This window comes from Girardinichthys multiradiatus, chromosome 9 (genome assembly GCF_021462225.1).
Source record: "Girardinichthys multiradiatus isolate DD_20200921_A chromosome 9, DD_fGirMul_XY1, whole genome shotgun sequence".
Classification (NCBI taxonomy): domain Eukaryota; kingdom Metazoa; phylum Chordata; class Actinopteri; order Cyprinodontiformes; family Goodeidae; genus Girardinichthys; species Girardinichthys multiradiatus.
The window spans coordinates 31,291,724-31,435,902 of record NC_061802.1 but is presented as its reverse complement, the minus strand read 5'-3'; the positions used below and the strand labels follow the sequence as shown (position 1 = coordinate 31,435,902).

General features: G+C 39.8%; 2 protein-coding genes and 2 long non-coding RNA genes across 5 annotated transcripts; all 4 read right to left on the bottom strand.

Annotated features, from left to right (window-relative positions):
* Positions 1 to 32,779: 32,779 nt before the first annotated feature.
* Positions 32,780 to 91,790, bottom strand: lingo3a (leucine rich repeat and Ig domain containing 3a). The gene is made up of 2 exons (XM_047375914.1): positions 91,278 to 91,790; positions 32,780 to 39,903 (listed from the first exon to the last, which is right to left on the bottom strand). Exons 1-2 carry the CDS (start codon positions 91,716 to 91,718, stop codon positions 38,011 to 38,013), a joined length of 2,334 nt encoding a protein of 777 aa, XP_047231870.1. The 5' UTR covers positions 91,719 to 91,790; the 3' UTR covers positions 32,780 to 38,010.
* Positions 91,791 to 97,728: 5,938 nt separating this feature from the next.
* LOC124873334 lies at positions 97,729 to 117,759 on the bottom strand. Its single transcript, XR_007039500.1, has 2 exons — positions 117,305 to 117,759; positions 97,729 to 98,075 (listed from the first exon to the last, which is right to left on the bottom strand). It is a non-coding gene; the product is annotated as an uncharacterized LOC124873334 (long non-coding RNA).
* A 15,131-nt stretch (positions 117,760 to 132,890) lies between these two features.
* Positions 132,891 to 134,643, bottom strand: LOC124874408. Of its 2 annotated transcripts, none has more exons than XR_007039796.1 (3): positions 134,538 to 134,643; positions 134,342 to 134,415; positions 132,891 to 133,357 (listed from the first exon to the last, which is right to left on the bottom strand). It is a non-coding gene; the product is annotated as an uncharacterized LOC124874408 (long non-coding RNA). The 2 variants fall into 2 exon arrangements; XR_007039795.1 differs by lacking the exon at positions 132,891 to 133,357 and adding an exon at positions 133,477 to 133,712.
* Positions 134,644 to 134,849: 206 nt separating this feature from the next.
* On the bottom strand, positions 134,850 to 136,915 carry org (oogenesis-related gene). The gene is made up of 6 exons (XM_047375536.1): positions 136,687 to 136,915; positions 136,526 to 136,597; positions 136,236 to 136,455; positions 135,439 to 135,587; positions 135,034 to 135,138; positions 134,850 to 134,963 (listed from the first exon to the last, which is right to left on the bottom strand). The coding sequence occupies exons 1-6, from the start codon at positions 136,735 to 136,737 to the stop codon at positions 134,943 to 134,945; spliced, it is 618 nt and encodes a 205-aa protein (XP_047231492.1). The 5' UTR covers positions 136,738 to 136,915; the 3' UTR covers positions 134,850 to 134,942.
* Between the last annotated feature and the right edge of the window lie 7,264 nt (positions 136,916 to 144,179).

Genomic DNA, 144,179 nt, shown 5'->3' with positions numbered 1-144,179 from the left:
CAGGACCTTTAGGAGAGGTATCAACACCGCAGTTTGACTGGCTAAATACAGAGAAAATTAGTTTAGCATGAAATAATCGGAATGTATATTTCATGACGTTTGCTTTTTGTTTGTGTTGAGAAAACTCAGCTATCTAACTTCTGGCAGACTAGCTGCTCGGCTAATGATGTGTTCTGTGTTGTGTTTTTAAAGTAAAGACAAACTTTATTTAAAGGGTGGTTTTTAAACACAGATCGGCCATAATGGGCTCTCAACACCTAAGCAGTTGGATCCTTGTATGTGTAGGGCAGTGGCATAAATATGCCAGCAGAGGTCGCCATGTTGTTATATTGTCCTTTGGGTTCTGGCAGTTAGTGTAGTTTGTCCTTTAATGGACGCCGCACTTTGGCTTCTGCTACGGTGAGCTGGCTAGATTTCGATTAGTGTTTGTTTATGCCTTGGAAGGTTTGGAAGTGTGCCGAATAAACTTAATGGTCTCAACCACGACTTTGACCACCCGTGCTTGATTCTCGCCTCCACCCACACTCTGACAGCAACCCTTAGAACACAACGCAGTCTTCGGAAGTAGCGAGGTGCCATCTGACACGGACAGGGTTACATCTTTGGTGCCGTGACCCGCATCGTGGTACTTTGAGATCACTGAGGCAACAACGCCAGCCGCCTCCGTTATGCAGCGGTATCAATCTGGTAGTTTACTGAGTGTAAACTATGACAACTGAGTTAGGGTGTGAAGCTATAGCTGCAGCATATGCCATCATAGGCCACCAACAGATCCAGACTGCACCTGCCAGTAGCCCAATGGTGAAGATGGAGAAGACCAGCCACGCATCAGAGTTGTCAGAGCTCACAGAACTGGTTAAAAAGTTAGTTCTTCGCCAAGCAGAGCGAATGGATAAATTAACCTACCTTGAATCAAGAGTTGCTGCTCCACCTGCTCCATCCCCTGTACCACCACCACGAGTCCAGGCACCCGTAGGACCTCCAACCCAAAGGACAACTGTGACATGCTACAGATGCGGAAAACAAGGACACATTGCCGGAGTATGCAGAGCAGTGTTACCAGATCCCAGTCAGGTGGATGAGAACACATCTCATCCAGCTCGGCCTTTAAACGGGTAGAGCCCGTGGTCACCGGGGCGACCATGGGTGAGCAGCCAGACCCCCATCCACGAGACATAAAGATGAGTGATGGAGGAGAAAACACCCTATTAGTGGGTCCTAGAAACGAAGCTGAGGTGGAAATCAATGGAATGAAGTGCAGAGCACTCATTGACTCTGGCTCTCAGATCACCAGTATTACCCACAGCTACTGGTGCAGCCACCTTATCCTTCAGAAGCAGAGGTTTCAGCCTTCTTCGATACAGATAGAAGGTGCAGCTGGTCAGAGTGTAACCCGCCATGGTGTCCCCCCACATTAACTTGAAAGTGTTGGAAAAAGAGTTTAAGAATTTGCCAGCTTTTGTGGTTGAGGACTCGGAACATCGCCTGTCTGTCCCTCTGCTGATAGGAACTAATGTTCTCAGTGCCTCCAGGGCCCATCTCCAAACAGCTTATGGCCAAAAATTTCTCCAGCATGTCAGAGAGAGCCATCCACAATGGTACACCTCTCTTTTGGAGGTTGGCGATACAGGACATTATAATGTGGAGGACAGGGTGGGTCCGGCTGTGTATACATATACAGGCCACAAAATACACATCCCCGGGGGAAAAGAAATGGATCTAATGTAAATGGACTGAACTTATATAGCGCTTTTCCAGTCATACAGACCGCTTTACACTAGAGCCACATTCACCCAATTGCACTCACTAACACTCACACATTCATACACCGATACACAGATCGGTAGGCAACTTGAGGTTAAGTGACTTGCCCAGGGGCACATCAACCTATGGCAGGAGGAAGCTGGAATCAAACCCACAACCTTCTGATTGCAAGACAACTACTCTTCCTACTGAGCCACAGTCGCCAATGTGCAAGGTGACAGCTGGCCCACGGAGAAAGACATACACTGCACTGATTCAAGGTCACCGCTCCCTGCAGCTTCCTCAAGACCTCCTGGTAGCCAAGGTCCTCGCTGATGTGAAAAGGGGATGCACCTATGTGAGAGTGATGAACTTGTCTCAACATCCAGTTACCATCAAGCAACACACCCACCTAGCCATTGTGTCCCTAGTGGATGCTGTTCTGGACTTCTCGGACAAAAAGCAGGGTGAAAGCCATGGAAGCAGGTCCAAAGAGACATGTCTGAGTCTGACTCAGGTAATATCAGCTTGTGGTGTGGACTTAAGTGAAGCTGCAGTAGAGGATGAACACCAGTGCTTCTTTCTTAAAGAGCTAGTGAATAAGAATGTCGATGTGTTCTCCCGCCATCCTCTGGATTATGGTCACACAAAGACTGTGCAACATGAAATTCCAATGGTGGATTCTAAGCCATTCCGGCTCCCCTATCGCAAGATTCCCCCATCACAGTGGCAAGATGTCAGGAAGATGTTGATCGAGATGGAGGCAGCGGGGGTCATAAGGCCCAGTAAGAGGCCTGTGGTGGTTGTGACAAAAAAGGATGGCTCGCTACAATTGTGTATCGACTACCATAAATTGAACTCCTGCAGCACAAGAGATGCATTCCCCCTGCCAAGAATAGAAGAGGCTCTGGAAGCACTGGGGCAGGCCAGGTTCTTCTCCACGCTTGAACTCACATCAGATTATTGGCAGGTGGAGGTGGCGGAGCAGGACAAGCACAAAACAGCATTCAGCACACCGAGGAGTCTGTTTGAGGCCATTCGAATGCCTTTTGGGTTACAGAATGCTCCATCAACCTTCCAGAGACTCATGACTTGCTGTTTTGGAGACCTGAATTTCACCCTTCTCCTTATCTATCTGGATGACCTAATAATTTTTTTCTAAAACCTTTGATGAACATCTCAACAGACTGCAGCTGGTGTTCAATCGGCTTTCGGGAGCACGGCCTGAAGCTTAAACCATCAAAATGCCAGCTGATGAGAAAAGAAGTGCAGTACCTGGGTCACCTGGTATCTGCTGAGGGAATCCGGACTGACCCAGAGAAGATTCGTAGAGTCAAAGACTGGACCAGGCCAACAAAAGGCTTGGCACCTGACCCACCCTTCTTATGGACAGGTGAATGTGAGGAGGCATTCCTGACCTTAAAACGCAGACTAACCACTGCTCCGGTGCTGGGTTACCCGAACTAGAACCTACTGTTTGTCCTTCAGACAGATGCCTCAGGGGAGGGGCTAGGTGCTGTCCTGGTCCAGGTTCAAGATGGCACTGAGAGAGTCATTGCTTTCACCAGCCGAGGGCTGAGTCCAGCAGAGACGAGGTATCCCGCCCAGAAGCTGGAGTTCCTCGCCCTGAAGTGGGCAATAACAAACAAATTCTATGACCATCTCTATGGTTGTAGATTCTCAGTCCAGACAGACAACAACCCCCTCAAGTACATCATGAGCTCTGCAAAGTTGGATGCCACGGGGCAATGGTGTGTGTCCCGTTTGGCTGCTTTTGACTTCGATGTCCAGTACCGGAGAGGACAGAACAATGCTAATGCTGATGCCATTTCCCGTATGTCAAAGCAGTAGGTCACCGAGAACACCGAGATGAAATCATGCCCTCTACGGGTGTCCAGAAAGCCCGAACTGAGTGCAGAACAGTCCATGGAAGATTCAGAGAACTCCTCAAGCTACACCACACCGGCCTCAGGCAACCTGGAGTCAGATTCACCAGGATCACATGAGTCATATAGAGACGCAGGTATGGAGTCACTCCCCACCATGACAAAGCAAGAGATCCAGTCAGGACAAAAGGAGGATCCTGTAATTGGCCCTGTCTGGCACTACAGAAGTCGGAATTCGAAACCCTCTCGCAGTGAGAGGCTCAGTGGTGGCCGACAGGTCTGTATTCTCCTAAAAGAATGGAAGAGGTTAGTGATAAGCGACGGTATCATGTATCACTGCAGCCATGATCACCAGAGAGGCTTGGTAGAGCAGCTATTGCTACCAGATAAGCTGCGTGAGGGAGTTATGAAGGCTCTTCACAATGACTCAGGACACTTGCGTTTTGAGAGGACAGTTCAGATGTTAAGAGAGAGATTTCATTGGCCTCAGATGTTCCAGGAGGTCAAGATGTGGTGTGAGCAGCGTGAGAGATGCTGCCTCAGGGAAATGCCATCTTCTGGAGTCAAGGCTCCATTGGTCAGCATTCACAGAGGTGTCCCCATGGAACTAGTGTGCGTAGACTTAATGACTCTGGAAAAGTCAAAGGGTGGCATAGAAAATGTCCTCATTGTCACAGACCACTTCTCACGCTATGCACAGGCATACCCCACCAAAGATCAAAAGGCCACCACGGTGGCCAGAGTGCTGTGGAGAAACTTCTTCTGTCGGTTTGGGCTTCCTGCTAAGTTGCACAATGACCAGGGGCGCAACTTTGAAAGTGCTGTAATGAAGGAGATGTGCAAGTATATGGGCATCACTAAAACCCACACAACCCCCTACCACCTCAAGACAATGGCACCACTGAGCGGTTCAACCGTACCCTCATGAACATACTTGGGACATTAGAGCCACATCTGAAACCTTGGTGACAGGAGCATTTAGAGGCAATGACACATGCATACAACTGTTCACGCCATGACTCTACCGGGTATAAGCCATACTTCTTGATGTTCGGCAGACGTCCTAGACTCCCAATTGACCTCGTCTTTGGGCTCCAGACTACTAATGAACCAGGTGAATACAGTGAATATGTTCAGAGACTGCGTGACTATCTGTCACAGGCATATGTCCAAGCAAACCAAACCTCTCACCAGGCCAAAAGTCAGCAGAAAAAATACTATGACCACAAGGCAAAGAGTCAGGTTTTCAACCCAGGGGACAGAGTCTTAGTCTAAGTCTGTCATATGGAGGGACGGCAAAAACTAGGTGACAAGTGGGAGCCCCAGCCTTACATTGTGGTGAAAAAGCAACCAAACATACCTGTGCATGTGGTGCGGCCAGAAAACAGTGATACTGAGAGGGTGGTCCACCAGAACCTTCTGACCCAATGTATGTTTCTCCCAGTAGCGCAGGCAGAGGTGGCGACAGCAGGGGAGATCAAAGCCGACACAGCAGAAGAGGAGGTAAAGGAGGACACAGAGGATATGACAAGGCAAGTCCGTGGGGTGACCATGCAGGGAATGGAGGACTTGGAACCCGATGAGTTGGAGGAAAATGTGGAGGAAATTGCAGGTGAGACGACAAATGAGCAGGTTGAACAGCCTGGAATGGAGGGAGTGCATATGCCAGACAGAAAATCTGAAGGAAGGACGGAACATGAAATGGATGGGGGTATCACTTCGGCCCCTGGACCCAGTGCTCTGAGAAGGAACTTGCCAAGGAATCGGCGTACTTTGACCACCTGTGCCTGATTCTCGCCTCCACCCACACTCTGTCAGCAACCCTTAGAACACAACGCAGAGTCTTCAGAAGTAGCGAGGTGCCATCTGACACGGACAGGGTTACATATGAATGGTATTTTAAAGGTACATGTGTGACTTTAAAGGTGTAGTAGCAAGCTATAAGTTTCCTGTAAGCTGCAACTGCTAACAAGTCAAGTCAAGTCAAATTTATTTATATGTGCCTTGTTGCTTTTCAGCAACAAGGCACATGTACAAGGCGCTGTACATAAGGAAAAACATTACAATGATGTAGAAAATCAAACAACAGAGGTAATTAAAAAAAAAAAATTAAAGAATGATGGATAAGAAAACGAAAGGAAAATTGGACTGAAAACTTAACTAATAATGTTTAGATAACACATTCAAAGGCCACTCTAAACAAATGTGACGCGCCACGGGAAAACCAGGAATAAGTCGGCAGAGCACAAACGGAGAAAATGAGGAAAAACCATAAATTTCTGAGAAAATAGTGATTTTCGTTTTATTGCAAAATGTGCAAGTTGAAATTATGAAGTATCCACTCAATTCTTTAAACGACAGTTTCGGAGGTTTTAAAATGGTAAATTTTATGTTTAAACTTGGCGTGTTTTCAGCCTAAAACTCAGCCAGCTCGTATTTACATTTTGGGGAGGGGAAAAGCCTCAGCTCATTTATGTAGCGGCTTTGTTTGGCTCCGCACTGGCTTTTGTTCTGCTTGTCGACCAATAACCAGCGTGCTTCAAGAAACCTCGTGGCTACTGAACAGCTCCTATGAAAAATAATGTATTTCTTCACGATGGACCAAGCTCAATGTGTTGCAAATGAACTGAATCGCGGCTGTTACAGTTTGAGGTTGAAAAAAAAAAAAAAGGAAGAGCTTGGTATGTATAAAAAACATATTTCTATAGAACAGTGAAATTCTTCTAATGACCAGTGATGTAAAACTAAAATTAATAACCCTGTGATATTTTCCTTTCAGGTGAGCCTGCAATTTGCAAATCAAGCTTCAAGGCGCTTTGGACCCAGCTACTCCCACACATAAGAAGCTGTAGGCCACGCACCGACCTCTGCTGGCAGTGCCAACAGAATAATGACCAGCTTATAAGAAGTGCAAACCTTCCAGAGGAGAGGAAGACTGCAGCAATCAAGAAGCAACAGGATCATCTTCAGCTTGTTCAAAAAGAGAGGGCCGTCTACAACGAGATGACAGCTGCCTGCAAAAAGACCTGCGACGACTATCAGTTGTCCTCCCCACCTTCAAGTAAGAAGATCAGGATGCATTACAGCTTTGACTTTGCACAGCAGGTATATGTTCACACTTTTTATTTTTGATAAACATAAAACTGCTTTAACGATACACAGCTTTTGTTTAATCTAATTCAATTTTTTTTGTCCTCTGTCTTCATCTGATGCACTTCCCCTCGAACCTACTGCAGCCTGGGCCAATGTACTTCCTGACACCACGGAAATGTGGACTTTTTGGTGTCTCTTGTGAAGGCCTGCAGAAACAGGTGAATTTCCTTATTGATGAAGGCATGTCATCAGGGAAGGGGAGCAATGAAGTCATTAGCTACATGCACCACTTCTTCACTCATTTCGGAGTTGGAGAAACTGATGTGGATCTTCATTGTGACAACTGCACTGGGCAAAATAAAAACAATTTTATGTTGTGGTATGGCACCTGGCCAGTTGCACACAAGCTTCACTCCACACTAAACTTCCACTTCCTGATTGCTGGCCACACCAAATTTGCCCCGGACTGTGGCTTTGGGCTTATCAAACAAGCATACAAGAGGACCAGGGTCAGCACATTGGCAGATATCGCCAAAGTAAGTCTATTCCATCTGACAGAAAATCGAAGAAGAAAGTCAGTCATATGCATGAAAACTAATATGCTTATTTCTATTATGGTCCTTCTGTGTACAGGTAGTGGAAAACAGCTCGCCAGAAAGTCGCCTCAATATCCCACAGCTGGTCGGACTGGAAGATGGCACGGTGTTAGTCAACACATTTGACTGGCAGGCACACCTGAGTCCCTACTTCCGAAAGCTCCCACAGATCAAGAGTTATCAGCACTTCAGGTATCTATTATGCAAACTTCCACAATCTGTATTTGTCAATAACAAAGAGACATGCAATATTTTAATTGTCTTTTGTTCCGATGAAGCGAAGGCCATTACATGCCCAGCACCACAAAGCAAAACAGAATGACACACAGAAGAGGATGATGGTGTGACACTGTGACTTTGGTGTTTTGGCAATTTGTAATGTGTATAAAGTTGTAAATAAAAATAACATTTGTGACATGATCAAAGTCAAGTTATTGCCCATTTCTCTTCCTGGGTCCATTAAAGTCAAGAGGTTTGCAGACATAAAATTTGATGGGTACAGATTAAATTGCTGTAGCACCAGCCTCTTCTAGATTAACACGTATTCAAAAGGTGTAAGCTATTAGCACATAGCTCTATTCATACCTGCACACATAAAATGAAGACTGATAAACAATATTTCTGCATGCTACAATAATCTTTGGACATTTCATATTACATATTAAGAAGAACACATCCATATTACCCTGATAGTTTGCTAATTGCTGTGAGATAGGATTTCAAACTTGCCCTGAGGCAGAACATTTAAGAGACTGGAACTTGAAGTGAGACTTATCTAAAAACAAGAGGAAAGCAAACCAATCACCAGGATGCAGACATTCGGTTGCAGTCATGATGCAATTTGCAGTCATAAATAATATAAAAAATAGATAGAGTGCTGTAAATTATCTTTACATAGAAAAATACTTTGAGTTAAGTGACAGAGGTCTGGTGCAGTCAGTTGGAACTTCTTTTGACAAATAGTTGGGGGAGGTGGGCTATTTAAAGTTATTCAAATTAGCAGCTTTTTTCACCGCCCTGCTTTCAGGCAGAGAAAACAATGAATCTTTCAGTGCTGATTTCTCAGAAAAGTAGTCTGTGGGGGGGGGGACATTTAGATGGTCATATCTTCTTCAATTCTTTTTCGATTTCCGCAAGTTTGACATCATTGGAAAGCTTAGACTCAATTTTTTCAGGATCTGTAAATAACTCAAAACGACCCCAGGTAGACTTGTTCCTGGTTTTGCCACGGCCAGTCACAAATAAGTTTTTAATCTTGATTTAAAGCAACTTAGGGTTTAGGCGCTTTTACAGTTTTCTGGCAGTTTATTCCAGATTAGTGGAGCATAAGAACTAAAAGCTGCTTCTCCATGTTTGGTTCTGGTTCTGGTTCTGCAGAGTAGATTTGAGCCAGAAGATATAAGAGGTCTGGGTGGTTGATACACTGACAACAAGTCTGTAATGTATTTTGGTGCTAAGCCATTCAGTGATTTAATAACCAACAGAAGTATTTTAAAGTCTATTCTCTGAGCTACAGGTAGCCAGTGTAGGGACTTTAGAACCGGGGTGATGCGCTCCACTTTCTTAGTTCTAGTGAGGACACGGGCAGCAGCAATCTGGATCAACTGCAGCTGTCTGATCGACTTCTTAAACAGACCTGTGAAGACATCGTTGCAGTAATCAATTCTACTAAAGATGAATGCATGAATTAGTTTTTCCAGGTCCTGCTGAGACATTAGTCCTATAATCCTGGACATTTAGGTGATAGAAGACCGACCTTGTTACTGTCTTTATGTGCCTCTGAAGTTTCAGGTCAGAGTCCATCACTACACCCAAGTTTCGAGCCTGACTGGTGGTTTCTAGCTGTATTAACTGAAGCTGTGTGCTAACTTTTAAACACTCTTCCTTTGGTCCAAAGATTAATACTTCAGTTTTGTTTTGATTCAGCTGAAGAAAATTTTGGCACATCCATGCATTGATTTCTTCTAAGCATTTACCCAGCGCTTGAATGGGTTCATAGTCACATGCTGACATAGTAACGTATAGCTGTGTTGTCTGCATAGTTTTGATAACTTATGTTGTTGTTTATTAAAATCTGAGTTAGGGGGAGCATGTAGATATTGAATAGGAGGGGCCCTAATATGGACCCTTGGGGAACGCCACATGTGATTTTTGTGGTCTCTGATGTAAAGTTACCTACTGACACAAAAAAAGTCCTGTCCTTCAAGTAGGATTTAAACCAATTGATGTACCAGAAAGGCAGACCCAATTTTCCAGGCACTCTAATAAAATGGAGTGATCAACAGTGTCGAATGCTGCACTAAGGTCCAACAATACTAGCACTGTTGTTCTTCCACAGTCTGCAGTTATACAGATACCATTGAACACCTTGACAAGAGCAATCTCTGTACTGTGGTGAGCACGGAAGCCTGACTGGAAGACATCAAAGCGGTTGGTCATTATTAGGAAGTTGTTTAACTGTTGAAACACAGCTTTTTCAATAATCCTACTGATGAAGGGGAGGTTTCATATACAGGTCCTTCTCAAAACATTAGCATATTGTGATAAAGTTCATTATTTTCCATAATGTCATGATGAAAATTTAACATTCATATATTTTAGATTTATTGCACACTAACTGAAATATTTCAGGTCTTTTATTGTCTTAATACAGATGATTTTGGCATACAGCTCATGAAAACCCAAAATTCCTATCTCACAAAATTAGCATATCATTAAAAGGGTCTCTAAACGAGCTATGAACCTAATCATCTGAATCAACGAGTTAACTCTAAACACCTGCAAAAGATTCCTGAGGCCTTTAAAACTCCCAGCCTGGTTCATCACTCAAAACCCCAATCATGGGTAAGACTGCCGACCTGACTGCTGTCCAGAAGGCCACTATTGACACCCTCAAGCAAGAGGGTAAGACACAGAAAGAAATTTCTGAACGAATAGGCTGTTCCCAGAGTACTGTATCAAGGCACCTCAGTGGGAAGTCTGTGGGAAGGAAAAAGTGTGGCAGAAAACGCTGCACAACGAGAAGAGGTGACCGGACCCTGAGGAAGATTGTGGAGAAGGGTTGATTCCAGACCATGGGGGACCTGCGGAAGCAGTGGACTGAGTCTGGAGTAGAAACATCGAGAAACCAGAACCAGAAACAGCGGCAGAAGCGCCTGACCTGGGCTACAGCGAAGCAGCACTGGACTGTTGCTCAGTGGTCCAAAGTACTTTTTTCGGATTAAAGAAAATACTGCATGTCATTCGGAAATCAAGGTGCCAGAGTCTGGAGGAAGACTGGGGAGAAGGAAATGCCAAAATGCCAGAAGTCCAGTGTCAAGTACCCACAGTCAGTGATGATCTGGGGTGCCGTGTCAGCTGCTGGTGTTGGTCCACTGTGTTTTATCAAGGGCAGGGTCAATGCAGCTAGCTATCAGGAGATTTTGGAGCACTTCATGCTTCCATCTGCTGAAAAGCTTTATGGAGATGAAGATTTCATTTTTCAGCACGACCTGGCACCTGCTCACAGTGCCAAAACCACTGGTAAATGGTTTACTGACCATGGTATCACTGTGCTCAATTGGCCTGCCAACTCTCCTGACCTGAACCCCATAGACAATCTGTGGGATATTGTGAAGAGAACATTGAGAGACTCAAGACCCAACACTCTGGATGAGCTAAAGGCTGCTATCGAAGCATCCTGGGCCTCCATAAGACCTCAGCAGTGCCACAGGCTGATTGCCTCCATGCCACGCCGCATTGAAGCAGTCATTTCTGCAAAAGGATTCCCAACCAAGTATTGAGTGCATAACTGTACAGGATTATTAGAAGGTTCACGTTTTTTGTATTAAAAACACTTTTCTTTTATTGGTTGGATGAAATATGCTAATTTTGTGAGATAGGAATTTTGGGTTTTCATGAGCTGTATGCCAAAATCATCCGTATTAAGACAATAAAAGACCTGAAATATTTCAGTTAGTGTGCAATGAATCTAAAATATATGAATGTTAAATTTTCATCATGACATTATGGAAAATAATGAACTTTATCACAATATGCTTATATTTTGAGAAGGACCTGTAGGCCTGTAGTTCTGTAGTAGCAGCTTGTCCAAGTTGCTGTTTTCAATAGAGGTTTGATAATTGCTCTAACACCTGACAAAAGGGACGTGTTTATTATTTGAGTTAAATCAGATGTTATTACAGGCAAAGCTTTCTTAAGGAAAGCTGTGGGTAAAACATCGAGACAGCAGGAAGAAGAGCTTAGTTGGTGTACGATTTCTTCTAAGTTTTTGTACTTTATTTGGTAAAATTGGGAAATTTTGTCAAAATCAGTTCTAGTTGAAGACAACTTTGCTACTGGAGTTGATGTGGATGTGCTGACTGCCCCTTTGATCTTTTGGGTTTTTTCATTGAAGAAGTTAGCAAATTCATTGCAGGTCCTGGTAAAGTGGAGTTCAGATGCTACAGTTACAGTAGGGTTTGTTAACCTGTCGACCGTGGCAAATAATGCACGAGCATTGTTAATGCTTTTGCTGATGATCTCAGAAAAGAAAGGTTCCCTTGCATTTTTCAGTTGTAGGTTATATCAATGCCCACGTGGGAAATGACAGTGACACCTGGAGTGGCGTGATCGGGAGGAATGGCCTCCCCGATCTGAATCCGAGTGGTGTTTTGTTATTGGACTTCTGTGCTAGTCACGGATTGTCCATAATGAACACCATGTTCAAACATAAGGGTGTCCATCAGTGCACTTGGCACCAGGACACCTAGGCAGGAGGTCGATGATCAACTTTGTTGTCGTATCATCAGACCTTTGGCTGCATGTTTTGGACACTCGGGTGAAGAGAGGGGCTGAGCTGTCCACTGATCACCACCTGGTGGTGAGTTGGATCCGCTGGAGGAGGAGAAAGCCGGACAGACTTGGCAGGCCCAAGCGCATAGTGAGGGTCTGCTGGGAACGCCTGGCGGAGCCCTCGGCCAGAGATGTATTCAACTCCCACCTCCAGGAGAGCTTTGACCAGATCCCGGGGGATGTTGGAGACCTAGAGTCCGAGTGGACCATGTTCTCCGCATCTATTGTCGATGCTGCTGCCCGTAGCTGCGGCCGTAAGGTCTGCGGTGCCTGTCGCGGCGGCAATCCCAGAACCCAGTGGTGGACACCGGCAGTAAGGGATGCTGTCAAGCTGAAGAAGGAGTCCTATCGGCTGTGGTTGGCTTGTGGGACTCCTGAGGCGGCTGACGGGTACCGTAAGGCCAAGCGTGCTGCGGTCCGGGCTGTGGCAGAGGCAAAAACTCAGGCCTGGGAGGAGTTCGGTGAGGCCATGGAGAAGGACTACCGGTTGGCCTCGAAGCGATTCTGGCAAACCGTCCGGCGCCTCAGGAGGGGGAAGCAGTGCTTCGCCAACACTGTTTATAGTGGGGGTGAGAGGCTGCTGACTTCGACTGAGGACATTTTCGGGCGGTGGAAGGAGTACTTCGAGGATCTCCTCAATCCTGCCATCACGCATTCTGTGGTGGAAACAGGAGCTGGGGACTCGGGGTTGGACTCTTTCATTACCCAGGCTGAAGTCACCGAAGGTGGTTAAAAACTCCGCGGTGGCAAGGCTTCGGGGGTGGATGAGATCCACCCTGAGTACCTCAAATCTCTGGATGTTGTTGGGCTGTCATGGTTGACACGCCTCTTCAACATTGCGTGGCGGTCGGGGACAGTGCCTCTGGACTGGCAGACTGGGGTGGTGGTCCCCCTTCATAAGAAGGGGGAGGTGTGTTCCAACTACAGGGGGATCACACTCCTCAGCCTCCCTGATAAAGCCTATGCCAGGGTATTGGACAGGAGAGTCCGGCCGATAGTCGAACCTCGGCTTCAGGAGGAGCAGTGTGGTTTTCGTTCCGGCCGTGGAACACTGGACCAGCTCTATACCCTCTACAGGGTGCTCGAGGGTTCATGGGAGTTTGCCCAACCGGTTCACATGTGTTTTGTGGACCTGGAGAAGGCATTCGACTGTGTCCCTTGTGATGCCCTGTGGGGGGTGCTCCAGGAGTATGGAATCGGGGGCCCTTTATTAGGGGCCATCCGGTACCTGTACGAGCGGAGCAGGAGTTTGGTCCGCATTGCCGGCACTAAGTCGGACCTGTTCCTGGTGCATGTTGGATTCAGGCAGGGCTGCCCTTTGTCACCGGTCCTGTTCATAACTTTTATGGACAAGATTTCTAGACGCAGCCAAGGGCCAGAAGGGGTCGGGTTTGGGGACCGGTGGATTTCATCTCTTCTTTTTGCAGATGACGTGGTCCTGCTGGCCCCCTCTAGCCAAAACCTACATGGAGGGAAGGTCAGCCCTAATTATTCTCTCTGCAGTCCTGATTATTCGTTGCAGTCTGGACCTGTCCTGTTTGGTGGATGAACCAAACCACACTGAGATGGATGAAGACAGGACAGACTGAATGATGGCAGTGTAGAAGATGACCAGCAGCTCCTGTGGAAGGTTGAACTTCTTGAGTTGCCTCAGGAAGTACAGTCTCTGCTGGGCCTTCTTCCGAACATTGTCTATGTGTGAGGACCATCTCAGGTCTTCAGAGATGGTGGTTCCTAGGAACCTGAAGTGGTCCACAGCTGACACGGTGTTGTTGAGGATGGTGAGGGGGGTGTATGGGGGTGGTGTTCTCCGAAGGTCCACCACCATTTCCACAGTCTTGAGTGGGTTGAGTTCTAGGTAGTTCTGACTACACCAGTGTATCAGCCGATCCACCTCCTGTCTGTATGCAGACTCATCACCGTCCTGGATCAGACCAATGACAGTGGTGTCGTCTGCAAACGTCAGGAGTTTCACGGACGAGTCCAATGAGGTGTAGTTATTTGTATAGAGGGAGAAGAGGAGTGGGGAAAGAACACACACCTGGGGGGCACCAGTACTTATTGATCTGCTGCAGGTTAAGATGCTCCCCAGTCTCACCTGCTGCTGTCTGTCCATCAGGAAGCTGTTGATCCACTGACAAGTGGAGGCCAGAACATTGAGCTGGGTGAGCTTCTGGTGGAGGATGTCTGGTATGATGGTGTTGAAGGCCGAGCTGAAGTCTACAAACAGGATCCTGGTGTATGTCACTGGACGGTCGAGGTGTTGCAGGATGAAGTGTAGGCCTAAGTTGACAGCATCATCTGCCGACCTGTTTGCTCGGTAAGCAAACTGCAGGGGGTCCAGCTGGGGGCCTGTGATGTCTTTCAGGTGCTTCAAAACCAGCCGCTCAAAGGATTTCATGACCACAGACGTCAGGGCTACAGGCCTGTAGTCATTTAATCGCAGGATGGTGGGTTTCTTGGGCACTGGGATGATGGTGGATTGCTTGAAGCAGGAGGGGACCTCACACGTGTTAGGAATAACCTTTACTAATAAGCTCACAGCTGTTTTTCCCATTTATACTATAGTGAAATAAAATATGAGTTCTAATGTTTCCCTTTTGTTACAATAGGATAAGAATGCTAATAGACATACAGTACAAGGATAAATGACCCAAGGATTGTCATCAATGACCTGAGGATGGGGCACTGGGTTTGATAGTGGAGCAGCCGGTATAACTAGTTTGATTAGAAAGCCACAGCACACTTAAATTAAGTATGGACACCCGCTACTATACAATCTAACAGATAGACACCACAATGGTGACACATAGTCTACTGATAATCATTGAGGGAGTGCACATCCATTGCATTGGAGTGCCAGATATAAAAACATGTGACCTTCTATCGAGGCTCTTTGTCATCCTTACACAGATGACGACAGTCCGAGACGGGAGCCTCAGCGCTGATCTCTGTAATCATTCCTCTGCCTTAACTTAGATTAAAAAGAGCTAAAAGTTAGAAACCGGTTGAGAGTCCTTCCTTTAAGAGTCTTTAGATAGAGTGTGTGATCGCTTCATGGGGACCAAGGACCGGAGCAGCTCCAAGGCGTCTGATCGCCAACAGGGTGCGGTAGCTCGGACAAATTGATGTTCCCGCCCGCGTCCTGAAAGCGAAAACCACTTTTGGATGGGATAGGGTTGCCACGGAAGGACAACACATCACAGCAGCGGCCGCAAACTAAAAGGTAAGGAGATTCCTATAAAAAATCTCCAGTGTTTTTCCTGTAAAAACACTAGCTGTGTTGTTAGTTCTGAGTGAGCTGTTTTTGTAATTCTTGGAGGCAGAGAAACGGTTCAGAATAATTGTTGCGTACGCATTAATAAGTGATAAGACGTGTTATTAAGCGGTGTAATTGTAACGGTGACAGCCCGGTACACTCTTCCAAGCTTCGGCTAAAATCTAAGGGTGTAGGTTTGAAGTTCCTTTATTGCATGCAAGGGAAGATAGTTTACCCTCGCACACAATATAAAAGCGACCCCCTGAATGAGGCACGCAAACTCGGTTAAGGTCTGTCAGGTCCAGACCATTCCATAAGAACGGTCAAAAGATACCACCGAGAGGAAGTATTAGGTTTCGATAGCTCCTTGGACTTCTTAAAAGTCCTTAAAGCGGCTTACTTCCTTGTGAGTAAAACACGCAGAGATAGATGCATATCCTCGGCATGGTTTAAATGTCCTGCGGTTCTCTTAAAGAACACAAAAGCGCTGCCGAGAGGGGGTCTTGAGTTTAAATAGCTCTCTAATTTTTCCATAAGAAAAGTTTAAAAGCGGCTGTCTCCTTTTTGAATAAACAGCTGTATAAATATAAAAATGTAACATCAACTGGCCAGTGGGAGTGTGGATGTATGTGAGCCGGAAGTGAGCAGACGGAAGGGATGGGGGACATATTACAATGACAGACTTTGACAGCTACATGCTAAGCTAACAGACCCTAGCTCACTGAATAAACTCTACTGTACTAAGCTTTGGTGTCTGAGAGATGACAAAATAAGCTCTCATGTGGACCAGGACACGGTGCTGTACCGCCTGGTTGGCCAGAGTGTGTGAACATATGTGTGAGGTGAGAGAATGACTGAGACGTCACTAGAAAATGAGCTCCATACTTGTCCTTTAGTGGTTCCACTCTAAAATTTGGTATTTACAGGGTAATCGAACTTATGTGGCCAATGTCTGTCCATTTTGTCTATCTGTTTTTGTGAAATGAATGTCTGTTTCATGTTATGTAAAAATGAGGGTATATATGGCAGGATACATTTAATTTAAATTGTTTTCTGATATGAAACTAATTGGTATTTTGAGTTATTAGGTCTGGAGAAGCAGTCCTGGCCATGGACCGCCTGCTTGAAAGGTAAAAACATTTTAAACTATCCGACGCTCTGATCCTCAGCAGTACCATAATAATATTAGGTCAGTTCTTTATGATAACACGAAAGAAAGCGCCAGAAAGGGACAATCTTTCCCCTTAAAACATGATTTTAACAGATGACTTGACTTTTTCCAGTCAGGTTCAGAATGATCAAATTAGACTCAAATTTAACACAGATGAAATGAACCTTAACAGAATTACTGGACTGGACTGAAATGGAGAAAACGTGAGTTAACTGAAACAAACTTTAGTTACTTGAAATAAATACAAAGTGTAATTTATAGCTGACTGAAACTGTACAATTTGTTTATAAAACTGGGTAAGACATGGCATGGCCATAAATAACATCAGCGTGTTCTAGGATTGGCAGCACTAGTTGTGGAAAACTATTTTATGAGCTGGAAGGGAAAAACATTGTCAGAACGATAATGTGACAATTTTAAGGCAACAGGCTTTCAAACAATGTTAAATTTAGGATTTTACCTCGACCAGTTAGACTCAGATTTTATCTGACTCCAAAAGATGATTTGTCGAAAACTTTAAAACAATGAATTGCAGTGATTAAACTTGGAAAAACTTTCACTCATTTAAGACTTACAGCAGGAGAAAAAAATGCTGTTAACTTTATATAATTTAAAAAGAATAAACCCACCATTGCCTTCTGACAAAATTAAAATTAATGTCCTATATTATTACTTGGTTTTCACCAAAAGTGGTAGTTGCATTAAATGATAGAGTTGATTTAATTACAGATAATAAAATCCCTGGTGGATTATACATCCCGATTTATGTCAAGTCAAGTTTATTTATATAGCGCTTTTCAGCAACAAGGCACTTGGGGCAATGTACATAAGGAGGAGCATTGCAGTGATGCAAAATCAAATAACAGAGGTAAGAATAGAATGAAGGATAAGAAAATGAAAGGAAAGTTGGACTGAAAACTTAACTAATAATGTTTAGATGTCACAGTCATTATTTATGCATAAATAGGTTTATTGTGGTAGGCAGAAATACAAATACATTTTCCAACTTTCACTACTTGATGCTGCAAAAAGGGTAACAAGAGGCCAAGTATCCATAGTTTTTGTGTCAGATCACCAGGTGCTACAAAGGTAAGTTATCCTTTCCTTTTTCTGAACAAAATGATTCTGTTTATAACTAATCTATTTGCCTTTTTATCTTCTTTTACTCCTTAATAAGCTGGTACACAGCAAGACTGCAATGTCGTTTATTTTTGTCGGTCAATACTCATGATTTCTCTGGAAAGGTTGATGAAGAGTCGTCCCACTGTATTGCCTGATGATGTCAGTGATAACCTTAAACATTTATTTTTCTCCTAGGTGAAGAAGGCCTGAAAAGGTGGATGGGACCAGCCTGACAAATGGGTCCATTGACACATTATTACTTAGGACATGAGATCTCTGGTGTTCAGGAACAATAGGAATCGAAAGATTGTGTTTGAGGGTTGAAACGTGTGGTTGAGAAGGTGTGACAGGAATGAATGAAGGCCCAAGGTATGAATGATGAATGATGTGGGCCACATGAGTGAAAGGTTCATGGATCGAATGGTATGTTTTAGTTTCTGTGAGCTCATTTTTTGTTTTGGGTTTTGATTCCTAGTTGTGTTCGGACAACTATTGAACGTTTTGGAGTGCACCAAGTTTTGTTTTTCATTTGTTTTTTCTCTAATGTCGGTGTTCCTTATATGTGTTCAGATGCTCGCAAGTTGGAACAATTTTATGGGTTTTAGTTTCAGAGGGTGAAAACTTACATTTCTTATAATTTTCTTGAGGTGAAATTGGATCTAAATTCTCTGTGGGATGGGAACAGAACCAAATAGAACCTGTCATTCTGCCATAGGGTTCTGGCTGAATAATTTGATGGTAAAAGATTTGGCCGCCCAAACTTCCTTAAGAGGGGAGGCTGAAGCCGGCATGTGTTGTGTGTCTTAAGTGTTTGTCTAAATTTCTGTTTCAATGTTTGTCTCAAATGTTTGTCTGACTAACCTTTAGACTTCAGAGAAAACAAAAAGAAATAATAATAATTATAGGATGGAAAAAATGAAAATGGATATATTGGGGAAAAAAAGGACTGTTTATTGTGATCAAATGTTTAACAGGAATGAATAACTAAATAATGGTATGATTAAGGTTGTACAGAATATGCAAATTACTTTTATCTAGTATTGGGGGTAGAGGTTACGGGGAAGAACCCTAAAGGTCTAATTTAGGTAGATATAATCAAATTATCAACGCGCTTGAAAAGTAGGTTGTCCAAAACACTGGACACCTTCATGGTAAATGATATAAATACTTTGTTCTGGGGATGATTTCAAAAACTTTTATGGAAAATAATGGTTTGAACAAATCTAACTTTGGCTACTCGTTAACGGACAATAAAGTAGCAACTAACTGGGTTACAATATAAATGTGACTTTTGGTTAAAGGTGAGAAGATGACTGTTATATTATCTACATAAGTATTTCCTGTTCCCAACAAGCCCTAAAGGAAACTGTTATTGATTTTATGGGTACTGACAACAGTCAAAGAATGTAGAGATGTGCTTGACACTTTCACCAGGTCGGCTGAGAGAGCTAATCACACAATCAAAAAACTATTGGCTAAAGTAATACAAAAATGAAGTGCGCTGAAGATGCGCTGCCCTTGGTGATGTTTTACATCATATTATCACCCACTGAGCTCATGGGTTTAACTCCCCATCAGCTGCTGGCAGGAAGAACCATGCCGTGATCTTTCACCTTCTCTCTTCAGTCGGGATGTGCACCCAGTCAGGATTCACAGAGAGAACAACTAACATGTCCAAAGATTTTAATCTGCTGTGAAGGTTTTGTCTCATAACACACAGGTGACTCTAACCAAAGAACCAACAGGAGAAAACAAATGGAACTCTGAATGAGGGCAAAACTAAGCTAACACATCAAAAATGTGCTTGTGGAATTAAATTCATTTATTCCAGTAACCATAACATCATAAGGTAAGATTAACTCATCTTTTTGCTTTCAACTAACAAAATACAACCTGTTTCATAATTTTTAGTGGGCTGATTTACTTCAACAGAGGGAACGTGATAAAGAAATTAACAATAAAAATTATATTTGTTGGGTTAAAGCTTGAAGGAATATGTCCTGGTAAATTTGCAATAAGGTCACTAAATCAAAAATCACAGAGGGGAGAAGGATTTCTAAAGCAAAACTGTGTGAATAATCAACAAACAAATGTTTACTTCTGTCAATGTAGGAAATTGTGGAATAAATTGCATAAAGGGTTAAAGGAGTGTTCAACTATTTAATCAATTCAAATAACTTCATGAATAGAAATTATAACTTCCTATGTGCTTCTGAGTTATTTATTTATAGATGATATTTGCAACTTAGATTGTAAATTAACTTGATACAAGGCCTTGAACTTTTACTTGCTACTGAAAAGAACTGATTCATGGGGAATTGCTTTGGGGCTGACTACCTATTGACTGGACAGGAAAGCTGTGGCCTGGTTTCCCTCTCCATCCAGGATGCCCTGACACCAATTGGCCTACTTCGTCAGGGGGAACCTTTCAGAAAATGTGTTTTTGAATTTCATATGTCTGCTAGAATACAAACTGCTTCCTGTTAGAACCGATTCTAATCTTTTAAATGACACTAAGGCAAAACAGGAGAGACAGCTGAAGGCTGTGTAAACAGGATGTTGAAATTATTTCTTGTCAAAATAGAATAGCTTAGGATATGATCCTAGCAAAAGAAGAAGGTTGTGTGGTGTTTTTGGAGAGGTTTGTTGTTCTTTCATCCCCAACAATTACAGCACCTGATGGATCTCTAACAAAGGACCTAAATGAATTGCAATCACTATCCATTGAATTAAAATCGTACTCAGGAATCGATGAACAATTCACAAAAAATGTTTGAGACGTGGTCTGGAAAATGGGGAAACCTACTGGTGAGTATATTCACTTCATTGCCTGTTGTGGTGATCGCAGTTTATGTATGCTGTTGTGCAATGTTGGGACCCAGCCATGGATTTCAACATCAAACTCCGGGACAGACTTTCCTGAACTTTCAAAATAAATTGCATTTAACTGGCTTCCAGCAACTGAGGAAAGGGTGGTAGCAGCAGACTTCCCACGATGCCACTGTCTAAATAAGAGCACCCCCTCTCCAACAAGCCGACCTTTTCCACACGGCCTTCGAGAGGGACCGGATAGGGGAGACAAGCGCGCTGATGTCTCTTTGCTGGCAAACAGACATAAACTCTTCAACTGGATCCAAGGATGTCATACGATCATCGATCATATGCAAAGTTAAATACGAATGAAATACTGTCTGTGTATCTGGTATTTTCATTCATGAACGGGGAAATTAAGGTGTAAGAATTACTTACTTTCTCTCTGAGGCCTGCAGAAGCAAACTGTCCCAGAGAAGTTCCCTACAGAGAAGCGGTCTCTACGAAGCCAAGCGGAGCGGTCTCCCAGTCTGGAAGGAAGACACCAGAGACCGCATCACCGTGGTTACGGTAACGTGCAGTGTGGTTAGCGGACAGAACGAGCCAGTCTTGCAGCCAGAGCTACGGAGGTTAGCTAGAAGCTAACCGTTTGTTAACAGACCGGCCGACAGAACAGGAGCCACTCCCCACAGCTAAGGAGGTTAGCTGTAGCTAACCGTTTAAAGACTGTGGACGTTTCTTCAAACTTCTCCGCCTTGGACAATGTTCCTCACCACACTTCATGAGGTTAAGTGTTTGGGCAGAATAACATAGAAGTGATTTAGATTGAAATGATCTAAACGTTTTTCATTTTATGAAGTTTGGTTTTGTTTGTGTTGAACTCTGCTATCTTGGTGCTAGCAGACTATCTGCAGCACATGTGCTCAGGTTGTGTTCTTTGTATGTTTTTAAAGTTAAGACAAACTTTATTAAAGGGTGATTTTAAACAAAAGATTGATCATAACGCGCCGTCTGCGCTTATGCATTTTAACCCTTTTATTAACGGTATTTTTAAAGGTGTGTGTTGATTCTGGTGCTAAGCTAGCAGCTTCTTTGTTAGCTTCAACTGCTAACAGGTAAGGACACGTGCTTGCTGTTAAATAATATTTACCCAGAAAGGTTTAGTTTTCAATCCAGTAAATAATGTGTCCCTAGCATCATTTTACTAAACTTGATAACTAAGTAAACACCATTAAGCCCAATTCTCCAGAAAGATTTGGCTCTTTTCCAAGATACGCCCTTAAATGTAATACCATTCCCTTAATGATGTTTCTTTATATATTATTTTAATAAATAAAGGCAGCTAATTAGACACCGTTGAGAAATGGTCATCCAGAAGGTTGCTTTTATTCAGCAGATCATTATTTAAAACATTATTTTATTAAAATAATATTTTATCTGTGAATGGTTGTCTAAAGGTATGCTGATTATTGCCTAAGTTGGTTCCAAGACTAACTTGACTTCATTTCCAGATCCTTCAAGATAATCCTTGGTTCTCAAACATAAATAACATTGCATGGTAATGTTGCATCACTCTTTTTGGTCATGATTTCCAATCATCTTTATATCATCATTTATATGGTACATAGCCCATCAGTCCTTGTTATTCTTTATTTCTGCTTGGTAGTTTAGTTGGATTGTTTTAGTTTAGTAAAGAGTTTGTTGCTTGAAATATGTTTGACTTTGAGTTGACTTATTTTTGTTAATAAATGTTTGTATTTTAAGAAATTGTGTGAATGAATTCCATGTGTGTGCACAGTTTTTGCTGTTCAATAATGTCAGAGCTTGGCTCACACCATTCTATTTTGTCCTAATACCATCGCCTTAATGGGCTGGTTTTCACAGGACAACCCTTAATAGACCGAAATATTATTTGATAAAATATTAAAATATTAATATTAAATATTAAATAATATTCTCAGATTCATAAACCCAACAGCAACGTGTGCCGAGCTCTCATCCTCAGGTGTATTGATCGTGCGATTGGTTCCAGTATTAACTGAGAGTTGAGATTACCAGAATATTAAATGGATGTGGTGCCAGAGCACACTGATGTTGTCCACTGAATATTTAAGCACAAGTGATGATGTGGATCCCATGGAACCAAACCAAAGTGCTGGAGAAATTATGATACTGTGCTATGAGGAGGTGGACCAGACGACTGCAATAGATAATTGAGCAGGGTTTACGATTCAGGGCCTACAATATACTGATCCTTCTTTTCCTGCTCTTGGTGGAGGAGGATGCTTTTTCTCTGTCTCCCGCACCCCTCCCATATCTGCCCTGCTTCAGCTCTGTGTCTTGTCTTTTTTGGAGCCTCTTTTTGCATATCTTCCAAATTCCTCCAAAATATGGATTTGGTCAGCTGGTCTCTCAATGCAATTGATCAAATTTTCTTGACGAGAAGACAGGGGTCAGGAGAGCCCACTTGCCAGGACATTTTTCTCCAGATACATGATGGACTCCTGGCAGAAGTGGAGGATTGTGTGTCTGTCGATAATGTCAGTCGAGGATGTGGAAGATGTGTATATAATTGGATGTTTGATATCAGGATTTCTGCTTTTTGGAGTCAGCGGTTACCTGGCATATCGAGAAATTCGGAGAATGTCAGCAGCTGTTCTGGCCATTGTAAGGCTGCCTGGCATGTGTGATGGGATCTTCAGAGCGATCAACACTCAGACTGAAATGTTACGTGAGCTGAATCGCAGACTGGATGTGATCCTTACACAGGATTGCAGGCAGGTTGCGGTTCCTGGACTCAGGAGTGAAATGGGATAAATCTTGGAGAAAGTTGTTCGCTCGGATCTGGCAGAAAGACCAGGAATTTTGCTGTTTGGATTTGCTTTGAGAAGCACCAGCGAGACTCTCAAGGCTGACGGAAAATTAAGAGTCAGCCTAACCCAAATAATTATTGTTTTTCTGAATCTGGCTCCCCTGCACGGCCTTGATGGCTGGCTATCTTCAACTTCTCCTGGAAGTTATGTAAACATGACGCTCTGCTCCCTCTGCCCCCCTTCCTTCCCTGAGGACATCTGTGGACCTGCTCAGAACTTTGTGGCCGGTTGATGAACATTTCAACGAACCATCAAGGACAATGGCCTCTGTGACAGTGCTTCATGGACTTACTTGCACACACTCACTTGCACACACACACATGCTCAAGATAAACTTATGCACCCCCTCACACCACTTTCACCGTTCCCGGCATGATGTTGTTTTGTAAACTTGTTGCTTCTTTGTGCTGAGGTTTTTTGCAATCTCAAACTGTATCCTGCTAAGGATAAAGTGTGAAACATGATTTTTTTTTTTCCCTCTACTTACCTAATGTGGCCTCTTTTCTCATCTAACAAGGGCAGCGCCTGTGAGTGGGCAGCAAAGCCTCGGTGACCCGTCCCCCATTGTCTTGTGTCATGATGTTTGTTTGGATGGGTTGTACTGGAATTCTAATTTCCCCTCGGGGATCAATAAAGTATCTTTGAATTGAATTGAATTGAATTGAATTCACATTGTGCTGCATTGTGCTGCTCATTTCCGCTTGTTTTAATTATTCAACCTGGCATTATTTTCTATTTGCGATGTTTTAATCATTTAAATTTCAGACACACATCACAGGTCTGTTCTATGGGAAACAGAGGGGGTGCACACGCTGAGGGCTGCAGGCAGTAACTGGAGAAAAGGCACTCCATTTGGGGGGACAGAGTTACGCGACGGACGGAAGGAACTGCCTCCAATATTCTAGTTTAGGTTAATATGCACTAGACACATTGATTGATGTAAGGCGGGTTTTTCACACCTCAACAGGCTCGCCAGGAATTTGGTGAAGCTCGGATGGATGAATGATGGTGAAAAAATCCCGAGAGAGGACTCCCTGATGTTGAGAAGTTCCTCTCAACATTCCTCTCAACATCAAAGAGTGAACGTGGAGTCCAGTCTTTCGCCACCTGCGTTCAGCTTTTCGACACTCCTTTTTTTCACTTCTGACTGGTGGAACACTTCTGGTACACTTCTCCACGAAGACATTTTCTTCCCAGAAACGACTTTCACTTTAATTGCAGCAATTGAATCAATGATGTCCAAGATTGTAGAATGAAAGTTTTCTACCAGCTCATCTACAATGTTACAGGGCCAAGTGGAGGTAGAAGAGTAAATCTGGTTAAAGGTTTCAGCAGCACTGTCCTTAAATATGCGTTTTCTTATAATATCTCTGGCAAACTGAGCCACAGGAGATGAAGCTTTTAAAAATAACAGAAAAGTGGTCAGATAGTGCAACATCAGTTACAGACACCTTGGAAATGTTTAGACCCTTTGTGATGATCAAGTCCAAAATGTGTCCCTGTTTGTGCATTTACTGTTTAACATGTTGAGTCAAACCAAAATTTCTAAGTTTCACATAGATCTATTGCACTTCTGTCTTCAGGATTGTCCATGTGAATGTTAGAGTCTCCTACAATAATTAAACATAATCAACACATATCACAGATAAAAGTTCATTGAAATCACTGAAAAAGTTTGTTTTGGACTTAGGAGGCCTGTAAACATTCAAGAACATGGTTCGGACCAGGCTCATTACCTGGAGAGCCAAATATTCAAAAGAGTCAAATTTGCCCAGAAATACTTTTTTACACTCTAATAAATCTTTAAACAAAGTGGCCACCCCTCCACCTTTTCTTTGCTGTCTGCTCTCACAAAGAAAATTGTAGTTCGGAGGCGTCGCCTCTATCAGAATGGGAGCTTCATTAAATTCATGTAACCGTGTTTCTGTTAAAAACATAACATCAAGATCGTGGTCAGTAATGAAGTCATTGATTAAAAATTATTTTCCTGACAGAGATCTAATGTTCAATAAAGCCAGTTTATATGACTTTGTTGCTGATATTAACTCTGTGTCTGTTTGTACCTGACAGTTTATGGATCTTTTTTATTGTTTATTACTGTCTCTTATCCTTTTGGCTTTGCTCTTTCTGTCACGTATAAGCACAGAGATTTTACAACTATCTCCTATTAGGGGCCCAAGTTTTTCCTGGACATGCTCATTTCTGATAGAGTTACCACTGAGGCCCAGACTGTATCACGGAGAAGTGATTTAAAGGTCCTGATTAGGAGGAGATAGATTAGGAGGTGGTGGGGCTCTGCGGCATTTGGAAGATGTTGGTTTAGTAGCAGGGCCTCGGCCACAAGGGGTGTTGAATGGAGAAGACGTCAGAGCCATTTGGGTCCAGATCTTAAGAGCTTCTTTCATGTTATCAGAATCCAGTAAAGCAAAAAGCAGGCTTAATGGGGAGATGGGAGAGTTCTGTGCGGTCTGGGTCAGGGTCAGGATCTGGGGTGAGGCGGGTTTAACGGGGGAGTCGGTCTGGGTCTGGGTTTGGGGGGATGGGGGTATAATGGGGAGTGTCCACTTCTCTTGTGGATTTCGACGGGGAGACCTTTTGTGATTACCTCTCTTTCTCAGCCAACTGGCCGATTGTTTCTGCTGGAGCTGTTGGAGGCAGCGTTATCATTGTTGTTGATACTCCATGTTCTCTGCTGAAGGTCGAAGATGCTGGCAGATTATTTACTGAATAGAAGAGATTAGATGTGAGACGTCTGGCTCCCAGCTTGTTCAAACAGAAACCATCTTGCTTGAAGAGTTGTCTTTTTTTCCCCAAAAATATTGAAGTTGTCGAAGAAGTTCACAGATGTAATAGCACATGTTTTTTTCAACCACTTATTAACAATCTGAAGTCTCGAAAAAATCTCATCTCCACAAAAAATCGGTGCAAAGGGTCTGCTGAGAAACACCTTGATATTGAGACCTAAAACTTTATTCAGCAGATGAGTAAAATCCTCCTTCAATTCTTCAGATTTTTTCTTAGCCATGTCATCCATGGCTCCACAGTGTATAATAAGGTTTTCTAGAGACGGGCGCTTTTCTGTGATTACAAGAATATTCTCTGAGATATCAGACACTACATTACTGGTACCAATCATAACTTCTGTGTTTTTCTTGTTGCAGAAGTTTTTAATCCCATCCACAGCTGTGTTGCCCACTATTAGGGTTCTTGGTCCGGTGGGGCGCTTTTTCTCTGGCAGTTTAGGAGAAGACTGTTTAGAGTGAAGGTTGTTCTCAAATCTTTTATTGTTCTCAGAAGATGGATCATTTTCCTGGTTTTCATTCTGTAGTGGGGTAAATCTGTTTTGCAGGGGAATTCCATTATTTCCAGCTGTCTCACTCCTATCAGTTGTTGTGACAGCAGCTCGCTGTCAAAGTCTCCTTTTCCCAGGGGAAACGTGGGCATTTCTCTCTAATTCAGGTCATTCTAATTTATTTAATTGCTGAGGTCTTCCAGTGGGTCATCCACCTTGATTTTTTGGGCATGCGCCTGAAACATGCCAGGGGGGTCTGCCGGTAGGTTTATTCTCAGTGTTCTGATTGCCGGCTGAGTTGTTGAGCTGGCTGTCACTGTTTGGGATCACAGGCAGAGTTGAATCATTGTTGTACCCCATATTCACCTCCACATTCACTTCTAGTCGATGGATTTTCATCTCCAAAACAGCCAATTTCTGTAAACGTTTGTCGAAGTCCTCTGTGGTGAAGGGAGGCATTTTGTGCTGATTAGCTGGCGTCAACTTGTCCTGCTTTCGAGTTCAATTATAAAAACATCAAAATCCTTTAGAAAAAAATAATAATAATAATAATCCTTGGGAGTCGCTGGTAAGAAGTAGTTTTAGTCCAATATTTCCGTAATTTTGGCTAAAAGATAAAAAGTTAGGAGTAAAAGAATGCAAGCAAGCCGGGAGCTTAGGAGAAAAGCGTCTTGAGCAGGCAGAGAGGCGGAGGTAGAATGACTAAGATAACACGTGACTCATGACTCATTCATCCAGAAAGCCTGTTACTTTTCAATCTAGCAAAATAACATTTCCATAAATATTATTTTACTAAATGTGATAGCTAATTAAACAACGGTTAAGTTAATAATTTATCCAGGAAGGTTGTTGTTTTTATTCAAATTATTATTTCATTAAATTTTATTTTAATATTTCCTTAATAATATTTTTTTAAATAGTATTTAAATATTTCCTGAATAAACAGAGCTAATTAATCACCATTGAGAATTAGTCGTCCAGAAGGTTGGTTTATTCAGCAAATCATCCTTTAAATATTATTTTATTAAAATAAGATTTTATCTGATGTTGCACTGTGAATGGTGGTTCTCAAACATAAATTTCATTGAATGGTAATGTTGCATCACTTTATTGGTCATGGTTTTCAACCATCTTTGATTCTTTTGTTCATAGTGTATATAGAGTTAATTTGTCTTCCTAATTATTTAATTTTGCTTGGTGGTTTAGTTAGATTGTTCTGGTATAGTAAAGAGTTTGTTGATTGAAACATGTTTGACTTTGAGTTGACTTATTCTTGTTAATAAATTCTTGTATTTTAAGAAATTGTGTGAATTTATTACATGTGTGTGCAGAGTTTTGCTGTTCAGTAATGTCAGAGCTTGGCTCATCCCTTTCCCTATTGTACTAATACCACTGCCTTATTGAGCTGGTATTCACAGGATAGCACTTGCAAACACTGCAAACTCTCAAACAGTCCATTTTTATTCCAGGTTGTGAGGCAACAAAACATGAAAAATGCCACTGGGGTGATTACTTGAGCAAGTCACTGTATGCTTACTTAAAAAATTGCAATAATAATTTTTGTCTGTGCTGTTTTCTATTTCTATTTATGAAAAGGCAAATAAGATTTCCTCACTTAGTGGAAGTTGATTTTGTCATGTTTGCTGATGGGTAAGGCTGTGAGACTTCAGCAATAGCTGCAAAAAGAAACAATACAATGTCAGTTGTAATTTCAAAATGTCTAAGAATTTGTGATTTTTACCAACTACATGTTTCATATTATTAAAACTTTAGTATGTGGGCTGTAAGCTTTAGATCTTTATAGACATGTTTCAAATTCTGCATTGGTGAACCTAATAAAACATTCACAGTGACATCTTTAGGAATGTTAAAGGGGATGATAAAAAATAATTGCTGTGTGTAACTACGTCAGTCTTGGTCATTACCATATTCATTTGGGGGCTTTATGAGGGTATCTGAAGCATTTTTCCTCCAGGATATGTTGGTTGTCTACACAACTTCATTGATTTTCAAAAATAAAAAACTGGGTGCACCCAATTTGTTGTAGATTTTCTATACTACATACAGGCACTAAATTACACATACAAGCACAAATATACAGTCAGATGTAAAAAACAAATAGGACACCCAACAACATCCTTTGTGTTTTTATAACATATTGGAATGTATAGATATTCAGTATTAGTATGAACAATACTGAAAAATCCAAGTTATATAGAAGAAAAATAATAAAAACAAGAAAAGACCTTTTAACATTTTCTGTAAAATGTATTAAAACCTGCTATTTGTGGTAAGGAGTAATTTAAGTACCCCTAATATTTATTCCCCCCTAAAATGGTTAACATCACTACTCAGCATTTTAAAAGATGTTTAAACATCTGACATATCATTTGTTTTGGTGTGGTGAAGTGAGAGTGAACACCATGGTGAAATTAAAAGAGCTGCCCGAGGCCTTTGGGAAGAGAACTGTAGCAGCTTGAGTCTGGTAAGACATTTGTAGAGGATTTAAAATAAACTTTTGAAAGAGACTGCACAAGTTAAACCTTCATTAGAGGTGTGCAAGGAGGAAACCAAAAAGCTCAGACTTGGCTTTGCTCCAGAGCGACTTCTGGAATAATGTTCTTTGGACAGATAAGCCTAATATTTAATTAGCTGGATATCAGGACAGGAAACATGTTTGGCATAAACCAAATGCATCACTCCAGGAAAGAACATTTACCACATGAAGCATAGAGGTGTCATGGTTTGGGGATGTTATGCTGCAGTAGGACCTGGCCAGATCAAAGTCTAAGGAACCACCATGAATTCTGAATGAAGCAGAATTGGACCCTGCAACATGACAATTGCCCAAAATATGCCATTAAATTCAACAAGTCAAAGTTTAGAAAAAACAAGGTTATACATCAACATGTTAACATTTCTTAAAGAAATGAATATTTAATGTGTTGTCCTAATATTCTAACATGCCTTTATGGACACTGTCCAACTACTATTTAATTTATTTGTGTTGCACCTCAACTACAAGCTTTTTGTAGCTATCAATAAGGTCATGAAACATGTGTGGCTGAATGCTTTCTGGAGCTAAGGTTATGGTCACGGGAAACAAAGATTGAGCTGCTTGGCCTCAATGACTAGAAGCCCGTTTGGAGGAATTACGTGGCATTTAAACCAAAGAGCACTAAATGATCTGTCAAGCATGGTGGTGATTGTATCAGACTATGGGTTTATTTCTATGGTAATGGTACTTGGTCATTACATAAGTTAGAGAGAATTTAGAATGAGGACCACCTCCAAATGTTTTACAGTAACCTGATCTCAGTCAACAGATAGTTGAAACTTGGATTAGTTGAGTGTTTTACCCAGGACAATGATGCCAAACATAAATCAAACTGGAGATTAGTGTGAATAAAACTGATTAAATATTAAGCTGGTGGAAAGGTCCTGACCTTTATGCCTTAAAATCAACCAATTTAAAATTCTTCTTCCAATTATGCGAAGTGGATTGGTCAAATATCCGACAAGAATTACAACAGAACCTTGTTAAGGGCTACAAAATGCATGTGGTTGAAGTGCATTTTTTAAGGATCATTAAACAAATATTGGTAGGGGGTGTGCATGTATAGTGTGCACACCAGTATGTGCAATTTAACCCTGTGTCGATGAGAGAAAATAAACAATAACTTTAAACGTGTGCACGTACTTTGTGTTTTAAAAAAGCACTCAAGCTGGTTGTTTTTTCAACAAGCTTGAATCATTTCATAAAAGCCCCATAGAACATTGTGGTGCAAGATGATTGTAAATTACTCACCAGACTTGTGAACTCAAAGATCCAGCAGGTTATTTGCTTTATTGCTTGTTTTGTTGCACCATAATGCAAGCTGAGGTAACCAAACCATGATTTGTGTCATCACCTTACTTTTACAACACATTTTTTAAGAAGCTGTTACAATAGTCCACATCCTATTTAAATATGACCTTAGAAAAAAAATCTCAAAATCAGAACTCAAAGATTTATTGAGTGCTAACAAAATTATACCCAATTTATCTGGTTTAGTTTGTGGTTAGATTAGGTTAACATGTATTTAAAGTTTGCATCTGGAGAGCTGGGTATAAACAAACAATTCAATGAAATTGTTAGAAAAATGTATATAAATTATCATTGTATAGTTTAAATCACTGTAAATAAAAGGCTGGTGCAAGGATTTTCCCTTTGTGAGAAGGAAGTTGCTGTTCTGGCAGAGGACTGTCTCACCCTTGCAAGTCAAACTTACTTCACTTGTGTCTTATTTTACACTTGTCTGTGTTTATCAACTCTAACGTTTTCTTTGGTCCTCCAAGCCGGATCGCTAGAAATCTCCCGTCCAGGGCCTTGCGGTGCATGTGGGGTTTCAGTCTGCGCAGCCATCAGAACGTCTGGAGAACGAAAATCCTGCACAGTGAATTCTGTGTTGGTAACCGCCGAACATTTTACAACTGTGATGTTACAGAGTTTAAACACTTTAAGGTTACAACACCTGTGTCCAACTATGTGGAGCTTCTTGCAGGTTCTCATTTTTCTCATTGTGTCGTAAGCACCGGTTCCATCCCAGTGGGGTCTATTCCAATGCGCATGTGTAACACGACTTACTATTTTCCTTTCCACCCACCTGAACTAGGGGAAAAGGTCCATGATCTAAAGGGCATTTATGCAATTGATTGATTTCACTGGATGTGTGGAACTGCCATTTATTTGCAGTTGCCTCCAAGTTGGAGTGGCGTTTGTGCACCTGTTTATGTCACAGATCACACTTATGTCATTTCAGTTCAACCTTCGCTAAATAGGAGTAAGAGGGAACTCATCCGTGTGAAGCCACATGACAGTGTGTGGGGATCACATGTTCCAGAGGAATTCAAGCATAGATCAACAGGAAATAAGATTTTGCTAAGTTTATTCCCATGGTTGGGAGTAGGAAAGAATATGCTTAGATTAGAAACTATAGATTATCGACTGGGACTGTTTGTTAATGCAACCACAAAAGCTCTTACAGGACTGTCCACTGAAGTCTCAGCTCTTCGAACCGTGGTGTTGCAGAACAAGATGGTGTTGGACCTGCTGACGGCTTCGGTTGGGGGAGTTTGCGCTCTCCTGAATGAGACCTGCTGCACCTACATCCCTGATGAGACCAATGGCGAAGATGGACACAGAGTGAGCGATGCTATACTCCAATTAAATGAAATTAAAAGGGGTATGCAGCAGGATGTCCATTCCGGCCGAGGAAGCCTTTTTTCATGGCTTACTTCAGGACTGTGGTGGCAACTGTTTTTGAAAATCATGATCCCTGTCATCGCTGTGTTATTGTTGTTCTGCCTTTTTACTCTGTGTGTTGTTCCCTGTATTAGAGCAATGATATTAAGGATGGTTGGAGGAATTGTTGATACAATGTTGTCCCAGGATTACCAGCTTCTGGACGAGGACCAGAACTATGATGACATTATGGAGGAGAAATCACTAAACTTAACAATAGTTTAATGTTTAATGAGGAGCATGCATAAAGCCTTTTGGAAGTGTATACATGGATGTGATATTAAACTAACCAATAATAAACAGGAGGGAATTGTAAAAATGTATATAAGTTATCATTGTTTAGTTTAAATCATGTTTATGTCTGAAATTCTACTATAGTTAAGATGATTCCTATGATTGCTTTTTTAGTGTGAAAAAGTGTTTGTGGAAGGTTAAGGAATGCGGTCTGGAGTGGATCACTCTCTGGACATGACAAGCTTATACCATATATGGGAATGACTAGTGTTTTAGATTGAAATCTCTGTAAGAATTGGCTGAACCAATTCCTGCTTTTTGCTTGTAGGAATGTGAGTTGTAAATAAAAGGCTGGTGCAAGGATTTTTCCTTTGCGAGAAGGAAGTCGCTGTTCTGGCAGAGGACTGTCTCAACCTTGCAAGTCAAACTTACTTGGTTCACTAGTGTCTTATTTTACACTTGCCTGTGTTTATCAGCTTTCTAACTCTATCAGAAATATATACTTATATCTCCTGGGCTTTTATTTATTTCTGTAACTACAAAATATTGTATACACTTAATATTCTTTCAATACAACTTCAGTGATCAGTGCTGACCGGCTGCTGTTTAATTAATAAGTGCAAATTATTCAAAGTAAGAAGTACAGTCTGGACATGCATTCACTTGTACAGTTTTTTAGAGAGGGTAAGACTCTTGTACAGATTTACCAAAACATTAATAAAAAGGTATGTACAAAATGTGTTCGTATGAGTTGTCAACACACAAGTGTTTATTTTGACTTGATATGTTGATCCTCATGTTTGCTTCAAACACTTTAGAAGAATAGATAAAGAGTCCTGCAAAAGTGTCCCCCCCCCCGGCTCCCATTTCCTCAAAACCTACCTAAAATGGTTTGAGATTTTGCACCATTTTTTAACATGCCTACTTTTATTGTGAAGCAAACAGCAAATAGAACAAAATAACTGAGAACTCAGCGTGAATAACTACTGTTCACCCCTCTGAAGGCAGTACTTCGTAGAGCCATCTTTTGTAGCAATTACAGCTGCAAGTGGCTTTGGATAAGTCTCTGAAAGCTTTACCACGTCTAGCCGCCGGGATTTTTACCCATTCCTCAGGGAAAAAATGCTGCAGTTCCTTTGTGTTGAATGGTTTTCACTTGTGAACAGCAATCTTCAAGTCTAACCACAGATTCTCAATTGATTTGAGGTCTGGACTTTGACTAGGCCATTCCAACTCTCGAGTGTTGTTTTAGCAGGTCATAGTCCTGTTGGAAGGTAAACCTCCATCCCAGTCTCAAATCACAGGCAGACTGACACAGGTTTGCTCAAGAGTATCCCTGTATTTTGGGCCATCCATCTTTTGCTCGACTCAGACCAGTTCCCCAGTCCCTGCTGCTGAAAAAGTTTGCCATAAAATGATGCTACCACCACCATGTTTCACTATGGGGATGTTGTTCCTGGGGTGATGGGATGCTTGGGTTAGCGCCAGACATAATGTTTTCCTTGGCGGCCAAAAGTTTAACTTTAGTCGCATCTGATCAGGGAACCTTCTTCCATATATTTAGGGCATTGCCCACATGCCTTTTGGCAAACTCAAAACGATCCTTCTTGTTTTTAATAGTAAGTACTGGCTTTTTTCTGCCCACTCTTCCATAAAGCCCAGTTCTATGGAATGCGTGGCTTATTGTGGTCCTATGAACAAATAGTTTCTGCTGTGGAACTCTGCAGCTCCTCCAGGGTTACCTTTGGTCTCTGTGCAGCCTCTCTGATTAATGCCCTCCTTACCCAGTCTGTGAGTTCTGGTGAGTTCTGCCCTCTTTTGGCAGGTTTGTTGTGGTACCATGTGCTTTCCATTCGAACATGATGAATTTGATGGTGGTTCAAGAATCATGAAAGATTTTGATGTTTTTTTTATAACCCCAACCTGACTTGTACTTCTCAACAACTTTGTTCCTGACTTATTTGGAGAGCTCCTTGGTCTTCATACTGGGATGCTTCTTGCTTAGTGGTGTTGAAGCCTCTGGGGCCTTTTAGAAAACACGTGTTTATACTGACAGATCATGTGACACTAACTGCGTGCGTACAGGTGGACTTCATTTCACTAATTACTTTTGAAGGTAATTGGTTGCATCACAACTTTTTGGGTCATCACAGCAATACACAGCACATACCAATGTTTATTTTTTTTTTTTGTATTATTCTTTTTTTGATCAATTTTTGTCTCATTTCAACTCGCCAACTTAGACTTTTTGTGCAGATCCATCACATAAAATAGGATTAAAAAACATTGAAATTACAGATTGGAATCTAACAAAATAAGAATAAAGCCAAGGGGGAAAATATTTTTGCAAGGCACTGTAAAAGTAGCTTCTCTCCAACAAAGCTCTTACAGTGCCAACCACATTTATTGGCTCCGAAGAAATTGATAAAGATGTGTGAAAAGCTTTGAATTCATTTTTTAAGATCCAATCTTTATTTTGAGTACATTTATTTTGTTGGGGTAAATAATACCATGTTAATAAATAACAGTTTTAATTAACAAAATAATCATTATCAAAGTTGATTGGTACTCTGCTGTCGATACAACCCCCTTTTTTGCCAAAGTACGGCACTCGGACTTCTTTAACATTTCTTTAGTTTGGAGCAAGAGAGGGGCCTTTGATCATTCCTCTTTGCACAATCCTCTAGATCTTCCAGAGCCCTGGGTCCTCTCATATATTTTGGGTCAGTATGCTTTATCTTTTTACAAAACATGAATAAAAGCATGTTGCACCACCTGCCAGGTGCACTGGATGAATTTATTAAAGACCAAAGAAATTACTGAAACTGGACTGATATATTAGATTTTTTTTTTTTTAGATATCCAGTGGTAAATGGAAAACAATTATTATTTAGTTTTTAACTTCAAAGTTAATATAGAGGCAGGTCTTGTTGAGAACAGCCACCTTTCGATATCATATTTTTTCTTCTTGAGGAAATGGAATAAATTAGGTCCACAGATTGATGTAAAATCTGTAACTGTTTTGTGTCAATAGAGGGCAGCAGAGCAACACTACAGGACATTTGAAGATTGTAGATTACCAAGCAATATTACTACAGGGCAGTGTTGCAGTGGCATCATCAGCAACCTTAAGTCCCAAATGACATGTTTAGATCTAAATGTAGAGTATTAAACTCTCTCTAGGTCCCATTCTCTCGCATACCATACACAGCTGACATACATAAGTCAGCATGCAGGTTTTTCATGTCCCACTGTGTTGCTGTCTACCAAGTATGTCTAAACTTTTTCTTATCTCTGCCTCAGTTTCCTAACCATGACTATGCAATGTATCTGTAATACATTAGCATTTTTCCTGCACGTCTCTTCTGAGGTCCTTTACCCAGTGCTCAGTAAAAACTCCCTGCCTTGACACTTACAAAGACAAAAATAAGCAACTGAACTGAAACCTGCTGCACAGTGAATCTGTTTTTTGATTGGTTGACGACAGCAAGCAGCCACATTTACATGATAACATGATGCAGTTAAAGTCCTGTTTACAGCTGCATGAAAGTTCACTGATTACAAAAGGATACTTTAGCAGTTTAATAACAATAGAGCAGTAAAGTTGGATTAATCACGCAACAGTACTATAAACAGTTACATAGATTTCAAAATTAGTAATTACAAAATATATATTACATCTTATACACTTCCTATGCTGTTTGTACAACTTTGGTGATCAATGCACACCAGCAGCTGTTTGTTTTATAAACACCAGTTAGTCTGTACATGCATTAATTTTTGAAGTTAAGACTGTTGTACAGATTTACCAAAACAATAATGAAAAATTTAACTACAAAATGTGTTCTTATGATTTGTCAGCACACGTGTTCACTTGGGTCCCATCATAGCTTAATACTGAATGTTGACTCCGGTGTTTGCTTTGAACATCTCTAACTGTTACAGGTAAAAGTAACTTTTCTCTTCCACACAGTTATTAGAGAGGCTGACACGTTTAGTGGGAACCCTGGTACAGAAAAAAATAATCCTAAAATGATCGTTTCTCGCAGTAGTTAATTCTCACACTGAAAATATAACACATTATATTCAGTTGGAAAAAAAGTCCCATATTAATAATAATTTTTTTTTTTTTACAAAATCTTTGGTAGCAGAGGAACTGGTACCTCTCCATTTTGGCCAATAGGACAGCACTTAGTCTTCTCATATACCATTTCACAGGGATAGAGCATAGAGAGGAATGTTTGACCATTACTCCCTACATCCCTCAGATCCTGGTTTCCTCTTACATGCCATCTTCTCTTCAGTTAACTTCACCAGTTTTCTATAGGATTTATTTTTGAGGACTGAGATTGCCGTGGAAGAAGGTAGATTATGTGTATAGTAAAACATTTCTGGGTTTAGATTATTATTCAAAAATACCCTGGTATTTCAAAGTGGTTATGATGATGTGTACTCAAACATGGTTCCCAGAGCTTTTTGAAAGAAGAAAAACAGGCTGGCTGTATAATAATGCCACCATCATATAGTTGATAGTAGGTATGAGGTGCTTTTCCATCATTTATTATCTGTTCTTTTTCAAACCCCTCTTGAGTGTTTTTTTTTGTCAAAAAGCTCAATCTTAGGCAAATCTTAACAAAGCCTTCAGTTAAGGGATTATGTCCCATCAGAGTTCAGTAAACATCACATTTTAGTGTTGGTGATGGTAGTTCAGAAAATGCTTTTTAATGACATTACTCTCAAACAACCATCTTACACTGAGATTGCTTCTAAAGTGTGTAAAAACTGGGTGACCCAAAGTTACCAGTTTTTTCCTGCAATTCTCTAACAGGGAGATTATTTACCTAAATCAGACTCCACCTCACTGTCTGGGATGGCAACATAAATATGAGTCCTTATCTACATCAGGGACAAGTGGCTAAAAGAAATGGGCCTCTTTCTCGTATATATTTATTTCCTAGGCATACAGAAAGTTGTGATTTACTAATTAGAAGGTGATACATAATCTGTCTTTAGTCACATTTGTTTTTAAGGGATCTTGGAGGTACCAGTGTGCCACCAGTAAGTTTATTAAAATCTGTTATTTTGTTCCCACTGAATTGTTTTGGCTAAAATTTCTGTGTGAGACCATGCTGCTGCAACTAAAGATCAATTTATTTTTATTGCTTTACAATCCTTTACACAGGGTGTCAATAAATATGGCCAGCACTGTTTAAGATGCTCTGTGGTCAAAATGGCAGTGATCCAGAGACTGGTTGGTCTGTTTTTTAGAAATCTGTTAGTAAATGCCTGCATAAGCATGTAGCTTTAAAATGCATCAAATAGCTGGAATTATCTATCTATATGGCAAGTCCTTGGCAATTACTGAGCACCACCTTGTCATTATGTTTTCATCAGCCTGGAGTGCTTGAGTCACCTCAAATGGAGCAGAGAGGGCAGAGAGGTGAAGTCCTTCAAAGGTGAGGATGACACAGTTCCTTTCAGGAAAGAAAAATGCGTTGGCATGACTTTTGTGAAGGTTAAAAACTGGTGGGATGTTGAGTGCTCATGCTGCTTGGTCTTTTAACAGTCTATGCAGAATTTTGAGACTTAAATCTCTGGAGTTAAATTTATATGAACAAAACCAAAAGCAGTAGAAATGTATCAAAGCATCATGATGTAGTTTGACATTTTGCATGCATACAACAGTTTTTAAAAATGAAACCTTGCCTTGATAAAATGTTCCATGGATTGTTGATTCTAATGTTTTGCACTAGTTATTTGTTCTGTTCTGTTTGGTGTCTGAAACAGTGAAAAACACAAGAAGTTCCCCAGAGTCAAATCATTTTCATGTTGAACTTGCGTGCTCCCCCCTGTCCTCCACTGGCTGCGGGTCCGTCCACTTTTCTGAAAGAATACTCAACAGAGAAGTTGTTCTTGTGCTGTCCTCTCCCCCGACTCCACACAAACAGCAGGATGAAGCAGAACAAGACCACTCCCAGAAACATGATACAGCCCATAGCTGTAGATATGAGAATGGTTTTGAGGTCAAGGGTGAATTTCAGGAACACCCTGGTGTCATTCAGATTTGTGTCATTAAGGTCCCCAGCATAATAGGTGCGGTTGGCCATGAGTGCTGCATCCAGCGGCAGCCCACTTACTGTGAGCGTAGCAAAGTAGGTGTCATTTCCACCAGCATTGCTAGCTATGCAGATGTAAGTTCCACTATCTGTTACTTGCGCGTAGCGTATTTCCAGAGTGCCTTCTGGTAACACAGTCAGTCGCCCGCTGCTCTTTGTGGTAATGCGTCGACGCTGAGGGGAAATCCAGAATATGACCGGGGTCGGCTCACCTTCTGCTCTGCAGATAAATGAAACTACTTGCCCTTCTCGAGCAGATATCTGCTGCAGTTTCCTGTTGCGGATTTTGGGCTTCTGGCAGGTGAAGTGATCAAAGAGGGCTGAGTCAGAGAAAGCACTGAGAGCCCGTCCTTGGACTTCAACAGGGGTCATACACACAGGGGACGCACCATCAAAATTAAGGGTCTTCCTACGCTGAAGGATCCAAAGCAGGCGGCAGTCACATGCAAGAGGGTTTCTATCCAAGCGCAGTGTCTCCAGAGTGTTGACTGACTGAAATGCTCCCTCTTCCAGGGTCACCAAGCTGTTGCTTGAAAGATTAAGAAGCCGGATTTGCCTCAGACCACCAAGCGCATAAGGTTGCACTATGGCCAGGTTAGTGTTGACTAGATGCAACTCCTTCAGCCTTATGAGATCTCGGAGACCCCAGGACTCTAATACAGTGATTGGGTTGTAGGAGAGGTTGAGGCTGGTGAGGTGAGCCAGACTACGAAGAGCAGAGGTGGGCACAGAAGTGATGTTGGTGTGAGTGATGGACAGCCATGACAAATTAAGACCCTGGAGGCTATGAGGGGAGATGTATTCTAAAAAGGGCCAGTGATCAATCTCCAGGCCCCTAAGATTTCCAAGTTTTCTAAAGTTCTGGTCATCTAGGGAGGATATACTAAGATACCGGAGCCGTAGAGTCACTAGGTTGTGCAGATAAGATAATGATTCGCTCGAAACTGATGTCAGGTTGCATCTCTCAATTGTCAACTCCCTGAGTCCTACTAAACCCAGGAAAGCCTTGTTAGATATGTAAACCAGATCATTGTCACCAACCTCCAGGTTCTTCAGACTTTTTAGGTCTTGAAAAGTGAAGTCCAAAAGAATTACAATCTTATTTCCACTTAGATCTAATGAAGTGAGGTTGGAGAGATGTGAGAAAGCACCCATGGGGACCAGCTTCAACTGGTTACCCCTCAGCGAAAGGGACTGCAGGTTCTGGAGACTGGAAAAGGCATTTGGCTCCAGGACACTAATGATGTTATCACTGAGTTCCAGTTTCTCTAGGCGTGAATATGGAAGCAGATCATCTTGTTCTACCCAGCGAAGTCTATTCCCACTTAGGTCCAAGACTTTGGTGTCAGGTGGGATTCCCTCGGGCAGTGAGGACAGACGTTTTCCAAAACAAGACACAGTCTTTAGCTTGGCTATACAGTCACAACGCTGAGGACATCCTTGACTTTGGGTGGACGACACTGTGATCTTGAGCAGCATGAAGAGGAAAGGCAGGAGCCAACATGCCTCCTGTCCCAGGCAAACCCCCATGGCTCCCTTTCTCTCTCCTCCTCTGTCTCCTGTCTGGGATTCAATCACTGGGTCTGGCACCTGAGGGAAATGATAAAGGGAAAAGATGGACAAAGTGAAAATGTGAAGGTAGAAAAGAGGGGAAGGAGTAGAGGAAGAGACAAAAGGAAATTCCAAGGGTTTCAAGGCAGACAAAGATCTTAATAGCAATAGTTTCCCCACAGCTGAGTCAGTTGTACATCTGATGCTAATAGAATGGGTAATACACCTTTCTGTGTCTCCCTCTGGCTCCTTGATTGTATACTGAGACAGTGAATTTGAGGATCTATTGTATTCATAAAATCTGGTGAGAGATATTGTAAAATACTAAAAAAGAACTAAAGCAACTGTTCAAACAGCAAATAGCTCTTCATATGGACTCTTTTGGCCCATTTGTATACAGTGTTTCAATATACAGAAGCCCAAGCAATAGATTTAATACAGAAAAAACCCTACTTTTTAAAAAACAGCACTGAACAATAAAACCATAGGACTGAGAACTGTAAAGCCATGGAGGAAAGTGTCCATGAACAACAGATGACATATACGTTCATCACAGCAGAAGGTCGCGACAAACAATAATCCAATCCATCTCATCATCTGCATGAGTCTCTGAGGACATGAGGCTTATCATAAGAAGAGCTAGCCTAGCTTGAACCACCAGTGTATTTCCTATGTGCGTGGGTCTCCCATCTAATGTCTCCGTCTGCTGATGGATGTCAACAGTAATGTAGTAATCTCCCCATTAACCCAGCATGAAATACCAACTAACAACATAGAGAGAAATTCCCAGATGCACATTATAACAGGCAAATTGCATGGTGAATCTCACAGTGTGTCTTAAATAAGTCTCAAAGACACATTTGCTCTTAATTCACAGAAATCAAAAGGACTAGTATCACATCACAAAACAGTGGTTTGATGTTTTTTCTTTCTTTTCTTTTTCCACTTACTATTGCTTGCAAATTCCCATTAGAGACCCTTCTAACCCTTTGTGATTAAAGGCTTTATTGCAAAGTTAATTCTTTTCTGTTTGGTTTATCAAACATTTCAAGCAGTCCACTTTTAAACACAGAGCCTTTAAACAAGCTCCTCGACCACTTTATTAAGTACACCTTTTTAAATTCTCATTGACACAAATAGTAAATCAGTCAATAACATGGCAGCAACGTCAATGTAATTATTTGGCGTCTATGCAAGGTAAAGACAACTTGCTGAAGTTCAAACTGTGCATCAGAATGGGGAACAAAGGGGAATTAAATTACTTCAAACGTGGCATGGTTGTGAATGTCAGACAGGCTTGTTTGAATGTTTCAGAAACAGGTGATCTACTGGGATTTTCATAAACGACCATCTCTCGGGTGAAAAAAGAATGGTCAGAAAAAGTGAAAGTATCCAGTGAGTGGAAGTTGTGGGAATGAAAATGCCTTGCACATGTCAAAATTGGAAACATTTGGGCTACACTAAAAGAAAATCTCACCCGGTGTCAGATAAGAATAAGAAACTGAGGCTACAGTTCACACAGGCTTACTAAAGTTGGATGATAGCAGACTGGAAAAATGTTACCTGTTCCAAAAAATCTAAATTTCTGTTGTGACTTTCAGATGGTTGGGTCAGAATTTGCCATAGATAATAATAGAGCATGGATGCATCCTGCCTTATTTTAAGATTCTGGAGGTGATGTAATACTGTGGAAGATACCTTCTTAACCTCTATCAATTGACCAATATGCTAACCATGTCCATCCCTTTATGATCACAGTGTACCCATGACCAGATAGCTACCTCCTGCAAGATTATTCACAATGTAACAAAACCTTAAATGATTGAAATCTGGTTTCTTGAACAAGACAATGAGTTCACCAATGGTCTCCACTGTCACCCGATCCTAAATCAATAAAACACCTTTGAGATGTGGAGGAATGGGAAATTTGCATCATGAATGTGATGCTGACAAATCTGCTGCCACTGTGCGATGCTCCCATGTCAGTATGGACCAAACTCTCTGAGGAGATTCTGACACCTTGAATCTGAATGTGTCTTGAAAAAGTCTTTAAAATGTTAATCCAACTTATTTATCGCCTTGCAAAAGATTAAAGTACATCTTTTATCATTGTTGTGATTTACAACTCACCATAATCAGAGCTGAATATTTTCAGCCAAAGTTATTTTGGCCTTTTCTTAAATTAAAATAAATAAAATTTAAATCTGAAAATGTGAGCATAACTGTCTGATCTAAACGGCCTGCTCAAACAGTGAACAGAGCACTGAGGGGAAAAGACAGTTCCTGGTGTAATAAATGAAAATCCTTGACTTTTCAGAATCCTTGGTCTTTATCATGCTATTTGTTAAGAAATGTTTTCTAACAAACCTCTGAGGCCTTCACTAAACAGCCAGATTTATTAGAGATTAAATTCCTCATAGGTGGACTGTTTTTACTAATTAGATGGCCTCTGAAGACAACTAGTTACACAGGATGTTATTTAGGGGCATCAAAGCAAAATGGGTTTAAAACACACAACACTGCAGTTTTTCTGGAAAAATTTTTTATTTGGTGGTTGTAGTGTGATAAAATGTATAAAAAGCTCAAAGAATATGAAGACTTTTGCAAGGCCCTTTACACTCAAAAACTGATTTCACAGTTAAAATGTTTTAAAACTTACTATAATGTACAGGTCCTTCTCAAAAAATTAGCATATTGTGATAAGGTTCATTATTTTCTATAATGTAATGATGAAAATTTAATATTAATATATTTTAGATTCATTGCACACTAACTGAAATATTTCAGGTCTCTTATTGTCTTAATACGGATGATTTTGGCATACAGCTCATGAAAACCCAAAATTCCTATCTCACAAAATTAGCATATTTCATCCGACCAATAAAAGAAAAGTGTTTTTAATACAAAAAACGTCAACCTTCAAATAATCATGTACAGTTATGCACTCAATACTTGGTCGGGAATCCTTTGGCAGAAATGACTGCTTCAATGCGGCGTGGCATGGAGGCAATCAGCCTGTGGCACTGCTGAGGTCTTATGGAGGCCCAGGATGCTTCGATAGCGGCCTTTAGCTCATCCAGAGTGTTGGGTCTTGAGTCTCTCAACGTTCTCTTCACAATATTCCACAGATTCTCTATGGGGTTCAGGTCAGGAGAGTTGGCAGGCCAATTGAGCACAGTGATACCATGGTCAGTAAACCATTTACCAGTGGTTTTGGCACTGTGAGCAGGTGCCAGGTCGTGCTGAAAAATGAAATCTTCATCTCCATAAAGCTTTTCAGCAGATGGAAGCATGAAGTGCTCCAAAATCTCCTGATAGCTAGCTGCATTGACCCTGCCCTTGATAAAACACAGTGGACCAACACCAGCAGCTGACACGGCACCCCAGACCATCACTGACTGTGGGTACTTGACACTGGACTTCTGGCATTTTGGCATTTCCTTCTCCCCAGTCTTCCTCCAGACTCTGGCACCTTGATTTCCGAATGACATGCAGAATTTGCTTTCATCCAAAAAAAGTACTTTGGACCACTGAGCAACAGTCCAGTGCTGCTTCTCTGTAGCCCAGGTCTGGGGAATGTGGCACCTGTAGCCCATTTCCTGCACACGCCTGTGCACGGTGGCTCTGGATGTTTCTACTCCAGACTCAGTCCACTGCTTCCGCAGGTCCCCCAAGGTCTGGAATCGGCCCTTCTCCACAATCTTCCTCAGGGTCCGGTCACCTCTTCTCGTTGTGCAGCGTTTTCTGCCACACTTTTTCCTTCCCACAGACTTCCCACTGAGGTGCCTTGATACAGCACTCTGGGAACAGCCTATTCGTTCAGAAATTTCTTTCTGTGTCTTACCCTCTTGCTTGAGGGTGTCAATAGTGGCCTTTTGGACAGCAGTCAGGTTGGCAGTCTTACCCATGATTGGGGTTTTGAGTGATGAACCAGGCTGGGAGTTTTAAAGGCCTCAGGAATCTTTTGCAGGTGTTTAGAGTTAACTCGTTGATTCAGATGATTAGGTTCATAGCTCGTTTAGAGACCCTTTTAATGATATGCTAATTTTGTGAGATAGGAATTTTGGGTTTTCATGAGCTGTATGCCAAAATCATCCGTATTAAGACAATAAAAGACCTGAAATATTTCAGTTAGTGTGCAATGAATCTAAAATATATGAATGTTAAATTTTCATCATGACATTATGGAAAATAATGAACTTTATCACAATATGCTAATATTTTGAGAAGGACCTGTATAAATCAACATATTCTGATTACATTTTATATTATGTCTGGGGTTCTTTAACAAAGCCAAAAGATTTGCTGCATGCTTGATAAGTACTTTGTTTTGGCCTATATGACAATATTGACGCTGCACTTGTCTGCATAAAAAGGTGCCGCTTGTTACAATTCTTCACGTATTACCTCCTCTGTTTTAGCTCCCATGCATGGCTCAATATTTTTATTGCTTCTGTTTGGAGCCCCAAATGAATGACTGAGGCATAGGCAATCTGAGGAAAGGGATTCAACTTTCATCTTGCTTGTACTGATACTGATGTCAGATACTGAATTCTAATCAAAAGAAAAACATAACTTTCAAGGATGCTACAGAAGCTCTAAAGTAAAACAAAAGATAATTTGGAAAGCAGAATGATGATTCCACATGGTAAATTTCCTTCCAGTCTGCCTTTGAGATGCTTCTTAATCTCCTGTTTTCCATAACAAGCTGTGATGCAGCTGCCCAGCATCCCTCGGTAGGGTTCTTGCGTCCTTCTGCTGACCTCTCCTGAATGTCTGGATGATCACTCATCCACTGCACAGATGCTGCTCATTTGAGCCTAGCTCCTATGTTGCCTAGTAATGGAGATATTTAAGACCTTTTCTTTATTTCTCATTCCTGCATATCATTTCCTGCCCATCAGTGCCTCTCTGCCTGGTAGGCTTTGTGGCAACATTCGCATCCTGTTTCCTGTTACATGCTGCCAAAACCCTGATGACAGACAGATGGTGGCTGTCAGTCACTATCAGAGAGAAAAAACAAACATGAAGGCATTGTCGGTGCATTCAAGGTGCACATCCAGGGAAATCAGGCTGGTGGAAAGTTAACATTTACTTTTTCTGTTGCCAAGCAACATTTACTCATCTCTCCCATGGTATCTGAACAACTTTACTGCCTGAAGTAATCAATGCTGGATTTTGTCCAAAGTTATAAAGGTGATGAACTGATTGCAAACTTAGATTTCTTTGTGACTCACTTTAGGTTGTATTATTGCAGACATTGCAGTGAAAAAGTTTGAACTACCTCAATTTCTTTATAGTTTGCTTATAATAACTTGAATGTCTTAGTATTTTAAAGTCATCTGCATCTGCAGGTCTTTAAAAGATCCTACAAAAATTTACTTTATCCACCTGAGCACAGCACAAGACGCTGCTACATTACAAATCATCACTTATTATTATGTTCAAAGCAATGTTTTCATGAAGCAGGAACAACTCTTTCTGTAATTTCTGCGCACACACATTATCAACTTGATGTGCAAAGAAAACTGTTGTTAACCGAATTATCAAAACAGAGAGAGTTGGAGCTAGCATTACTTAGCACCTCAGCAATCAGTTCCTTGTGCAAAGATCCTCAACAAATCAAGATGTGTTTTAATGGATTTGTTTTGTGCATGTGTCAAGTTAGGCTGTCTTTCAGAATTAAATGGGGAAGCTTTGTGTGATTTAGGGTTAAGTTAACCCGATGTTGAAGTAAAGAAGACCAACCGGAAAATTCAGGGGGGAGGAAAATATTGTTCACTGAAAAAAAGGAAAAAGAAAATAAAAACCATTATGGACTGGTGAGGGAGTTCAGTAAAACACAAGTAAAGCACTATTGTAGAGTATGTACTTCTGATAATATATAGTTTTATTTAAAAATATTTGAAGTGTTTATCTGTCGAAAATAAAAACCTTTATAGAAAACCTGTGTAAAAATTAATCCCAATAAATCTGTGGGAATATTTGTATTTTACTGTTGAAATTGTTAGGTGTTAAATACAAAAAAAAAATGAAAACACAAGAATAGAATAGAATAGAATAGAATAGAATCAGGTGTACCAACAGCAAAGAGAAGGGCATGCAGATACATACAAAGGTAAAAATCTGTTAAAAGAAAAGAAAACAAAAAATAATTATAAGAGATTGTACTGTAAGGGAAAGTGTTACAAAAGTCTGCATCAAATACAAGCATTAATTCTGTATTTCGGCTTTTATCTTGACATAATATACCCATTCTGTTTAACTCAGAGTAAATGTTCTCTATAGCTCTACTGCATTAAGGTTCGCTCATGTTTTCAGAATTGCTAAATCAAAGGATAAGTGAGACAGAGTGAGGATGATCTGTGAATTGTAAAGGTTCTAAATGTGAAAAAAAACTACTTGATGGAGTTCTCTGCTCATGCACAAGGTGTTACAAGCAGTCAGACTTCAATGTGTTCAAAGTGAAAGACAGACTAAAAGTGAAAATCAAAGATAAAGTCCTCATCTTGTCCTGCCCTCACTTGCAGTTCTTGAGACCGCAGATTACACTTGTCAGGTTCTCGTCAAGTTGTACAAACCTAATTCTGCTTGAAGCATTGAAATACTTACAAAAGACATATTCCCTCTTTCCCTCTCTCCAGCCATGGTGAAATATGGCTCAAATATTTACATACCAAAATAAAGCATGAAAAGACTTCATTTATATCTGACATTTAAAAGCACAAACGTGGCAAAGGCTCTTAAAATGCTTGTGAATATCTCCCATGCATGCTAGCCTTTTTCTAAATGTTAATGCGCATGAATAAACCACCGCCTCCTAAAAGTCACATTACAATATTTAGTACACATCTGTTTGATCGGATCATATCAGCTGTGGAGAGTTTTTTGGTCTGGAGCTTACAAAAACAACTGGGAATATGACGCTGTTAAAAATTCATAATAGAAGCTTTTGTAAAGAAGACGCTGATGCCTTTTACTTTCATGATCTGTCACACAACGAATAAATGCACGACAGATTAGGGCCAATGTTGCAAACAGATGGGCTCATTGGCGTTTAGCAACATTCTGTTGTTTAATGTTTTATTTCTGAGCTGTTATTTTAATTAGGATTATGAGGCAATTTCTTCGTTCATGAGAACTGATCAGGTACTTAATAAAAATAAATTATCACTACTGAAGTGATCACCTTTCGTATTGTATGTGTCTATGGATGTGTCTAAAATGACCAAAATATAAATTATTTTTATTTTTATCAGACTATGTATCTTTAAATAAACTAACTTCATGTTACAGCTTTGCAAAGCGCTTAGCATGGCTCCATCCCTATTTTTGTAGTTCAACACAGCTTAGAGTTTGAAAGTTGTTAGCACAGTTGCCTTGCAGCAGAAAACTGACCAGGGCCTTTATTCATAGACTTTATATGTTCTCCCTGAGGATGCCCAGGTTCTCTCCAGGAACTCCAGTCTCTCTAAATGGCCTTTAGGTCTGAGAGTGTGCTAGTATAATCGTTTGACTCTTGTGTGTCTGTATTGCCCTGTGATAAACTGGTGATAGTCTTTCCAGGGTGTACCCCAGCTATCACTTAGTGACGGCTGGAGATAGGTACCAGCTCCCCCACAACCCTGCACAGACAATGGGTGAATGAATGAATGGATGGATGGATGGATGGATGGATTATATTTATTCAGTGCTATAATTGGTCCATAAAATATTCATTTTTCTCCAACATAGTTATATTACATTCACAACTACAGTAGTTTAGACAAATGTAATTTCTGGAGATTTAATTTAATATATGCTTTTTTTATTGCTTCAACTTTTACATCGATAGAAGCATTTAACAACCTCTGTGTTATTCCATTCAATGAGCCTCATCATGAAGCATGGGGCGGGCTCGCAAATTGCAATTTTAAATTCACATATCACACTGTGTTTAGATGATCCCTATGAGCTAATTTGGCTAGCCAGTGAAACAATGATGCAGGGGTTTGGGTAAGAGTAGCAGAACATCTCAAAGTCTCCTGCTGTTGCAGCCCACTCCACGTTCTAAATCTGGCTCCTTTTGCTTTACCTAACCTGCATTTAGCTTTTTTAGTCTCCTGCTCCATCTCCATCTCTCACTAAGTGTCTGCTGTGTTTGCACGATAATTGGACTGCAGTTAAAGACCACAACAGTTGCAGATCACCTACTTAACCATCTGTGCTTAAAAGATTGAAAAAGGGCCCACAGTTGCTTTTGGTGCATAGTGAAAGTGTCAGTGAAATTCAGGGTTGTTTACCACTTAAGATGTTTAAACAGGTATTGAATTTTTAAAGATGCCCTGAAATATGTAGAATAAACACCGTGAATGAATTCGAAGTGGAACCAGCAGCTGAAGTTAAATAAATTACATTCATGTCTTGTTTTTACATAAATCTGCATACATACTCAAATTAGCCATTAGCCATCACAGTGGGAATTATACCATCATGCCTGCTTCTTTCTTTGACTTGAATACCTCAAAAGCAGTATTAAATCACTGAGACCTGGTGTCACAATCCCGAGATGCCTGGGTTTTGATTTTCTTTAGTGTGTATATTCTTAACATTTCTTTGCTGTTTTTATGTTCTTTAGGTCTTGCTTTCTTTATTAATTTTCCCTGTGCTCTTCATCATTTGTTGCTTTGTGTTTCTGTGGTCCTTATTCATCCAGAGGTTTTCCAGTTTGAATTCTCTGTTCAGTTTTTCCTTGTGTTTGTCTCTATCTGCTCCTGTTCATTTTCTCTGCTTTCTCAGCTCCCTCTAATTTCATTGGTCTCAGCTGTTCCTCATTCTCACCTGATGGCTCACACCTGTTTGCCATGCCTTTCGCCACTCTTTCCTCTGTATATAAGATCCCTGGTTGTCATACTGTTCTGCTGAAATGTTCTTGTTGCTCTGCCTTAAGTTCTGTGCCTGTGTTCCCTGCCATGTTTCAGTCAGTCTCTGTGCTTGTGTCCTACTGCAAAGAAAATTTGATTTTGGCACTAGTTTGTATTTTATATTTTGTATTCTTAATTTTATTCCATCAATATTTTTTTATTCTTGTTTTTTTTTAACAGATTTTATTCTGAATTGTGAAAGGTATGCATTGATATGGTAGAATATAATAATATAATACTATGGTTTCACAGTATTTACACAAAATTTAAAACAAAAATTTTACTTTGATGACATCCTTTTCATAATCTATAAGGTCCAATTTGTTGATGGGCCCACCGTTGCCAGCAATAGCAACTTTAACTATTCTGTAAACATCTTCCACAAGGTTTAGGAGTGTGTTCATAGTTAGATGAGAAAACCAAAATTGTCGTCTTTGATCCAATACTTTTGGCAATATAGTGTGTATATGTATGTGTGTGTGTATATATATATATATATATATATATATATATATATATATATATATATACAGAGAGAGAGATAGAGAGAGAGCGAGAGAGCTCTGCCGTTTTGCTCTTCGTACAGTAACACAAGTAAACTGAGCTAATATTAGCTGATTATAAATAGTCAGCCTGCAGTCAGTAGCCTAACAGAAATGCCACCTGTAGCTTAGAAAATGTACAAAACAGAGTTACCTTAACAAAAGTGATGGGTGATGCTTCTTTAGTGTCCTGTTTCGTGTGACCAGCTCACTAGCAGTGCTCAGCAATAAGTGGTATAGAAGCTGTACTCCACTGAGCCGGAGAAAACCCTGCCAGTACCTTTCCTGGTATCTCATTAAAGCGCTTCAAACATAGGAATAGTATGACTGAAATCCCATCCATCCATCCATCAATCCATCCATCCATCCATCCATCCATTAATTCATTCACCCATTGTCTGTGCAGGGTTGTGGGGGAGCTGGTACCTATCTCCAGCCGTCACTAAGTGATAGCTGGGGTACACCACCTTTGGTTCCATCCATCCATCCATCCATCCATCCATCCATCCATCCATCCATCCATCCGTTGTGTTTGCCTACAGCAGGGCCTGAATCAAAATAATCAGCAGCAGAACATAAAATGAGTCTACCAGAGAAGCAATCATACTGCAGGTGTTGGATACAAGTGACAAATGAGCAGCAAGTGTGTTGTAGAGTGTGTAGGTGTTGCCAGAGAAATCATACAGGCTGAAGTACAACATCCAAAGAGGCTCCTCAAATGGCTGTGCTCACTGATTTCTACTCTGCCCACTCATTACACTTTACATAAACCCGATTCTGTTTGCGCTAGAGCTTTTGTGTGCATGTGTGCGTGTGTGTGTGTGTGTGTGTGTGTGTGTGTGTGTGTGTGTGTGTGTGTGTGTGTGTGTGTGTGTGTGTGTGTGTGCACATGCACTGAAGCATCCCTCTGTGAAAAAAACATTAGTCATTTACACTGAGGGAAGCCATTGTCCGTATCCACAGGGAAACCTCGAAGCCTCAGGCAGCTCAAACACATACACAGAGAACATTACGGACAGTCAAAATCACATTGTATGACCGAAAGAGCCCAGGGCTAAAAGTGACTGGGATGCTTGTTCCCTTTAATATCCCTTCCTCCTTGGACTGTAGTGATGGATTGTTGTTTCTGGTGGGGTAATGCCACCCACCACATGCAAGGACAGCCAGCTACTGAGTGAGGAAGGAAAAGCTGAGGGTGATAGCCATCTATGTTTTATGCAGATATTAATAAATGTGTTGGTTGGTGATGAAGAGTAATTTGTATTTAATCAGTATGCTCAGTGCCTTGTAACATAATTATACCTCTTGAACTTTTCCATATTTTCAACCACAATCTTTTATTTTAAGTGATGGACCAACAGAAAGCAGTGCATAATGGGAAATGGAACAAAACGTTAAATATGTGTGTGTGCATTTCTATTCACTCAATTACCCCTACATGAAATCCAAAACCTACCGAGATATAACCATCCACCTAAACTGCCAGGCTGGGTAAGTAGAGAACATTAAGCAGAGAAGAAGGCAAATGGCTCATGGTATCTGTGGAAAGGCTGCAGAGATCCACAGCTCTGGTGCGAGAATCTGTTGACTAAACAACTATTACTTGTTCATTTCACTAATTTGGCCATTATGGAACAATGGTAAGAAAAGGTATTTGTTGACAGAAAGCCATGAGAAGTCCTGTTTAGAGTTTGCCATAAGTCATGTAAGGGACACAGATGTTTTCCAGCCCCCTGAACACATCATCCTCTCTGTGAAACATAGTAGTGCCAGCCTTATGCTGCGAGTTGATAAAGAGATGGCATTGCAGGGCAACCCTGCAAGAAAACCTGACTGAGACTGGAAGTTTTAAAGCTAGGATGAAGGTTTACCTTCCAGAAGGATAATACCCTAATAATACAGCCAGATCTACAACAGGAGGTTTAGATCAAAGCATATTCACGTGTTAGTATGGCTCAGTCATTCCAGGCCTAAATTCAATTAGGAATTAAGAAAGTTAGAAAATTGTTTTTTGCAAATGTTTTCCATCCAACATGTTTATTCTTCAAAAAAGTAAGGGAAGAATTTTCATCTCTAAATGTACAAAGGTGATAGAAACATACCACAAACACTTGCAGCTGTATTTGCAATAAAAGCTGGATCTACAAAGTATTGACTCAGGGACAACAAATAGAAATGCACATCACACTTTTCAATTTATTATTTGCTGAAATGTTTTAATAACATGGACTATTTTCCTTCCATGTCACAGTTATGCCCTTGATTGCATTGATCTATAACAAAAACCCACTACATCATAGAATAAGATGGATGATTGTTTATTTATTAGATTTCCTCCATATATATTTAAAACTTTTATAATACCTTACACAGACTGGTATAAAACAGCAGTTTAGTGCATGCTCATTACAATAAGGCAACATGGAGAGATTCCTAAACTGCAGTTCTGTTCTTTCAAAAGCATAAACAGTGAAACCAAAGGGCACCTAGAGGTGATTAAGAATGTGCCTTGCCATGTGTTGTGAATCTTTAATGAGAGAAAACTGTTTCAGGGCTCAGCGGTGAATGGCTTCAACAAACAGAAGCTAAATAATTGACCACGTTTTGCTACATGGCCATGACCCACTGGCATGCTGGGTTTGACCTCACCAGAAGCAGTAAAGGCCAAAAGTGAGACACAGGTAAACAAAAACAATACACTCAAAACCCACCTGCAACATCAAATTCAAAATTACTGCAATCTTTAAGTCTCTTTTCTTGTTAGTTTGAATTATTAATGCTTTTAGTCAGCTTAATATTCGGAAGCTGGAATTGAATTGATTACAATTCAATTATGAACAGTTTGTAAAGGCAGTATTCAAAAACTAAATCTAATCTTCTAAAAATTCCCTGCAAAAAAATCTGTGTATAATGTCTCTTAAAACTACAAACTGCAAGCAAATGGTCTTCTGTACAAGTTTAAAAAATGCTTTCCTGAGTTAGCTTTGAGTAGTTGTTAGCACTTTATTCCTATTTTTTTAGTTGTCAGGGATGTCACATTTCTTTTGAAAGAATAAAAGTTGAAATGCCTTCCCCATGCTCTCCATGTTGGTCCTGCTCTACCTATGAGTTCTACTAGCGTGAGATTTGGGGCCTTATTTTTGGCATTAGTTTGACACAACTCTTGTTGGAAGAGTTAACCATCAGAACATATGATAAAATACATTTGAAATACCGGCAGCCATTACTTAGACAAACCATAATTGGACCACCATTCAAAAAGTCTTAGCAAAACCAAATACACAGGAAAACAAAAAAAGTGACTGCTTTAGAGACAAATACTATAAAAAATGTATTTGTCTCTACCGCATTTGTCTCTAATTTGTCTTTTAGCTGAACACATACTGTTCAGCTAAACAAAAACTAATTACAGCTTGTTTCATTTATAAGGTTTTGGATCCTTGGACATAGTAAAAATCACCTTAGCTATACTAAGATTTAAAATGAGATCAATACAACACCAAATTAAGAGCAACACATTACTCAAAGCCTGTATTGATTAAACAGCTCAGAAAAAAAACTATGTGGTGTTTTCAAAGGAAATATAGTGTAAGTAGCACTTAAGTGCTTTGAATTAAAATGAATAGTTAATTGTGAATTGGAAAGAAGAGTCCTCTTTATGCATTCAGAAGTTTAACATTTTGTTTATCTGGAGAATTCAGTTGTGTGGCTAATAAGAAACACATTAATAATTATCTTCCAGAAATTGTTGCTGCTCATGAATCTGTCAAAGGATCCAAAAGGTTCACATGTTCCGAAACCTTTAGTTATAAACAATGTGCTGTTCTCAACATACAGCTCAGGGTTTTTTCCTGCCATACCGAATACAAGTAAATATTACTTAAGAACAAACATAAATAGAATTATGGCGGCACAATCTCAGGAAATGATGTAATAGCTGAATATTACGCTGGCGATACTGATTTACCCATAATTTCCTGACCTTTTTGTTTATTTACTTCATCACAAAGTCCCACCACTCTTTGTGAACTTTAGTATTTAGACCACTCAAACTACAGATCAAATGTGTTCATCGAGGGTGATGAAAGTACATGCAACTGGTCAAACATATTATTGACACACAGAATTTGCATGCATGGCAATTAAAATATTTCGTCCTACGAAATAATGCATCCAGATAGTCCGTCAGATTGCAATATTGTACACATTGATATTGCATTGATGACTGCAACTCAATACAATGGTGCAGCGCTAATAAAAGCACAAACAGCAGTAATCTGTTCTATAGCCTAGCACCTAGCATGCAAAATGAGGATTTATTTGTTATAAGAGCATACTTTATCCAGTTAAATAATGTCTTACAACAACATAGTAAAACCAACTGAAAAACTGTCATATTTTGTTTTATAAAGGTTGAGTTATATGCAATTTTAATTGTTTATATGCAAAAGAGATTGATTTTAAAGCAAAGTATGGCCAGTAAGTAAACATAAACACATGGTCACAAAGCTAAAGCGACATTTTAAATAGAAATGTGTCCATAATTCAAATGTGAGCCTGACAATCATAAAGAAAAAGATTTGAACTTTTTGTTGCTTTTCATTGTGCAGTAGTTGTTCACCAAAGGCTGCATTTAATTAAAGTCCAGACTTGCATTAAACTTTTTATTATGACCTGAATTGTTACAATTGATAGTAGGTGTATTTACTTTTTTCAATGTAATCTAAAAACCACTGACTATACATATTTATATTATTTTGGCTTAGCATTTATAAAACAGCTGAATTGTAAACAAATGACTGGTTTACTTTGTTCAGTTTTATTAAAACTCCTGAATTTATGGAGCTTCTGTTTGTGAAATTCAAGTACAGACAAGCAGGTGGGCCTGTCATGCCCTTTCAAACTCGATTTGGGAACAAGGTCTGACTTGTTTTTTGTTTTTTTAAATTAGCACTGAGGCATGTTCACAACTAAAGGTTAAAAAAAAAACTGAGCACTCCCACACAATCTGAGCCCTCCGAGCGTAGTCAGTTTGAGTTAATACAAAGAGATCTGCGGCTCCAAAGAACATCGAGTCTGATGCCACACTCTGAGGGGCAACGGGCCATCACCGTAATGGAGGGTGAGGCATCCTCCTGCAAAACACGTCCACATGCTCTTTTGAGGCTTATTGAACAATCAACAGTGTTAGTGTTCAGACACACAATCACACACACTTTCATTAGCAATGTTCAGTAACAGTGATTCATTACCGTGCTCCATTAGTTTTGGCCTATTATATGGGTGGCAGACTTGTTTATCCCCGGCTTGTTTATTTCATGGCTTTATGAGGGTTGAAGGCTTACATTGAACAGATTAATGATGACTGAAATGCCAGATACGTGTCATTGATCAGTTTTTTACCTGATGTAACAATTATTTTATTTTATTCTGTGAAAGTATTCCCAAATGTATTCTTTACCCATGAAATTATTTCTGAAGGTATGTAAAATTAAATTTTTTTTTTAATTGATGAGGAGTTTACAAATAAGACTAGCAACTAGACAATATCTCTGACTTTAGCTTAAAGAGGGGGAAATGGTTGCTTCTCTACACAAAAGCCAAATGACCAATCAAGATATAACATGGCAGGCAATTAGCAGAAGAAATGCTGGTTGAAAATCTCCAGAAGAACATTTACAGTCTGTGTGCAACCAGGGCTAATTGGCCCTCTGGCTCTGGTCTCACAATTATTGAACTGACATTAGAAGTTTCTGACCCAGCAAGCAGGACAAGCAAGAAAAACCGTTCCTTTAGGTCTGTCATTTTTAATACAGCTTTTCAATCTGACAAAAAAGCCAGTGTCATAAATAAATAAAATAATTGGTTGACCCCTGTAGGTCTGGATCAACTTGGATGTCAGAGAAGAACCCATCAAAACTGTCGGTGACCCGTTTGTGTTTTTAGCCAGCTTACCGTGAGGACCAGCTGCCCACTGGCCCAGTAAATTGCAGACCTCTCCCTTTAAGTCCCCATGTCCAGCGTTTGTCAGTCACCAAGCAGTTTTTCTCCTCAAGTCTCCCTTTCAGGGTACATACACAACTTTAACACGGATGAGAAGTGACATTCTACAAGGAAACTAAGGACATAATTGGGGGCACTGGGACCGCGGGCAACTGTTCACGTTTAGTGAGACAAAAGAAAAAAGGTTCATTTGTCCTTGTTCAAATCTGCTGGAGCTGTTTGATTAAAATATATATATATATACAAATTATTATAAACCCTGACTTTGTGTTTCTCATACTTAGAAAAAATACCAGAATGAGATGAATCAGCTTGAAGGAGATCCATGTCCCTGAGATGACTGATTAAATACAAAATATACTGGATGGAAACATCCATTACTTTCCATTTTCAGAGCAAATGGCTGACAGCCATCTCCGCTGCTTTGATTGCTCAGTATGCACGGCACCTGCTCAACATATCACTGTACAACACTCTCTTCCATTCCCATTATTCTGCTCTAATAGAAAGCTGGGACCAATATAAGTAATAAGTCAATTTATGGTGTCCCACTTTATCAGTGAGCTCAGACAAAGCAGGCTGGTTGTAATTTGTGCACCCACAATTCATTATCTGACTTTGTTGCTTACAGAAAAATGCAAATAATGGCTCATTTGAGCAATTATCCAACAAAGTAGTAAGTGAAGTGTGATAAATCATTCTGAAGACATAATGTGAAATTACTCCTCTGTAAATGGTTTTTTTATGGATAATTCTGCATTCAATTTGTCTTGGGGATGGGAGCTCTGATCTGGGAATAACATCACAACCCAGCAGAGTGCTTATAATTACAAGTTAAAAAACCAGTTGGATTTTCCTTTTTTCCTGAACAGTTGCTACGTACTGTTAGCATCACATGATGATAATGTATTTATCTCCATTTTATTCTTTTCAACACTAAAGGCAAATGCTCACATATTCGTGCTATAAGAGTGTAAACGCGCCAAGCAACCCATTATAATTGCGAATGTGTAGCTATACTTGCAACTATTGCTACATTTAATATGTCTGGCAGCTAGAGCTGGACAATATATTGCAAATGTATTTTAATCCTACTATTAACATCACAATGAACTGCTTGGACTGCTACAAATACTATGTAACTGATTAATTGCTATGCAGCCAAGCTCTCCATGCCAGCCGTATATTTGACTACAACTAAGTTATTTAATTAGCAAAAACAGCAGATGTAACCAGATGCAACTTCTTCCATAAAACATATTGTTGAGATGAAAACAATGAATTTAATGTTGCTGTTTTTTTTTTTCTAATACCTGAATGGATTACAGTTTATCTGGAGTTTATGTTTGCACTAACCCAATGAAGAAAGACATTAACACTGTCTGGTTAAGTACTTGTTTTTACTTATCAAAAGTCATATCCGTATAGCTGCATTCACCAACATTATTGCATGTCATATGTTTTCCTAACACTGTGCAACCCTACCTGGAGGCATGTTGAGCAAAATTCTTGGAGCTTCCTCGGAACCCCTGACTTTCCCAGTCTGACTTTCAACTTAACTTCTCAAAACGTTGTATTTCTGACTGGGAATTTAGGAAATCTGACACCATAAAATCCCAGGTGAAAACTTAGTGAGATAAATTTTTGCTTGCAACAACAACAGCGATCCTTATTTTGAATAATTTGTCCTTTACTTTGGCAGCTCAGTAAGCAGCATGGTCATTTTGGTTTAATAAAAAGTCAGGACCAAAAGAACTCTGAACTAAATTCCTGGTTTCCCACTTTACTAATGAGCTCAGATACAACAGGCTGGTTCTAATCTGAGATAATTCATTGCTTCCAGAAAGAAAATATACAAATAATGCCTCATTTAAGCAATTATCCCATACAAAAGTAAGTGAAGTGTCCTAAATTACCCCATTGACCTAGAGCAGTGTAAAATTACTCTTCTGGAAATAGCTTCCTATTAAAAAAAAACTTGAGGTCTAGGGGTAATACAAATAATTTTTGCTTGAATGGGAAGCTATTAGATTTACCAATGGCCCTTATATTGAAGTAATTTCTCCTCTTAATTCACAACTAAAGTTGCTTATATGTGGACTAAAAATGTACCTATTGTGTGTGCACAAAAAAACCAGAACAATCCAAAGCTGGAGGTGAGTAAGATTTGTATCTCTGAGGCCATGCATTTCCTCTCTGAATGGCTTGTCTGCTTTGTCACCAGCCATCACTTTAAATCCTGACTCTTTTCCATACCAGTAGACTCTGCTTTTTTGTCACTTTAACACTAAGCTGCCATTTCCATAGAGGAGATACAGTAAGGGGGTATATAAGTAACAAATAATACAATGCATCATTACAGTTATTTTGTCTTTGTATCATTTCACACTACAGCATGCAAATACAAATGATTTACTGTATGCAATCCAGTCACTTATAAAAATTGACAAACACACAGACAGGTGTTAATTATCACACACTAAGAGCAATCTGCACAGGAATTCAATTCTGTTCATGACAAATGCTTGGATTTTAGCAGAGAAGATACAGATCAGCAAAACATTAAGTATCCAATCTCTTATTTTGTATTTAAAGAAAAAAAATGTGTTCACCCTTTTCCTTTATATTTGGAGAACTTATGGAAGCTAAAATGTCCTGGACCCTGACTTAGACCTTTTGAAATCCCACAGGCCTTCCATGTCCTTCTTATTCAGGATCTTGTCTTTTCTACTTCTCTTTCACTGCCTGCCGCAAGCTCATCAACTGGGCCAATTACAGGCAGTTAGCATGAGTCAAAAGACTGGAATCGCATATATACTGCAGCTGCCCTTTCATTCAAGATGCAAAGTGAGAAATTTGTTATTTATAGGAGAGTATTAAATTAATGTTGCAGAAGGAGTGCACACAGACCGTCCATACGGCCTCATTTCCTAAACCTTTTACAAGACTGTCAGGGTTAGAGTTTGAGGTGGTAATCTATTGCTGTCATGGTGGTCCCTTGAGAAAGACGTCTGACTAGTGGTGCGAGTCAGCGAGGGAGCAAGCAAGCAAGCAAGCCAGTGTGCAAATTGAAAGTAATCTTCAGGCCAGCCCTGCGGAGCCTGTAAATTCACATCTATTCATAATTCATCACTCAACAGCCAGGAGGTGGAGAACATTCTGTGTGTAATAAAGCAAGAAGAGACATATTAAAAAGGCGGACAGAGGAAAGGCAGAATCAGTTGCTATGCTGCTGAGGGTCCAAGGTAAGAATGGAGCTTGTTATAAGTTGGGACAGACCTATATGGAGACAGTAGCTCAAAGTCTGAGGAGTTCATGATTCTTCAGATTGTGCACTGGACACTATCAAAGATGGTGAGATTAGCTGCCTTAGCTATGGTCAGTCTAGTGTGAACTGTTAAAAGCTTAGTCCGGTAAGTGTGTCGCTTGTAGAAAATTTTATTTTTTGTTCCTTTATAAATAAAATGGCTTCTCAGAGCATTTGCTGCTTAGAATTATTGTATGTGTGATCGAAAACTGGTGTTGCTCCTTCTTGCCTGGAAATCGATGCTTCCGAGAGTACAAAGATCCTAAAAGACATCCTGATCCCCTACTGACTTGTCCAGGATGTATACTGACCTCTCTACCAGTGACCCAAGTGACCCAATCATCAACCCAAGATCTTCAAGGATCAACTGGATGGATGGATGGATGGATGGATGGATGGATGGATGGATGGATGGATGGAACCAAAGGTGGTCAAGGATAGAAAAAAGGAAGGTATCGCTGTTGCTTAGGCATCTAACAAAAAGCCACAATGGGCCAGAAACGCCAAATAATGTGCAGTTACCAAACAGCCCTTTCTCATCAGGCAGGCAATTAAATCAATCCCTTCAAAGGCAAACACTGGATTGATGACTGGTGCTTTTAGCACTGGTAAGGCTTTTTACTAGCTTTATTGTCCTCACAAATCCGTTTGGATCTATAAAGAGTCAATACATCAGAAACTATTGGGTCATGCAAAGTTAAATGCCTGTTTGTTAAGTGGGACTGGTGGCTTTTTTAAAACCTTTGTTTTCATATAATACTCTGAAATTTTCTGGTAAGTCCTATATTCCCTTGCTTTGTTTTTTGTCCTAACTTTGATTTTTTTTTTAAATACATACCCCACTTTTGCCACAAAACAATGCAACTAAGCTAAGTTCTCCCAAACCAGTCTTTCTGTTATTTTATGGTCGGTAATATTAAAGAAGCATTGTCAGGCTCAGAGGATGTTCAAAGATGTGGTACAAATCTCTTTATTTTCTTTTTCCAGCTTTGAGAACCACCCTTTCATATTCTTATAGCTCATTTGATCCCTTGCTGCAGTAGAAATATGAGTTAAATCCACTTTGTCACTTTCATAACTGTAAATCCAGCTTGAAAAACTGTTCAACCACATTCCAATAAAATGCCATGTCTTTCAGAGCTACTGTTGTAACAAACTGCAAAAGAAATTGGTTTATTCACCATTTCCAAAATTAAACCCAGTGCCTCAGCGTAACTGGAGCGGAAAAGCGAACTCATGCTTAGGACTTTTTTTTTGCAGAAGCCCCTCAGCAGCTTGAAGCTGACATTGTTAGATGACAAAAACAGAAAATCCAGATGATTGACACTGACAGATAGACAGCTCATAGACCTGTGTTATTCAGTGTTGCTTGATTAAAACAGAAAAAAAAAATGTGACTCCTTAAAGTAAAAAGTAATTTAAGAAAGAAAAACTATTTTACACCAAAAATACATTCCTCACAGATCACCAGTTATCTAAAGGGCAGACTGTACAGCGTCACCTTGAACACTCTGTGAAAGGTCCTACTGCAGAGGCACACACAGCTTGTCCACTGACACCACCTACTGTATACTGGGGAGGTGGCTGTGGCTTTCAGGGATCATGGCCAGTCATGCAAAGGACTGACCGCCTAAAGCTGAGACATCACAGTGACTTAGAGCTAGGGAGGAAACAGTAAAGTGGAAGAAACGGGAAAGATGTGGCAAAATAAATCCTAAGCTGTTAACCACATCCATTATTACATGAAAATGCTTAGAAAGTCAACTTAGCATTAGGGTTATTGCTCTACAAAAATTAAAATAATTATTAGGCAAAATAATAAGGAACTAGGAAAAGCGGTTACTTACACTTCCGGTTTAATGCTTCCAGTATGCCAAGGTAAGTAAAGTTTCTACCTAGCGCGGCATTAAATAAATTTATATTATTTCTGGGTAATTTCTGCCTTATCTTTATATAACAGTCTGAAAGGCAACACATTCTATCTGTGAAATCATTTAAACTTTACCATAACACCGTAGCTACCCCATGACAATAGATACCATTTGTTTCAACGTGGAGGATTCTATATGTTTATGGCCAATGAGAATCTCTAATGACATGTACGTGGACCAAATAAATTGTAGGACTTTATGTCAGATGTCAGTCTGTTACTGCAAATTTTAAAAAATACCCAAAGTTGGCTATTATCACAGTATTGTCTTACTTGTTTTAATTTTAGTCATTGGTTGATCAGGTTTAGTAAAGTATAGCTGGATCAGAATGTTTCAACATTTATTTGCAATCCTAAAGTTTGGATTTCAGTTTGGGGTTTATATATTTAGATATAACGAGCCATCTCTCACACAGCCAGCAGCAAATGTCGAGCTTATTTTTAAACACGAGCTATATTCTTTGGTAGTTACTATCCATTGGCATATCTGGGACATTAACTGGTCAGCCAGCCATTTAATTTTAATATGCGTCAGACTGAAATCAGTTACTTCATATGACATCAGGCATGAAATGCAAAAGATTTCCAGGAGTCTATGAGAGGCTGATGAAAATCCTTAAAGCAGGAATACATTTTTGCAAATAAGCAAAGGTTTCATTTTCATAGTTTTTTATAGTTCCTATTTCATATCTTTCACATGCAACTCAAATGTGTCAGTAAAAAATGTACTGTGATTCAAATTGATGTTTTTGCTAGATGTTTATGGAGCTACTGATATTTGTTAATTTTTAGCACAGCACACTTCCCTAAATTTCAAAAATTTATTTATTTATTGCCTGATATGTAAAAACACATACATAAACAACAGGTAGGCTTATTTTGTTTTTAATGAGGCCATGCTAGCTGTTTCTGCTTGTGTTTGTGTTAAGCAAATGGAAAACTTTACTGACTTTTTTCATTATATTTAGCAAGCATTTAAAACCCCTCTAGGGACTCTTTTTCTTATGATTACAAATGTTCATTTTTCATTGTGATTTGTTGTATGCTTCATGGTTGACCATGACGTTAAAACCTAAACCACACTTAAGAAAACAAAATTAAAAAACTAATTTTATGTAATTTTTCAAGTCTACAACCATTATGATGGAGGCGGGTTGGGAATGTTAAATAAAACAACAATTGAATGAAGAAAGTTCATTTGTAGTTCTAAACAGGTTTAGGATGAATGTTTTTTGGTCACTCCCATGACGTTATGTCTCTCTTCTTCAGCATCGAGTACAATTACATGCATCAATTTTGCAGATTAGGTAATGACATTATTTTCCTTATTAAGGAGTTAAACAGTGACCATATATCCCTTTTAAATTCACACAGGTCACGAAAATGGGAGCAGTATTGAAAGTACAAAAATAATACATGTACATTCTCAGGAAAAGGCTGATACAAATTTATGTTTCTGTATGAGAAGGACAGACCATTGAAGAAAAACCTCTTTAAGGCAAGCAGTGTAGTAAACATGCAGATGCAGTTTAATACCTCCAGAGTACTTGTAAGCACTCACTGCAACATGTGCTTTGTCAGATCCTTGGAGCGTATCCTTGGAAACCCTAATTGCATTTTGTGTCATCAGGCTAAAATAACTAATGTGAAATAAGGCGTTATGGCCCTTCGTGAGCAGAAATGTAAAACATAAAGCAGGCTGTTTTCCTGTCTGTCCCCCTGCAACCAAATGCTGGAAGTCATTGTGGACCTCTTCCTCACTCATGATTTTCTCCTCTCTTGAGTGACTCTGAACTGCATCGTTTTCACTAAGAGAAGGAATCTACGGAAGTGTATTGCTGTCACGGAGGTAAATAAATTTTCGAACACTATTATTTTATAACGTGGTACCTATATTGTACAAACATGATAATATATTGTACAAACGTGATAATTATATTGTACAAACGTGATAATTTCATCCAGAATGTGGCAGTAGTTTGCGTTTAGTACAGGCAATGAAGGATAGCACAATGGCTAATTTACAGGAGTTGGTCAAGTTTTACTTCATGCTCGGTGTAAGACATGGAGAAATATTGATGCTGCTGCACACTGTGGATGATATCATCACCAGTAGCACTCTGAGAAGGATCCTAGACAGAATGGGACTGCACAGAAGGAAACATCAGTCCGATCCTTTAGATGTCGCGGCCTTCTTCATTGACCAGCAGCGTCTCGTTTTCAGTGAAGGCTATAGCAAATTACTGCCACCATCTGGATGAAATTATCACGTTTATACAATATACTTATCACGTTTGAACAATATACTTATCACGTTTGAACAATATAATTATCATGTTTGTACAATATATTATCATGTTTGTACAATATAGGTACCACATTATAACGTGATAGTGTTCAAAAAATGTATTTTCCTCCATGACAGCAATACACTTCCATAGGAATCAGAGATGATGTGTAGTTCTTTTTGGCTTTCAGTTCCTGTTGAAAGTCTTATTACATTCTGGGGCATAGACTAATCCCAATTAGTCTATACCCACAATGTTAAGAAACATTTTAGGGAATCATCGAAATAATTAAATGGTAAAACAGGCATGAACAGAAAAAACTATATATCCCTATCTAGAACAGAAGAAACATTTTGGTAAAGTTTGAAAGTTTGAGAAGTTGTAATGAGTTCTCTCATTTTTATTTTTTATCTTTACTCTTCTGTGTCAGATTATGTCAAACAAAAAGTTCATTCTCCTGTTTTTTCACAAGGATTTGTACTGATCGGTTATAAATGCTCCTCAAAAAACACAACTCACTTGTGTGCATATTTTGCTTCTGGCCTTTTTACATTACTACAGTCCATTTAACATAAAGCAGTTGCCAAGATTCTTATGGTATGATAACCTCGAGTAAAAATACACCTGTTTTACAGTGTATTTGCAAAAAACGTAAACACAGCGTAAACAAAAAAGAATTGCATGATATAAATTAAAGGATGGGATTTCAAAGTGTAGCCGTGGAGATGAGGCTGTCTGGTTGGGGAACCACAGAATCTTTTTGTTTTTTGCAGACGTTGGGGTTCTGTTAAAGTATTCAGGGCATGACCTTCAGCATGCACTGGAGCAATTCACACCTGAGTAGCTACTGCCTTGTGACTACCTTCCGAGGTAGATCCGGGGAGAAAAACCTCCGTTCCCCATTCTGGGTCAGGACCTTTCAGCTGATCAAAAGGCTTAAAGAATGCATGTAGATCATAGAATAAAAGCATGATCTTAAAAGGTCTAAATTCTGGGGCCGTAGTTCTTGACCAGAAAAGATTGGATTGATTCCTCCAGGTTGGAGGTCAGGCATTGCCTCAAATGGAGGAGTTTAGGTATTTGGTTATCCACAAGCGTGGATACATGGATTGGGTCCTGATCTGCCATACTGTGAAATTGACACTAAAATCTATCATATTGAAGAAAGCACAGGTCAGCCTGTGTTCGGACTCTCCGTTGTAGTCATAAGATTTTGATCATGACTGAAAGAACAAGATGCATAGATGGAAGCGGCTGAAATTAGCTTACTCTGTAGACAGGGAGCTCTGCCTATGCTCTCTGCATTGAAAAAACTCAAGCAAGGTGGTTTCAGGCATCGGCTTTCTGGGTACATCCTGTTAAAAAAGGGACAGAACAGAACATGCTGGCAGGACTAGGTACCTGTTGTGGTTTGGAAATGCCTTAGAATCTCCTGGAGAGTTTTTCAGGTGAAAGGCATATCTGGGTTTACACCCTAGACCAGTTATTCCCATGACCCAATCTTTGATAGAATCAGAATCAGAATCAGAAAAGCTTTATTGCCAAGTACGTTTTTGGACATACAAGGAATTTGTTTTGGCGTAGTCGGTGCAATACAATACAAATTAAACAGTATAAACATATCTACAATATAATATAAATATATGTGCACAGTTTTAAGTGAGTGAGAGTAAGTATAGAGCAGTATAAGATGCAAGAGCAATACAACAGTGCAGGTGATCATTGTGCAAGTATGGCAGTGCAAGTAAAGCAGGAGTCCAAGCTGAGCATTAATGTAACGCATAGAGTTACAGGTTACAGGTGTCCTGTCAGCAAAAAAAGGGGGGGGTGTGGGGGAAAGGGAGAGTGTCAGGGTGGTTTCCGGGCTTTGTTAACAAGGCTGGTGGCAGATGGGAAAAAACAAGACAATGAATTCAAGAAGAATAGCAGCACTGTTCATGTTTATCATAATCAGAAATGTTTCCAAATGTCCAAATTAGTTTTTCTTGCAATTGTAATGGCATAATTTATTTATTATTTTATTTATTTTAATGGCATGTTAGGACTTGCAAAATGAAGTACCCCGGAATGCAGACGAGCAGGCAGCATGACGGTAGGATAAAAGATTTAATTAACAAAAACTAATTCACAGAAAGAGGCAGGAACAAAACAATAAACAGGCAGGCAAGACAGGCATGGGATGATCCAAACAACAAGACATCAGCATGATCTGAGAGCAAGACTTGAGCATGATTTGAAAATGTTTCCGCAAGGAATAAAGAGAACGGAGGTGTATATATGGAAAGTGAACCAGGTGAAGAAAGGAGCCATATTAGTTTGGAGCAGGTGAACTGAATAAAGTTAATTGACAGGAGAAAACAAAACGTGGCTGGAGCAAAACAGAGACCCTTGAAATACAAACTAGTACACTATGAAATTAAAGCATAACCAGATACAAAAAACATAACTTGATAAGACATGAACAAAACAAAAAACTAAAGCATGATTAGGAAAATAATAAACAGAAGAACAATTCAAAACCTTAACTGTGAAAAGCATATAAAGAAATAATCCGAAACCAAAAACCAAACAAACAACCCCAAATCATAACAGACCCCCGCCCGCCACCCTTAAGGTAAGGTAAGGTTATTTATATAGCGCTTCTCAGCAACGAGACACTCAAAGTGTTGTACATACAATCACAAAGAAAATAAACACAGATACAGACACAGAAAAGCAAATCAAATGATAAAAATCAAACAACAGAGGTAATTAAAAAAATATATAAAATAAAATAAAGAAAATAGAATGATGGATAAGAAAATGAATGTAAATTTGGACTGAAAACGTAACTAATTATACTTAGATAACACAGTCAAAGACCACTCTTCAGAAACAAAAACAAAGTTCAGGCGGGCGACCAGGTGGTCGTCCCGAGCAGGCACAGAGTTCAGAACGAGTCCAGGACCCACTACTAAGAAACCTGATCAGCCGACGACGGTGACTAGGACCTGGAGACCGGCAGAGACGTAGAGACCTAGGCGGCCAACGGCGAAGGCCTGGCGAACCCTCAGAGGCCGAGGCGGCACCTGGCGAACCCTCAGAGGCAGAGGCGGCGCCTGGCGAATCCTCAGAGGCAGAGGCGGCGCCTGGCAAACCATCAGAGGCAGAGGCGGCACCTGGCGAACCTTCAGAGGCACAGCCGGCTCCTGGCGAACCTTCAGAGGCACAGCCGGCTCCTGGCGAACCTTCATCTCTGGGTTCAGAGGCCAGAACGAGGACAAACTGTTCCTTGAACCCCTCAGGAACAGGGTTCGACGGCGCTTCCTCCTCGAACCCCTCGTCTCTGGGTTCAGAGGCCAGAACGAGGACAAAACTCTCAGTGGCGTGAACAGAAGCTGAGGCGTCGCCGAGACCCTCAGTGGCATGGGCAGAGGCTCAGGCGTCGCCGAGACCCTCAGTGGCGTGGGCAGAGGCTGAGGCTGAGGCGTCGCCGAGACCCTCAGTGGCGTGGGCAGAAGCGTCGCCGGGACCCCCGATGACTTCAGCCGAGGTGCCCCTCTTACGACGTTCTCTGCGGCGTGTGGAGGAGGTTGAGGCAGACGGTGTGTCAGGCTGTGGTGTGTCAGGCTGTGGACCTGGCGTGGTCTGCTCTGCAGCAGCACTCTGGAGACCTGACGTGGGCTGCTCTGCACCAGCGCTCCGGAGACCTGACGTGGGCTGCTCTGCACCAGCGCTCTGGAGACCTGACGTGGGCTGCTCTGCAGCAGCGCTCTGGAGACCTGACGTGGGCTGCTCTGCAGCAGCACTCCTGTGGCTTGGTGTGGGTGAAGGAGGACGGGAGTAAAACTGCCTTACTGCTGTTTCATAATCCTCCTCCATCTGCTTGATTCTCTCCATAAACTCAGGAGAGGAATACAAGAGAGAGGTCCTCCTGAAGCTTTTTATTTGGCAAGCAAAAATCTTAAACACTGCTCCAGCTCGTCAGGTGTTGCCTCAGAACACCGGGCTGGAGCAAGCGAAGACGGTATGGGCGGAGCTGCAGCAAGCCTAGCAGACAGTGCTGTGTCAGACGAGGATGCAGGCTTACTTGCCACAGCCCTCACGTCGGCTGGCAGGGAAACCACCTCCTCGCCAGCCGAACCACAGGAAGGTGCTCCGCGCCAACGTTTCTTGCGGCGGGAGGAAGATGACGGTCTTGCTGCCGGTACGGGATTTTTCACCGCCTCCTCCATCTGCTGCTGAACCCATTGATCCCTGGCGCTCTCCTGCCTACTGTCCGCGAGGTCCATGCGAGGCGGAAACATTCTGTTATGACTTGCAAAATGGAGTACTCCGGAATGTAGATGAGCAGGCAGCATCACGGTAGGAAAAAAAATTTAATTAACAAAAACTCACTCACAGAAAGAGGCAGGAACAAAACAACAAACGGGCAAGCGAGACAGGCATGGCATGATCCGAACAAAAAGACATCAGCATGATCTGAGAGCAAGACTTGAGCATGATTTGAAAATGTTTCCACAAAGAATAAACAGAACGGAGGTATATATATGGAAAGTGAACCAGGTGAAGAAAGGGGCCAGATTAGTTTGGAGCATGTGAACTGAATAAAGTCAATTGACAGGAGAAAACAAAACGTGGCTGGAGCAAAACAGAGACCCTTGAAATACAAACTAGTACACTATGAAATTAAAGCATAACCAGATACAAAAAACATAACTTGATAAGACATGAACAAAACAAAAAACTAAAGCATGATTAGGAAAATAATAAACAGAAGCATGATTCAAAATCTAAGAATAATAATAATAAACTGAAGAACAATTCAAAACCTTAACTGTGAAAAACATATAAAGAAAAAACCTGGAACCAAAAACCAAACAACCCCAAATCATAACATGGCAGTATGCACCAACATGATTGGGAGGGGAACATTGTCTTAGTCTATGCTAAATACAGCCTGAAAATAACTCTGGTCACTCCAGCATGCTCTCTTGTATCTTATTGAAGGGAATTTAAGCTGTAGGAAGAGTATGATGGAAAATTTAAACAGACAATAATCATTATTTTTTTCAAATCTTTGTATACTCTGATACCGGTAACCACCTCATGACCAAAGGCCAGAATAACATTTTATTCCACATATTTGCACAATAATTTGAAGCAAAGGCCTCCATGTTTTAATATTAATTTTGGCACAAAGAAGTGTAACAAAAAGCAAAGCAAGGTTGCCCATAATCTCTAAATAAATAAAAAATAGGGCACATGATATCAGATTCTTGTGCATCAAGTTGAAAATAGCAATATCCACAAGTGTCCCTGACTAGTAATTATCCCTGCCTGACACAAATCCAGTGGGGATGGTGGCTGGGCTAGGATTACTGCGTGACGACATGGTGATGAAATGTACTGGGCAATCCAGCTATGCGAATGATCCAGTCTGTTGTCCATACTTCAGCTGAGCCTGTTTGACTGGCCTACTTCAGTGTCCCACCCTCTAATCCTGCATGTGCCTCTGGGAACATGCCTTTGGGAAATGTTCCAGTGCCCGGTCCACTTTCAGTCTCCCCTCTGCTCGGCTTTAATCTCTCTGCAGCCAAGACAGTGACACGATCACAATGACGGCGGCGCTTTAGAGAAAATCAAAATCAGCCGAATGCAAACACAACACTGACGTTAAATCAACTTGAAATATCCTTATTTGTTGATAACTCACTAAAGTCTAATTTAGCCAAATACATGCTGAGCCTAATAATGTGAGAGCAGCGTGGTTTGGGAGCTTGCTGTAATTATCCAACAGTGTTAATTACAGGAAGATTTCTGAGGCAATTATAGGATCACATGCAACAGTGCTGGCAGTGAATCTACTGCTCCAACAGCACAGAGTCCCAAAAAGAGTCTCACTGCAACTAACTGTTGATTTATCTTCAAACACCACATTCACAATAATTATTTCACAAAATCTGTGGAGAAAATCTTTCATTTGCAAATTCCCTAACTTACTCATTCTCCCCTTCATTCCTATTTGTGTTGCTTGAATAGTAACAGGATGCTTTGTCTGGTAAACAGCTAATGTTTATGGCTTTGAGCTGTAGCAGAAAAAAATAGAAGAATCCGTATCTGTGCCACGTCTTCTGAGGGATTCGTTAATACAGCAACAAGCCTCATGTTAAAAGAAGGCAAGAACTCATGCGTTTGAAGACAGGAAGAGGGGGCAGGAAAGACAGGCAAAAAATGAAAGTGCTGACCATGTTAACGCAATACAGAGGAGTCAACAAACGATAAGAAAGGACAAGACCAGGAGTGCCTTCACTCAGCACAAGAATGCTAAATTAAATTATAAACAGCAGTTAAAGATAAAGGAAGACAAAGCAGAGATATGCTGACGAGAGACTCTTCACTCTGACAGAGCCAGTGAAGAAAGCAAAGCTTTAGAAAAGGATTTGTCAAAAATTAGGCGTTTCCGAGGAACATGGACCGTAACCATGAAAGTTATCTGAGATGGACTGAGTTGGTTGACAGCAACACGTTTATCTCAGGCGTAAAGAGGGTTTCCATCATCAAGAGCATTACTGTAGCTGCAACAACCCAGATTAATGTGACTGCCTAAAAGAACACATGCATGTTAACTGCAAAGCAGCAAAAATGCATAAGTAAAATCTGCTAAATGTAAAAGCTTTGTAATCAGGTCCTGTGGGGAATCAAAGTGCCTGGCCTGGTATTTATGCCCCTTGCATGTTTCTGTATTTTGTCATTTTGCAATAGAACATTTCTGTGTATTTTACTGGGAATATGTGACATACCAAAATATAAAGAAAAACATTACATGATATGTGACACAATTACAGATGTAAGTCTGCTGGGGTATACCACAACCAGCTTTGCACATCTAGAGACTGAAATGGAGAGCATCTGGGAACAGCAAAGGTCTTTCCACAGATTCTCAACTGGATTTAGACGTGGACTTTGACTGGGCCATTCTAGCACATAAATATGTTTCCAAATAGCCAGTCCATTGTAGCTCCCTGCTGGAAGATAAATTCCCGCACCAGTTCCAAGTGTTTTGCAGTCTCCATAGGTTGTTGTTTAGGACTGCCCTGTATTTAGCTCCATCTGTCTTCCAATTTACTCCGAGCAGCTTCCATGTCGCTTTTCACCATGCATAATGTTTTGCATGCATTCTCATCTGCCCAAAGAGCCTTCTTCACCATGTCTCCTACATGTCTTTTTGCAAGCTGAAAAAAACTCTTAATGGCTTTCATTTAATGGTTTTTTCTTCCACTCTTCCATAAAGGCCAGATTTGTGTAGTGCACAATTAATACTTGTTCTGTCAATGATGTAATGTTTCATTCTCCTTCCACTTCACAAGTCTGCACTAGACATTGATCCATCACATAAAATCCTAATAAATTACATTGAAGTTTTAGATTGGAATGAGACAAAATGTAAAAATGTTATGTTTTTGCACAGCACTGTAAAGGTGGCAAATGACCCAAGTTGTCAACAACAGTTAAAAGAGTCCAGTGAAAACAGAAAGACGATTGAAGAAAGAGTAGCAGGAGCAGACTGAGTATGAGAAGAGGGAGGAGAGAGATGCAGCTGCTCTCCTTGAAGGCCTCTTGGAAGAGGAGACCAAAAAGGGGGATGAAAAGTCACCAAAGAGGAGGGGAGTCCAAACTTACCCTGCTGTTGATGGAGTCAACTCAAATCTTTAGCGTGAAAATAGGGGAAAAAACAGACCTCAGCCTAAAGGAAGAAATGTCCATCAAGCAGGCATAGAAGATGAGCAATCAGGGCTCCAAAAGGGGATCACCAAGCCATGGTATCACAAAAATACACCCCGAGGTGCGTTACAACGCTGTGTTCTTTTTTTCCTGGCTCGTTAAGGGGATTTTTTTTTTTTATCTCTGGTTTCAGCAACCAAGTAATTGGGATATGCCTGTGTATCAAACATAAATATGTCCTGACATCACACAGGAGCTCAGCCTTGGATTTAGTGGGATAAAACGGCATGCGAGATGGAGAAAGACTGCACCACACAAAAAAATACTAAAAAAGAACCTTCAACCATGAATGCAGAACCACACACACACTAGTCTAACACACTAGTAATTTACAGGCTCTTTTCAAAGTATTTACTCTGACACCACTCCTAGCTCAGAGAGCTGAGAAATCTTCTTAAGGTGGTTCTGATGAGGTGCTTCCTGCGAGAACAAAACCCAAATGTAAATAAAACAATGACGAGAATACGTTTTGAGAGAGAGCTGTTATGCTTGTTTATTTAAAAGTATAAGGGACAGTGAGAAAGGAGAGCAGGCAGCGTTGTCTTTGGAGATGAAATAAACTGACAGTGTGCTGTCATACAGGCAGATTGATCCAAGAGTGTGTGATCAATGTTTTTTTTTTTTCCAAGAGTGGAGAAAAAAAATTTGAAAAAGATGAAAAAAATCATCCTACAGTGGTGACAAGCAGCTTTATGCAATGCTGTCTCCCTAAGACTCTTCTAGCTCTCATTATAAATTCATAACCTTCCCCTGATGTCCACAAGCGGCTCGTCCTCTTCACCTCAAAGTGCGGCAAACAGCACAGACGAAAAGGTGCACCTGTCAAACTAAGAATATGTAGCAGGAGGAGGATTAAATGTTTGTGCACACATATGCGTATGCAGAGTGGCATTGGGCGGTATTTATAGCCACACAGATCTAAAGATGATCTATTCTGACAAACGTGACCCCATACTTCTCGGCAGTAGCATACAATCCTCCTCCACATGTAAAAATGGAGTGAGCATGGCACACTGAGCGTTCCATGCTATTCAGTGAGCAGCCTCTACATAGCATTGGTCCAAACAACAGAGGGAAGGAAAAACTCCCTACAGCTGTGTCAGTTCAAAGCAAAGAGTACTTCTGATCAAACCCTTTGACCGACAACCAAATCCGTATGCTCCCAAAGAAAAAGACGGCAAGACGTGATGGAAAAAAAGAAAAGAGAGGGAGAGGGAAAGAGGAGGAAGTCTGTTATGAGCGATCTCATCACTCCCATCTGTCATGGTTATACATGGTCACAAACAGCTGCAGATTTATTAGATCAAATCAGGCAGAAACAAAAGCAGGGAGAGATGTTCTTGCAAGCTTTGATCCATTTTCAAATGACAGGCAGGAGGGGAAAAAATTGTTTTTCTAGAGCTGCATGACCACTTTCTATTCAGAGCATGCACAAAAATAAAGTAAACCTTTTTCATCAGCTTGGCATACCAGTTAGAAACTCTGCACCTGTTTAAGGCAAAAATAGTTTGACACCTATAAAGATGGATATTGATAAGCATTGAGAGATCCTCAACTACTCATAATGATAAAATTGGGTGATAATAAATAATGAGATGTAGAAAGGGCAAACAAAAAAAGAAAAGAAAAAGCACAAGGCAGCCAAAAAAGCAGAAGACTTGATGTTATGCTTGGAGCACCAAACTCTGGCAACAATGAATAACATAATGAGCACTCTAGACAAAAGTACTGAGTCAAATCTGGATTAATACAGTTAAGATTCATCAGCTGATTTATTTAGTCAGGAGGAGGAAGTCAAGGAAACCGTGATCTTAACAAACAGGCTCTATACCCAGGCATTTGAAAGCTGTGGTGAGCCCAGTCTGTCTGTATTTCACCAGGGCCACTTGTAACAAAAATTGTAGTTGCTCCACTTCTGACCAGCATTGTTACTCTGACACCCAAGGGTGTTAGACAAAAACAAAAAGTTTTCTGGTTGCAATTGCAACCAGAATATTTTTTGTTAGAGAGCCATGCATTGATTATACAAGTCTCACTCTTCTCCACATAACCATAGTTCAACTCATGGGGGTTTAACTACACCATAGTACTGTAGCTGTTAAAATGAGGGCAATGTCAGTCACACCACTCAAACTCTATAGGTCTGTCAGAGGTAAAAAAAACAGCCGATTTTTAATGTCCACATCTCCTAAATATAAGATATTTGTGCCTAAACATAACCCGGCCAGGTCATTTCTGTACTTGTCTCGGTAAAAGTAATTATTTGACTCATACAACTCTGGCTTGCCGCACACCACCACTATGATCTGGTCCTCCATCTACACTGACAACCGCTTCTTCTCCGCTGCGGTCTTTCACTCTACGTCACAACCACATCCAGTCCCTGATTGGTTGACGCAACGCGAATTTAGTAAAAAGTTCAGATTTTTTAACTCGTCCATCGCTCTCGCTCCGCTCCGGCTTCGCTCGGCGCGCCTTCCCCGCCGCGTCCTTTGTCTCCTTCGCGCCGCGCCGCTCCGCTCCTGAACGCGCCTCTACATGGGGATAACATGTAAATCGGCCGCTCCTATCGCTGAATCCGCGTTCGGTGTGAACGCACCATAAAGACTTGAGATGTGACCTGAATTCCTGGTCTGTGACTCTAGTCTTATTAACAGTTTTTATCTCATGTAATGCAGAGGGAACAGAAACCAGTATGAGATACAGACAGAAGCTGCTGCGCATGTTTTACTGTTAAAGGATGCTTTTGATTATTAGCCAGTGACATTGGTGGATTATGGTCTCAAAGTGAGGGGAACAAATCTGCCAAACCATATTTAGTGCAATTTGTAATGATGGAGGGGACACTATGAAGACAAGAATAAACAAAGCTGTGTTTGATTCAGTAAGAAATTCAGCAGAAATGTAACAGGTTTTAATCTCTTTCAATTATTTCTCTTAAAACATAAATGCCTATTTATATTTGTGATGGAGTAGATATTACATTTTAATAATTAAAAACAATTATATAAAGCAGCCTTTAGCAAATTTGCTTATGGTAAATTAAGTGTTAAATTATTAAGACAATTTTTTTTTATGAAGATTACTTGATTGAAAGATAATTATTAATAATTTAGGCCCAAGGACAAACAGTGTAGGTTTGGAATCCTGACCTACAGCAATGCAGAGTTGGAAATGCACCAGATTTGATGAGAAAATGTTTATTTCAGTGACTTGAGACTTGAATCGGAATTGTACGGTGGCTGACAGATGCAAATGCACAGCAAATGGTTAAACAAGATGCGAACACAAAACGTGCTGCAAACACATAAATGATGCAAACACACAAACACAAAAAACAACAGCAAATTATTAAACAAATGCAAATGAAAAATGATGCAAATAGCAAAACAACTGCATCTTAGCAAGTTAAGAGAAGCTGCAAACTAGCACCACAAAACAGAAGTGCGCCAGACCGCTAGGGGGAGCCTTATACCCTAATTCCATTGGCTCGATTTGGCCCTACTCGACTCCAGCGTTTCCATTACAGTTTTTTTCCATACCAGAAACAAATTTTTTGGTCCATGCTCCCGAGAAGGTACGACCGGGGCTGAGTAGGGACTGCATCTGACGTCAACAGATTGTTGTTACCTGATTGGCCATGAGACCAGAAGAAATTAGAAGGTTTTCACTGATGTTGCAGGGAAAAGTTAATTTAACTCAAAAGCAACTAAAATAATATTAGGAACCACATTTGCCGGAGCAAGTCAAATCAAAATACATAAACTCTGCCTGCAGGTTGAAAGAAAAGAGAAAGGACATTTCAGCTTTCCAATTTACATGTAGGCAGAGAACTGTATTTAATAACATCCTACATTAGCTGATCACACATAAAACCAGCTGTTCAGACACAAACATTTCCCACAAAACAATACCACCATGAAACGGTGAGTTTGGTTCAGAAATTTATTGACCTTCATCCGTCCTCTGCTGGAGGAGGAAGCAGGCCGAGAGCAGCTGCCCGTAATCAGACGGCTTTCGTCGGATCAAACAAGAGGATAATAATGGAGATGAAATAAACTGACAGTGTGCTGTCATACAGGCAGATTGATCCAAGAGTGTGTGATCAATATTTTTTTTTTTTCCAAGATTGGTGAAAACAAATACAAAAAGATGAAAAAAATCATCTGTTATGATTCTGCGAAGCACAAATATCTAATATGCAACCTAAAACTAACTTCACCTTGGCCAAAAGTCTGCGGTTTTGCGCTTTAAAGTCCGTGAACTTGTTGTTGCCATAGCTGAGACAAAACCTTCATCATAAAGCCCAAAATTGTAACTTATTTAGGCAATCTCTGGACCATTACCATTTCAGAGAGCAGCGTCTCTCCTCTCTGCCTCTCCTGCCAACCCCGGCAATGCCCGGCTGGCCCTGGTATTTGTAAAAAAAAAAAAAATTATCAAGACTTAAATAATAAAATAATGTACTAATTCATAAATTAATGAATTATAAATAAAACAAAAAATTTATGTAGAAATAAAACTGTTAATACACTTTATCATCCGTGTGTCTCCAAAGTTATATAAAACTCGGCCCATTTGTGTATTTTCTTGAACTGTCAGCTCTACTGGTCCGGCCCAGTCCCTTCCCTCGCCGAGGTGATCAAATTTAGCCAAGCTGACCACAGTTGTTCGAAGTCACTTCGTGTGAAAATGGACACAAAGGGACATAAAACCAGTAGCACAGAGGAACATGTAGCTTTTAAGACTGCTGAGAAGCCAGCTTCCATTTTAAGACTGCCGATTGAGAGGAGGAGGAGATGGGAGAATAGACTCAGCAGGGCCATATTGAGGAGGAGGTCATGTCAGCTACTAACAACCCGGTAAGATATAGCTGAAAATTTTATGGTATTTTGATAATAATAATAATAGTAATAATTTTGAATTATTAATATTAATAATACAAATAATAATTTCGGATTTTTAATTATTAACAATAACTGCCAATATCTAAATGTACGTTTGCAATAGGGAAATATTCTTACCTGCTGAGCCTTGATCCGTTTAGCAACAGCAACAACCTTTTCCGTGGTGGTCTTTTCCCATCAGATGCTCTGAACAGCGTGGCCACAGCATCTGCTTTAAACATTCTCCTTCATCTGTCAGATATCCAGACATCTGACATTATCTGTCATGCTAATTCAGAGGTTTTTTCTTTGAAGCAGTTTGCCAAGACGTCCTCCGATCACAACTGACTTGTTGGGACCAGTACCTCTGTCCCTCCTCAGTTTTCCAGCTCTGATTGAGGCAGCTCTGATTCCCTTCACTTCTGGAAAATGGTGCAGACTAACAGCTGCTGTCGTAGTATTGCTGCAACCACCAGCAATGCACCATTTCATCATATTAACGCCATGTTTAACGAAACATGTGGGATGCTCACACATTGGATGACCGGAGACTTCCCCATTGACGTCATTTCTGGACTTGCAAAATTTAACATTGAAATATGTTTATTTTGTTTACAATTGTCTTTCATCACGTCTTTAATCTGAATGTCATGTCAATTACTGCCCAATTCCTTCAATATTAAGATGTTTTCTTTTAATTTATGCATTTAAGGGAAAAGCGTGTCACAGGCATTTAAACTAAACTGATTTCTTCTCTTTCTGTACTTTATCTGCATTTCTCTGCATCTCTCAAGGCAAGTTTGTTGTATAACAAATTTTAATGACAAGGCAATTGAAAGTGCTGTACATGAATAAAACATAGGAAGAGAAGCAAAAAATATAAAAAAGTACAGTGCAGTGTCATATAAAGGCATGGAAAAAACTTGGACTACAGACTAAAACTGATGATGTTTCAGAGAACAGTTTACATAGAACAGTCAAAGGCAACAAATTGGTTTTTAACCTTGATTTAAAGAACTCAGAGTTTCAGCACTTTTACAGTGTCATGGGAACTTGATTAAATTAATTTATATAGCCCCAAATAACATCATGTTGTCTGAAGGCACTTTACAAAGTCAATTCAATAGAATCAAAACAGACTGATATCAAGTCAAGTACATTCAATCCACATTGTTCTCCATTTTTGGTACTGGTTCTGGGGATGCACAGCAGACCTGGGCCCATATTCACAAAGATTCTCAGTGTCCTCTCAGATAGCTCCTAACTTAGCCTCAAAGTAATCAATGGAGAGAAATTAAGTGATGATAGAATTTAGTCTGGATACAGAAATGTGTAAATCATGATGATAAAACTTGGCAAAATTGAATTAATTGTCACACAGCATCAAAATGCATAGCTTATTTACATGGTCGTCACACATGTTTTACATGTTTTGATTTGCTTATTATTATTTTAACTCGCCATGCTGGTCATTTTCATACTGCATCAATTTCATATTAATTATTTTAATATTAATATTGAAATTCAGCATTTTACTGTGATTGCCTTCTTGTATAATGAGTTATACAAGAAGATAATTAGTTTGGTAAAATGACCAAAACAAAACTGAGAAAAAAGGTGGATGAAACCGCCGAACTGTCCTGAGGAGCAGAGCCTGGTTAGTTAGAGTGTTAAAAGGTAGATTTGGTCATGGGATCACGGTGCGAACAAACAGGCATTCTCGAGCAGATCAATGCGTCGTTCCCTCTCCTTTCAGCAGCAGCCTGGAGTGTGAGCAGCTCTGGTACCTGCTTAATTGTCTACTTTAGAAATAAAACCTAAATGAGAACAAAAACCTAAACCAGAACAAGAAATAAAACAATTAAGTAAACTGACACAAAGGTGAAAAGAAAAAGCAGCGTGAGAGACCAGTTCAATCTCATCTCCTTGTTTCACTGATCTCCACTCTGAGAATGTGATTAGATCAACTGATTATTTGATTCATGTTCAGTGAACGAGAAGCAGATAAAAGTCTACTTTAGATTTTGCATTTAAGTGTGACAACATGTGTCTACAGTGCAGACTGAACAGAGCACTGAAGGTCATAAACTAATGCAGCAACACAAAGAGGAGCAGGGCTTTAATGTGAAATCCAGAGACAAGAAGAGTATTCATGCAACTTTATTAAAAAAATAAAACTTAAAGTCAGACAGAAAGTCAAAAACAATGTTGAGGAAAGCTTAAGTTGCAAAAACGAGAACAAGAATGACCTTACAGAGAGCTCAAGTAAGCAAGGAAACAGATTAAAGAACGGATGCAAGACAGTTTTAACAGTAACAGTCACACAACCACAATATCACGGAGAAAAAGTGCAAGAAGACATCCAAAAACAGAACCAAGAACAACAGAAGTGGAAAAGGTAAGCAGGAGCTTTAGAAAACTAAAAGTCGAGCTGGACTTCATCTAAATGCCCCATCAGCTCAGGAGTAAATGCCCAGCTGAGTGTTTCAGAGTTCAGATGAGTCGAACGTGCCATTAGCTGCTGTCAACGACAGGAACTGTTTCAAGAGTGATTCATTAATTGTGTGCTCAATATTCTTTGATGGTGTTAACGGTGTTTGACCCAAATGAAAGGATCTTTAGGTGGTTAAAGACTGAGTAGACAGGAAAGACAAAAAATATTCCCGAACTACATGTATACGATTTTAGATTTTGATTTTTTTGGATAATTAAAATGGAAAATTGAGTCTGTGTTTTGCTGATCAAACCGTTCAAGCAGTCTTACAGTAAAAAAAACCCTGTAACACATGGTCCTATATGTTGATCTTATCTTACTCATAGTTGCATAATTGAAGAGAGCTGATTACAAAGATATCTGATGTGCAGGGCGCGCAGTATAAAAGGAGCGTGTAACCTGAGTCAGAGCGCGGGACACAGCTGGCTCGACACAGTCCAGTAAGTCACGACTGTGTCGCTCAGCTACAGCTAAATGTTCTTCTTAACAGATGAAGGGACTGAAACGCCTTTAAGAATGAACAGATATTTTTTGGAAGATATATGTTCTAAAGGTTTTCAATTTAAGCTGACACAGACTTGGTGCTTTTTCATTTGGAGACGTCAAACAAGGGGTACAATTATCTAGAAAATATATATTCATATAGGAAGTTGAACACAATCATCCATCCATCTTCTTTACCCGCTTCTTCCGTACAGGGTCACAGGAAGCTGGTGTCCATCTCCAGCAGTCTATGGATATGCAACCTGGACAGTTTGCCAGTCCATCGCAGGGCAACACAAGCCAAACAACCACACACACACCCATTCACACCTATGGGCAATTCAGAGAGACCAATTAACCTAACAGTCATGTTTTTGGATTGTGGGAGGAAGCCCAAGTATCCAGAAATAACAAGTAACAAATAACTAAATTATTCAACTGAACCAATGTATTTTTTTATTTTTATTTTCTTGATATCAAATTGTCAGACGTACAAAATCACAGGACTGCTCTTTCAGCAGTAACCTGAAATGCTACAGTCCTAAAGCAAGCCTTGGCCAGAGCCCCAAGCTCCCTCAGCTGTGATGGTTGGTCTGTATTGATGACTGTTGTTTTATGGCAGTTCAGTTGCTGCACTTGAAACTGCCAGCAGCAGTAAGTATACAAAAAAATTAATGAGGCAGAGAGCATGACAAATGTATAAACTCCCAGATACCCAGCTACTTATCTCATAATCCAACTCAATCTTTCAGGCACACAGTACTCTGTTACATTCACAGGCTCAAAGATCAACAAATAAATAAATGTACAACCTTTTAATGACCTTGCACTTACAAAATTGTGCATTGTAACACTGCTTCATCTGTAATTTAAGCTGGTGCTAAGGATCAGAGGTTATTATGCACAGCCATTATACTCCGGAAAGCTGTGAGCCAGCAAACTGACTGCATGCAAAAAAGCAAAAGCTGATCTCTGATCTCCTCCTGAGTGTGCATGCACCTACACTCAGATTGCTCTGCTTCCCTTCTTTTAACTTATGTAACCCTATGACCATCTCATCATACATCCTTTCATCCAGAGACCTGAAAAACATGAAATATGCAACATCCAAAGAGCAAAAAAAATAGCTTTCTCACTCCTCTACTTCCTCTCTGGAATTCATCTGTGTCTGATCCCTGCTGCTACTTAGCCATACCAGTAGTCACTAAGGACCCATCATGGTTAAATGAGCCTGTTTTGTTTATTGAAATTAAAGGATGTAGAGACACTTATAGAATGAAAGGTTTAAGACACTCATTGTTAGTTACTTAGTAGTGAGTGGTGAGTTTGAAAAAGAGTTATTCATCTGGCTCCCGTTTTCCATCCTTCCATTTCTACAGTTCAAACTGAGATGCCAAAGAATGAGTCTGAGGGCCCATTGTTTTCTTAAGGCTGCATTGAGCACAGAGTAACCCAGTGCAGCCCCTCCCCTACCTGTTGCTGCACACTGCTAGTTAGCTGGCTGAAAGAAGATTGCTACACATTTTGTTTGCTTACAAGGAAGATAAATTAGTGTGTTTGTGAATGTTTCCCTGCAAGAAGCAAAAAAGCAGAATGACAGAAAAGAATATTGTTCAGCCCAATAATCTCTTAACGTCTAAAAAAGTTGTTGTTCTATATTTTTCTTAAATATTGGTAACAAAATTAAAATAATAAATGTCATTACAGTATTATACATGTAATAATCAACATATTAAAAATAATTTTATTATACAGTGAATAATTTTTGCTTTTCTGCTTTAAATTAAAGCATTTAATTTAAAGCATTTGTTTTAAATTTTGTGCAAAAAACATTTTTTTACTTATGTTTGCCATACTGTGAGAATATTATACCAGCACTTGATGAAGTTTAACAGTATTTGATAATTAAATCATTAGTTCACATCAGTTAGTCTCTCCAGGACAGGCAATAAAGTGCCTAAAGATCCTGTTTTAAATTGGTTATTTGATAAGTTGCCTGTTTTGTGTATATAAAACTCTTCTCCTTATCTTTTAGTTCAGGCGGCTTTTGTTTTATTTGCAAATTGTCAGGTACTAGACTCTGTTGGACCATATGTGCTGAATGGTGGACCATGTGTGCGCTAATATGCCTTCCAACGTCTGCTGCCATTTTGTACCCCAGGATAGTCTGCTACTACAACTCCCAGCAGGGATTGCAGCTGATAGGAAGGGGGCGTTGCAGCTCTGACGTCACAGTGGACTATATAGTAAAATGAGCTCTCTTATCTTCGCTTTCACACTGGAAACCGGACCAGCATCTGAGGCGCATCATTCTGGAAAAGAAAATCCCACATGGACTTTCATTCATTCTCCCCCGTTGGCCAACAAGAAGAAAATTCATGAAAGAAGTTCCTGGAATAGGAAGGCCAGAAACTTCACTTTACCGATCGAAGACGTGAATTCAACACGTGACAAAAAAAACCCACGGATGTTTCAAGGAGACGGAATTGCCATCCTTTTTTTTGTTCTAGTCGACTGTTGACGGTCCATCATATTGTTCCTTTTTGCCAAAGGAGGCCAAGGACGACGCCAACCGCTTCTTGGAGTTAATTGCGGATGCGCAGCAACTCCCCCCCTCTCTCTCCTTCCTTCCCTCTGCTCCAGAGGAGACAACAAGTAATTCCGTTCTGTTTTTATTTCTATTAAAATAGCTTGGGCAGGATAGAGTAGGATTTTAGGGCGATTTAGAATCGCCACTTATTGTCCAATGTGTTCGAAGTGTATGTGCATGCCATGTGTTATTGAATTTTGATTATTGCTGGTCTCTGAAGCTGCCGAGCTTCGCAAGTTGTGTTTTACTGTGTGAAAACCTGAGAGCAGGTGCACTGTAAAATTTAACTGCCATAATAATGGTGAAACTCAACCATTTTCTTTGTCTTCACCTTCGTGTTCCTCCACTGGTTGCCGCCGAAAAGTTTTATGATCTTTTGTTCGCTGAGCTTACAACTTTGGGGGTTTTATGACTGCTTGTGTTCCACTGAGCTACACTTTGGGTGGGGGGGGGGTGCTCCCAAAGCTCCGTTCAGCACCATATTTCCTCTTGTTTTGCCATAAATGCTGGTTTGATTTTCATACACACTCAATGCTGGTTTATCTTGTTTAGTTATTATTTTACCCCTTTTGAGTAGAACTTTGCATGCTTGATTAGGTGAGGATTATTTAATCGGAATAGCGAGGTGCATCAGGGTTGCTGATTTAATAAATATTCACGTAGAGAAAGAGAAAACGTTTGTGTTTATTTTGAGCAAGAGTGATTTGTCTGTCAAAATAAGGTCAAAGTTCCCCATGTTCAGTGAAACGGTTGATTAAACAGTGACATCTAGTAATAGTTATCAATTATTACTGAGAATTTAATAATTGTAATTATCAAAGGCCTTGATCCATAATTATCATCTCTGATTTCGATTTGTAAGTAATGATTTTTGGTTAAGAAATTCATATTTTTCAAATTATGATTTTAAATTATAATTCTTGATAAATATTAATTAATCAATAATCATAATTCTTACAACTCAAAATAGGCAAAAAAAAGGAAAGTAAAGAACAGCTTTGAAATGCCTTTTTAGAAAGCCTGGAGAAATGCTGATCAACATGATGGTGGTCAGAGGGCCCGGTGGCAGCGATTGTATGGCAACCCCACTTCTGCAGTCAGCCCCAGGGCAGCTGTGCCTAAAATGTAGCTTACCACTATCAGTGTGTAAATGTGTGTATGAATGGGTAGATGACTGATTGTAGTGTGAAGCACTATGGAGTCCTCGTACTTAAAAAGGGCTATACAAGTGCAGGCCAATTACCGTTTTCCATCAATACTATTTTTAAAGGATTACAAAAAGACAGACTTCTGAGAAGGAAAATATAAAGAAATTATTAAAGACTTTGGTGCAATGCTGTAAAAAGTTAGGTCACAAGCATCTGTGGACAGTTTCAATGCTTGCATCTGTCCCATGCTGCTTGATGTTTTCTGCTTTGATTCTTTTTTGTTTAAAAAATTACAACAAAAGCAATTTTTTATAGCTTATTTAAACTCATATAAATAGAGTGAGCTGAGAAGCTGCAGAATGCAACACTTTATTGCTACACTGCCTTGCTAATTTGTCAGGAACTTCAACTTATTTTTCACAAGAGAGAAAACTCTAATAAACTCAAATAAAAACTCTTATCTTTGCCCCAATTAGGCTTAAACACACATGGGTCCTATTTGACAAAATGTCACTTAGAGATGCGCTTTAACCATTACTCACTGAGGTCACTAATTAAAATCAGTCTTAAGGCAGGGATGGGCACTCAGGGATGATAAAGTTTCTGTTTTTGTCAGGAAGTGGATGAAAAGAATGTAGAGTAACTCTGGTGGTTGTACAGAGGAGAGGGCTGAAAGTCACTGGCAAAGTGCAAACATATAAATAACTATGCTATAAAAAGTATGTATGGGGTGAAAGATTAAAAATCACAATGCCATTACTTGAAAGCATTTGGGAACTCAGTTATATAACTTTCAATATTTGATGTTAAGTACTAAATAAACATTAACATATTGGCCAATTTTGCAGGAAACTGCTAAGAAAACACATACAGGTAAACATCCCCATTGTAGAAGAATATTGGAATCAGGTGCTCTTTTTTTATTTTCTTCCTATTTGAACTCTTCTAGATAATCGTACCCCTTGTTTGACTTCTCCAAATGAAAAAGCACCAAGTCTGTGTGTGTTTAAATTGAAAACCTTTAGAATTTTATATATTGACCTACATGCAAAACCCTATATGACATTTTATGTAATCCTGAACACAAAGACCCCACAATGAAACATTATGTTGACAGTATCATGCGGTGGGGATTTTACTCAGCAGTGAAAGGCTCCTAGCCTCACATAATGGACTTGCGTCTGTACTTGTCCTGTTAGATCTCAGTGCTGCATTTGATACAGTTGATCACAATATTTTGTTAGAAAGGCTGGAATATTCTGTAAGGATCAGGGAAACAGTACTAGGCTGGTTTAAATCTTATTTGTGTGACAGATTCCAGTTTGTTCACGTAAATGATAAAACATCTTCAAACTCCAGGGTTAATTGTGGAGTACCACAGGGTTCAGTGCTTGGGCCAGTTCTCTTCACTACATATATGCTTCCAATATCTAAAATTATCAGACACCATGGGATAAACTTTCACTGTTATGCTGATGATACTTAGCTTTACGTATCCATAAATCCTGATGAGCCCCACCAGTTAGATAGACTACAAGCATTTCTTGAAGACATAAAACTTGGATGACTTTAAATTTTCTGCTTCTAAGTCCAAAGTCCAAAGACGACAACGTCTTTGGACTCCGGTCTAAAGACGTTGTTGTCTTTGGACCGGAGTCTTTAAAAAAGAAACTGCTTAGTCAATCACTTAACCTGGATGGCATTAAACTGACCTCCGGTAATAAAGTAAAAAACCTTGGTGTTATTTTTGACCAGGACATGTCATTTAAATCCCATATTAAACAGGTTTCTAGGATTTCCTTCTTTCATCTCCGGAACATTGCCAAAATTAAAAATATCCTCTTCCAGGAGTGACGGTGAAAAACTAGTCCATGCATTTGTTACTTCAAGGCTGGACTATTGTAGTTCCTTACTATCAGGATGTCCACAAAATGCAGTTAAAAGCCTTCAGCTGATTCAAAATGCTGCGGCAAGAGTTCTGATGAAAATTAAAAAGAGAGATCATATTTATCCTATTTTAGCTTCCCTTCATTGGCTCCCTGTTAAATCCAGAATAGAATTTAAAATTCTCCTCCTCACATATAAAGCCCTTAATGATCTAGCTCCATCATACATCAGAGATCTGATTGTTCCACAAATTCCTAACAGAGCACTTCGTTCTCAGACTGCAGGTTTACTGGTGGTTCGTAGAGTCTCTAGACGTAGAATTGGAGGAAGATCCTGTCATAATGATGGTTTTTTGATGGACCAATATGCGGTTAAGAACACCAGAAGCTTGAGCTTTGCAGGTAAGACGGGTCTTATGGCACGAACAGACAGGGTAGCAAACACGCACACACGGAACCAGCAGGGAACAAAGGAAACAAACAGGCTTAAATACATAACTAAACAGCAGGGGAAACCAATTACACAGGTGACCAGAAAATCAGGAGAAAACACAGAACATGTGTGGGCTTGGGGTGCAGGGAGACAGAAAACAAAGGACTAGACCAAGTAATAGAACAAAAACTCAAACTCAAAACACAAGCCAGTATGACAGATCCTTTAGTTATCAAGCTCCTATCCTTTGGAACCAGTTCCCAAATTTAGTACGTGAGGTAGACACCCTGTCTACTTTTGAGGCTAGGCTTAAAACTTTCCTTTTTGATTAAACTTAGAGTGGCTTAGGTTATCCTGAGCTATCTCTGCAGTTATGCTGCTAAAGGCTTAGGCTGCTGGAGGACATAATGACCACTTTCACCCTCTTTGCTACATTCTTAAACTACTTTCCAATTTCGCATTATTTGCTGTTATTTCAGCTTTTAACTTTATGTTCTCTTTCTTTTCTCTTCGTAGAAGCTACGCCTGGCCTGACTCTGTGTCCACCTGTAACATCTTCCTGGAGGGGGGCATCATCCCAGCTTCTGCTGCCAACATCTTAATGCTCACCTTCTACCGATGATACACTTGGCCCTGTCTTTTAGTGTTTAACCCTATTATTCTCCTAGACATAGCTACTGACTGAGCTTTTACTGTGACTAACTGTATGTGCTCTCTTTCATACTCTAAACTTGAAAAGTGGCTTAGAGTTTATCTGTTTTTTCTTCCTTGATGAAACCACTAAAGGAGCTACATCCATTAACATTTACTTTTCCTTCCCATAGAAAGTACTCCAGGATCAGGGCTTCTGTGTTCTTCTTCTTCTTCCTCAAAGCCCCAGTCGGCTGTGGCAGATGGCCGCTCACACTGAGCCTGGTTCTGGTTCTGCTGGAGGTTTCTTCCTGTTACAAGGGAGCTTTTCCTTTCCGCTATCGCTACATGCATGGTCATTATGAGGGATTGCTGCAAAGTCAACACCAGTGACTGTCCACTGTCTCTACATGCTCATCCTGGAGGAGTGACTGCTACAAGTCCCTTACTCGATGTAATCTGCTGAGTTTCCTTTGATAGAATTTTTTTTTATCCAATTTGAATAAATAACTGAATCTGACTGCACTGTTCAATAGTTAGGATTAATTGAAATGTATGTACCTGACTTAAAATCTATATGATTCGATTGAATTTACATTTTAAAGTTACCCACCTTTCACACAATTCAACAGGAAACAACACTCTCCAATTATTTTTGCCTCTGCCTTCCTCCCTCCCTGTTGAATGGAGTAAGGGGGAGTCAGGTTTAGCCTAAACCGGCTCAATTATGGTTGAGTTGCAAACACACCCTCTATTTCTGCAACCTGTGCGACCCCTTCTCTTTTCCATTGGTTATAATCAGTCTGAGAGAGAGATGTAACCCCAATCCTTGTGGTTTTTAGTATAACAATGACCACCAGTGGGCTCTAGATGGACAAACTTTATCAGTTTATTATTTTACTTAGTAGCCCTACATATAGCCCATTCTAAAATGTCCAAACTCTAACACTCAGTAGTTGATTCTAACCTCCCCAACAACCCGCACCATTCCAAACCCTTTGTGAAGTGCCCTGAGACGACATGTGTTGTGAATTGGTGCTATATAAATAAAACTGAATTAAATTAAATTAAATTAAATTAATTGAACTGAAATGAAAGGAAAGCTGGTCAAAGACGGGAGCTAAATACATGTCAAACCTGGAAAAACTGTTAGAAGACTTGTTTGGGGTTGAATGGTCATCTTCCAGCAGTACAACAACCTTAAACATACAGCAAAAGCTACAAGGGAATATTTCAGATCAAAGCAAATTTCTGTGTTAAAATGGCCCAGTCAAAGTGCAGAGCTAACTCCAGTTGAGAATCAGTGGTAAAACTGATGTCCACAAATGTAATTTATCCAACCTTACAGAGCTTAAGTTATTTTACAAAGCAGAGTAAAGGCTTCAGTCTCTTGATGTGCAAAGCTGGTAGAAACAAACCCAGCAAAATTTCCAGATGAACCTGCAACAAGAGATGGTACAAAGTTTTGACTCCGCAGGTGCATTCTAATGCAGGACACACAAAATGTCAAAAACCATGTATCATTTTCCTTTCATTTTACAATCATGTGCTATTTAATTTTTGTCTTTCAAATATAATCCTAAGAAAACGAATTGAAATTTGTGGTTGCATATGATAAAATGTGAAAAAATCCAACAGTATCATTGGAAATGGAGCAGGTAGGTGCTCATATTTTGTAATTGTCTCATAACAGTGCTTGGCGACTACAAGGTCACCCAGCCACATTTGTCAGACCTAATGTCAAATAAGGCCATCATGTAAAACTTGTAAGGTCCAGATGCTCCCCAAGCTCTGCATTTAGGTTGCAGCCCCTTCTATAATGGCATTACACTAGTCAGTGAGTGGGAGGACAGCCAGCACACACACCGGGCCACCATTGTTCCAGTTGGGCTTCTTAACGGCGACAGATGACATGCCAGCGTGCCTGCAGGTATCCGAGCCCTACTGCACTCCCCCACCACTGTATCCCTCATTCTTCGTCCTCCCTTGCACTATCTTTCCCTGGAGAGCAGCAGCGCCCATGTCTCACTGACAGAGGATGCATCTCTGCTTTAATGCCCTCATAAATACTGTGGAATTGCAAACAATGAGGTTGTCTGGGTATTGGCAGTGTTAAGCTGCAGTAATGTCACTACTGAGCACAGATGACAGCTTTATGCACATTAGCAAGGCTCAAAATGGGAAGGTAAGTATGGGTGTCATAATGGACAAAACTAACAGGCCTGATTCAACAATGCACTCTGAAGGGACACATAGACCTGTCAGTGCACATTTCATTACTGACGCATAAATCTGTCAAATAAGGAGGATAAGTGGCACCTCGGGTACCATTAAAGTGCTTTTGCATAATTGCTTTCGCTTCAGTCCCTTTTTTCCCTTTTCGATTTTGGACCATAACTGCTCTTGACAAGTAGGTATAGAAATCCATGAGCTGGGACATGCAATAAGAGAAGACACATTCAGAGACATGCAGAAGGGCACACTCAGAAATACTGTCAATGTGAAACACAGATTTTTAAAATTCTAAACAGCATAGAGTTTAATATTACATATTGTCCTATTATTTGGGGCAACATTTTTCTTAATCTTTTATAGTTAACCTAAACACCTTGAGTTATACTATATGAGAAAGCACAAAAGCTTATTTTCTCCTCAAGACTCAACTGTTATTGGCATATTTTTACAGATATTTATTTCACAGCAAAACAGTGTATCACAACTCTAGAGTGTGCCAATTCATACTGAAAGATTTTGCAATCAAACTAAGCCAAGGTGTAACTCCATTTCCAACAGTCTGACATGCAGTTCTGCAAATATGTTTTCTTGGTTTTCCAGGGGTCTGTTCAGTGTCTCCTAAATGCATTTTCTTTATTATGTGAGCGGAGGAAGAAGCAACTGAAAATATTTTTATATAATAAATATGATCTTCTTATGTTTTAGTTTACAGATTTAAAACTGCATGGAAGATTCCATGGCAGTGATGTTTGAGACAGGATTTGAGGGCTTTACATTATAAATGTGTAAAAGGTGCAAAACCAAAGACAAACCTAACAAACCAGCAAAGCTAAAACACATAAAAAAACATATACAAGTTAATAAGAGACAAAATCACCTAACATTCTTCCCAATGGCGTAGTTTATTGTTTTTTTTTTCATAACATATGATCACTTATTGTGCTTATAATTTCCAAAAATTATGAACAAAGCTATATTATATTTACCGAGAATATTGCAATGATGATACTGTGATTGGAGATCAAATGAGGCTTTATGACAAAGTGACAGCGTTTAGAGTTGTGCGACTTGAGCAATATCACATTTAAGACAATATCATTGTGTACAAGAGTAAGTGAACTTCTGGTATGTCTGAAAGGTGTAGTATGTTAGTCATTTTCTTGATGTGCTTCTTGAACCCAATAACTTGATTCAAATCACATAAATATTTAATGAAGGTAATAACATTTAACATAGGCATTTGAGAAAATCATTTAATTCCTTGTAAAATACAAAGACCTTGTGACTGCATTCTCTTTGTCCAATATGATAAATTAATCAAAAGAGAAATTTCGTTCGTTGTGTGCGATGAGCTGGCTACAACTTGTTTCAAGCCATTTCCATGTGTACTTATGACTATGTCATCTGCATACATTATAATTCCAGCATCATGACACACCAGCCGGAGGACAATAATATACCAGCTGAATACAAATTGTCCCAAATATCAGTCCTTGTGGTGCACCGTCGTACAGGCAGTAAATAAGGACATTATATTATTAGTCCAGGAGAAATGAGATGTCTGTGTTAAGCTGGTTCACTTCACGATTACAGGCTGTTTAACACAATATATCTTTTTGTGAGAGAGTTGTAAGAACAACCTCAAATAAAATGTATCATGCTATTCACACAAAATTATAAAATAAAACTGTATGACATGATCTTTTTATTAAAAAACAGCTTGCCAAGTGGCTCTTAGCTGCCTACCTGTAATTTTGGGGTGAGGTTGCCTTACTAAACTTCTGTGTATTTCACAGCTAGACATATTTGCAAATTGCCAAATAGTTTTTTTCTAAAAGTATCCGAATATTTAATAACCCTCTTTCTGCCAGCTAACCACCAGTGTGCAGCAAAAGGTGGGGGAAGATTAGTGCAGTACCAGGCTACTTTAAGCTCCATACATTGGTTAAAAAAACTTTTCACTCCAACTCTTGGACAAAGTTTGACTGCTGGTTTTGAAACGGTAACTTAAAAGTTATACCTTGATAACAGTAACTGGGCCATGCGTAGAAAAGTCTTCTTACTGCATCCCAGCCATGAGCGCTCCCACAGCTTTTCTCTTATCCTCATCTTTTCAGAGTCCTGCTCTGATAATAGAAGCATTAACATCTGTAACTGTCTGTCCAATCATTTTTGGATTGGATTTTCTGTCCGACTTGTCTGGCATGACTCTTCTACAGCAACAAATCACGCAGTCTGGCATCTTTATCACACAAGGTGACAGGAATTACTATCAAATATTTATTTAATTTCCCAGCATCTGTCTTTAACAGATTAAAGACATAGAAACTGTTAATGGAAGATACAAGCTGATTGGGGAAAAGTTGTAAAGTTTCAAAACAACCATAAGGTCACTGCAGTTTAAATGGCTGATGAGAATTTTGTTTTCCTGCATAAATTGCAAATATTTTATAAGAGAGTTGTGGAATTTGAAATATTGTTGGAGTGCCAATGGATAAGAGATATAACATTGTGTTGTGTTGTGTTGTGTTGTGTTGTGTTGTGTTGTGTTGTGTTGAAAAAACTGTCCTATAAAACTAAAGGATTGGCACAGGAATTGGAAGTCTTAAGTGTACTTTCTTGGATGTCAGGAAGAATAAGTGTACTACTGTTGTGTTTTTTTGCTGTTCTATATTTTTGTGCAGAAAAAACAAAACATGCCTTTCGTATCATAATTTCATGTCACCAACAGTTTTCCGACAGGACCAAATGAGCCAATGAGTGAAACAGTTGCCATCTAATCTGCTACTTACAAGAAAACCCATATGCCCTTAAATGAGACCTAGATTTTATTCATGAATTCAAAGAGACAGCTGAGCAGGATAAAAGTCTGAAGAATTGGATGATCAAGCAAACTTAACTATTTGGTCATGGCGCACAAGAATGCAGGAGGCATGTTAGGTGCATTGAGCTGTGACAGTTTTGTCAGTTCTGTAAGATCTTAGTGTCTCTATTTATTGAATGCTGGATAGTTAATGGAGAAAGCATGCAGTGACATTGCAGTGCAGAAACCAGTGCAGAGAGGGTCAGCACATCTATCAATAAATCAAAACAGTGGAAAAACTGGAATAATTGAAATACAAGAGCACAGTGGCTGACTTATGGACTTGACCCACAGGTTTGACTTACTTCATGTCCTTATCTTCTCTCTCACCGCTCTAACTTTTCTATAGAGGTACACATTATCTTTGTACCAAATACCGCATATGAATAAACTGCTGGAGGAAAGATGAACTCCAGATCCATTAGATTAAAACAAAACTACATTTCTTAGAATTATCACCTGATTTACAGTTGCTGCACAAAGAACTGAGCACACACTAATAAAAGCAGAGCTAAAAATGGGCTGAGCAAAAACTGAGGATTAGATGTCATCTGGTCACACTGATATGACTGCAGGATCGATCATGGGCTGCCTTACCCTTCCTGCCCACCGTTTACATCATTAAATCCTAATTGAAACCAGATCACCAAAGGACACGCACAGGCACACACATACCGACAGAGATGAGTTGTGCACCGATGCACAAACACACTGCCTCAGCAGTGACAAAAGAAGAGCCCAGCCTGTGTGAGATAATGAGAGCTGATGTCCATCTAAGTTAAGGATCAAATTGATCGGGGGTGCGGGGAGTTGTTGCCACACCATTGAAGGAGCTGGAGGGATAAAATTGTGTCACGGCAATCCCAGTTCTCCTGCTCATCAATGGCAAAGCAGAGAAACAAGCAGGATGCACACACCACATGTGTATAATTTCCTTTTGTGAAGATGGATGCAGACAGTTATAGACAGCACATGGAGTACACAGAGGAGTGTGGTGTGTATTGGAAAAAGATGGGAAGTTGACTCACCCAGGACTGGAAGCTGCACTGTGCTGCTTGTACATCTACAAGGCTGAAGATGCTCTGATCACTTGTGGCCGTTCGGGCTGCCTGTGCAGGATAACGCTGCTGCTCCAGTCTCTCTAAGCACTGAGCATCCTCCTCCCATTCCTCCTCCTCCTTCTCCTCCTCCTCCTCTTTCTCCAGAAGCAGTAGGAGCAGCAGGTGGACTGGAGCGCATTCACTCACCTTCCCCCCTTTCCTCCCTCTCCTCTTCCCTGCTTCGCTGGTCAATTGTCTAACATCTAGAACAGAGATCCACGGATCTCTTCTGTTACCTCTGAGTGCTGCAAGAACTCCTCTCACGGCTTCACAATGCGGGAAGTGGTGAGGGTTGCCACTGGCAGCAGCGGACAGCTCAGGCTGATGCTCCTCGGGTTCTGGATTGCATGTGTATGTGTGTGCTTTCATCTGTGTGAAGGATAGAGAGTGTGGTGCTGCACGTTTGAAAAAGAAGCAAGCTGTTGTTCACTGGGGCTCATCTGCGCTATTGCCTCTCTCTCTCTGGATCTCATTCTCTAGATGCTGTATTCTGCATTCAGTTCCTGTGGGATAAATGCAAAATGTCTGGCATACTTAAAAATTCAGCCAGCTTCAGTTTTTCAGTGGGCGGATGTACTCAGAGTTCACTTCTGGAAAGAAAAAAGATTGCATGGATATGCCAACATGTGGGAAGAAGAGGAACAAGTAAATATAATGAATGAAAACAGACAAAACATATAGAATGAATTTGGGGAAATTTGTAGCACCTCCATTTTCTCCCAAAAGATAATGAAGTAACCTGTTCAAAAAGACTTTCTCTTTATCATCAAAGAAAATGGAAGAACTGATGTTACTGTAACCGTAAAAGCTGTTGTCTATGTTCATCCACAGGTGGGTCTAATCTCAGCAATTTAAAAAGAAACGGTAGATACATTAAACCCAGAGTGATACTGTTTAAAGCTTTTGTTTATGCTACTTTTGTTATGTATGGCTTATAGATAAGGACGACACAAAATGAACTCTTTTAGAAAATTTGAATACTACGTAGGAATGGATTGTTAATACAGAAATGTTATGTTATGTTATGGATATGCTGTGGCCTTATCAATCATGGGTAAGACTGCTGACTTGTGCATCATTGACACCCTCCACAAACAGGGTAAGCCACAAAAGATCATTGTGGTTGTTCAGAGTGCTCTATCCAAGCATATTAATGGAAAGTTGAGTGAAAGGAAAAATTTTGAAAAATGTGCACAAGCAATGACTGCAAAACTGAAAGGATAGTTTAGCAAAGTCCATGCAGTCCAAATTCATCTTTCAAGAAATTGGGGCTGCACGGTGGTGCAGTTGGTCGCACTGTTGCCTTGCAGCAAGAAGGTCCTGGGTTCAATTCCCAGCCTGGGGTCTTTATGCATGTAGTTTGCATGTTCTCCCTGTGCATGTGTGGGTTCTCACCAGCTTCCTCACACAGTCCAAAGACCTACCTGTTAGGTTAATTGGTCTCTCTAAATTGCCCTTAGGTGTGTGCATGGTTGTTTGTGTTGCCCTGTGATGGACTGGCAACCTGTCCTGGGTGTACCCCACCTCCTGCCCATAGACTGCTGGAGATAGGCACCATGACCCACTATGGAATAAGCAGTAGAAACTGACTGAGATGAAAGTGAATTTTGCATTTCATTTGGAGATCAGAGTCCCAGAGACTGGAGGACAAGGGGAGAGGAACAAAATCCAAGTTGCTTGAGGACCAGTGTGACGATTCCACCGTCAGTGATTATCTGGGAGCTTTGTCACCTGCGGCTAATGGTCTGCTGTGTTTTAATCAAGTCCAAACTCAGTGCAGTGCAGTTTATGATGATGCTTATTTCACTTTCCAGAAGGCCTTGCAACACACTGCCAGAAGTACCCAAAGCTGGTTTAATGGCCATGTTATCAAACTGCATGATTGCCGAGGAAACTGGCCTACTTAAACCCAATAGAGAATTTAAGGAGCACAGCCAGAAATTATACTCAAGTGAGAGTAGCATTTCTTCAAAGATTTTTACTTAAGTAAATACATAAAGAAAAATGAATCAGGTAGAAGTAAAAAATTCATAATCGTACACGTACTTATCGTCTTCCGCGTATCCAGAACCAGGTCAAACTACCAGGCAGCAGTCTCAGCAAAGCCACCCAGACATCCCTTTCCTCTAGTCAGCTGACTCGTCTCGAAGTGAAAGAGCGTTCACTCTACTCCGAGGTCCTCCTGGATGAGTCTGCTGAGTCTGTCCATCTTCTTCCCCCTGCTAGTGGGTCCAACTCACCACCAGGTGGTGATCGGTGGACAGCTCAATGCCCCTATTCACCAAAACATATGACCAGAGGTCAGAAGACACGACTACAAAGTCAATCATCGACCGCCGGCCTAAGGTGTAATGGTGCCAAGTGCACTGATGGACACCCTTATGCTTGAACATTGTGTTTTTTATTTACAATCCACGACTAGCACAGAAGTCCAATAACAAAACACCACTCAGGTTAAAATTGGGGATGCCATTCCTCCTACTAATGCCCCTGCAAGTGTCACTGACGCAACCCACATGGGCAATGAAGTCCCCCAGCAGCATGACAGATTCCCTAAAGAGGGGCACCGTCAAAGACCTCTCCCCTGCCCAAACACAGAAGGATGCAACCCTCTCATTCACCAGGGTAAACTCCAACAGTTGACGGCTGAGTTGGGGGGTTACAAGGAAACCCACCACAACCTGCCGCCTCTCCCTTTTGGCCCTAACCCCAGGCCTGTTCCAGGAGGGGGCTCAGCCATAAAGGGCGACGTCTGTTGCCTTGTTTTCTTCGTCTTCATGAAGGCAATGTCTGATTTAATCTGTGAATTTCATGTTCAAATTCTACTATTTTAAGATAAAGGAAATCCTTGGGCAGCTTGGTGCTCTAAGCAAGTATTTTGGAAAATCATATGACATCTCTGGTTTAATCCTGCTTTCATGACTTGAGAAATATCATCAAACTTATGCCCCTTTCCCACTAGCTTGATTTAGCCCGGTTCCACTCCATTCAGCCCGCTGCAAGCATTTCCATTACCTGTACCTGTACCTACTTTTTTCATCCCTGCTTCTGAGCAGTTACCTTGGAGGATAGGACTCGACTCTCACTCAGTGAAAACCGTTCTTTGTTTTTTACTACTTTGCCTGCTTATAATGCTCCTCATGCATTGCACTGGCTACTTTTTTTTAATTTAATTTATATTTTAAATAATATATTTGTTACTTGGGCAAGTAAATACGGACAAAGAAAGGGGGGTGGTATGAGCATAAAGAGCACCGTTTTTTTATGTCATGTGTCATGGCAGCAGACATGTTTGGGCCACTATGTGCGACCTGGCTGCAATGCTGACACAGGCTGCATGCAGAGGACAAAACTCATCTTTCTTATTATGTTCCTGGTGGTGCGTTAGCTTTCTTATTATTGTTTTCAGTCCTTAGCGTTTTCCAGTTTATGTCTTGTAGTTATGTTTCTCTCGATTAGTTTGTGTCCTCGATTTCTGTTTTGCTCCAGCCACCTACCTGCCTGTCAGTATGATTCTTTTTGATTATTAAATCTTTTACTTACCATGCTACGCGTCTTCCTGCTCGTCTGCATTCTGGGGTCCACTCCCAAAAGCACAACCTGACATATTCACGTGTGATTTTAATTGTATTTCTTATTTAATGAAAACACCGCAATTACAAAATTGTGTTTTTTCGACATTGGCAGAATATCAACAAAGTTTTACGCACATTTTTAAAACCAATGTTCTTTTTTTGCTCCTAAGAACAACCCAGTCTTCTTTTCCTAAATGATTCAGTGCACTGAGCTGGCTGTAAATGTTGTTGTTTTGTTATTAGGAGCACATTCGACAGGGAGAAATGAATACATCACAGCAGATGGTCTAGTTTTGTTTGAACACCTGAGGGGCACATTAAACCTCATCAGAGGGGATCTCCATTAGTGACATTCAATACTTTACAAAAAATAGGGTTTTAATTTGTCTCACTATTTCAAGGTTTACGTAAATGCAAAACAGTGAAACAAATGCACATCTGTTCCTGTTTTGCAGTTTCTGCTTCAAAGTGCTGCATTTGTAAATTTTATTTTGATTTGGAATTCAAAAACATCACAAGCCAGGACAAAATCTAATATAACCCAAATATATACTTACAGTTGAAACCCCAAATTATTCTCATGCCTGGCAGATTTAGATTTTGAGATATCTTTCACCTAGAACATGTTTTTTTTTATGATTGCAAAGGATGTAGACATGATTATAGGATAGGATAGTATAATATGAAATATACCTTTAACAAAATAATAACAGTTTATTTGTTTGATTAACATCATGCAGAGACACAACCCTAATAACCTCCACTAGTACTTATAAAGTGGCTTGCAAAACATTTCATAAACCTTTAAAAATGTCACATGAATTCACGATAGAATGAGAAACATCAATGCATTTTATTAGCATTGTATGTCTTTGATCAGCATAAAGTAGAAAGAAAATCATACATGATTTTCATCTTTTTTCCAATTTAAAGTATGAAAAGAGTTGTCTGCATTTGTATTTTTGCTGCATTTCCAGCTGTAAACGTAGTTTGTCTCTACAAGCTTTCCAAATCTAGATACTGACATATTTTCCATTCATCTTTTTAAACAGCTTAGGCTCAGTCAGGTTGGATGGAGAGTGTCAACGAACAGCAATTTTCAAGTTTTGCAAGGTTTTTTTCTGCTGAAACAAAGCGTCCCACAGCATGATGACTCTGGGAATAGCATGCTCAGGCTGATTTGTAGCGTTACTTTTCCATAACACATAGAACTTTGATGGAGTAGAAAAAGCATCCAGGGTCGCCTGGGAGCTGGTGCCTGTCTCTCGCCCATAGACCATCTCGTGGTCTATGGGCGAGATGCCCGTAGAGGTATACCTTGGATCAGCTTCCAGTCCATTACAGGGCAACACAGAAACACACAGGACAAACAACCACGCACACACCCATTAACACCTAAGGGCAATTTAGAAAGACCAATTGACATAACAGCATAACAGTCATGTTTTTGGATTGTGGAAGGAAACCCGGAGTACCCGGAGAGAACCCACAGATGCACGGGGAGAACATGCAAACTCCATGCAGAAAGACCCCAGGCCGGGAATCCAACCAAGAACCTTCTAGCTGCAATGTAGGAGTGCTACCAATTGTGCCATCATGCAGCCCCTTGATTAGGCATATCGAACACAAAATCTTCTTTGTTTTAAGCTATTCCATTTTAGCTATGGCTATATGTTTATGATAATTGTCCTATTCTAAGATAAATCTCTGCTATACTCCAGGCTCTAGCCTTTCGGCAGCATCTAACAGGTTTTCTTTCAGTAGTTCACTGTATTTTACTTCATCTACTCATCAAATGTCACCATCCTGCATGGTCCCGCTGAAGGAAAACATCCCCACAGCAGCATACTTTACCCACCATGGCTTTCTTTCACAAAAGGCTTTCTTCTTCCTGTCACTTGGCTGCTTCTCTGATCAGTGATCTACTTGCCTGACCTGTCAGTTTAGGTGGACGGCCATGTCTCATTAGGTTCACAATTTTGATATAGTCTTTTCAATTTCAGATGAGGGATTCAACAACATTCTGTGAGATGTTAATCACCAAGTGGATCCTATTAACTAGGATCACCTCTGAAGGAAATTTATTGCAATTAATTTTATTTGTTGTCCCAATTTAAGGGGCAGGATACATATTGATGCCACATTTATTACTTTTATGTATTTTAAAAAAAACTTCTACTTCACAATGTTTGACTTTGTTTTGTTCTATAACAGAAAATCCCCAAAAATTACATTAAAGTTTGCAGTATCACTACTTTTCCAAGGGTAATGTCAGAACCCAGATCAAATATTCTGTTATTTATCACTTATAATCAGGGTTTATGTATAGAGCATAAATTCCGATGGTTGTGTTGACTGAAATTTTATTCTAATTGAAGCTGAATTATAAAAACCCCCTGCTTAACTGAGGTCCGTATGAAACTACAATCTCTACAGCCAACCTCCAACCTATTACAGCAACCGAACAACATCTGCTGCACCCTTGTTTCACAGTGAGACTGCAGAGAGAGGGGGGAGGTGCGTGAGGTGGCTGCAAATACAATAAAGCATTAAGGTTGAAACTGTATTTCATTTCATGGATAGTGCAGGATCAACTTATTTAAATCTCAGCACTGAAAGTAAAACATGATGTCCTGAAGCTTTAAGTGCAACTGTGCAACCTTATGCAACATTGTGCAACACAGGTTTCTAAATATTAGATTTTAAAAGGGGTTTATCTCAAAATCTGTTGATAAATTTGCAAATTTTTAAAAAAAAGGCATAATCTTTGTTCAAAAAAGCAATTCTAAAATAAACAAAAAAGCTGTATTTTTAGGATTTTAATTAAGCTAGGCACTTTCCATCTCCAGTCATACCTAACAAATACATTTGCTGTTCAACGGATCCAGATGGTGACAAGCAAGTCAGGTAGATTTGCATTATTACCCCACTCATCCACAAAGATTTTTCACACTGCTGGCTTTTAAAAAAGCGTGGAATGGAGGCAGCGCAGCAGTGTCACATCCTGTTAAAAAATGGAAAGCTGTGCCACATTTCATCCCATCTGCAGTCTGCGCCACAGTCCTCGGCAGACACAACAGGGTTCTCCTTCTCCTGAGCCAGATTCATCTGTGCTGCAGTCTCTCTGCATGCTACAGGGTCACCGTCTTTACTGTAAAGTGAAAAATAAAGAGGAGCGTCATCATTCCTGCTGGTGGCTGCACTTTTAAGATCTAATCGTTGTTCTGGAATAGGCTGTAATACGCTGACCTTCACGAGAGTCATTTCCACTGGAGGTTTAGAGGCTTTGATGTGAAGATGAGGACCTGCTACCATCATCACAGTACACTAATAATCACTGCATCCTCTCTATACCTCATAGCTGTGGTCAGGACAAATCGTTTCTGGAGTTCCTGGAGCATTTCTGTCTGAATATTTTTCATACTTTCTGCCACACTGATGTAAATATGTTATACATAAAACATGAAGCCACTATATCTGCTGGCTGAGAAGGAACTACAAACCACAGACTTTACACTCATTTGTCAAACTGAAAGGTCTGCCCACCCTCAGTCATGGTACCAAACTGTATTACTCCTACAGAACCAAGTAAAACAGTACATGTTTATGCATTAAATGCATCACTCAAAAAAGTTAGTTTTGAAGTACAGTGACTTACTGAAATATTCATTTCCATTTTCATATTTTATTATACTACAATCAGAAACTTCTGTGTAATTAATTAGGGGTTTTTGTGATAGACCAACCCAAAGTTACACATAGTTGGGAAGTGCTGGGGATACATGGATTTAGCTTTTTATTTATAAGTAAAAATTAGAAATCTGTGGCGTGCATTTATATTCTGCCTACCTTGAGAAAAAAATTTGTTGAATCAGTATTAGCTGTTTTAGCTAAGTTTCAGCTAAGTTTTCATATTTAGAGACACATTTTTTTTTCCCGTTTTTTTTTTTTTTTGTAAAATTGCTAAGGCTCCATTAGATTGCAGAAATGGTATTTGTGAATTTTAAAGTATTGCTACAAACTGGATTCCATCTGGACATTGTTGCACCATATATGCTTTGATCTACACTGGGGGTCTCTACCTATATTTTATTGAGGCATTCAAGGTTTATTGGTTTAGTAAAGAATTAAGGTAAGGTCTACAAGTCCGTAGATTTACAAGAAACTGACATATATAGTTAATAATCTTTTCTTTTTCTCTAATGTCACTTTAACTCATTTTCTGCTCACATAAAATAACCTGCTTCATAAAACCATATTTTTTTAATAAACCGCTTGCATCTTTCTCTCTCTCATATGTTACATTAAAACAATAATATTGAACATTAATGGTAACTCTTCTTGCTGGGGAAGAATCTAACATAAACTAACAGCAGTGCATAGTCAGACACATCAGCTTATTGATCTACAGTTAAACCTACAATTATTTATTTATGAAGAGCTTCATTCAGCTGTTTTAGTATCTAAGTTTGATATTTAAGGGTATTTGTGTTACCTTTTCACATACATTTTAATTTTGTTTTTTCCCCAGTAGAGTTTTAGCCACAGCATTTGTGCACATTTTAATAACGGCTGAGTCAGTAAAGGCTTTACCTGGATGCTAAGGAAGAGAGTAAGCATGTTTAATTGTTTATTTGACAAAAGTTTTAACTGACTGTGGATTAATCTGTGCAAAAGTAGATTCAATCCACTTCTCAGGAGCTAGTTTGCACACATTGAACCGCTTTAATAACCTTCAGCAGGCTTTTGCTCGATTGTTTGCCCATTTTGGACATTTCATGTCCCCCTCTAAAATCCCAGCAGTTGAGTATTTTTTCCATCCACTACCAGATATGAATACAAAACAGTACAAACGAACCAAAAAACTGCCATGGAAAATCCCATATGCAGGTGGTGGGTAACAAGCTTGATAAACCTGACTGCAGAAACAAGTATGATCCAAGAAACTGGCAGCTGACAAGAGGGAAGGCTGGGAAATAGACAGAAAGACAAACAAGGCACATGTTAAGAGAAACATTCTGATGATGAGCGGAAAGAACAGGAGAAAAGAAGCTAGAAACAAGAAATACATTGAAAGAGAGAATTAAAACAGGCAGCAACTGAATAACCAAGTCTCAATAAACCCAGCTCAGATCAGACGCCACATCAGTCTCCATGTAATACCAAACAAGGGAAAGATAAAAAGTTGGGGAGTGAGCAAATAAAAAAACAAAAAACTACATTTACAGTGAACACCACCAACAGCTCCAGTACAGAGTGACTGTTTCACAAAGGAAATGTGAAAAAGAGCAAGTGTTTCATTTAGATGCACACCGTCCAGGAGTATGTTACAGAAAGTGTAATGCTGAGCCCATCTGGCCACTGGTTACTGTCGGACTGGGCAGACAGTCAGCAAAACCTCAGTTGCTGCCATAAAAATAAAGAGCCATAGATCTTATGTGCAGTCTAGAAAAGGTTGGATAGGTATTAGTTGTTGCCTCTCTGACTTGTCTGTTTTAGGCAGTCTGAAGACACATTGGCAGGGGTGTAGCAATATGGACATTCAGAAATCTATTGGCTACATAGGCTCAGTTTACAATCTCATGCAAAAAGCCTTGATGGCATTAGCTTCAGTAAAAATAGTCTTTTACTCCACAGATGATGCTCCTGAGGCCTTCAAAACCATCCATTGTTTGTAAGCCTGCAGCTTTTTTATAGATGGATAAGTTTCTCTTGTCTGGTTCATCAGCGCCTGATGACATCCCAGTAGTGTTGCGGCCTATTTCTTACTCAAACAATCGCAGAGTAAGAGTTTGGACGAACTGAGAAACACACAGAATCAGTACCAAGAAGCTCCAGCCACATTAGGAATCAAATGACAAAACTTTTAAATCTTCTGATAAAGTTAGACCGTTAATCAATAAATTAATTATACTCAACAGCAGTCACAAACCTCGATGGCGGCAAAGGAGGAAGCTTGAGTAGACCAGGCTAGAGGAAAAAATTAGTTCTTACAACAGATTTAAAAAGAGTGTGTGTGCGTGGGCTGGACGGTCCCACAGCCGTAGGCTTGGACAGCAGCAGGTGACTCACTGTGCCTCAGCTGCATCAGGAAGAAAATCATAGCAATATACTGAACACGCAGGACTGAATTAAGGGAGGCTCAGAGGAAAGGAGAGGAGTTTTGAGGGGAGGAGACAGAAAAGGATGGAGAGACGGTGAACAAGGAAGGGATAAAGAAGCAAATAAGTAAGGTAGAGGCCAAAAGAGAAACAGCCCCCACGAGGATGCTGAAGGAAGCATCGCAGACGACAAGCGAAGACACCTCCGGGGAACTCTGGAGACCAAAGACAAACACATAGAAATTCCTTTAGGTTGTGGGCAAGAGACCATATTTGCCTGAGTAAACACAGAGACAACTGTTAGGCTCTGTGTGGATGTGTGTGTGGTAACACAGTTGCTTTTCTTGCAACAGTGTTTACATAAACAGGAACTAGGGACTGCAGTAGCCGTGGGCCTAAAGCATCTTCATACATCTCTCATGAAGCCACATCGTGTGGAAAATAAAAAAAAATGTTTTTAAATCACTCCAGCCAAAACCTGAAAGGTGTGCAGCTTAACAGTTTCCTCAGAGGATGATTGGTAATTATATGAAAGAGCTCTCCCATTACTGATTTCTGGGTAGGGAAACTTTATCTGAAAGGCCCCCTGTGTAGACCTTGACCTTTAGAAGAACTGAGGTTTAAAGAGCAAGTATCTGATTAAGGTGAGATAGTCAAAAACAAGTCAGCCAGTGGAAAAACAATTGACAAAATCCTTTCTAAAATAGCTGTACAACAGATCAAAAAGAACATTATTTACATATACACATTATATTTTATTACTACAAACAATAGGTTCAAGTAAGAAAAGATAATAAGAACATTTGTTTAAAGATCAGAAAAATACAACTTATTTTTAATTTGCACAAGAACTTCAGAGATTTTGATTTTTGCAGTACAGGCCATGTCTGCTCACTGAGATGCAACCCAGAAATTCACTCCACATTGGCTTTCCCTTACTTTCTTTTAGAGTGTGATCCATGACGGGGGGATAAGAAGTCAATGCAATCTATGATGAAAAATTTAAGGAGCAGATTTGCTTCCCCAGGATGGTAGTTTAAAGAGCCGTTAAATACTCACTTCACATCCACATTCTGCAAAAAAAAAATAAACTAACTGATCAGACACACATTTAGAAATACACATCTAAAACCAAAAGTGTGTAAAGATAAAAATGTGACTTTTAGAGCTGTGACTGGATTAAATATTACTGCTGCATTTTAAAATCACAAATTTTTAGGAAATTATGTCAGGGATTTATTTGCAACCCCATATGCAGTGCCTGATGCAGAGCTTTTGGAGATTCTGTCTTTTTTACCATCCTCCTCACTATGCACTGTGACAAAAGAAATTTGGTTCATTGTCTAGCCTTGTTTTCTAGGAGTTTCAGTTGTTTAAAAGTTTTTGTTTTTTTATTGCCAAGGACCAGAAAAAATCCTTATGATGGTTACTGTTTAAATACAAATGCTTTTCAGGAAGACAACAAAAGGCCCAATTATAGTCAGTCAAGTTGTCTCAGACAATCAGTTTCATGAATTCTTTCTGAGTAAGTCTGCTCCTTTCGAGCACCAACTTTAGTCAGCGTTAAACAAAAGGTCAGTCATATAAGAATAGACTGAACTATAAAGTGCAAAGCAGACATGTTCTGGCAAACACATCTTGTCCCTTGCCTGCAGAATTTGCATATTTCTATGAAAATATTTGTTTCTTGAAATGGGTCGTGCAAACGGGGAATTTTATGCTAGGGAAGTTTGAAAGTCCATGTAAACATAAATGATTCAGATGAAGAGCTTTAATAAATTAGGAACTCCATTGCAGTTTTCATTTTTTATTCTTAGGAAGTTGAGGAAATGGTTTATCCACCTTGCATTAGAGTGATTTTAAGGGCCTCTGTTGTAACCAGTTACCACTTAAAAAAGTTTTTGACTATATTCAAAAGTGTGGTAGCAGATTTAGTGTACAGTTGTAGGCCAGCGAGTATTTTATCTGAATTTTAATAGGTTGTGGACTATTCAGGAATGAGGCATCTAGAAATCAAAATACAATCAAATACCATCTTTCCAATTAGTTTTTTCTTCTGATTATTGTACAGAATGTGCTAATTCCTTCTTTTTGAAATAGATCAAATCATCCATTGACCAGTCTAAAGAAGCTGCAGCAGAAGTTATTAATTTAAAAAAGGCAGTTCACTCTTTAAATCATATGATCTGTTAGAAGTTGCAAGAATTTGTAGTTTAAAAAAAATTAATACAGGGGTACCCCAAAGCTGAGTTCTGGGCCAACTTCTTTTCAGTTTAAATATAAATGATCTGTAACATTTGGGCCCTGATGCAGGTTTCCCGATATATATTGAGGACAAGGCTGTATGTGTATAATATGAAGACAAAGCATCTGTTTCTAAACAACTGTTTGGGTATTTAGTCTGTTTCAGCATGTATTTGAAGTAAAAAAAAAGACTGTGTCCATTTGCATTACTTAAAAGGTCCAATATTTGAGAAACAGTGCTGATTTAAATCTAAAGCTCTATGGACAACTCAACAAAGAAGTCTCAAAGTAAAATACCTTAGTGTCATGTTAGATTCTCATAGAGAATTTGATGAGCACGTCAAGATGGTAAGCAGAGTTGCAAAAACAAACTTACATAACAACTCTCGAGACCAACTCTCCATGGATGAGATCTGGCCTCTGCTACAGCAATAAATACAAATACAGTGAAACAAAAGTCTTTACACCCTGAGTGTTTCTGGGTCAGTGTGAGTCCTGTTGTGGCGAGAAGCCAGCTCTCTACTTGACAGACGGTTACTGGCTTTTTGTGTCGAGGGTCAGTGCCTACTGAAAGGGATGTGGAATATCTCTGCACACACCACTGCGTCACATGAAAATGCCTCGCAGCTTCCTGCCAATGTCAGGGACTGATGGGACGTTTCAGCACCCAGGGAGAGCAACCAAGAGACGAATGTGACACACCTCTCATTAAACACACAGATATACAAATATTTTCTTCTGCATAGGTGCAAAAGTCTGAGCAGCAAACATTTGGACTTAGGGCCCAGCGTGACAGATCCAGAGCCATGCAGGCATCTTCAATGAAATGTTGAATTATTGATTAGAGCCTGACTAAATGTAGCAGGTGTGTGTTTGGGAATACTGCATCTCGTATATAACTCCAACTCAAGCTGCGTGTGAATTCATTAATTAAATCAGGACTACATGGGAGTAAATTCCCCTGCTAGGTTAGCTAATTAAATCCCAGCAATTATTTATAATGCAGTCATAAAGTTAAATTAATCTTTAATTGTATATCAAATAGCCTGAGCGGTTTGTGCAAATGCAGGATAGAATAAGGTTAATGAAAAACTTTGGAGCGACAAAACGGCAGCAGCCACTATTTGTTAGTATAGCAAAAAGCAAATGTGACAGCACATGAATGAAGCGAGAGAGCATGCAGGTAAAGGCCAGGACACAACCTCTAAAATCATCTATCAAATAAAAGCTTTAAGCCCTGAAACAAGCTGTAGGTGAAAATTAATCACAGATTCGTGCTTGGATGAAGCGGAGGTTGGCAGAAATTAAGTGAGCAGTGGCAACAGAGGAAAGAGGAAGCATCATGAGGCAGCTGCAGGAACACAACAACCCAAGTAAAGTGCAGGGTTAAACAAATTTGTAGAAATAGATTTCTGTTTGTTATTTCTGGTGTTCCTTATCTGGTTTATTATTTAGTTTAGATCTTTCTAGTGTTTAATTGTGTTCTGTGTTGGTTTTCCTGTGTCTGATATGTTTAGTTTTCCCTTGTTCATTTAGTTCTCCCTCAGTTGCTCCAGTAAATGTGGCTCCCCCAGGTGCACTGCATCCTGTTGATACTTACCTAGTTCCAATGTCGCGGATCATTCCCCAGCAGTTATGGCCAGGTAGTTTCCTTCCTTCCTCGTCAGGTTCTTCCATTTTCCAACCAACTCAGTTTATTGTTGACTTATTTTTTTGTTGTTCCTGCAACTCCTGCTGTTTCACATCATGCTGTGCTCCTAATTAAATATTATTTTCACTGTACCCCTGCCAATCCCCAATCTCCTTCGTGTACACCACAAAATGTGGCAGGTAATAAATGGCATAGAAAAACAACAGTTTTTCACAAAGTCACTTGTGCCGCAGTAAATAGAAACACTGCTCCCAATACTTTGTACAACCTATTGCTGTTAGGATAGCACCAAGTCTTGTCCTATAACATTTAACCATGTTTAGAGAATGGAGTGAGAGAGATATTTGATCATTTCTGGTTTAATAAGCTCTGTACATCATTATGAGTCATACCTATTGTATCTATGCCTCCTTCTTGCCAAAACAACCACAGACAGTTTTGCTTGCCAGTTTGGACCTGCCTTTTAACAGTGCTAAATATAGGTCCAGAAACTGCCCCCGGTTTGTAGATCAGCGTTAAGGAGACAATCCTGTTTGCACATGTTTTTATATACACTCAAACCTTTTGAAGATCAGGTCTAAACTGTCACTAATACTTGGATTTATTATGCTAATAGTGTATGCTCTTTTGCTTATAAACAAGGGAAATGTAAAACAAATACTTATCACCTTTGAATTAGCTTGGTTCATTATTATTCATGCACATTTGCAAAGAATACATGGAACAATGAGTATGTTGTCTGTGGCAACACAAGTTGCTGCCTTTATTAGAAGCTTAACATTAGGTTAAAAGGGGACTGGAGTGGGGTGATCCGCTTTTGGCTGCCTCCAGAGATTGAATATTAAAGGTAGGAGTTAGAAGGAATATAAATTAGGAGTTGCTTATAGATTTTGTATTTCCCACATGCAAGGTTAGTTCAGCTTCTCTACATCTGGTCTGTTGACTTCTGCTTTTTTTCTGTGAAATTGAGATGCTTAGCTCCCTCTAAATGCAAATCTTGGAAATTTGCTTCTGTTGTATTTGAACGACGTGCTCCTGCTGGCAAACAGAGACTCCGTCAACTCACAAGCTATGAAGACAAAGCTCAAATAAATAATCTCCTTTCTCCCCAGTAAGAACATTTTTAGCTGTGTAGAGATCTGGTTTCTGCTAATGAGTTTTATATTAAAGTCCTCGTGTTTCCAAAAAAGGCATTCATGATTAACTAATGAGCCAAATATATATATATATATATATATATATATATATTTATTTATTATTTTTTTTTTTTCTTGAGGTTTTGCTTTCTGTTCACACATCCTGTGGCCTCAAACACCACAACAGCTTTAACAGGAAGCAAGGCAGGAAATCTGAGAATGTACAACAGATCCAATTTCCAGCGCAGAACACAGTAGGTAACTCTGCTCCAATTTCTAAACCTTTATAAAAGTCTTTCACTCAAACAATTTAAGACTATAATTCCTGGATTCATTCAATCCTGTGTAGATTTCTGTAATTTGCATGTATACAGTACTTACTCAGTTATTACTAAGGTTTCTACAAACTGTACAAAACACAACAGCTCACCTTTTAACAGAAATGGAAAAACCATGATCTTATTACACCTGTTGCACTCTCCCTAAACGGACTTCCAGTCCATTTCCCATTGAACTTAAAAATGTTGTTGTTGTTTTTTTATTATTATTATTTTAAGACTAAATGGTTTGGGACAACCTTACTTGTAAGGATCTATATACCACTGTTGAACATACCTACATCTAGACTCAAAAGCAAAGCTGACAGAGACTTTTCGGCAGGAATGAGGCATGAAATTCTGGGCCCCATATATGAACAATATTGGTGGGCCTTCATGCTCTCTTGGTCAATAACTCATGCATATATCTTCCTTGGTGAGGGACAAAGATGTTAAACACTGTCTTAGTTTTAGATCGATATTAAGAAATGCCTAATTGTCAGAATTCTTTCTATTCCTCTTAACCTCTCCTCATCTTCATCACTACCTTCAGAGCACTCTTCACCTTTACTTTCTTTACTTTCTAATATTGTCTCTCTCTGCAACAACAAATATGTGGGTAGATAATTAGCTTGAACTGATTATAGCCAAAAATACAACATAAAAGGTTACTTCATGGTTGTTTTATTTCACATTCTGAGTGTGATCACCTGGACATGATGAGGGACCTACTGCTGCTGGGGCTGAATCAGTGAGCAATGTGCTTTATGATGTGTAGCTTTGAAAAACAACTGTGCTTTTTATATGCTGTTAAATTGATAGGTCATGTAATAATTAGACTTTGCCTTATTCATCATTTATTATGGACTTAAGTTTCAAATAGCCATCTACCTATTTAAGGGTTATAACAAGGGCTTCTCCAAAATCTAGAGATTGCAAGGAATGCATCGATACTAATTTTGTAATTAAACTAATTTAATTGTGTGGAAATTTGTTGGATTTTATTCTTGTACGTTACTATAATTTTACAGCTTTTCTCTTTGTAAAACACTTTGGTCAGTGGAACATTACTGTTAAATATGCTGTATAAACTTGAATGATGTTTGGTTCTTTGTTTTTTATTTTTTATTTTCCTTGTTTAGTACACATGAGATACTTACATACAATGTACACAAAGACACAAAACCTTCTTTTCTGGCTGTCTGACATTAAACAGCTGTGGAAGGTCCTGGAGCTCTTCTCAAATTAGATGGCAACCTGAGGATTGAACATTATGGGCTTAAATTGAACCAACACCTCAAGACATCCGCCAGGAAAATAAAGCTTGGATGCAAATGGACCTTCCAAATAGGCAGTGACCCTAAGCACTAAGCTAAACAAGTTAAAGTGTCTTAAGGACAACAAACTCAATGTTTTGGAGTCACCCTCACAAAGCGCTGATCTGAATCCAACAAAGAATAAATGGGCATAGCTAAAAAGGTGTGTCTGGGCAAGGTTGCGTACAAACCTGACTCAGTTACACCAGTTCTTTCAGGAGGAATTGGCCAAAACTCCAGCAAATTAATGTGAGAAGGTTGTAGAAGAAACATTTTCACCCAAGGTATTCAGTTTAAAATGTAATGCAACCAAAACTGAATCCCCCATTAATAGAAATATTTGGGTAAACATAACTGACTTCAAACAGGAACCTTTAAGTCTGATTTAATGACAGTGAGAAAAATCCTTTTGTCCTTTTCATAGAATGTATGTAAAAATCTGTTTTTAACTCTGAACACAGGTTGGTATCCAATAATCATCTCCTTACACTTATTCTGCTGTTGCATGTAGAAGAGCCCACTAATTAAAAACTTGGTAGGGGTCTTGCTCAAAGTAAATCTTTCTCAGAAACAGAAGGTCATATTGAGTGTATATGCAGGAAATCAGCCTTGGACCTGATCTTGGGTCATTATCTACTTCCACACCTGCTGGCCTACACCTGTGCCAAAAGGGCAGCTAACAGGCAATGTAAAATCCATCCAGGTTCTGGACGAGCTCTGCTCCTCACCAAAGCAGACCGAGATTAGGCACGAAGTCAGGTACGTCAGCTAAGTGCAGGACTGCCAGAGACATTTTCTGGCTCCAGGATTAGAGGGGATGGCTGCTCTGTTTTCAATTCATGAACAAGGACACAACCACAGGTGACATTTTAGTGGTTGTGCATCTGTCGGACTGCACTGAGCCAATCTGCTGTAAAATGAACTGTGAATGAACAAGAAAAAGGGACGTATCGATTCATTTTTCAGCTGATTTTTTTGGATTTAGTTGTTAGCGCAATAAAACGTTTCTTTGTGTAAGTGTGTGTGTGGCGGGGGGGTCTTGTTGTGTGTGTTCAGACAAACAGTTGAATTCATATGTGGCCTATTTCATATGTTAAAACTTGAGCCTGTCCCTCAGTTGGATTATGTGCAAATTTTGCCAGTTTCCGAGTTACAATACCTTAATATGTATGTGTTTCTTACTGGAGGCTGTTCTTCATTGAGGTTGTGTCTGTGCAGCAGAAGTGTGATATTTTTCAGACAAACAGCGGATATTTGCTTAGCAGACAGAGCTCTTTGCTCCCATCTCATCAGACAGTAATGACAGAAGTGTCTATAGCTGTCACAGAGAGAAACACAGTCGCTGTGATTAATCCAGCCTTTATCTCCTCTGTTCTGCTAATCCAATCTCGAGTCATCTGTCTGTCGGGTATTCAGTCTTAACTAATGGACTGTTCAGTCCACTGAGAGACAGAGGGAGGCTCGAGGACTAGCGGAAAATAAAACAATGTCAGGGTCAGCTATTGATGGCTCCCCCAAGGATCTGCGAGTAAACCAGACAAAAAAAAAGAGATACTAGGAGGAAAGGGCACAGAGAGAGACAAGAGAAGAAAAACTCTCTTTTCCCTGCAGTGCAAAGCTGACCAGCTCTAAAACCGAGTGTGACCGAGGAACGGTGTGGAAAATGTGATCACAGTTTCAATTTGAAGCTGTCAGGAGTAAATAAGAAGTACGTGTCCAAAAGGCATTTAGGGCAGGATTGCTGAACCCTGCAGTGCCGAAGCTCATTTCTACCTTTACCACAAAAAGTGCTGGAGATAAATAGATGTATATGACATTGAAAGACCTTCAACTACCTTATTGCAGCAGGCAGAAGATGAGCCAAAAAACGATATATATCTGTATATACAACAGAAATGCATTATAAAAACTGGTGAGTTGTGGGATTATTTGAGGGAAAATTAATCGTTTCAAGTTTACACATCATTTTTCTATGATGCACGGTGGCGCAGTTGGTAGCACTGTTGCCTTGCAGCAAGAAGGTCCTGGGTTCGGTTCCCGGTCTGGGGTCTTTCTGCATGGAGTTTGCATGTTCTCCACGTGCATGCGTGGGTTCTCACCGGGTACTCCGGCTTCCTCCCACAGTCCAAAGACATGCCTGTTAGGTTAATTGGTAACTCTAAAATTTCCCTTAGGTGTATGAATGAGTGTGTGCATGGTTGTATGTGTGTTGCCCTGCGATGGACTGGCGACCTGTCCAGGGTGTACCCCGCCTCTCGCCCATAGACTGCTGGAGATAGGCACCAGCTCCCCCACGACCCACTATGGAATAAGTGGTAGAAAATGACTGACTGACTGACATCATTTTTCTATTTTCAGCACAACCACTGAACCTAAAAACGAGGTTCAGATTGGATGTTTACATGCAATCATTTTAGCATGAATGCCACATGTTGGGCATTTGAACTTTGATTTTTACGAGTGGAGGGATTATAACACAAATGCAAAGATTTTAAAAAACAGAAAGTGGGGTGGAGGGTTGAGGGTTTGAATTGACTGGGGAGTCGTCTAGTCTGGATCACCACTGATATTATGTGAAATGTTCTTTATTAAGCTGGACCTCTGCCACATGCTTTTTATAGCCATCAACAAGCTTCTGGCATTATGCTAACTCTTCTTGTATGACATAGTAGAGTTTATTTAAATTGCTTAGTTTTCTATAAGGCTGTTCAGCATAGTCTAGAAATTCAGCTCAGTGTATAACTGTGCAATAGGGTTTAGATAAGGGCTATTCCAATTCACCCAGCTCTTCAATTTCACCTCAAATCTGCTAGATGGCTGAAATTCGGACACAGGGTATTCCGACAGGAGGATGATCCCATGAATATTGGTTTTGGAATGGATTAAGCAGACTAACTTTAAGGTTCTGAAATGACCTTAGCCTAAACAATATATGAAATGTATGGACTATGTTTAAAAGAACTCCCCAGTTAAATGAATTCCACTATTTCTGAGAAGAAGAAAGGTCAAATATTTAGCCAGAATTATGACAGAAGCTTTGTTGATGGCTAGAAAACGGTGCAGTTTCTCTGGAACTTAAAAGCATCTTTGAATTTGAAAAAACGACAATGAATTTAAAACTATGCACCCTGTAATGACCTCTGCCACACATGGGTAGAATCTATTGATATAATCTCTGACACCAAGGCCCCATGGCTTGCTTTAAGCTCAGCGGGGAATTTTTCTGAGGCACTGTGTCGGAGCTTGCTTAAAAATGGGAAAAGCCATGTGACTGATGGCATTTGAGCCACTTCCCTGCTTCATTCTGCTGATCGGTTGGGTTTGCTCGATGGAGCTTTGAAACACTGGAGCAATACAAATTATTAGAGAAAGCAGAAATTACCTCTGTGTCTTCGGTTTGGTCAATATTTATTTGCAGAGTAGTGTGTATTTAACCTTAGAAAACACAGAAAAGAAGTTGGAAACATGGCATAGTGTGTGTTTGTCTGTGTATATGAGTGCGTGGCTTCTTTTGATCCAGGCTACTAATTATTATTCAGATTACAGTTTTAATGACCAGAATGCAAGAGCTTGTTGCAGCACAGGTGGATTTTACTGTGGTGTCTGACCTGGTTTTTTGTGCGTTGGTGGCTAATTGCATCCTACGCACTATGTATTTCAATAACATAAATTACATCCATAGCCTCATTAAACCATGTAAACATGCCCTCTGTTCAATATGTAATTTGGTACGAGTCATTATAAATCCATTTTAATTACTTGTTATTGAGAAAAAAGTTATTGGGGAAAAAAGGTTACTTTGGTTCATTTAAAATATGTTATAAAGCAAGGAAGAAAAGAACAGATCCATACAAAATCAAATTACATTTTATTTTTATTTAATTAAATTTTACAACCCAACAAAACTCAAGGTGCACATGCAAAATATGTCAGTCACCTTTAAAAGGCTGTACAGCAACCACTGTGCCAGCACACGTCCACCTGGAGCACAATGAAAAGCTTCAAGCGTCAAGCATGACCGCACTGTGTGGGTTTTAAAATCTACTTGATACCTAGTTAGGTGACTGTTTGGTCAAACCATTGTATGGGTTACCCTCATGTGTCTTTGCATTTTGTCAATTTTGGGGGTTAAGGTTTGTGTACTTTTGTCTGCTCAGATCATTTTTCTTTGAGTTATGTGTAGTTTAATGATCGCACTAAGTCTGACCTTTGTTAAAAAATGTTTCACTGGACATACTGAGCTAATACTTTCATATTTCTTAGCCACATAAAAACTGCTCAAGAACTTTCCCTCTTTTGCCTTTACTGTCATTGAAACATTCCCAAGATTCATGATGTGGCTGGATATTTAAAATTCAGAATAGCCCATTTGCACAGTTTCATTTATGGCCATGTTTATTTGGGGTAATGACCTACTAAGTACAGAAGTATAGTGCAGCAGGAGGAGACCTCTAGTAGGACCTCCTGGGAGGGCTTGGAATCCTTTCATAACAGCTTGCAGTTCAAACTATCATTTGAATTCTTTCATTTTTTTTATTTCTTTGAGGGTGAAATAAAAAACATATTTAAAAATTATTTTACCCACCCAGTTCCATTCCTTTAAATTTATTGAAATTCCATCATTCCATCTTTGAAGAAGGGTTTAAATGCATGAAATAAAAAAGCTGCAAATTAATATGCATTCATGCATGCGTATGAAAACGTCTGAACAAAACGCTACAGAATAAACTTTGTCCAATAGATTGTTGAATATCTATTATAGAAAAGAAAACAATATTGAGCATGAGTATCGCGCCAATAAAAATCAGGTCGAAAGAAACTTGCGTCGTCTCTCTTTGCAACTCTTTGCAACTGATAAAATTAAAATGGTTGAGATTGACATTTTTTTATTTAATCAAAACTGGAAATTAGCACTGAGCTGGCACAAGGCCTGAGGCAGCAGAAGCTTATAAAGACTCCTCTGACATCTGTGGAACATTTAGTCATCCTTATTGAGACAGGCAGCACTATAAGAAAGCCAACCAAATATTGTCCCTGAAAACATCCAACTTAGCATTTTAAGCCTTAGGTCTTCTTGGAACCCAAATGTGCTTTCCATTTTCTGTCAACACCAAACATTTAAATGTCAATCTACCTGCAGCAAACAAAGGTTTCAGCCATCAAAACACATTTTTACAGGCTTTTATTAAAGTCATGATAGCTTTTTTTAAATGATTAGTGAGCATGAATGTGAGGTATGTGTGTGCTCTCCATATGAAATGAGTGAGTTCAGACAATTGCCTCCCACATCATATGCAGATTGAAGTGGTGCAGGGGATGGTGGGTGGATTAAAAAGCTCAGGGGTTGTGTTTCTTTCTTGCTGTGGGTTTCCAGCCGGTTTTACCCTCTAAGACATGAGGGATCTAAATCACTGCAGATGATACAAGCAAATGAAGCATGGCAGATATAATAGAAACCAATTAGATGTGGACAAAAGCAGACATTTTCCATGCTTGGGGCTTTTGCTATAGTGGAAAAATAGCCGCTATCAGTAAGTGCACATTTCAGAAATTGGATTTTAAAGGTTACGTTGATAGAAAAGAGAGATCGTGTTCTTCCTTCAGACTTTGTACTGCATCAGCTGATGTATGCAGTGCATGGCAAATATAGTCATAGCCCTTACACTATTTAACATTTTGTTATATTAGAACCACAAAGCTTTTTGTGATAAAAATATATTTCACAGGCAGATATTTGTCACTGCCCACTGCCCCGCTTTGGTGTAAGCTTGTGAACTCTCAGGACCCGAGAGCCGATTAAGACGGGTGGCCGGTGGAGTTAAGCTGAGCTCTGCGATGTGCACAGTTCACATAAAAAAAACCTGCAAATGTCAGAAACAGTGGAGAGAGATGGAGAATTCACACACAGACGTGTGGGAGTTATAGTGTGGCAGGTGGTGGGAGTGGGACTGGAAGCCCACTACTATAAATGAAAAACTATGTAATCGCTAAATGTGCATAAGAGCAAGCTACAGAAACAAATTAACCTGAGCTTGATAAATCAACCAGGGGTTTTATTCTTTGCCACCCCTCCTCTTCAATACATTTGAGAGGTCTTGCTGTTGTTCTTACTCATTCTTGCTGTCACCTCTGTGTTCTCACCTTTTGCTTATGTTTAAACCTGTCAAATGGACTTTCCTTCAGCGCCACCAGGTTTCAGAGGAATGCTTCTGGCCTGGAAGTTTATCGGTTGTGCTCACACCACCTCTGGCCACTGTCTTTTTATGCTTTCTTTCTATTATGTGAGGAAACTGAAGCAGCACATCTACAGGTCCTTCTCAAAATATTAGCATATTGTGATCAAGTTCATTATTTTCCATAATGTCATGATGAAAATTTAACATTCATATATTTTAGATTCATTGCACACTAACTGAAATATTTCAGGTCTTTTATTGTCTTAATACGGATGATTTTGGCATACAGCTCATGAAAACCCAAAATTCCTATCTCACAAAATTAGCATATTTCATCCGACCAATAAAAGAAAAGTGTTTTTAATACAAAAAACGTCAACCTTCAAATAATCATGTACAGTTATGCACTCAATACTTGGTCGGGAATCCTTTGGCAGAAATGACTGCTTCAATGCAGCGTGGCATGGAGGCAATCAGCCTGTGGCACTGCTGAGGTCTTATGGAGGCCCAGGATGCTTCGATAGCGGCCTTTAGCTCATCCAGAGTGTTGGGTCTTGAGTCTCTCAACGTTCTCTTCACAATATCCCACAGATTCTCTATGGGGTTCAGGTCAGGAGAGTTGGCAGGCCAATTGAGCACAGTGATACCATGGTCAGTAAACCATTTACCAGTGGTTTTGGCACTGTGAGCAGGTGCCAGGTCGTGCTGAAAAAGGAAATCTTCATCTCCATAAAGCTTTTCAGCAGATGGAAGCATGAAGTGCTCCAAAATCTCCTGATAGCTAGCTGCATTGACCCTGCCCTTGATAAAACACAGTGGACCAACACCAGCAGCTGACACGGCACCCCAGACCATCACTGACTGTGGGTACTTGACACTGGACTTCTGGCATTTTGGCATTTCCTTCTCCCCAGTCTTCCTCCAGACTCTGGCACCTTGATTTCCGAATGACATGCAGAATTTGCTTTCATTCGAAAAAAGTACTTTGGACCACTGAGCAACAGTCCAGTGCTGCTTCTCTGTAGCCCAGGTCAGGCGCTTCTGCCGCTGTTTCTGGTTCAAAAGTGGCTTGACCTGGGGAATGCGGCACCTGTAGCCCATTTCCTGCACACGCCTGTGCACGGTGGCTCTGGATGTTTCTACTCCAGACTCAGTCCACTGCTTCCGCAGGTCCCCCAAGGTCTGGAATCGGCCCTTCTCCACAATCTTCCTCAGGGTCCGGTCACCTCTTCTCGTTGTGCAGCGTTTTCTGCCACACTTTTTCCTTCCCACAGACTTCCCACTGAGGTGCCTTGATACAGCACTCTGGGAACAGCCTATTCGTTCAGAAATTTCTTTCTGTGTCTTACCCTCTTGCTTGAGGGTGTCAATAGTGGCCTTCTGGACAGCAGTCAGGTCGGCAGTCTTACCCATGATTGGGGTTTTGAGTGATGAACCAGGCTGGGAGTTTTAAAGGCCTCAGGAATCTTTTGCAGGTGTTTAGAGTTAACTCGTTGATTCAGATGATTAGGTTCATAGCTCGTTTAGAGACCCTTTTAATGATATGCTAATTTTGTGAGATAGGAATTTTGGGTTTTCATGAGCTGTATGCCAAAATCATCCGTATTAAGACAATAAAAGACCTGAAATATTTCAGTTAGTGTGCAATGAATCTAAAATATATGAATGTTAAATTTTCATCATGACATTATGGAAAATAATGAACTTTATCACAATATGCTAATATTTTGAGAAGGACCTGTATAGTTGCCAAGGCCCATCCCTGCAACAAACGCCACGCTGACACCCTCTGCAAGCAAGCTTTTATAAGCACACACTCAGCTTTAACAAGTTTCAGCTCACTGTGGGAGCTTTTTTTTCTGTATCACGCCTCACTGCTGTCCCCGTGTCCACAAAAAATACTTTAATTCAATTGAGAAAAGCAGCAGCAGTCCTGGCACCCTTTGATAAAGCTCCATCAGAGCCCAATAAGGCTGTTGCTCTTCATGCTTCAAAACAGTTTGATCAATCCTACATCATCAAAAAAAACTTTTAAAAAACTGAAGGCATAAACTCTGTGCTGCTCATAACCAGTGTCCAGACAGCCAAGGTGAGGTGAAATGAAAACCTATTAAATGCTGGGGTCTTCAGGCAGCTTTCAGAGATATATGTTGCAAAAGCAAACTGCAGACATGTCATGAATTATTATTTTCTGCAGCCTGCAGATGCATTGGGTTGCATCAACCTTGAGATCAGAGTGATAAGTTGTTTCTTACAGTTTTTCCTTCCATCACAAATCACATAAACAATCAACAACATCCAGAGCCTGAAGGTCTCAAAGTGGATTTAAATCAATAAACAAACATGTATGAGAGCAGGTACACTACCAGTTAAAAGTTCGGACACACTTTATCCTTCAATTGGATGAGAAAGTGCGTCCAGACTTCTGTCTGGTAGTGTATGTTCAACAGGTCTTTATCTGTATTCAAAATGAAGTACCAAGAATAAAAAATCCCATACTATGCACTGTTTTTTATTAATAATTGAGGAATGAAAACTGGCAGGACATTGCCAGATAAACTGCAGTTAGTGAGGCTACTGCTGTACTACTGGTGGTAGTACAATTACTACTGCGAGATGTCCTTGCAAGAAATGGGATGCTCAGTATTTATACTGCACTTTGCAACCACAGCTATTCATCTTATTTACCTCAAAAAGTGCAGGGCAACACAGAGCTGTGGGCAGATAAAAAATGAAAACCCGAGCAAGAGCAGACACTGAATCACAGATTGGTCTCAACATTTATGACATGTAACTCAGAAAATCAATAATCATTGCAAAAGAAATCACACTTTTCAAACCCTTCAGCAATTTATCACATTAAAACCACAAAATAAAAATGACTTAATTCTGACTTTATGCGATAAACCAAAACAAAGCATATATTTGTTAAAATGAAACCTAGTGTTAAAATATTTCACGAATACAGGATAAATCTTACAAGTGTAGTTTGCATTTGTGTTCAAACCCTGAGCCTTTCATTTGTACAAACATTATTTGGGGGTATGTCTCTTACAGTTTTACATATTTAGAGGCCGTTTTTTTTGTTTTGATTATTCTTCTTTGTAAAAAGCTTGAGCTCAGTCAGATTGGATGGAGACTGATAAAAAGCATCCCCACAGCATGATGCTGCCACCACCATGTTTCACTATAACATGTTCAGGAAATGTGCAGTCCTAGTTTATCCACACATGTATTCACAAGTTTATAAATTAAATTTTAGTCTTATCTGAACCAAAGCCCCTTCTGCCACATGTTTACAGTGACTCCTACATTTATTGTGGTAAACTGCAAACAAGACATCTTATGGCTTCCTCCAACAATGGCTTCTTTTTGCCACGCTTTCATAAATGTTATAATATGAATCACTAATAGCTGTCCTGTCAACAGATTTTCCCACCTTAGTTGTGAATCTCCGCAGATCCTCCAGAGTCGCTATGGGCCACTTTGCTGCTTCTTTGAATAATGCTTTCCTTGTCCGGCCTGTCAGTTTAGGTGCATCGTCTTGTCTAGGGAGGTTTGCAGTTGTGCCATACACTTTCTCTGTAAACGTCTCTTTATATTTCTTCATGACCTCTCTGGTGTGTTCCTTGGTCCTCATGATGTTGTTTGTTCACTATTGTTCTTTAACAAACCTCCGAGGTCTTCACAGAACAGAAGGATAGATACTGAGGATAACTCATAGATGGACTCTGAGGGACAATGGGTGCACTGGATCTTATTTTGTCAGGACTTGAACAACGGACAAACCCAGAATGCAAACCAGCAGGCAGCATGACGGTAGGTGAAAAAAGGATTTAATAACAAAAACTCACTCACAGGAGGAGGCAGGAACCAAAACAATAAACGGGCAGGCAAGACAGGCAAAAACAGACATGGGCAGGCTGGCAAGACAGGCTTGGCATGAAAAACAGGACATGAGCATGATCCAGAAAACTGGACATGAGCATGATTTGAAAAATGTTTCCGTGAGGAATAAACAGGACAGGTGTGTATATATGGAGTGTGACCAGGTGAAACAAGAAGAGAGATTAACTAGGTGCAGGTGAACCGGATAAAGTTAATGAACAGACAGAACAAAACGTGGCTGGAGCAAAAACAGAGACTCTTGAAAACAAACAAACAAAAACTAAAGCATGACCAGAACCAAAAACCAAACTTGACAAAACATGAACACGACTAAAACATGACCAGAAAAATAAACAGAAACATGATTCAAAACTTGAACTGTGAATAAGACCAACAAAAACCCAAAAACACCCACAAATCATAACATATTTAGGGCTATCAAAATGAATAATAATAAATACATGTGGACCCTTTCATTTTTGGACTTTATTTTTTTTTTTTAAATGAGAGTATCAATGCATAGGGATGAATTTGCAGTGTACTGTATTCTCCTTTACATATAAGCTTATTTAACAGCGAAACAAAGTTGTTGTTTTTTTCATTAGCATGAACATTTCAACATCCAGCAAGAAAATCCTTTAGGGTGAATGTTCTGCTTCCCTCGACAGAAAGTCTCTACCATCGGAGCTCCATCATCCTTTCAATTATCTGTCCTACTTCTGCAGCCAGGATCTCTACATACTCTCCTCTTCAACAGGAACAATTTATACACATCTTTAAAAAACAGTGTAGAATTTGGGTTAATTGGAGAGCTTGTAGTTGAAGCATATTATGCAGGGAACTGCAGCAGATCTTCTACAGTGAAAACTAGAAAGTGGGACACAGGGGAGAAACTCTTAAAACACAGAAAAAACAAGTAGGGAGTTTAGCCTTAAAAATGTGAGAAAAATATGAAAATCTAAATATGACATCAAAGAAGCAGCTCTGCCCTTGAATTTATTACACATGAAACAGGTTGTCACATTCAAGCTGATTTGAACATTACAGAATACAGACATTTTTTCAACACCTAAGACAGAAATATTATTTTTTAACATTGTCCCTGAATCTTTCGAGGGACTAACAAGTTTCAGGTAAAAGTAAAATGTATTTTGGTCACAAAATACTCTCTTAATGGCTACCATTCTCGGTTTATGGGATTTTTATTACATTTTTGTGAATCTTTTCTTTTTAGAAGTATCAACGTTCTCCTCTGGAGATAAACAAGAGGTCCGCCTTTACATGTGGGTTCTAATCTTTATTTATCCCAAATGGCCAAAAGAAACAAGCAAGCCTTGTACAAATTTTCTTCCTCTTGACAATACCTGAGTTTCTCTGCGGGGTCAGGTCAAGTGAGTTTGCTGGCCGTTCAAGTCCATTAGCGCCATGGTCATTGAACCAGCTTTTGGTACTTTCAGCAGTGTGGGCTGGTGCTAAGTCCAACTGGAAACTGAGATAAGCATCTCCATACAGCTTGTCAACACAAGGACGCATGAAGTGCTCTAAAGCTTCCTGTTAAGTGGCTGCATTGACTGTGGACCTCAGAAAACATAGTGGACCAACACCAGCAGATGACATGGCATCCCAAATCATCACTCACCGTGAAAATCTCACACTGATTCTCTGCCTCTTCCTCCAGACTCTGAGACCTTCATTTCCAAATGAAATTCAAACGTGATTTTCATCTGAAAGTGTTTAATGCCAAGAGTTTCAGAGAATGCATGACCATGATTTAAAAGCAAATGACTTGCACACAGGACTTTGTTGTGTGTTTTGCACCATTTTTAAATCACAGTTAGGGTTCACAACAGTAACATTTTTGTTTGTGTTCAGGACTGCTGCTTTATATCATTTTCTGTAACTATTCAGAAAATTTAGGGAGGGAAAGGTTTATGTATTTACCCAGCTTAGTCCAGAATAACTCCTAAAATATAAATGTCATCAAGTAGTAAGTTGGTCACAGAGAATGAGCAAGCACTAAATCATTACACAGATGACCCAGGCTGCACTCCATCCTCAGCCCCATTACATCACTGTTACAGAATCAGAGCGATACTTGATGTTTTCTCCTTAGTTTTAAAACATAAAGATCAGTGGGGCATATTCTGACTTAAAAAGGTACAACAATGAGCTTGATCTAAACAGTGCATTGAAACTGTAGGATATTTATGTAAAAGGGAAAAAGTAATCCTGTTTTAGAGCCAGTAAACCTACAAATGTTAAAACTACAAATCATTATTAGATCAAACTGCCTCTTGTTGGGACCCACAGCCATGGATTACAACATCCGGTACGAACTTTTCTGGAACTTTCAAAATAAATCACATTAACCTACTTCCTGCGCAGCCACGAAAAGGGTAATGGTGGCTGTAGCTAACCCTTTGTTAACTGCTGACGTTTCTTCAAACTTTGTCGCCCTGGACAGCTTTTCCTCAGCGCAGTTCAGAGGTTAGGTTTGGGCAGAGAGAAAAGTAATTTAGAATGAAATGATCTAATCATTTTTTTGTTTTTATGAAGTTTGATTTTGTGTTGAAACTCAACTATTTTAGTGTTAGCAGATTAGCTGTTCAGCACACGTGCTCAGTATGTGTGTTCTGTTTTTGTGTGTGTTTTAAAGTTAAGAAACTTTATTTAGAGGGTGATTTTAAACACAGAAGATCGGCCATAACGTGCCGTCCATGCTTATGCATTTTAACCCTTTATTAACGGTATTTTTAAAGGTGTGTGTTTGATTCTGGTGCTAAGCTATCAGCTTCTTTTGTTAGCTTTCACTGCTAACAAGCTAAGAACACGTGCTTGCCTGCTAAGAACATTCACCCAAAAAGGTTGTTGGTTTTCAATCCAGTAAAATAATATTTCCCTAAACATTATTTTACTAGACTTGATAACTAAGTAAACACCATCAATTCAATTCAAAAATACTTTATTAATCCCAAAGGGAAATTAAATGTTGTTGTAGCTCATTATGAGGGTTTCCTCAAAGAGCCATTGTAGATGCTGATGGCTTAAGCCCCATTTCTCCAGAAAGATTTGGTTATTTTCCAAAATTTGTATTTAAATATTATTTTACTATTTCCTTAATATTTCTTTAAATATTATTTTAATAAATAAAGGCAGCTAATTAAACACCATTGAGAATTAGTCATCCAGAAGGTTGGTTTTATTCACCAGATCATTCTTTAAATATGATTTTATTAAAATAATATTTGATCTGATCTTGCATTGTGAATGGTGGTCTAACGTTGTGCTAATTATTGCCTAAGTTGGTTCCAAGACTAACGTAATTTCATAAACATTGCATGGTAATGTTGCATCACTCTTTCGGTCATGGTTTTCAACCATCTTTTATCAACTTGTTTATATGGTACATAGCCTATTAGTCTTCCTTATTCTTTAACTCTGCTTGGTAATTTAGTTGGATTGTTTTAGCATAGTAAAGAGTTTGTTGATTTAAATATGTTTGACTTTGAGTTGACTTATTTTTGTTAATAAATTCTTGTATTTTAAGAAATTGTGTGAATTCATTCCATATGTGTGCAGAGTTTATGCTGTTCAATAATGTCAGAGCTCGTCTCACACCTTTCTATTTTGTCCTAATACCATCGCCTTACTGGGATGGTATTCACAGGACAATCCTTAACAGACTGAAATATTATTTGATAAAATTATAAAATATAAATATTAAATAATATATTCATAATCACAGCACTATTGTTTTAAAGCAGATAAATGATTTTGAAGTATATTTTTCTGACATAAGCCTTTTGAGCCATGCCTCCATAAAATAGAAAACCATCATACATGGAGGATAATATGTCACCTGGAGCTGCAAAGTGCAACTGCCCAATGTTTTAAATCGAATATTAGTTGTTTGTTTTTCTGACAATGTGGCTTTTCTAACAGGACTTTTTTGAATTGCTGTGTGATCGTTTATTGGCAGCACATTAAAGAATTGAGTGAGAACTCTTACTTTTTCCAAAGATCCTGCAGTGCAGGAAAGGTGTGTGAGGTTTTTGTAAGAGGATGTAATTTCTCTGCATGATCAAAATGTTTCAACTGTGGTTACACTTGTTGAAACTGTGTTAAGCTTTTCACTTTTAATGTGTTATCAGGAAGAACAAAATGTAGATGGACATAGTTTGACTTGTCAAAATATTTCCTCAGAATGTTTTTACAGTCACTCTGCTCTTTAGTGCAGTTAAACCCTCAAGAACAAAATACAGACTGAATGTATACTGCTCACAAAAATAAAGGGAACACTTAAACAACACAATATAACTCCAAGTAAATCAAACGTCTGTGAAATCAAACAGTCCACTTAGGAAGCAACACTGATTGACAATCAATTTCACATTCTGTTGTGCAAATGGAATAGACAACAGGGGGAAATCTTTGGCGATTAGCAAGACACACATAATTTGACTAAATTAATTTCTTAACCAAAAATCCTTATTTATGAATCGAAGCCAGAGATGTCCTCTGGGGTTGTAATTGTAGCCTTTGATAATTACAACCGTTAAATATTCAGTAATAATTGATAACTATTACTAGATGTCACTGTTTAATCAACCGTTTCTGCCGAAACATGGGGACGCTAAAGCCACGTGTTCAATTGGCAAAGTTGAAAACTTACAAGCCTTCTTATTTCTGTAAGCTTAATTGGCTTAGTTTTCTCGTTGGCCAACAGAGGAGAATGAATAAAATCCACGTGGCACGTGGGACTTTTTCTCCAGAGGGATGCGCTTCAGTTGCTGGTCCGGTTTCCAGCGTGAAAAGCAATGGTGGGCCGTCTCATACTCTGTTATATAGTTGACGGTGGCCTCAGAGCTGCGACGCCCCCGTCCTATCAGCCACAGTGGCCGCTGGGATTTGTAGTAGTGGACTGTCCTGGTATACAAAATGGCCAAAAACGCCAGAATGCCTGGTGGCGTCCAGCAATGTGCAAATGGTCCAATATTCAGCAAAACATGGTCTAACAACCTCATGTGGCTGGAGTGTGTCAGCAGTTCCTACAAGATGAAGACATTGAAGCTATGGACTGGCCCGCCCGTTCCCCAGACCTGAATCCGATTGAGATCATCTGGGACATCATGTCTCGCTCCATCCACCAACGTCACGTTGTACCACAGACTGTCCAGGAGTTGGCGGATGCTTTAGTCCAGGTCTGGGAGGAGATCCCTCAGGAGACCATCCACCGTCTCATCAGGAGCATGTCCAGGTGTTGTAGGGAGGTCATACAGACACATGGAGGCCACACACAATACTGAGCCTCATTTTGACTTGTTTTAAGGACATTACATCAAAGTTGGATCAGCCTGTAGTGCGTTTTTCCACTTTAATTTTGTGTGTGACTCCAAATCCAGGCCTCCATTGGTCAATAAATTTGATTTCCATTGATGATTTTTGTGTGATTTTGTTGTCGGCACATTCAGCTTTGTACAGAACAAAGTATTCAATGAAAATACTTAATTCATTCAGATCTAGGATGTGTTATTTGAGTGCTCCCTTTATTTTTTTGAGCACTGTATTTAGCAAAGTGAGACTGTTAGCATCTTCCATTCACTACTGCTATGGTTTACACAAACACTGCATGTCACTTTATGACTGATTGAGGTCAAATTATGGGGATTTAGTTGTTCAGGGAAATGCTGGCACACGACCGTGTGCATCAGAGTAACAATGCTGGTCACCAGTAATACAGCAATTACATCTAACTCAAGTTTGCAATAATGTTTTTTTCATTACAATTGTTGTCTCAAGCAGTCATTTGCAACTGAAGTGTTCTGAAATGTTTGGTCTCTAAGTTATTGCATTTAGACATTTCTCCTAACTTGCACCTCCTCACGGATAAAATTGTTAACTATATCCTCCACTTATTAAATCACATTTTAGTCTAGAGATCTTGCTATCACTACTATCTTCTCAGGTAGTCATTGTGTTTTTTACTGATACTCTAGTTTGGTGTTCTGTTCCTAAGCAACTTTATGATCTGTTCTCAGCTCATATTGTGCTCGTTTTCTTTCTTTGAATCTTTTTTTACATACTTTTTCAATTTCGAACATGGAAATGAATGAAAGTATCACGATCTCACACAGCCCACACAGAACCGAAAAAGAAAAGTTTCAAATGGATCAGTAATGCCCTTTACCTGACATGCAAACCTTGTTCTCAAAAAAGAAATCAGGTGGTAAACACGACATTTAAAGAGAGAACAGCTGGGTACAGTGTCAGAGGAAGCAGCTGCCCTTCATCATCACATGAGCTACCTCTCCCCCAGTCTGTTCGTCAAAACCAGAAAAAGCCACAGCAATGGTTGACTGGTTACAGTGTGCCTGGTTCATAGTGAAGATAGATTCCCGAGGAGCTTTACCAGGAGACACATGGAATACGATCAACTGTATTGAACAATAGCAGCACACTTTCCAACATTCAAAAGAGAAAACTGCACCTGTAAGGGATGGGATTATTTGGGCTTTGCTGAGAAGCAAAAACTGAGAAACTAAGAGAGCTTGCAGGGGCACAACCTCTGCTACAGTGGAAGATAACCAACAGAGGAAGGTGCCAGAGCATGTTTATTCAAGAGCTATCCTCACAGTCAGTGAGGTCTGAGGAGCTGACACCGACAATGTTGAGCTTCGACTTTATTAGTCTCACTGAACACCTGTTTTAGCTGCCTGAAATACTTCATGGTATTAACATTTTTTGCAAAATGTCCTAGTTTCTTGTGTATAGAAAAATACATGACATAAGTGAACAGGGAAAGCAAGTGATTTGCAACCTATAATAAAAAAAAGGCCTGTCAAGACCGACCCCATAATAATAACATCAAGTCCATTACATTTACAACATTTGGCAGATGTTCTTAAGCAAAGAAGCTTATAGCACTGCTCAGTATTCATGATGAAGATGCCAACAGAGTTTGTGAGTCATCGGAGTTGATTCATCTCCCTTTAGTGAAAAAGCTACTTCAAGAGTTGTGAGCAGGGCAAACACGATGCTAGGAAGAACGCAGAGTGCATTTAAATGTACAAATGTATTTTTATCCACCGAGGTGAAGCAAAAAGCTGAACATATTTTTTGTGCTCTGACTCTTTTTCGACATCACATTGTTACATATTTCCTCCTGTACTGGGCTAAAGGGAAAATTTTCTTATTTTGTTTCCAGAGCATTTACTGAATCAGGATTAAATCTTTGACAGAATGACAAGTGAAACTGGAAATTGGAGTTCATACTCGTATGTTAAATAAACAGATTCAAATAAACAGTAGGATTCTGGTCACTTTTAAAGCATGAGCTAAAACAAAGTTAAAAGTCATGTGGGATTAATGCAAACGTGTTTCATGAGGCCTTTGATCTGAGAACAAACTACTACAGCATCTTGCTCATTACGACCACAAAGTTCATTTTATTGGGATCAAATGGGATAAACAACCATAAATAAGAATCTAATTACACATGACCTAACAAATGTGTGGCATGTATTTTTATTAAGCCAATTGAGTCAATACTTTGTAGAATAACCTTTTGCTACAATTCACAGTTGTAGTTACAGCTTGCACATCTAGAGATTAAATATTTCGCTCATTCCTCTTTTGATTGAATAAACAGCATCGGTGAATTACAATTCTCCAATCTCACAGATTCTCAATTAGATTTAGGTCTGGACTTTGACTGGGACATTCTAACACATATGTTTGATCTCTGCCTTTGCTTTGTAACCTTGTTGTTTTTTTCCTGTTGGGAAGTGAACCTCCCCACAAGTCCTACATTTTTTCATAGCCTCTAATGGTGTTTTTTTCCAGTATTGACCTGTATTTTATGTATGATGTGTTTTCTTTAAACATAGAAGTTGAATTTCCCTAGTTCCCTGTTCGAAATGCAACAAAAACACCCTTTCAATTGCAAATCTTGGCTGTTTTCCTCATTAAGATTTTTGTTACCCGGCTTTTCGTCGTAGGTGGACGGTCATATCTCGGTTTGTAGTTCTATCATACGTTTTACATTTTTCGATAACGGACTGAACTGTGCTCCATTTGATCTTCAAGGCTTGGGATGTTGCTTTATAACCTTAGCCTGTACTGAACATCTCAACTTTATATCTGATCTGTCCGCTGTGTTTGTCTTCATGATGTTTGTTCACTAATTCTCTCCAACAAACCTCTGCAGCCGACAGATATAACCACTGGTGACTCAATACGAATAGTCTGCATACTTTTCAGACTTCTATATCTAATAACCATGTATACATCCCCTCCTCACAGGCTCTATGTTTTCCATCAAATATTCGAAACACATTTAGATTTGTGTTGGCAAATAAAGTTTATTTATATACAGGTCCTTCTCAAAATATTAGCATATTGTGATAAAGTTCATTATTTTCCATAATGTAATGATGAAACTTTAACATTCATATATTTTAGATTCATTGCACACTAACTGAAATATTTCAGGTCTTTTATTGTCTTAATACGGATGATTTTGGCATACAGCTCATGAAAACCCAAAATTCCTATCTCACAAAATTAGAATATTTCATCCGACCAATAAAAGAAAAGTGTTTTTAATACAAAAAACATCAACCTTCAAATAATCATGTACAGTTATGCACTCAATACTTGGTCGGGAATCCTTTGGCAGAAATGACTGCTTCAATGCGGCGTGGCATGGAGGCAATCAGCCTGTGGCACTGCTGAGGTCTTATGGAGGCCCAGGATGCTTCGATAGCGGCCTTTAGCTCATCCAGAGTGTTGGGTCTTGAGTCTCTCAACGTTCTCTTCACAATATCCCACAGATTCTCTATGGGGTTCAGGTCAGGAGAGTTGGCAGGCCAATTGAGCACAGTGATACCATGGTCAGTAAACCATTTACCAGTGGTTTTGGCACTGTGAGCAGGTGCCAGGTCGTGCTGAAAAAGGAAATCTTCATCTCCATAAAGCTTTTCAGCAGATGGAAGCATGAAGTGCTCCAAAATCTCCTGATAGCTAGCTGCATTGACCCTGCCCTTGATAAAACACAGTGGACCAACACCAGCAGCTGACACGGCACCCCAGACCATCACTGACTGTGGGTACTTGACACTGGACTTCTGGCATTTTGGCATTTCCTTCTCCCCAGTCTTCCTCCAGACTCTGGCACCTTGATTTCCGAATGACATGCAGAATTTGCTTTCATTCGAAAAAAGTACTTTGGACCACTGAGCAACAGTCCAGTGCTGCTTCTCTGTAGCCCAGGTCAGGTGCTTCTGCCGCTGTTTCTGGTTCAAAAGTGGCTTGACCTGGGGAATGCGGCACCTGTAGCCCATTTCCTGCACACGCCTGTGCACGGTGGCTCTGGATGTTTCTACTCCAGACTCAGTCCACTGCTTCCGCAGGTCCCCCAAGGTCTGGAATCGGCCCTTCTCCACAATCTTCCTCAGGGTCCGGTCACCTCTTCTCGTTGTGCAGCGTTTTCTGCCACACTTTTTCCTTCCCACAGACTTCCCACTGAGGTGCCTTGATACAGCACTCTGGGAACAGCCTATTCGTTCAGAAATGTCTTTCTGTGTCTTACCCTCTTGCTTGAGGGTGTCAATAGTGGCCTTCTGGACAGCAGTCAGGTCGGCAGTCTTACCCATGATTGGGGTTTGGAGTGATGAACCAGGCTGGGAGTTTTAAAGGCCTCAGGAATCTTTTGCAGGTGTTTAGAGTTAACTCATTGATTCAGATGATTAGGTTCATAGCTCGTTTAGAGACCCTTTTAATGATATGCTAATTTTGTGAGATAGGAATTTTGGGTTTTCATGAGCTGTATGCCAAAATCATCCGTATTAAGACAATAAAAGACCTGAAATATTTCAGTTAGTGTGCAATGAATCTAAAATATATGAATGTTAAATTTTCATCATTACATTATGGAAAATAATGAACTTTATCACAATATGCTAATATTTTGAGAAGGACCTGTACTACTAATGTTTCACAGTAAAAAAAAACAATAAAATGCCATAGCAAAATGATTAAATAAGCATAAACATGACATTTTATTTATCAAAAAAAGAATAAAAACGCATCAAAGAAAGTAAAACTGTATCAATAAAGCTGGTTGCTTGTCTCAATAAAAACACCTTTATCTTCTTTTTTTTTAAAAGATTATAATGTCTATGCAGCAAATAGAAAGAGGAATATGACAAAATGTAAAAAGGTACGAGAGGTACAAAGGGCTTTTTGCAAGGCTCTGAATTTTTTATTATTATTATATTGTATTTTAAGTTGTTGTTCTGAGTCACTAGATGTTGGCTGCCCTATAAACACAGGAAGTGTTGGTAGTCCTTCAGCTAGTGTGAACAAATTCAATAAAGGAGAGCCAAAGGTCACTGAGATCAATGTAGTATTCCCTCATCACAGTACCAAAGTTTCTGCTTGGGAATTAAGATTTAAAAGCTGTCAGAACAAACTCCTGAGCTGCACATTTTCCTTTCCTTCACTGCTCCTGAAGTATTTGCAGCGCAGTATAGCATCTAGTTTGCTTGCTGGCATGATCACACACTTCTGAGGGAGCGCTGCACTGTTTGCTAGCTGTTGTGAAGGTACATCTGACCTTACTGAAAGAAAAGGTCAGTTCCTAGTACTGCTGTCAGAAAAGCCTTTAAATACTGTTGAGCTGATCAAGAAGGACATTCATGAATACGAGACAAATATGTACTGCTCTCTCGTAAATCTTTTGGACTTTGAGATACAGACTGTCATACTTGATGGGATTTAAAGCAGCACTAAGGAAATGGAAATCAATGCCATGTCATAATATCTTCAACAGTGAGTAAACTTGATTTGTATTTGCTCCAAAAACTTGACTTGATCATTAAGGACAGTGCCCTGAGGTGGCAGCTGCTCATTCAGGAATGGTAATTCTTTAAATTCATGCATCAGCACATACATTATCATAATTATGCAAAATCTGCACTTTTCTTCAGTTCCATCATCTTCAGAGCCATCATTGTCCAATGCATCAAAATGTGTGACTAACAGAGGGCTGGTTCTGTCTACTTTTCATGCCTCCTTTCCTACTCTACTTCTCTGATGGTGATGGATGCTCTTGAAATCTGCAGGGACAGCCAGTCATTAGGCCGCAGGTAAAGTGAATCATACTGCATGACTGTGCTTAGGGGTTGCCGAGGGACGTTAGGGAGTGTTATGGTTAAAAAGTATAAGGCATGGGACTGAGTTTGAGCTGCGTCATTGGCGAACATCGCAGGGTCACATTGTCATGCAGTACATATAGCAGCCTTCAGATCACACTGTGAGCCAGGGGAGCAGCCGGCAACTGCTGCTATCCATTTGAGGTGACAATGCGCTGATGTCACAAAGTCCTGGCAGTGGCTCTGCAGCATTCTGCCTCTAGGTGTGCATTTGTTTGTGTCAGGAAGGTTTTATAACTATCTGCGCTGCATCAACACTTGTGCAGCTCACATAGATCAGGTAGGAAGTCCAGAATATAACACTGAAAGTGCTTTTCTGTTCACGCAATTCCTTGCAAAAATATTTCTACCCCTTTGAACTTTTTGTGATGTTGGAACCACCATCTTTAAAGTATTTTAAAAGGATTTTATGAGATAAACCAATACAAAATAGTCCATAATTAGGAAGCAGAAGGCAAATAATATATTTTCAAATGTTACAATTAAAAACCTGAAATTCCCACTTTATTATGACTCCCCTAAATAAAATCCAGTGCAACCATTTACACCTGTGTGTAACCTAATCCCAGTACAAACACAGTTGTTCTGTGAAAGCCTCAGACCTTAATTGTGACTTGTTATAGTCTAGCACAACTGCAAACAACTGACAGGCATGATGAAGGGAGTATCAATTAAAGAAGCAGCCAAGAGCTTCAAATTAACTCTAGGGGAGCTGCAGAAATCTACTATTCAGGTGGAAGAAACTGTCGACACAATTAGTCATGCAGTCCATAAATTTGGTCTTTAGAGGAGACTGGAAAGAAGAAAAGCATAAAGAAAACCAAAAGAAGTCGTGCTTGCTGGTTGCCATAAACAAGGTAGAGGACACAGCAAACATAAAAATAGTTGATCTGGTCAGGTAAGACAAAAATTCTGGCCTACATGCAAAACTCTGTGGCAAAGACAAATAAATGTAAATACAGGGCAACCCTGGAAGGAAACGTGAAAAGGCTTAATCATTCAGCAGGGAAACAACCCTGAACCTACAGCCAAAGCTACAATAGATTAAAAGAATCCTAAGACTAAAAGTAGCTCCTGGTGACATCATTCTAAGAAAACTTTTTCGAAATCTACGAGTTTTAGTAGTATTTTCCCTCATTAAGATAAAAGTTATTCATGAAGCATCTTAAACCTTAAGAGAGCTCTTAAAGTGAACAAATGTTAAGAGTGAGGTCGAACTTTTAGTGAGTGTAAGAGTGTTTTATGCAGAGAAGATGGTGGAAAGACTGAGAGAAAGGAGAGATATACTCCGATCAATGAACAACAGTGAATTAATAAACCGCTACGGGCTCGATCGCACAGGTAGCCAACCCCTAAACAGCCAAGTTAATAAGCACATCAACTTCTATAACAATCATACCATGATTAACATAGAGATAATATAAACTTTATCGTCCCGCTACGGGGAAATTAAATAGTTCCAGCGGCAGGACAGATTAAAGGTGCACCTCTAGTAAGGTAATATTAGGAAGGACAAATAAATAATAGAAACAAATTATAACCATGAATATAAAGTGAACAAAAAGACAGACAGTATAGTACAGAATTATTAAAATATTCACAGACTATTTTTTGGACAAAAAGTGGAAAAAAACCCGTAAAAATATAAATAAATATATATATATGTCTATATATAGATATAGATATATATATATATATATAGATATATATAGATATATCTATATATATCTATATATACATCTATATAGATATATATATATATATCTATATAGATATATAGATATATATAGATATATCTATATATCTATACATCTATATAGATATATATATAGATATATATATATATATATATATCTATATATATATATATATATATAGATATATATATATATATATATATATATATCTATATATATATATATATATATATATATATATATATATATAGATATATATATAGATATATATATATATATAGATATATATATATATATATATATAGATATATATATATATATAGATATATCTATATATATATATAGATATATCTATATATCTATATATCTATATATATATATATATATCTATATATATCTATATATATATATATATATATATATATGTATATACAGGGGTTGGACAATGAAACTGAAACACCTGGTTTTAGACCACAATAATTTATTAGTATGGTGTAGGGCCTCCTTTTGCGGCCAATACAGCATCAATTCATCTTGGGAATGACATATACAAGTCCTGCACAGTGGTCAGAAGGATTTTAAGCCATTCTTCTTGCAGGATAGTGGCCAGGTCACTACGTGATACTGGTGGAGGAAAACATTTCCTGACTCGCTCCTCCAAAACACCCCAAAGTGGCTCAATAATATTTAGATCTGGTGACTGTGCAGGCCATGGGAGATGTTCAACTTCACTTTCATGTTCATCAAACCACTCTTTCACCAGTCTTGCTGTGTGTATTGTTGCATTGTCATCCTGATCCACGGCACCGCCTTCAGGATACAATGTTTGATCCATTGGATGCACATGGTCCTCAAGAATGGCTCGGTAGTCCTTGGCAGTGACGCGTCCATCTAGCACAAGTATTGGGCCAAGGGAACGCCATGATATGGCAGCCCAAACCATCACTGATCCACCCCCATGTTTCACTCTGGGCATGCAACAGTCTGGGTAGTACACTTCTTTGGGGCTTCTCCACACCGTAACTCTCCCGGATGTGGGGAAAACAGTAAAGGTGGACTCATCAGAGAACAATACATGTTTCACATTGTCCACAGCCCAAGATTTGCGCTCCTTGCATCATTGAAACCGACGTTTGGCATTGGCATGAGTGACCAAAGGTTTGGCTATAGCAGCCCGGCCATGTATATTGACCCTGTGGAGCTCCCGACGGACAGTTCTGGTGGAAACAGGAGAGTTGAGGTGCACATTTAATTCTGCCGTGATTTGGGCAGCCGTGGTTTTATGTTTTTTGGATACAATCCGGGTTAGCACCCGAACATCCCTTTCAGACAGCTTCCTCTTGCGTCCACAGTTAATCCTGTTGGATGTGGTTCGTCCTTCTTGGTGGTATGCTGACATTACCCTGGATACCGTGGCTCTTGATACATCACAAAGACTTGCTGTCTTGGTCACAGATGCGCCAGCAAGACGTGCACCAACAATTTGTCCTCTTTTGAACTCTGGTATGTCACCCATAATGTTGTGTGCATTTCAATATTTTGAGCAAAACTGTGCTCTTACCCTGCTAATTGAACCTTCACACTCTGTTCTTACTGGTGCAATGTGCAATCAATGAAGACTGGCTACCAGGCTGGTCCAATTTAGCCATGAAACCTCCCACACTAAAATGACAGGTGTTTCAGTTTCATTGTCCAACCCCTGTATATACAAACTCTAGACAAGATACAGTACAATAATCTAAACCCTATATAAACAGAAGTACAATGTAAATGAGGTGAAGATGTATTTGCTGTATTGTACATGTCAGCAGCCTAAATGATCATCTACAATGCTCCTCATCTGTGGAGAAGGTCTCTGGTGTTCTGCTGTCTCCTCTCTAGCTTCTGACAGCAGCAGAAACCAGAGCTGCTCACATTCCAGGCTGGTGCTGAAAGCAGAGGGAACACCACATTGATCTGCTTGGAAATGCTTGTTCGCACCATGATCCCAGCATGCTATGCTCCTCTGTCCAGTTCGGTTTTCTCCACGTTTTGTTCGGTTTGTTTCGGTTGCTTTACCAAATCAAACCTCTTTATACAAGAAGGAGATCAAAGAAAATGCTGACAGGGGATATATGTACAGTTGGGAGAACAAGTATTTAATGCACTGGCAATTTTGCTGGTTTTCCTACTGGCAGAGCATGTAGAAGTTTGCAAATATAGGTACTCAACTGAGCGATGGAACCTAAAACAAAAATCCAGAAAATCACATTGTGACTTTAGCTATTTTGCAAAATGAATGGGCAAAAGATTGTCTCTAGATTACAAAGCTGGTGGAGAGATTTCCCAAAACAGAGCTGCAACTGCAGAGAAAGGTGGTTAACTGCACACCTCTTAAAATGTTTCGTGTAAAAAAAAAAAAAAACACCCCATTCTATGCACATTTTAAAATATTGTTCCTCACAGCTTATTTTCACAGTTAAAAACAAAGCTTTAAAAGATGGTCCCCAGCTGACTACAAACAGAAGATGGAGGTTGCTGCCTCTGCTGAGCAGGATACCCTTCAAACGTTCAGACAGCCATGAGAACCCCCAGAGACCATCAGTTCCTCCTCTGTATCCTGCTCTCACTGCAGCTGCTATTCTCTACAACACACACAATGCATTTATTTCATACAGATGTCCTCCTGGTATGCCTGCCTTATCAATCGAGCATCTGGAGACAAAAAAAAAAAAAAAATCCCTTTATGGGGTACGGCAAACAGGAAGCTGCAAAGTACAGTTAAAACAAGCTCAAAGGCTTCCAGGAATTAATTGAAAGCAGTTGGATCTCAATGTTTATGAAATTAATTTTATTTAGCATGGCAAGTTAAGAACAGATTCTTATTAACAATGACTTGATATGTTCTGCTATGGTATGGATCATTCAGAGGTGCATGGATTAGACAAAGTAGCATGAACCCCTGCAGAAGAACAGCTGTGCAGTCAAATTACAGTAAATGAAACTGAAAACTGTTTGCTGAGGGTGTCAGTTGTGTCGTCTTATCCGTTTCTCCCAATAGCTCCTGCAACTGATGTGGCATCAAATAACAGAAAGCCTTTAGTTTCTTTTCACAGACATGCTCAGTCTCTAGACATTTGCATGTCTTCACACACCAAAACAATAAGGTAATTTTGAATTATTGCTGTAGTAGACTTGTTTCAGCTGCATTTAGCAGGCCTGATAAAGATTAGGGGAAAAAAAAAAAAAAAAAAGAAAAGAAATTTGTTGCAGTAGCAAAATAAAAAAGCTATTTTACATGTGTTCACATTTGAGTGTATTAAAACTTCAGTCCATGACTTTCTCCTAACCTGGGAAAGTCAATTCATAAGTGACATGACACAAAGGTCCACTTGTTTTAGCCTCTGGCTGCTAACCTAGACAAGGAACCATTAAACCATTAATTCCCTTTTATAACCTATGCAGGTAAAGACATGACAAACCTGCCAACTATTGGAAAAAAAAATAAAATACTTGAGAATCTTTAGTGTCATTTCTTTGAAGGTTGTTAAAAACCGATTTAATAGTTAGTGAAAATTATAAGATTAAAAGCAGATGAAGTCTTGTTTTATTGCCAGAGGAGTTCTGGAAACTTGTACAAGATGCTGGTTGACAGTTCCAGGCTTGCTAAAACAACTCATCTTTAATAGAATAACCAACCTCATTCAGTTTCACTTTAATAGTCCTGTATGGAAGTGTTTTCTCCAGCCTCTTTCAGTTCTGTAAGATGAAATCTGATAATGGAAAAAAAAAAAAAAAAAAAGCCACTAGAGACAATGGTAGGCAACATTCACTTAATAGTTTGTGCAGTCATTTGAGAGCTTTAACAGGCTTTTCACAATGACCCACCACCCACCTGCAGTAGACAGTATGCATAGATTGAACTGAGGTTTAATGCAGTAGGAAGCAGAAAAGTCAGCCTCTTGACAAAGGACCACATGGCTGGATTCTCAAAATGTACCTGCAGAAATTTTGGCAACTGAGTTTAGACACCCTTACAATTTTATAGAGTGAGGGACAAGGTCAATTTAGGGTTACATGACCATCTAGTTAATGTTTGAAACCAATTTTAAGTTAATCTGATTAGATGGAAAATACTCAGATGCTACTTCACCAATACCCTTTAAAGCAGGGCAATACTGCCATCTAGTGATGAAAGGAAACAATGTTAGAGCAAAATAAATTTTTATTGCATTACCAAATATATAAACATACAAAAATCACAGCATACATGAAAGGTTAAACAGCAGCTGTTGGCCCTTCAACTGGCATGGACAACATCCTGTAAACAAAGCAGCCAAATAAATGGAACTTCATTAATGCAAGAACTCCAAGGCTGCAAGTCACCTCACCATGTTCATATCCTCAATGACAATGCCCTTTCCTAGAACCTCAAGGTCACTTTCTGTATCATTCTTGGAGGCATATTCCTCACTGTCTGTCTCTTCAGTGCTGATCTGAAGAGAGAAAAAGCTACAGTTGAAGACAATTTTAGGATGCATTCAAAAAAAAAAAAAGTCTAAAGATTGTGTCAACTCTAGTCCACAAGAGCCAACATGTCTTCAATGCATCTATAAATGGCTAAATAACTTAAGCATGTCAGGTCATTTAGAGGGATGCAATGAGCCAGAGATTTGATTTAGTCAAGAACAGTTCAAGAGCTAAGACACTGGCCCCCAGGACTGACAACACCGACTTGCATTACAGCAACACTAACTGGCCTGACATTGCTGTCAAATTATATACACACTTCAAACCTCATAGTCAGGATCCTCTGGGTCTTCATCAGGAAGTTCCTTAGAAAGAACCTCCACCCAGGAAGGTTGCTCCTCCTCCTCCTCATCAAGCTCATCCTGTTTTCTCTTGCTGCCCTTTCCACAGGGTTTAGTGGGAGAAACGCTGCTTTCTAGTCAGAGAACATTAATATTTGCAGTAATTCATAGGGGAACTAACCAAGCAGTTTTATAACATTAAAAGTAGAAAATCTGTCAACTTCAGTTTTGTTGAACCTGATGATCAGCAGTTGTGGATAACATGCATCACAACCCATTAGGGCAGCACAAGCACTTGAAATTAAGTGCCTTCACCTGCAACAAGTTTTAAAATGTCCAGGTAATGAGTGGGTGGCTTCATTCCTATGCATTTTTGTGGATGAGCATTGCAAGATCTGGCAGTAGGCCTCAGCTGGTATCCAATTATATGCAAAAGGCCTTGGTTGAAGTTTAGTTTTAAATTAACTCATATGCAACCACTAGTTGGCAGCAAAGTTTAAGCAGGGGCCTAAACAGAGTCCTTTGTTTTAGTTACAGTTCTGCACACACTGCTACAAAATACATAAACCACATTTTGTACTTCAGAATTTACATTACACTTTTGATAAGGTCTGCCATCAAGAAAAAAAATAAATAAATACAGTTCTGTTAGGGCTGAAGAGCATCACTATAACTGGTACGAGCCCAAAACTGCCAACTCAAACCCATTTGCTCTAGGACTAAAGAAAATTGTATTGACTCAAGAACCACCAAATTCTTTGAGAAAACCGAGGCTACGTTACCTGGGGACAGGGAACGCCCAATGCTGCTGGACACCGGATAGCCCAAGGCGGCCTGCGCCCTGCAGGGTAGGATGCGCAGCAGCAGTCGGGTGACCCGGTACAGGCGCTTACGGCCGGTGAGACTTTGGCGCGCCGGGCTGGAAGTCCCGGGGCTGGAAAGGGTTCTCTCTTGAGGCGAAGTGAGGCCCAGCACCCACCAAACTCCGCGGTAGGCCCTAAGCTACAAATGTGAGCCAAGTTAGTCAACCTCTTAAAGAGTTCAGGCCACGTCGGTTGTGAGAGAAACTTACCACGATGCTGAAAGGCCAGAGGAGGCCGCGCACAAGGGAGCGGAGCACGCCGTCTCTCCTCACCACTCGGCCCTACAGGTGGAGGCACAGACGGCGAGAAGCTCAGAACAACCATACTAAAAGACACATGTCCGCGGCGTGTTTCAGCAGTTTATCCTCACCTCAGTGTTCCCAAGCTGCTCCACAGATTCTCCGGCAGTTTGAAAAGACATGGTTCTGTGGGACAAAACCTGGACCTGACAGGTCTGCAGTGAGGAAGAGACGCTCCGGTATTTTACTGAGGAGGGTGAGACCTAAAATGTACCCCGAAATTACAACGACGTGGCCAATGAGCGCAGACAAATGCACCTGGCTTAATCAACACAAACCAATCAACATGGCCTGCTAATTAACTCCCACCAGATGGGCCCCATGTGGGCTAAATGTGTAGACTCTAGGAAAAACCCAGGTAAGTCTACTTTAGTGATAGGTTATATAAAGAACAGCACACTTATTTTTGTTTGTTTTTTCAAGCTTCCCATTCATGATAAATGAGATATTAAACATTTGTGTTTGCTGTATTCTCATTTGAAGAAAAAATATGCAGTCTACAATAAACAGTATTAATTCACATCATGGTAATGGTGTGTTTGGATGTCCTTTTTTAATGGACAACAGTCTACATACAGATACTGAGAAAAAGCTCAAATCTTTTGCAAAGAAACAAAACAATATAATAATCCACAAGACCATATGGGAAAATTTCTGAGAAGAAAAAAAAAAAAAAAAAAATTTTATAAAGGGAAAAGGCATCCATTACTGAGACTCACATAATTCAAACCTGTAAAATAAAATTAGATTTCAACAAATGCCTGTTCTAATGATGAATTTGTCCAGTGATTTTAGGTTAAAACTTGTGGTTTAAGAATAAGAGGGGTTTTAAAAACAGCTTCAGTGTTCTTAAATAATGTCTCAGAGAACCACATCTGCTGGTGAGAGATGAGGGAGAAGTGTCCAGGAATACCAGAGACACCTCTGTCTTTTATGGTTAATGTAAAGGTTTAGGACTTGGTGAGTTACTTCGGCATGGGCTCTGCTTAAAGACAATAAAAGATATATAATTATTGCAATAATGTTTATTATCTTTATCGTTTTAGCTGTGTTTCTCTACTTTATTTATTTGACAGCATTGTTTCATGAGGATCAAATTAGAATATGTGAAGTTGGCTTTAAATCAGTCTATATTACTGGATTTAATTCACTAAATGTGTGCGTGCCTTGAGAGGACTTTGTTGTCAATTGCTGCTACAAAAAGAAATTTAATTAAGTTAAATTGGAAAACAACATTTGACAACAACTGGACTTTTTCCATATTTGGATGATGGACTGATCGGTGCCTTGTGAGGTGTTCAAAGCTTGGGACATTGTTTTTTAACCTAACTCCGCTTTAAACCTCTCTACAGCTTTATCTCTGACCATTTTGATGCATTTCTTGTTCATCATTAGTGCTGCACCATACATCTCAAATGAATCTTTATTTCAATATGTCTGTACGTAAAATGCATATCACAATCACCTGGACTTCAAAAAGTGATAGCAAATTATTTAAGAGCCATCTATTCAGGCTACCTATGCCTGTGGTGTATTTAGTGACACTCGTTTAATGCAGCATCAAAACGTTTAGAGGAAAGTGGTGGTAAAGTGTTCAAGTCACTGAGAAATATAACTAAGCTAATGCCAAAACAACGGGCATTAGTCGGAAGCAACTTATCAATAAAAACTTGTTAAAATTGAAATAATTAACTTTTTTTTCAGTAGCCTGATTTATTATTTATTATCTGGGGTTTATGTTTAGTATGAACCCAAAGCAGAAAGACATTAACACTATTTAATTATTTGTTTATTTATCGAAAGGCACATGCTGCATTTACCTATATTATCACATATTTCATGTTTTCCTGAACTTGTGCAGCACTTCCAGTTCACAACTATGCCCTACTTCATGCTGGTCTATCACACATGTGGCTGTGGTTGTGACAAAATACAGAAGCGTTGGGTTGAGCAACTAGATAAGCAACATTTATCAGGAGACAAGAGTGTGATGTGTTGCTCTGCCTACTGGCAGGGGACTTTGTCACAAACATGATTGTCCTGCTAACCTCATAATCAAATATTAAAACTGGGTCTGGGTCATGCCAGGTTGTTTTACATGCATGTTCTGTTCTGCATGCCAAAAAGCATGCAAAGGAAGTTCACAAACATAAAAAAGGAACCAGTGTAGATATATATAGCTTAGGTGAGGGCATTTTTAGAAATATTTTTTAACTGCTGTTCATTTGGTTCATTCCTCATTGAATGAGCAACACTGAAATACCTTCATATCTACACCCACCCCCACCATAACTTCAATTTTTAGCAAAGTGTCTTTAAAGTAAACATAATTTTAATAAGGTTGACCTATTTATTACTCTACACTTGGAAGCAATATTTTAACAAGCCATACATCTTTCTGTTTGGTACCTATAAAACAAGAAATAAGTCAAAGTTTCTATTTTATTGCTACACTTTTTTAGACTCTATTGAGGGTAATACCTCACCGGTCATGAAAACTAATCCTGAAACATTTTAATCTTAACAAGTGGTATTTGCTGTGGTTTAATATTACATTACTGTTCAGTGGTGCTGCTTCAGACCTCAAGAGGCAGGCAGACGCTATTTCTGTTGTTGTAGCTACTTTGCATCTGAAGAGCTCTGAGAGACAAGTCCTTAACCATGCTTCCGTACAAGAGCAGCTCCCTAATTGGTAACCATTTCCGGCTTAGTTTTCTGTGTCCTTTTATGCGTTTAAAGAAAAAATAAATAGCTGGAACTAGATGAGTATAAAAGGCTCCTGTTGGCCCTCCTCTTGCCAAACTACAAGCAAGCCTGTGTTCAGCGGTAGTGGAAGACGTACAAAATGGATAAGCAACCAGTGACAAGGACGTTCAGTTTTGGTGATATGTGCAGTGGAAACAAAGCTTCAGAAGATTTCTCCACAGTCAGGAGACACAGCAATGCCAGGGACTGCTGTGGGTCACCGGCAGCACAAAGTTCTTTGGATGCTCTACAGACTCACAAACAAGCCGCGAGAACATCTTTGCAAACGTCCTGACCCCAGATAGCATCCCGCAGTTTACTATACCAAGTCTGTCAGTTCAGACCAGTTTAAGATCACTGGACAAGGAGACCGAGGACAATGAAGCAGGGTCAGAGGGAGAACCAAGGAGCTGTGGGGCAAACATATCTTCATCCACCTCCTGCTCCAGTTTGCTCCTTTTAGGCCGCAAAGCTGAACGGTGTCTTTCAGACCCTTTAGCCAAGAGGAGATCTCTCCTTCAACAAGACATAGCTTTACCTAACTCCAGCAAAACACCCTTCCCTGCCTGGACACAACGAGTAAGGCTGCCCTCTCCCTGCCACACCTCACCAAAGTCACCACACCGTAAGGCTTTGTTACCTTAAGCCAGAGCCCTCATATGGTGAGTGAGGAGGCACTACAAGTCCTTCTCAAAATATTAGCATATTGTGATAAAGTTCATTATTTTCCATAATGTCATGATGAAAATTTAATATTCATATATTTTAGATTCATTGCACACTAACTGAAATATTTCAGGTCTTTTATTGTCTTAATACAGATGATTTTGGCATACAGCTCATGAAAACCCAAAATTCCTATCTCACAAAATTAGCATATTTCATCCGACCAATAAAAGAAAAGTGTTTTTAATACAAAAAACGTCAACCTTCAAATAATCATGTACAGTTATGCACTCAATACTTGGTCGGGAATCCTTTTGCAGAAATGACTGCTTCAATGCGGCGTGGCATGGAGGCAATCAGCCTGTGGCACTGCTGAGGTCTTATGGAGGCCCAGGATGCTTCGATAGCGGCCTTTAGCTCATCCAGAGTGTTGGGTCTTGAGTCTCTCAACGTTCTCTTCACAATATCCCACAGATTCTCTATGGGGTTCAGGTCAGGAGAGTTGGCAGGCCAATTGAGCACAGTGATACCATGGTCAGTAAACCATTTACCAGTGGTTTTGGCACTGTGAGCAGGTGCCAGGTCGTGCTGAAAAATGAAATCTTCATCTCCATAAAGCTTTTCAGCAGATGGAAGCATGAAGTGCTCCAAAATCTCCTGATAGCTAGCTGCATTGACCCTGCCCTTGATAAAACACAGTGGACCAACACCAGCAGCTGACACGGCACCCCAGACCATCACTGACTGTGGGTACTTGACACTGGACTTCTGGCATTTCCTTCTCCCCAGTCTTCCTCCAGACTCTGGCACCTTGATTTCCGAATGACATGCAGAACTTGCTTTCATCCGAAAAAAGTACTTTGGACCACTGAGCAACAGTCCAGTGCTGCTTCTCTGTAGCCCAGGTCAGGCGCTTCTGCCGCTGTTTCTGGTTCAAAAGTGGCTTGACCTGGGGAATGCGGCACCTGTAGCCCATTTCCTGCACACGCCTGTGCACGGTGGCTCTGGATGTTTCTACTCCAGACTCAGTCCGCTGCTTCCGCAGGTCCCCCAAGGTCTGGAATCGGCCCTTCTCCACAATCTTCCTCAGGGTCCGGTCACCTCTTCTCGTTGTGCAGCGTTTTCTGCCACACTTTTTCCTTCCCACAGACTTCCCACTGAGGTGCCTTGATACAGCACTCTGGGAACAGCCTATTCATTCAGAAATTTCTTTCTGTGTCTTACCCTCTTGCTTGATGGTGTCAATAGTGGCCTTCTGGACAGCAGTCAGGTCGGCAGTCTTACCCATGATTGGGGTTTTGAGTGATGAACCAGGCTGGGAGTTTTAAAGGCCTCAGGAATCTTTTGCAGGTGTTTAGAGTTAACTCGTTGATTCAGATGATTAGGTTCATAGCTCGTTTAGAGACCCTTTTAATGATATGCTAATTTTGTGAGATAGGAATTTTGGGTTTTCATGAGCTGTATGCCAAAATCATCCGTATTAAGACAATAAAAGACCTGAAATATTTCAGTTAGTGTGCAATGAATCTAAAATATATGAATGTTAAATTTTCATCATGACATTATGGAAAATAATGAACTTTATCACAATATGCTAATATTTTGAGAAGGACCTGTACTTTGCCAGGCTGGACTGCACCGCCTAAAGAGCAACAGCAAGGCTTTGTTCTCTGCTTGTACTTGAGGATCTAACACAGAGTTCATCATAGACAACTGCTTCCACCTGTCAGGAGCCAAGAAGAAGCCGTCCAAAGACTTGCCTCACTCCCAGCGTGAAGAGAGGTCACCTAGAGGAGAGCCGCAAGCTTCCCTCTGTGCCTCAGGTAGGCACCCAGATGAGCTAAAACGATGTTTCTATCACACTATAAAGAAACATTTCATGTAACACACTCACAATTGAATTTGTGACATTCATTAATGTCAAGAAAACTGCAAGCTGGTTTGAAGTATGCATGTAATTATATAGAATATGTTTTAATTCTGGTTTCTGTAAAAATGCACTTGTAAAATGAACAATGTTGTATGACTATTTCATTGTTACGTGCATTTCTGGTCAGACATTTTAAATAATTACCAGATGCTCCATATTAGCCTGCTTTATTAATTCTGAAACCACTTTTGATGATTTGTTTGGATTATTGTCCAATTAGAACACCAATTGAGTCCAAAGTACAATATTAATGTTCAGCTGAGGTGAAATTGTTTAATTTAGGGATAAGCCTCAGTTTTGATAGTCCTTTATTAATGTGCAATGCACTAGTACCACATGATGCTTCCACCACCACGCTTTAGAGTTGGTATACAGTTCTTAAGTATTTAAAGAATCACATTTACTCTTCCAAACATGCTTCTTGTTTTTCTGAACATATTTACCAATTTACTTTAAACACAGGAGGAAAGTCTGCGTCGGAAATGAGTACATGGATGCAAATGGGTGTTCCAGCAGGACAATGACCCAAAAACACACATCATAACTGGTTTTGAAATGGATAAATTGGGCTGACATTATAACTAGAATGCTCTTCCCAAATCTCTGACTTTGGGGAAATCTGTTGACTAGATTTAAAGTTCGGCCAGGAAGAGTTTGAATATCCAGCCAGAAATATACCAGAGGCTTGTGGATGGCTACAAATAACTTTGAGTTTTTCCGCACCCTGCTAGGGGACATTTGACCAAATATTAGCAGGAGTGTACGCTAATATTTGAGCCTGTATGTCTAATTCTGACCCTGGTGAGACAAATTTCACTGTAAATCCAGTCTAGTGCATCCAATTATTGTTTAGTAAAATAATTGAAAATGTCAGTCAATGATTTTCTACCGCTTATTCCATAGTGGGTTGCAGGGAGCTGGTGCCTATCTCCAGCAGTCTATGGGCGAGAGGCAGGGTACACCCTGGACAGGTCGCCAGTCCATCGCAGGGCAACACACAAACAACCAAGCACACACTCATTCACATACCTAAGGGCAATTTAGAGTGACCAATTAACCTAACAGGCATGTCTTTGGACTGTGGGAGGAAGCCGGAGTACCCGGTGAGAACCCACACATGCACGGGGAGAACATGCAAACTCCATGCAGAAAGACCCCCAGCCGGGAATCAAACCCAGGACCTTCTTGCTGCAAGGTAACAGAGCTACCAACTGCGCCACCGTGCAGCCCTAATTGAAAATGTATGTTGTGTAATTATTCCACGCTTGAAAAATAACAGTTAAAATATGTCATTAAAAGAAGAAAATTAGTACAGTATTCATTATGCTGGACGTATGTAGACTTCTCACTGGAACTGTAGTTAAATGTGCTGATTTTAAATGTGCAATCTTCAGGCTACCTGCTTATGTTTGCCTCATGTTTAGTCTCCACAGTAAGCCTTAAAGATGTGTTTAGAGAAACCAGACCTGCCCCTTTAATATATGAAAAGGTTCGCTGAAGAAGGTCTTCATGTTTGTCATCTGATGCACCCATCTGTCAACCACACACTGAAATGTAGAGGCAAATAGAATTGTGACACAAACAGCTCGGCCCTAATCACAAGTTGAGTGCTTGAACACGGGAGCAGACTGATTTAAATTTATAATCCCGCTACCATGTGGTTTGTTTATTTGCATTATGTTAAAGGTTTCTCCTGAATGCTTCAAGGCAATAAAGGGTTCAGCTGTTCAGTGTCTAAAGCATTTACAAAAGCAGGAGTAGGCAGTGATGAATGGAGGAAAAATTATGGGTGTGTCATTTTGAGAACTGTCTAATAATCAGGTACAGAAAATTCTGAAAACCACATCCTGAGCCACACTAGATACACAATGAAATGGAGGAGTTTTGTCCAAAATTATTAATATCCCTGGTAGATTCAGATTGATAATTATTTTTATTCAACCGAAACGTTTGTGTCTGATAGGAAATGAGACAGGCATCTCTCAAAAGATAAGAAAAACAATGTATAAGCAGTAACAATGTTGAAAAAAATATGTTTTTATTTACATTTTCTCAAAAAAAATGCCAAAAATGCTTGATACCCTTTTACGAATATATTATTATTAATATTTATTAATATTATTATTTATTCTTTTTTTATTATTATTATTAAATCTAAAGCTATGTAAGAGACAAATTCCAAATACAATGCCTTGCAAAAGTATTCACCCCCCTTGGCATTTT

What these genes read in the sequence shown, in the direction of transcription:
- lingo3a (XM_047375914.1), bottom strand. Translation starts at nt 91,718, where the DNA reads ATGAAAGCACACACATACACATGCAATCCAGAACCCGAGGAGCATCAG. An exon ending in AGTGCAGCTTCCAGTCCTGG is followed by an intron (nt 39,904 to 91,277) that starts GTGAGTCAACTT and finishes CATTTCCCTCAG; the next exon opens with GTGCCAGACCCAGTGATTGA.
- org (XM_047375536.1), bottom strand. Translation starts at nt 136,737, where the DNA reads ATGTCTTTTCAAACTGCCGGAGAATCTGTGGAGCAGCTTGGGAACACT. An exon ending in TCTGGCCTTTCAGCATCGTG is followed by an intron (nt 136,456 to 136,525) that starts GTAAGTTTCTCT and finishes TCACATTTGTAG; the next exon opens with CTTAGGGCCTACCGCGGAGT. An exon ending in TCATTGAGGATATGAACATG is followed by an intron (nt 134,964 to 135,033) that starts GTGAGGTGACTT and finishes CTTTGTTTACAG; the next exon opens with GATGTTGTCCATGCCAGTTG.